Here is a 144179-nt window from a genome sequence, read left to right on the forward strand (position 1 = left end):
TGAGGTTCCCCTGGATTCCCTACATCCTTGGGTCTCACATTTTCTGATTCTGCCCAAATCCAATTTTTGAATTAAAGTGTGATTCAAGCCCAACAGCTACCAGCTCATTTACATGGTCTGATGGCAGCTGGAGCCCAATCCGACAGGTCTGTGCAATTCCAGAAAACAAACACACTAAAGTAGCTTCTATCTTGAGTCATTTCCCCCCAGCCAAGTTCAAGTTGCAAAACATGGGGGGAAACACTAAGAAAACCGTTGCAGTATATGGCTGGAAAATTCCTGCTTCCCTCTCTTGCAGTATCTACACTTGCATCCACGCCCAATTAACTACTGTACGATGTAGACACGTGAAGGAAATCAGGTTGGAGGGCAGAATCACTAAGTCCCTCCTTGATGGTGAAGGGACTTAGTTATAACAAGTCCCCCTGATTTTGCTGACTCAAACAACTGTAGTTTCAATTTACAAAGCAAAACCCGGAATAGAAAGTCTTACCACACAAATACCCCTGCCAGGAGGATTTATTTGGTTTTAATACTAGCCTGACAGCCCAGTTTATCTGGTTTAAAGTACAGCGCTTGAGTGTATCTGGAGGGGCAAAGGGCAGTTCATTTGTACAGAAACCTTCTAACTAGAGAGTACAAATATCGGTGCGCGTGTACGCTCACTCGCACACGGCGGCGGAGGGTGAGTCTGGTTTGCTCGACCTCGGGTGACACTGCGAACCAGGAGATATCCCTGTGCGTCTTGTGCAAGGCCTGCAACTGAAGCCTACTCGGTTCCTCCTTCCATATCCTCACGCCTGCCCGGTCTCTCGGTAGTGCCAAGCCCTTTAATACCAGGTGCACCCAGCTGGCTGCACAAGTCCTTCTCCAGAACCCAGCAGGAGCAGGGAAAGGAGAAGGTGAAAGGGGGTCTTTTTCCAATCCCCAGGGCGCCCTCAAGTGGCTAAGCAAACATTCCAGATTGAAGCCGGAGGCCCGCCTACCTTCACCCCCTCCCTCAAGTACGCTCTCACTAAATGCTTCTCCGACCTCCAAGGCAGGTCCCAGCCCCGAACCTTGACGGAGTGCTCCGTACACCCCCAAACTCCCAGTTTCCACCCTTTCTGCAACCAGTTCCCCGCGGTCGCATTGTTTGCTTTCTCTCACACCCAACCCTCAAGGGCTGAATTCTCCTCCGCCCGTGCAGACCTGCCACTTGTCACTGTTGGCGATGTCCTCGCCGCCCAAATCTCACCATCCCACCCTCGGGGGGAACCCTTCCGGAAGGCAAGCCTCATCCCGCTAACCCCACTTTCCTTCCCTAAGCCCAAACTCTGCAAGTGTCCCCGGCTGCCCCAGGGCCTGGCCGCTGAGTTCATCTCTGCCCAGCCAAGACCTGCGTTTCCTTGCTTTGCTCTCGCTCCAGCTCTCTTTGGAATAGTCTAACAGTGAGGGGCGGCGGCTGTCGCCCGGAGCCCGGGGGCACCTGTAGGGAGAGGGAAGGAGCGCCGGCCTGCAGCCCGAGGCGCCTCCGCTACTCACCGGCTCACACCCCGACCCGGCCCCGGCTAGCTCAGCATCCACCACAACCTTCGCACCGACGCCCGGAGGCAGGGTCAAGGATTTTTAACTTCCCGGCTTTGTCTCCTCCCAGGCCCCACCCCCTCAGCCCACCTCCCGTAGCCCCGCCCCCTCGGAGACGCCATTCGCCCCGCGCGGACTCTCTGGGGTGGGCGGGGCGGTGGAGGGAGATCGAGTCCCGGAGGCGGCGTCCCGGGTGTTCCCGGTGGGGGATGGGGCTGCCACGCCGCCGGGATTCCTCGGGAACACCCTGTGGCCGAGGAGCGAGGGTGCCACCTGCCGGCAGGCTACCGGGCGCCCTGAGGCCGGTGTTTCTGGGCTCCGTCGCCATCTAGGAATCCCGGCCTGAGTGTCCTGGTTCTCAGTAAATGCACAAGACAGGGAGCGCTCTCCAGACAGGATTTTTAGCAGGGCCCCTTCCTGGTGTTTCCCGTTGCATTTTAGGCTAGGGTGTGCCTTTTGAAGAATGTGTCTTTGGGGGTTTCAAAGGTGTGGGGGGGGGCAATTATAGATGCCGCTAAGGACGCAAAGGCTGAATAGGCCACCGTACCGCCTCAATAATTCCCTCCACTACCAAGGATCTGTCTACCCAACGGCTACTACTCAGAAATAAGCCCCACTCTCCATTTGCCATGGAGGTCAATGAAGTCTATTTTCTAGGTTCCGATGAATCTGCACTAGTGATACACGATACAAGGACAGCCAAGGCTACACAAAGAACCCCTGTCTTGAACAAAAATTAAAATAATAATAATAATAATAGTCACAATAATAATAATAATAAATACAGCACTGTATTGTAAGGATATACAGGGCAGATAGCAGGATGCATTTTGGACGCTAGAAAGCGCTAGTATTTTTCCCAGGTGGAAAAGAAACAACACCCATGGTGTCTGCTGTTCTGTGTGAGTTTATAACTTCACCTCTAATTTCATACCCTGAATCGCGAGAGATTGTGAATGTGACTTCCTACCGCATTAGGTCATATTGTTTATTACTACCAGTAAGAATTCATCTCCATGCTTCTTCTAGAAAGTATTCTAGAATGAATTAAAGAAACATAGACTGTAACACAATAACTATTGATTATGAAGGATAGAAAAGGTAAAACGAATGCATAGGATCTCTATACAGAACCAAGGTGAATTTAAACAGAAGCATCTTCCATCAAGTTCTAAATATGTACTAGGCGTGGGCTGAAGGTCTGTCTCTAAGACACCTCAGTGTCTTAGGAAATATGGCACTTGTGGGTAGGTCACCATCTGAAACCGTGTTTCTGAGGCCTACAGTGCTCGAACTGATAGATCACTGAAGAGAATATTTGTAGGTGCCTGGCGTTGAATTACATCAAGATATCACCAAATAAACCAGGTGCTGCGGTGCATATTCGTATCCCCTGCACTCAGAGGGCAGAAGCAGGAGAACGGCCACAGGATCCAGGCTAGCCTTGTCGACCTAATGAGCTCCATTTCAAGATGAAGAATAAACAACACCCTACACACAGATAAATGTGTGGGTAGAACCAGTCATACTCTCATACTGAAGCTCTTATACAATCATAATGTAATAAGCTTAGGAAAAAAATGACAAATCATCATTTTTAAATGATTTGTGTCTAAAATGTGAGTGTGGGAATGTGCTCGCCCCGGCAGGGATGTGAAGGTCCTGGAGATGGAACAGAGGAGAAGGGTCACAGGGCAAGTGCTTTGATCCTACTGCGCCACCCCTCTAGCCTCACAAAACAATACATCACCGTTATCGGTAACAGTTAGATTTAAAAACCAACGTTTGCCTGAAATGACATTGCTGGTGAAAACGTGAATGTGAAGCTCACTGCTCATCTTCACTTATGTCACTGGATTTCCAGTCTCACGACTTGCTATCATTTTGTTTTCATCTACTCAAGAAAAGAATCTAAGTGTTTGAATAAGGTCTGGTGCCAACCGCTGCTCTAACATCGATGAAACCTGGGTCAGAGAATGTCTTTTAGCATCTGTTTGGCTATAATACACTTATCCAAGATGATGGGAATTCCCATAAGATTCCGAGGCTACTTACTATATTTTCATTTTGATGATCTGAAAAATTAAAGCAAACAAAAAAACAAACGGGGGTTGGGGGAGAGAAAATGAGGAAGTGGGCTGGCAAGACGGTTCAGTAGGTCAAAGCATTTTTCTCCAGAGCAGATATTTTGACCTCAATCCCCAGGCCCCACATGGTAGAAGGAGAGAACTGACACTTGCAAGTTACCCTCTGACCTCTACACATGTGCTGTGCCATTTCTATGTATATGGGTGCGCACACACATACATACACACCCAAAATAAGTTCAAATAAATAAAATGAAGGGAAGCAAAAGGACTTGATCGTTACTCATCTGTGAAGGTTATGGGCAAGAGAATAGCCAAGATAATAGCTGTACTTGGGGTCTTGGTGACGGACACCCTTCTACAAGGAAGGGATATGGTCCTGTGTTAGATGAACAAGATATAATGTGAATGCTTGTGGGACAGGACAATGGTGATGTCCTGAGGCAGCTAGCCACCAGCGTCTGGAGCTCAGAAGTGATGACTGGGTGAGCGACACAAACATGGGTTTCTTAAGTGTGTGCTGATAGCATTGAAGATAGTATATGAGATCACCCAGAAATACAGTCAGAAGAATAGCCTACCAGCAAGAACCCTGAGGCATATTTAAAGGATCAGGTGAAAGATAAGAGCCTCCCACCCCCAAAGAGAATGAAGGACTAGGGTAGGAGCATTGCAGAGTCTGATATGATAAGCCATCAGCCCAGAAAGGTTTCAAAAAAGGAAGAAGTACTACAGAAAGGTAAGAAAAAGACAGCCTGAAAATAAGAGCAGGAAGACCTCATGAATGCACTTTTAGTAGGATAATCCAAAATTGATTCTGTTAGGAGCTGTGCTGCCGGAAACTGAAATGTGAATGAGAGGTACTGGAAGGGAGACCAGAATGTTGTGAAGATTGTCTCATGTAGTCCAGGCTAGTCTTGGACTTGTTATGTATTGGAGGCTGGCTTAGAACTTCTTGCCTTTACATCTTCAATTGTTGGGGTTACAGAGATGAACTACTATACCTAGCTAGAAAACATAATTTTGATAATTCCATATTTTAACCATTATTTGGCATACTTGGAGGCTATTTGTCTTGAGTAAAGTGAATCTGATTCTAAGTCATTTGTTTTAGTTGTTTTTTTTTTCTCTCTCTTACTGTATCAATAACAATGCAAACCACAGGCACAGGCAAGCAGATCTCTGAGTTCCAGGACAGCCAGGGCTACACAGAGAAACCTTGTCTCAAAAGACCATAAAACAAAACAAAAAAAGAAACAAACAAAAAACCTTGTCTCAAAAGACCAAAAAACAAAACAAAAAAAGAAACAAACAAAAAAGAAAAAAAGGATGTAAAGCAGTCTTTATCTTGTCGGTTAAAATGCTTTTCTTTTAACCAACTCTTTTTGCTAGGTTAGTGGAACCAGTGGAACTTCAAGTCTTGGATCAAGGAGTATAAACATTTTAAAGGTGCTTGCTAGAGATATTAAATCATTTTGCTGAAATAATATAACCATTTATGCTTTAGCATGTAGTGTAAACGAGTGATAATTTCATTATTTTCTAGCTATAAGTGAGTCTTACAATTAAAAAGACAACAAAAACAAAAAAGAAAAGAAAGAAACAAAGAAACAATCTTTATATTATCTACCACAGGAAACCAGAGCTTTTCAGACAATCAAATTGATTATATAAACTGGACAGGTCGTGTTGGAAATGAGCCCACTAGGCCAGAAAATAAATATGTACCTTCAATATGTTAAGCCAAGAAGGAGTATACCGCACAGATCAGCTGCTAACAACACAGCTAACTGTGAAAACGGAAAGTTTTTTGTTCTGTGATCAGGCAAAGGTGCTTGATCTTGCCGCTTCTCAACACATTACAACACAGCAATTAGGCAAGACAAAGGCATAAAAGGTATTCAGATTGGAGAGGAAGAAGTTAAGATACCCTTTCTGTAGGTGATACACAATCTTAGATCTGGAAAATCCTAAAGATGTGACCCAAAACCTGTTAGAAGCAGTGAAATTCAGTAGAATTTATATTCACTAACAACAAACTCCTCAAAAGAGATTAAGAAAACAATCTTACTTGTAATACTACAAAATTAAAATGCTTAGAAGCAAATTTAACTTTACAAAATTGGCAAACCAATGAATGACGGGCCCAACGAGAGACCCACCCCATGGGAGAGATACTATTAATATCCTGATACTATTAATGCTACTTCTGCTTTGCTTGCAGACAGGAGCCTGAAGTTGCCAGGTAGGATGTCCAGTAGAGGAAGGGGGACACCAACCTACCCAATAAAACCTTCCATGCAAAATGTGTCCTTCCTACAAGAAGTGTAGGGATAAAGGTGGGACAGAGATTAAGGAAATGGACAACAAATGACTGGCCCTACTTGAAACCAACCACAGGGAGAGACCCACCCTCAGACACTATTAATGATACTCTTTTATGCTTGCAGACAGGAGCTTAGCATAACTGTCTTCTGAGAGGCTTCATCCGCCAGCTGATGGGAACAGATGCAGAGACCCACAGCTAAACATTAGATGGAATCTTGTAGAAGAGTGGGAGGAAAGATTGAGGGAGCCGGAGGGGTCAAGGACACCACCAAAAGACCTACAGAGTAAACTAACCTGGGCCCATGGTTCAGAAACTGAACCACCAACCAAAGAGCATTCATGGGCTGGACCTGACCCCCTACACATATGTAGCAGATGTGCAGCCTAGTCATCGTGTGGGTACCCTAACAGTGGGAGTAGGGCCTGTCTCTGACTCTGTGCCCTACCTTTGGACCCCTTCCCCCTAGCTGGGCTGCCTTGTCTGGCCTCAGTGGAAGAATGTGTTTAGCCCTGCTGCAAATTGGTATGCCAGAGTAGGTCTTTACCCATGGGGTGGGGGCTTCTCTGAGAAGAGGAGGAGCGGGAAGGGTGGAGGGCAGGCGGGTGGGACTGGGAGGAGTAGAAGGAGGGGGCTGCCATCAGGCTGTAAAAGTGATTAAATAAATAAATGGAAGGGGGAAAAAGCCAGTTAAGGAAGACTGTGCTTAGAATTCCAGTGTTGGGAGGCAGAAACACGGAGATCTTAGAAGCTTGCAGATAAACGAAGATTTTTAGAAGCTTGTTAGCCAGTCTAGCAAGCTTTGCTAGCCTAGCCCACTCAGCAAACCGCAGGTTCAGTGAGAGACCCTGTCACAAAACATACATTTGACGAATGTTATAGTATTTGTCAATTTGACACAAACCTGGGCACACTTGGGAAGAGGGAGACTGAGTTGAGGAATTGCCCTCACCACTTTAACCTGTGGGCATGTCCGTCTGTGGGGGATTTTCTTGATTGCTGATTGACTTGGGAGCACCCAATCCACTGGGCGTGATACCACAGTCCCCAGGCAGGTGGCCCCGGGGTTGTATCATAAAGCTAGCTGAGCCAGTCATGAATGAGAGAGTCAGCAAGCAGTGCTGCTCCCTGGCCTCTGCTTCAGTGCCTGCTTGCCTAGGGTTAATGTCTTAGCTTTTCATGATGATGGACTGTTCCCTGTGTTAGGATTGGGCAGCAACGTTACATGGTGGGTTCATAAATCATGCCACATGACTGGTTCCATGTGGGAGGTTTATTAAGGGGATAGGGGAAAACATTCACAGAGACCATCTCTAGGTAGGGAGAGAAAGATAAAGAGAGAGGGAGAGAGAGAAGATGGTGCGAGTTCTCTTATAAGGTGAGCCAGTGCATGCGCAGATGGGTGGTCCACAGGTGGCCTCACAGATGCCTGATATCCAGTTGTCAGGTCCCTTGGGGCTGGCCTTAGAGATGTCTGCTTACGGATCCCAATATTCCTCCCTTTTTGTTTTATTAAAAAGTGAAGGGGATGATGGTGGGGAGGGCATAGGGGGGACCTTTGCTCTTCAAGCTACTTCCTACTGATTAGGGGCATTGTCATTCTCAGGGTTGTTATTGTCATCTGATTCTGTGGGCAGAGGTTGATAATCCTGTAAGAGTAGAGTATCTGATTAATGGTTTGGTTAGAGAGTTTTTGCATTTGTTGTTGGAGAAATGTAGAGAAGAAGTTAATAAGGCAGGGTGCAAAAAGCAAAAGCAGAAAGAAGAGCAGAAGAGGTGTGAAGAAGGGCAGAATCCATTTCCATATGGGGCTCTCGAAGGCCCAAGAGCTAGAGGCCTCAAGCTGTTCCCTTTGCTTTTAAAGATTTGTCTGGAGTTGTTGCAGTTTGTCCTTTACTATACACGACTGGTTGACATTCCTCCTGGAGGAAGATGCACAGGCCCCCTTCTTTAGCCATGAGGAGATCCAATCCACGTTGGTTTTGAAGTACTACTGCTGCCAGAGAGTTGATCTGTCCTTGGAGGTTTAGTATTGTCTGAGCCACTTGCTGAAGGTCCTGGATGAACTGGGAAGAAAGCTGCTACAGAAAGTTAGTGAGGTGGCTAATCCTGCTGTCCCGTCCGGACAGATGCCGTGATTCCTGCAACAGCCAGCAGGGGCAGGATTTGAATTGCCCTCTTATCCTGCTGGGCAGCTATTGAGTCCATGACCAGGATTGGTAGGAGCTCCTTTTCATTTATTACCCCCAGCTCGGGGAAGAGGAGCATGAGTGTGCAAACTCCTGACCAACCAGCAGGCAGATGATGGTGGGCCTGAGTGTCACAAAGAGTCGAGATATTAGCAGTAGGGCTTTGGGGTTGAGATGAGGTAGCAAGGATTATAGTTTTATTACAATTCTAAGGAACTTAGCATTCCTACAGAGTGTGTTGTGGATGCCTTGAAATAGCTTGCCACACCAAAGAGGGTGCTATGGAAAAGGTAGGGGGTTGTGGCAGAGTCAGGGCAGTTAGTGAATGGTGAAGTAAGGTTACTTGATGGACTCACTGGAGAAGCTGTCAGTGGTAGTTCTGAGTTGGTCCCAGGGGGGACACATAGCCAGCAAGTTCTAAAATGGCATGGCTGGGTCACATTAAGGAACTTGTAGGCTGAGTCAGAGTCTGAAGTAGGAGACCAAATGACAGGTTTGCATTATTTAGGAGAGGGAATGTCAGAGAGGCAATGACCTTAGAGGAGTGTTTAATTACCTTCTCTACTCCCATCCCCAGGAATTGGGTAATATACCAGGTGGGATCCTATAGCTGAATGACCAAAGGGGAATGGTGCCTAGTGACAGAGGGGTTTTGGACATCCCAGACTTGGGAGTCCACTTGAGAGGCTGGTAAAGGAAGCGACGTGTCACAACTGATAGGTAGGGTAGCTAGGAGAAGAAGGAGAGAGGATGCTGGCAGGCTTGGCGTCAGGCGAATAGGTGGAGTAAAGGAGATAAAGGTTCCCAGTAAGGGAACTGGACAGGTTGGCATCACTAAAAATGAATGAGTCAAAAGAACACCCCTGAAAATACATCAGGAGTTGCCTACCCTCTGTACTTTCAGGGTCTAGATTAGTATGTTGTAAGAGGGTCTTTGTAAGGAGCTCTAGGAATTGAGACAGGTTTTCATTCTTGTCTTGAATGACCTCCTGGAGCTTCTCATAATTCACTGGTTTAAGGGCAGCCTGTGGAGACTAGCCAGGAGGCAGGTCATGTGTATTATAATCCCATTGTGGATCCTGGTTAGGCACCACCTCAGCCCCAAACAGGTGTGTTGCATTTGTTTGGTGACCCTCATCTATATGCATTCTAGCTTGTTCCCAAACTCACCTGCGCTCCTCAGGTAATAGGTATATATATGATTATCATATATATATACATACACACATCATGGAAGGTAAGACTATAAGATTAAGTGAGATATTGAAATTCTTTAATGAAAATAGAAGGATTAGAGGTATAGGATCCTAGTCTCTTTTCTACTTGAGAAAGTTCAGTTAATGGGAAGGGAACATACACCCTAACTAAGCCATCCATGCTGGCCACCTCCCACAAAGGAAGAATTGAGGCTGGTACATTGAGAAGGAGGAGGAGGAGGAGGAAGAGGAGGGCCTTTGCTACAGAGCGAGAGCGGGGTAGCAGGGGAACTAATAGCTGTTGGTGGAGTGAAAGTGGGTGGCAAAGTAGGATGACTAGGACAGCCTGTTTCTTTGGGGGGGGGGCTGGAGAGGTGGGTGAGGATGCTGGAGAAGCCAAAGAGGAAGAGGAGGAAGCAGAGGGAAAGATGGAGGTTGAGAAGAAGCCGGAGGTTGAGAACAGCAAGGCGGAGGTTCATCTGTGGGGTCAATGTAGAGAACTCTTGAGGTTGAGACTTTATAGTTAGAAGAAATTGGGTAGAAGAACAGGAAGAACAGAGAGAAGGTTTAGAGTGGAGAAGAGAGAAAGCTTGAACATAAGATGCCTCCTTCCATTTACCAGATCACTGACAGTAATTAAAAAGATCCTGTAAAACATTGGGATTTAATGTGCCATTAACCAACCGGCCAATTTGAACCATAATCTAAGGAATACATAGGCCAAGTTTTATTACAGAGGCATATGAGCTTAGAGGCCTTTGAGTCAGATCCATGTGGCGGGTTTTTAAATTCTCCAGAAGACATTCCAGTGGGGATGCTGGAGGAATGGATGAATGGGCAGTTCCCATTAGGAGGGTAGGAGTCAGTGACCTGCCAGAGGTGTCCAAAAGGCAAGGTTTGATTCAGTAGAGTAGTATGGCCCTACCTGATCCAACAGCTCATCAGGGTTGACCACAGACAAAGGGCACAGCTGCCCATTGGAGACACGGTTTACCTAGCATTAGGATTTTTGTAGAGAAGCATGCAGGGGTGGGGTGTGGGGTGTGTGTGAACCATGCAAGCAGAAGGGGAAAAAATCTCACCCAAGGGAAAGAGGAAGCCCTAAATGGAGGTCAGAAAAAAGGGTCAACTGTGGACAGTGAAGACCGTGGTTGGGTTCCTCTGTCTCAAAAGGTATTAGGAACTTGCTGGATGCTCAACAGTCAATCTTCCCCTACCAAGAGAGGCGTTTATGCTGACCAATGAGGGGAACTCATCAATCTATCCGGTGTTGCATGTAGGAAATAGTGATCTGGTTGCTGGAAAGTGGGTCGTGGGCGGATTTGAAATGAAATGTTTCCAGCAGCTCCAGTGGGGTGCTGGCGCCAAAGCAACCACCACACAGCGTGGCTGCTGAAAGCCAATGCACCCATGTTAGGACTGTGCAGTAAAGTTACACAGCAGGTTCACAAATCATGCCACATGACCGGTTCCACATGGGAGGTTTATTAAGGGAAGGGGGAAGGGGTCCAGAGACTGTCTCTGGGTAGGGAGAGGGAGAGAGACAGAGAGAGGAGGTGGTGTGAGTTCTCTTATAAGGTGACCCAAAGCAGGTGCAGGTGGTTTCAGGTGGTCCATGGGTGGTACGTAGGTCACCTCAAGGATGCATGATATCTGGTTTGTCTGGGGCTGGCTATAGAGTTGCCTGCTTATGGATTCCAACACCCTGTACAACAAATAAATCCTCTCCAAGTTGCATTTGGTCAGTGTTTTATTTATTAGTTGTTTTTTTTTTTTGAGACAGTAACTTTTTGTGTTTGACTTCATCTAGAAGGACATTTTGTGTGTCTGTGTGCACTCATTGGAAGAGGTTATGCTGTAAATATGAATTATACAAAACAACTAGCAGATCCAATGTGATCTCTTGAAAAATTCTTGCCAGGCAGTGGTGGTGCACAGCTTTAATCCTAGCACTCAGGAGGCACAGGCAAAGGCAGGCGAGCTCTGTGAATTTGAGGCCAGCTTGGTCTACAAAGCTAGATCCTGGACAGCCAAGGCTACACAGAGAAATCCTGTCTTGAGAAACCAAAAATCAGCAGAAGAATCCCCAGTTCGAGGTCAACTTTGGCTATACATACACTGTCTCAAATTACCCAACTGAGCTGTCTAACGCTTCTCACTTTTAAAAAGCAGAAATCTAAAAACAAAAAAAGAGCATCCTAAAATTTGTAGAACCACTAAGATTGTAGTCCTAAAAACAAAAGATCCCCAAATAATACAAAGCTATGGTAATCAAAACAGCATGATCTTGGCATAAAAACAGACTTATAGACCTATAAAACAGACATATAGACTAATGGAAGAGGACAAGGAGAGCAGAAATAAATCCATTTATGATAAACTTATTATTCAGAAAAACCCTGGGAAAAAATAGTCTGTTGTTCAATGAATGTTATGGGAAACTGAATACCCATTTGTACAAGAATGAAATTAGCCCCCCATCTCACACTGTATTAAAATCAACTCAAAATGGATTAAATATCTAAATCTAATGCCTGAAAATGCAAATTATTAGAAGAAAACACAAGCAAGCAAGCAAACAAACAAACAAACAAAACATTGACCTGGGCAGTGACTTTTATTTTTATTTTGTATAACCCAAAAGCTTAAGAGAGAAAAGCAGAACAGACCAATAGGATTATATCAAAATATAGTGCTTCAGAAAGCTAGAAAAACAACACTGAAGAGACAAACACACTGGTAGAGAATATTTACCAACCAAACATCTGGTAAGGTGCCATTATCCAATGCATATAAGGAACTCAATAGTGTGAAACGATAACCAAGTTATCAACTGAAAAAAGCGTTAGAAAAAGCAAACATCCCAACGCGCGTGCACACACACACACACACACACACACACCACTAGCTCTTAGAAAAATGTAAGTTAAAGCCACACAGAGATATCATAGCCTCACATCGGTCTGAATGGCTATTATTATAAACAAGCATTGACAAAGGAATGGGAAAAAAGGGCACACATGCATCTTGTTAGTGGGAAAAGATATTGGTGAAGGCATTATGGAAAACAGTATTCAAGTTCCTCCAAAAAAAAATTCTACATGATTCAGAGATTGTACTTTAGTGTATACATAGAAATGAGTGTGTTTGTTGAAGAGATCGATGCATGCAGCCCTGTATTCACTGTGGAACGATCCAGGAAGGTCAAGTCGCATAATTAATCCAAGTACACATCGCCGAAGGAATGGGTAAGGAAAAGCGTGGTCTGTCTGCAGAGCACAATACAATTCATCTTCAAAAAGGAAGAAAACGATAGGTTAGAATGACCACCCAGGCCCTGCGTTTGATCCCCAGAACGCACGTGAAAAGCCAGGTGTGGTGGAAATGAAAACAGGTCCCTGGGGCTCTCCAGCCAGCTGGCATAGTCTACCTGGTAAGCTCCAGGCCAATGGGAGGCCGTGTCTCAAAAACGAGGCCTACGGCGAACCGAGGAACAGCATCTGAGGCTGACCTGTGGCCTTCATGAGAACTGGCCCACAGGTGTGCACCCTCCACACGTGACTTTGAACATACAGTAAGTACCAATTTAAAAAAAGAAGAAGAAAAGGTCCTTCGTGGCAGCACCGTGTTAACGCAAACAAGCCAGAAAGAGACCCTGCAATATCTCACGGGTAGATTTTTTTAAAAGGTTAAGCTTGGGGGTGGGGTGGGGGGTGTAAAAGAGTGTAGAATGGTGGTTGTTGGGGGGGGTGGGGAGCAGAGACAAGAGTTAAAAAAAAAAAATTCCGAACAGAAACTGAATGCTCAGAAAGTGATGGGAGACTGGCAAGCGCACCCCGGCGATTTGATATGGGGGTTCGCATTGGTCAGATTAGGGGCAATTTCACGAAGCTGAAGAGCGGCAGTGCTGAATCAGGACTGCGACTGAAAGGAAAAGTCGATGTTGATTCTGAGCAACATGAAGAGAGGAAGAGGCTAGGGATTTCTGGTGAAGCGTGCTCGCAGAGGTACAGAACGTGTGAGTAGAGTACCATAGGACATCCCACGCAGGTGCTCGGACGCAAGTCCTGGGAATAGTCACAGGCGTGCACAAATGTCTCTACACGTAAAGTCAACCTGGAGTTCACTTTTCAGGTCTGGTGTGAGGTCAGAATCCAAGCTGATTTCTTTCCCAAGAGGGAGATCGGTTCTCCCACAGAAATTAGGCTGTATGGTGATGTAAACCCGGGAGTGTCAACTTCCGGGGAACACGGACCGCAGTTTGGTCACGGCTTTATCCTTAGCAGAGTACCTACCCACAGCATGGATTGCGTGTCCAGGTAATGACTCAGAAAATGCTAGCTGAGCTGGAGAGATGGCTCAATGTTGAGAGCACACACTGCTTTGGCAGAGGGTCTAAATTTTATTTCTCACACCTACATTTGGGGGCTCACTACCTCCCATGACTGCAACTTCAGAGGGAACGGAATCCTCTGGCCTTCCTGGGCACCCACACAGCCCCCTAAATCTTTTAAGAAGTGTTAGTTGAGCTGGGTGCGGTGCGGTGCGCCTTTAGCAGGACAGCTCAGGGGGGCAGAGGCAGGTAGATCGCTGTGAGTTCTAGGCCAGTCTAGTCTACAAAGCGAGTCCAGGACAACCAAAGGGAACAGGCTTTTTTTTTTTTTTTTTTTTTTTTAAACCACACAGGCAGTCTCTTTTATATCTTGCTGTCCTCTCAGCTGGATTATCTCTTGTGTTCTGTTGGACTATCTTATAATTTCTTGTGCGTTTATGGGATATCAGCGTCTGTTGAACTAATTTAAGAAAGATTTTTATTTTGTTGTAGTTGTTTTTTAAAGGAAGATGCTTGTGCATGGTTATGGACCGAGGAAGAAACTATTAGCAGAGGTTTGGGTGAGGAGACATTGCAAGCCCCCAGGGATAAGACTGAGGAAGGCAGGCCCAGACATGCAGGTAGGTGTGTGGTGGATGGAGGTGCGTAGGTTAAGGATTGCACACACAGTCTCCCGGAGCGGACAGAGGCACAGCAGTCATGAAGAGCGAAGAAGGGCAGAGGGCACCGAGGACAAGATGCGCGGGTCAGTTAAGGAGGCTGACCAGGAGTGGCAGCGTCCCCTAGCCTCAGCGTCGAAAAAGAGCAAAGCTGGGTGGGAAACGCCAACCTTCTCGAGGAAAAGCATCCCCAGAATTGTCCTAAGATCCCTTCCAGTGCTTCCCCGCAAAGCCCCACGTTTCCAGCGAGCAGGTTTCAGCGCGTTTTCTACTCTCAGTTGCACAGCTCCCCCGAGCAGGGCGAAAACAACGCGTCACGTTAGCACCGCGCTGAGCAGGTCAGGGCTTGGTTAAGTTTTTATCGGCAACACAGACACCGCCACGCGGTGGGGTCCTGAAAATACCCTGAGAGCTGTCCACTTCGTCCGCTCTGGGTCACCCAGGAGGACGCCGGTCCGAGAGAGCTCGGGTAACAGTCCCACAATTTGACCGCTCACAGCGTTGGACACGTGCGGTGACCGCAGTCCGGCTGGCTGGCGTCCGGCTGCACAGCGCGCCACCCTGTGACCCGCACGCGTGACACTCACGCGCGCCGTCGTGCCGCCTCCCCCATCCCTCGCGAAGGCCGAGGCAGCCTTGAGTCCGAGGGGCGCAGGACGATACTCTCTGGGTTGGATTCTCTCTGCCTGAACATCTGATCGGAAGGTCGGGAGGGCGGGGAGCGGTGGGCGGGACCGGCCCTCGGGACCAGTTGCTGATTGGTTGAGAGGGGACGGGGCGGAGCCTTGAGGTGGTGGGCGGAAGCGAGAAGCCGCAGCTACCGCGTAAGCCTCTCGGCTGCTCGGCGCAACCGCGGGTCGCCTGAGCAAGCCGGCGCTGCGTTTGGCGTCGGCTTCCGGGCCGAGCGGGGTGAAGAGGAGGTCGGGGTGGCGGGAGGCGAAGGTAATGGGGGTCGGCGGGGCTGGCGGGGCTCGCGGCGGGAGGGGAGCACGGCGGGGGTCGCGGAGCACGGCGGGAGGGATGGCGAGGGCCTGAGCGCTGTGCGGCCGACGCTCGGCCGGAGAGCGGGGAGACGGGACGGCAGCCGGCCGGCCGACCTCCTGCAGAGGCTTCCTCGTCAGGCTGCAGGTTCGCGCGCCCCCCTGTTTTCTTAGTGCCTGACCTGGTTGCGGGGGTGGACCTGGTCATCTCTTCTCCTCCGCGGGTGAGCCCGGGCTCGGAGGTGCAGACCCAGGCTGGGGGAGGAAGTTCTGACCAGCCAGAACCCGCTCCGAGCTCGCGTGTGTCCATCAGCCGTTTGAGGCTTTTCACTTCAGCTTAGTCTTTTTTTTACTTGATTTCCTAACGAGACGTTTTCCCCCCCGCACCCAAGAAGTTCCCAAGAAAGAATGAAAATGAAACTTGACGGATTCATTTAGGAATTTAGGGTCTTCTGCTCCATTTAGGCTCTTAAGGCATTCAGGACACGTGTAAATCCCGAAGGAAGCAGGTTGTTGGCTGTGTATTTTGTGTGTGTGATGTGTTAAATGATCAAGGGTTGATTCATTCGGCGCGTCTGGTGTTGACACTAGAGCTAGGTGCCCAGCAGATCTTACCGTCTCCCTTCCCATTTATTTGAATCTCTTCCTGCCTCTCCAGGACTCCCATTCTGTCCCTTCCACCCTTCCTCAGAGAGGGGGTGGGAGGGAGAGGAGACGTTGGCTCAGTTTCTTTCTCTTAAGTTCAGGCTTGTGACGAAGGTTAACTTTTTCTGAGAAGGCAAGACTAATTGCCTGAGCCGCCCCCCAACCCTTTCTGGAAAAGTTGCAGGGATCACACAGTGGTTTTCATTTACTGTTTCTGTTGTGCATGGGTTAAAACAAAACAAAACAAAACAAAAAAACCCAACCCTTTCTTGAGGCTAACGTTACTTTTATTCAGCTGTCCTACATTAATAGATAAAAGTTTGAAAGTTGTATTTAAGAAAAACAAAACAAAACAACAAACCGACCCTAGGAAATGACTAGACTGACATTTGGGATTTTTCACCTAAAATTTTCATTTGAACTGATAAATCAAGTCATTTTCTACATTTTAGTATCAGATTTATTTTCTGATTTGCTTTGCCAAGATATGTATTGCAAGTCTCCATATATTGTGCTAGCTTTGGGATAAAAAGAGACGGTGACACTGTAGAAGTCGTTGGGTAAGTAGGTTAATATTTCTAATTATGTATGTAGAAAGAGGCAGCAATTATGCTGCTAAAAATCGGTTGTAATTATTTTGGATGCTGGTGTCATTATTAATTCTATATGGTTTTATTTGTGTTTTGGAGACTGCATTTGCTGTGTGTTTTCATGGTAATTTTTAAACTTCATATGTCCGAAGCTTAATGAAAGTTCTGGTTATAGAAGATCTTTAGAAGTGATTCTCAGACTCCCTAGGCGGATTGGTTGCTGGGCTTTTGTTGATACTTTTGTGGAAGTAGAATAGGTTTTGTTTATTGCCATTACATCTTTGTTTTCTCTGGTGGTCTTTAAGACCAAACCAAACCAAACCATGAGTTTTTACTTGATCAGTCACCATCTTAAGCTTTTATGCTGGAGCATCAATGATCATGATAGTTGTGTGTCAACTTGACACAAGCTAGAGTCTTCAGAGCAGAGGGAGCCTCAGTTGAGAAAATGCCTTCATAATATGGGCTGTAAACAAGCTTGTAGGAAAGTTTTTTTAAATTAGTGACTGATGGAGGAGGGCCCAGCCCATTGTTGGTGGTACCATCCCTGGGATGGTGATCCTGGGTTCAAGAAGAAGTCCAAGCAAGCCATGATGAACAAGCCAGTCAGCAGCACTCTTCCATGGCCTCTGCCTCAGCTCCGGCCTCCAGGTTCCTTCCTTGCTTTAGTTCCTATTCTGACCACCTTTGATGATAACCAATGATTTGGAAGTATAAACCAAAAAACCCCTTTCTTTCCAAAGTTACTTTGACCATGATGTTTCATCACAGCTTTAGTAACCCTAAGAGTAACCTTCATGTGATGACAGAGGTCCTCCTTCCCTGTCTTTCCTCTTTTCCCCTATTCCATTGCTTTTCTCTTCTCCTTTTTTCCAATACGCACTCGTTGCCAAAATCCCATCCATGCCAGTAGTTTCATTTCTGCTTTAATTTACTAACCAGTGACATTACTAATCTGGGAAAATCTCAAGCATTAAGAGAATACAGTTGACTAGAATTGGAAGTCTGTGAAGAGCTATAATTTTTTCTTTTTGAGAGAAGACTGTCAGAATTTTGTGGTAAGACTTAAGAGTATAGTTACAAAGTCTACTACTGTCACTGACCCACCCAAAGACAATTGCTTTAGGTTCAGTGGACCTCAGTTGCCTAACTGCCAAACATAGTAATAAGGTTTGCTTATGTGACTTCAGGAGTGTTGTGAAAGCAAATTGAACTGATAGGTGTGATTTTTAAGGAAAAAAAAACCTTTCATAGAAGATTGCCTCTCTTTTTAATAAAAAGTATAGATAGATTACAAACTGTAGCATCCTAATGAGTAACTCAGCAAAGGATACTTCTTTTTAAACTTTCAGTCTAAGAGGGAAAGAGCTTTTATTTGGTGACTAGACTTACTGCTTTGACCAGTTACGCTTTCTTAGTTACTTATAAACAAAAATACCTTTTAAGAAGGTCATTATCTTAATATCCTATGAGGTTAGGCTTAAAGGGCAGTTGTGGAAATCCCAAATTCATGTGCCTAAGAGGAAAGACCAGACAGCTTATTGATTTAAATACTTGTCACAGGTATTACCAAAGCTACTTGCTCAGATTACATATATGTGTCATAAAGGGTGACATGTCTCTTATGTCTTTTATTTTACTTACATATCTTTTCTTGAGATACGTAAGTAAAATAAGGCTGAGTAGTTTATGTTATGTACAGTCAGTTTCCTCTGTAACTTTAAAAAGCTATTAAATATTTTTCTTTTTGGAAAAACCTTGGCTACACATATATAAAGGGAAAATTTTTGTCTGCTCTAATTTATGCCTTACTTGAAAATTTTTAATTAACTTTAATTGTAAAGATGATAAGAACAGTAATATTTGAAATTAGTGTCAGCTGGTGGCACATGCCTTTAATTCCAGCATTTGGGAGGCAGAGGCAGGCAGATCTTTGTGAGTTTGAGGCCAGTCTGGTTTATAGGACAGCCAGGGCTCTCTTACACAGAGAAACCCTGTTTTGAACCCTCCCTCCCCGCAAAAAAGATTAAAATTAGCCCAGCCATGTAACCATGGTTTTAAATATCGAGGCTCTTTTCATTTAGACAGCAGTGGTTTTTTTTTTTTTTTTTCCTTTTTAAGCCTGAATTAGATTATTTGAATATAGGTTTCCTTTTACTCTCTGGTGTTTATTGATAAGAAATGTCACACAGTGGGCCTGTCAGGATATATCTGTTTTTCAGGTGGTTTCTAAAGACCCCCTTTGATTTCTACTCCTTTTCTTTCCAGACTCATGAAATGGCCACAGATGATAAGAGTTCCCCGACACTGGACTCTGCTAATGATTTGCCTCGCTCTCCCACCAGTCCTTCTCATCTCACTCACTTTAAACCGCTGACTCCTGACCAGGATGAACCTGCCTTCAAGTCAGCATATAGTTCTTTTGTAAATCTTTTTCGTTTTAACAAAGGTAAGATTTATTTCTAAAACTCAGAAAGTGCAGTTTTGATTCTCTGCATTCTCTCCTGTCCTGTCATGCTGCGTGGTTGTAAAGAAGTGAAATATTAACAAGATGGTAGCTTTAATCTCAGGTCCTAAGTCTTTCTGTCTAAGGAGGGAAAGGTAGTATTTCACTGTAATCTGATTAAGTATTTGTGTGAATTAAATTTAAAGTGGTTAAGGGGTCCTTTTTAAAGAGAAACATTTTATTTCCACACATTTTCTATTAATGTGCTTCAACTTGGTCAAGCTTACAAAATAAAACTTATTTTGAGGGATGTTTTAGAACAAAAAGATAGTAATTAAAGCAATAAAATTAAACAAAGCAGTACATGGTTTATATATTTAAAAACTTAGAAGGTTTCAGCAGACATGTTGAAATTTATATTCATTGGATTGAGTTGTAAATACTATCAAATGAATGAACGGATAATTTAAAAACAAGTTCTTGAATACTTTGTTTTTTTAACCGGAATTTTAAAAAGGTCGTATCTTGTCCTTAATTTGCCTTTTTGTTTGTTTGTTTGTTTTTTAGACAAGAGTCTATTCATTTTTTAGCCTAGGCTAACCTGAAAACACTGTTGTAGCCTTGGACATGAGACCATCTTCCTGGATTAGTCTCCTGAGAGCTAGGATTATAGACATGAATTACTATGCCTGATTCATTTGTCTTTTTTGTTTGAAGTATATTAGAAGATATTTCCTGGTTTTAGGACTTTGAGGGGATTTGATAGTTTCACTCAGTAGAATTTTTCTTTCTTTTTTTTTTTTTCTATTTCTTTTTCTTTTTCTTTTTTGAGATAGGTTCTTACTTTATAGCTCTGGAACTTTCCATATAAACTTGCTGTGTGAACCGGCCTCAAACTCACAGAAGTGTGCTTGCCTCTCCCTTTTTTAGTGCTGGGATTAAAGGTGTGCCACTATACCTGGCCTTAAGTAGAACATTTTAATAGTACTAGCTGAATTTTATTAACAGTTTTGTTATCCAAGATAGCATTTTAAATTTAGTTGTCATAGACGATAAATAGTCGTTATTTATTTAGGAAGGTATAATAAGCACCTGCTATGCTGGGTACTGTTTAAATAACACAAAGAGATCTCTCCCATAAACTGATTAAGAAGGTCAAGATTTTGTGTGAGGTTGGCATTGTGTTTCCTCTAATGTGTTCACAAAATTTCCAAATGTATACTGTTGGAAGGTAATTTTATTCTGGATTTTAACTTTTTCTTTAAAATATTTAAAAATTTAAAAAAGATTTATTTTTATATTCAGCTATGTGTATGCATGTGTTTTATGTGTGAGTGCCTGAGGAGGTGAGAAGAGGGTTAGAGTTACAGGTGGCTATGAGCTGCCTGACATGGATGTTGGGAACTGAACTAGGATACTTTGCAAGAGCAGTGTGCACTCAGCTATGAATATAATACATGGACATCGTGTCTGAAGTATTTTGTCTGTCGCCTTCTTTTGGAATGCTGAGTAATACCAAGTTTCCTTTGACACAGAGAGAGGAGAAGGGGCCCAAGGAGAGCACCAGTCCCCAAGTGCAAGTTGGTCCAGCCCTCAGATCTCTTCAAGGACACAGTCTGTGAGGTCACCTGTACCTTATAAAAAGCAGCTTAATGAGGAGCTTCAGCGGCGCTCTTCAGTGTTAGGTAAAACAGCTCTCCTATTCCTCTTTGCGTGTGAATTTTCATCATTGTGTGTTCTAGGTTATATATTGACTTAATGTTTCTGTTACTTGGAACAGTCAAGTATTCTTTAGAATAAATAAAACTTACTTAGGTGATAAAAGAATTTTTCAACACCTGAAACATTCTTCATCATGTCTTTAAACTTTGATGATGCAAACACTGATGTCTTGACAGAATTTTGATTAATTACTTGCTTGGGTTTCAGCAGAGACCACTTTGCCACATCCTCAGGAGAGTACAGGTTAGTTCCAACTTTACAGGTGGACTTTGCACCTATGCTTGGGAGGCTAATGAAGGGTGATGTGCATGCCACTGGCTGCAGAACACTGTCAAACTCCATGGGTGGGCTGCTGATTGCGCTTGGCCTCTGTCTTTGTTGGGCTACAAACTGTCAGTGTGGCTGGATTCACTGCTCCTCTTGCCTGCTTGTTTTCCATCTTGTTCCACTACATAGTCACCGCGTTCATTTTCATGCTTTTCTGATGGATGTGGCCTGGGAATCTGTGTCTCAGTTGAGGGACTAGTGGTGGTTTATGTTTTATTTCTATTAGATTGTCAAACTGAGTGAAGTGGTTTGCCTAACTCCAGGTGATAAAAGGGACAGTGGCAATGATTCCATAGAGAAGAGGTTGCAGCAGTGGGAATCAAGTGTTCCTAAATTCCATGTCTGTCCTTTCTAGCCACTCACTTCCATGAGATGCTTGAGTGGACAATAGTTGTATAATGGTAGTTGGAAGAAGGCTATTTTATTGCTTGCTGAGACTTTTGTTACTGGAAGAAGGATGAAGAAGCAGGTAGAAGAGGCTTTTTTTGCTGAAGGACTAGAAGAGCTGGCTGTGTCACCCCACACCTTAGCCACCTTAGCAGCCAGCTCAGCCCAGGTCAGATCATTTTGAAAGGAAGGGTTGGGAAGCAGATTTTCATTTGATCCCAGATTATCAAAGCTTAACCTTAACTTTATTAAACTTTTCTTAGTTCTTAAACCTGACCCATGGCTTAGGAGGATGATGCTGGAGGATTGGAAGTTCAAAGCCAGCCAGGAAACATTAACAGGTTCCAGGCCAGGATAGGCTACACAGTGAGACCCTATCTTGCACCTAGGGAGGCAGAGGAAGGAAGATCTCTCTGTGAGTTTGAGGCCAGCCTGATCTATAAAGTGAGTCCAGGACAGTCAAGGCTACACAGAGAAACGCTGTTGTAAAAAAAAAAAAAAAAGTCATTCACAACACATCCCCAAAACCTGCCCCTCGGCAACACTGTGCTATATTTGAGGGTGCTCTTCTGCTGACAAAATCCTGTGCTGAATTCATACGGTATTGCTTGATAGCTTTCATTTATTTTCTTTTCCTTGTTAAACTCAGCACTTAGCTTTTCACATAATGCCAACCTATCCTTTGCTGCAGAGGGAGGAAGAATGGGCCAAAGAGCAGTCTGCATTTCTTTACTTGTAAAATTGAGGACTTGGACTAGATTCTAGTCTGCTAGGGGTTGCAGAGTTGTAGCTTGCCAAAATTTGCTTTTTGTTGCTATGATAAATTTGAACTACTTATTCATAGGCAGAGCTTGGATTTTCTCCTTCTCTGTGGTTCCTGCATTCCTTCCTGTCTATCAGGTGTGCTTGGAGGATTTTACCTTGGAGGCTTTTGAACCTCAGAAGCTTGGGATTGCTTATTCAGATACATTTCCCCTCACTAAGCATCTGCAATTCCACAGTTTGGTGGTTCTCCTATCTTAGGGAAGTTACTTGATTTTCTGCATCCATTTTGCAGAAGTGATAGCTGATGTTATGTGTAGAAGGGCAGCTATCTCTTTGTTTCACTGAGGTCAGGCAGGGTCTCACTGTTCATACTTTTCCAGTAGAGGAGGATATTGATATCCTTCTCTTCCAGGTAGCTAAGTGCTGTGCCAGGGAGCACTGCCATTATGATTCTTACAGCTTTGTGTCTTCTTTTAGGATTTATAATCATGGAGTCTATATTTCAATATTGTGAGACTCAAGAAAAAATTAATTTTGTAATACATGTTAGTAAGAGCATATCTGAGATATTTGCTGCAGTTAAGATAGGTGCAGTTTAGATGAGGTGTTATTTTAGTGATTAAACTGCCTTATGAAATTTTGATGCATTTGGATTTATACATTGCTCATTCTTTGCAATTCCTGTTTTCTCCCTGCCCAACCGAACCAAAATACCTACTAGAAAACTGGCAAATAGTGAGATAGAGTTAGGAATATTTTTCATTTTATAGTAAATTTGGTTTTTTTAAAAAAGGAAAGACTAAGTGAAAACCATGGTAGTCCTATTCTGGTTACACAGCTAGAATTTTGGCTTGTTTTATTATTAATAATATTGTTATTTGAAATGTAAGTGATCTCTTCCGGGGTGGAGTTGCAGGGTTGAGGAGGTGGTGAGTGTTGGAGTGGGTACAGGGAGAGTTAGAGATTTGGCAGTTTTAATTTGTTTGGACATTATTCATGTTTTGCCATCCTAGATCTTCTGCAAAGCCTGCTGGGTTCTTTGGAGGGCTGGTCTATCAAGTGTCTTTCTGGTAATCTACTATGGAGCTGAATAGTTTGATCCTATTGCTTACCTATTTGACTTTTGAGACCAAGTTAAACTAACTCTCTGGGATTACTTTTTCTTCTGCTCAGTGTCTGCCAGGTGTCTATTATTTAGTTGGTTGGGAATAAAATGTTCAATAAGTTATTAATGAATTCTAGGCATGTAAGTGATGCTTCCATTTCAACCTTCAAAACCATCAGTCATTTGAGGTAGTTCTTTTTTTTTTTTTTTAAAGATTTCTTTATTTATTATTTATACAGTATTCTGCTTGCATGTCTGCCAGCAGGCCGGAAGAGGGCACTAGATCTTATTATAGATTGTTATGAGCCACTGGAAATTGAACTCAGGATCTTTGGAAAACCAGCCAGTCTTTTTAACCTTTCAACCATCTCTCCAGCCCCCTTCAGATAGTTCTTATATAGTACTTAAGCACATGTAAAATAGTGGTTTATATGAATAAGACATACTTTGAACAACTTATTACTCTTGATCTAGATCAGTTTTCATTCTTAATCAGTATTAATGGCTGGGAGAACACGTGTGTGCTAATAATAGGGATAATTTGTATTGTATCAGAGAGAGAGAGAGAGAATGCTTGATTTGATATGGTTACTCGAAACTTTTAAAACAATTTTTTTTTTTTTTTTTAATCTGACTCAGACTCTAGAAGGAAAGCAGAACCAGCCTTTGGAGGTCATGACCCACGAACAGCTGTTCAGCTTCGGAGCCTCAGTACAGTATTGAAACGCCTCAAGGAAATCATGGAAGGGAAAAGCCAGGTACTGTAGAGAGGCCCTGGGAGATGCTTTATTAGACACTCAAGGAAATCACGTAATATCCACTGACAATGGCATAATATCACTTAAATGAAAGTTTATTACTTTCTCTGGTTTTAGAGACCAGAGTTTCACACATAAATTCTTTATATATATATATATTTGTGTGTGTGTGTGTGTGTGTGTGCGTGTAGTCTGTTTCTTCCCATTTGACCTTTTATATTTTGTTTCAGTATTTATTACACCAAGGGTAGTACATATTCTCATCTGTGGTTTCTTCAATAGATTTTATATGTGTGTTTCTTTAATAGATATTATATGTGTTCATAAATAGGGTTGAGGTTTCCTTTTGTCCCCGTAGATGTCTGGTTGGACCTAGTACATTGATTTTAGAAAGCCCCTTGTTCAGTGTTTGTGTTATAACTCATCCTAAGTCCATATACTTTTGGAAGTATGCCACTCTTTCCTGTAGTTCCATGTTTTGTGTGTCCTGTACTCGTACTCTGTCTAAGACAAAGATTTATAGCTTTAGCATAAGTTCTGATAGTGGGTGATATAAATCCAGCTTTTCTTCTTCAGTATTATCTTGGTCATTTTAACCTTTTGCATTCCATCTGAACTTTAGAACTAGCTTGTCATCTGAGGAAGACACCTTCTAAGATTTCATTTGTCATTGCACCTTAATGCTCAGTGTTTCTAAGAAGCCATCACACATTTTTGTTGTTGTAGGACAGTGACCTGAAGCAATATTGGATGCCAGATAGTCAATGTAAAGAGTGCTATGACTGCAGTGAAAAATTTACAACCTTTAGGCGCAGACACCATTGCAGACTGTGTGGGCAGATTTTCTGCAGTCGTTGTTGTAATCAAGAAATCCCTGGAAAATTTATGGGCTATACAGGTAAATACATTTCCTTGATAGCTATGTTTAAAAGTCAAATTGTGAAATAGTTAAATAAAAGGCGGTAGTAAGCCATTTTTTATTTTGGGCTTTATATCTAAGGTAGTGGAGGATAATAGTGAGAAAGGGAGACACAGCTTTGATTTTGAGAACTTTTGTTTCAGTAGTAGAAGAGGTAAGTATGTTCATAAATAACTAGAGTAAAAATATAGATATTATAAAAAATCTATAGTACATTAGAGATTATTAGATAAGATAAAATAATTTTTTAAAAATGTTTGTCATTTATGTGTATGAATCATATCCATCTGTACATACATCTCCATGCCAGAAGAGGGCATCAGATCACATTATAGATGGTTATGAGCCACCATGTGGTTGCTGGGAAGTGAACTCAGGATCTCTGGAAAAGCAGCCAGTGCTCTTAACCTCTAAGCCATCTCTCCAGCCCGATAAAGTAATTTTTAATTTATGCTTCTATAGAGTTTTTATTTGCAAAGTAAAGGTTACCTAGACTTACATGATGGTATACTTTGGCAAATTGTATTTTATTCATATTCTTTTGTTGGGAATGTAGTGAAATTGTAGTAATGGAGAAAGTTCAAGGATGTTGAACAATGCTGAGTAGATTTATGCAGTGATTTGGGAATGGAAAGTAGGGACTTTTTGTTTTGTTTTCAAAATTTTTTTGAGATAGGGTTTCTTTGTGTAGCCTTGGCTGTCCTGGACTCAATTTGTAGACCAACCTGGCCTTCACCTCATAGCAATCCACCTGGATTATAGGCATGCGCTACTGCGCCTGGCTTTGTTTTTTAACTAGTCTTGACCTTACATTACACTCTTACTATCTTGGGCAGACAGTGTTGGTGTGCAGAGATGCATTACCACCCTGGCAGCTTAAAATTTTATTTTCATAGTTATTTGTTTGTGATACTGGGTAACCCAATGTCTTTTGCATTTAGGTATATCCTCAGCTCAAGACAACATGCTCAACATGTTTCTCATGTGATTTTAGTTATTGTAAATATCTTCCTTATTTTTTATTTTTAATCCAAGGTGCGATAGAGTTCATAATCGCATGATTTTCTACCCAGATTTTGACCATATCTTTTAAAATTATTTTTTAACCAATAGCTGTTTACTATTAATTTTTCCCTATCTTGAATTCATTTTTATGCTCTAGTTAACATTCTTTGTAAGTGCTAATTATCATACAGATGTATTACACTGATTTTTGCCTGTCCTCATGTGCAGGTCTCTTCCCTTACTCTTCTTACTCCCTTGCAGTCTGAGACATTTGAAATCTTAGCAAGCACTAAGGTTACAGAAAGTAGGTGGTTCCTCTTGGCCTTTTTTTTTTTAATTTGTTTTATTTTTGGTATTGCTGGAAAATCAGACTTAGCGCCTTGTGCACAGACATAGCTACACTCCTCTAGCCAATTTGTACAGTTCATGAACTGGGAATTTGAATCTTTAAGCTCAACCTTTTTCCTAATTTTTGTTCTACATTTATGAGCAACGAGCTCATCGCATACCTGCTGGTTTGACAGGAGGTTTATCAAGTATTAACCCGAGCACTGTGAATATTCAAATAAGAATATCTAGAATTACCGTCTTATATGTCTGTATTGCCCTATTCCTTCTCTCAGTTTTCTTTTTAGTATTAGGAATCCTAATGGTTTTATTTTTCTCTATTTTCTTCTTAAGGTTTATTTTTTATTTTATGTGTATTTTATGCTCACAAGTATGTATGTGCACCAATTGTATGCCTAATGTTCACAGAAATCAGAAGGGGGCCTTGGATCCTCTGGGAGTGGGTCACAGATGGTGCTGGGAATTGAACCTGGGTCCTTTTCAAGTGCTCTTGATGACTGAACCGTCTCTCTAGCTCTTTTATTAATGATTGTCAATCGAATCTAATTAGAGAACCCGTTTCAGAAATTTCAGAGCCAATTCAGAAACCTTATCCCTAAAATATTGTGTCTATAAAACTGAATCTTGCACTGAATCTGTGTTTGTCAGGTGTCTCTGGGGAAATGGAACCAGTGGGTGGGGTGACATTTTTTCTGTAGTCAGGGAGCTGTAGTCAATGAAGTGCTTGTGCACTGGTAAGTATGAAGTACCAGCCGTAGTGAGCAGGGCAGAAACTAGGGTTTCCATCTTGCACTGTTGAGACAGAATTCCTTTTACTTTTAGAACTTAATCTTTGTACTTGAGGCCTCAGCTGATTGGCTGAGAGTCGTTCTGGATGTTACGACTGGATGGTAATCTGATGTACTTAAAGAAAGCCATGTGTTAATAACACTGGAAAAACAACAAAGCCAAATGAGCTTCAAATACCCTAGTATTTGGCCAAAAGTTTGTTTAATCAAATTAGATTAAGTCTTAAATTAATTTAGTCAAATTAAGATTAGCCATTGCAGCTAATGGTGCACGCCAGTAATCCCAGCACTCAGGAAGCAGAGGCAGGTGGCTTTTGCTGAGTTCGAGGCCAGCCTGGTCTACAGAGTGAGCTCCAGGACAACCATGACCACACAAAGATACCCTGTCTTAAAAAAAAAAAAAAGAAAGAAAAGAAAGAAAGAAACCCCAAAGAACAAAAAAAGAATAGCCTTTGCAAACGAAAAATGTGTATGTTGGATACACTTATAAACTTAGATCCTGGATAAATATAAAATACCTAGAATGTTGATACATAGAAAAATCATTGAATTGCCCTGGTATGGTGGTACCTGCCTTTAAGCCCAGCACTCAAGATGCAGGGGTAAGTAGATCTCTGAGTTTGAGGCCAGCCTGGTTTATGTAGTGAGACATTGTCTCACAAAATAGAATTGTGGATTCTATACAGTGATTTTTATACAGAATCAATAAAAATTAAGCTGCTATCATTGGTGGTAATAGCTTTAATATCCGCTTTTATCATGTAGTTTTTAATTACATATGAGTCAGTTGCCTTCAGAGAATTATAAATTCTGTAATGGCAAGGGTATGTCTCATCAGTTTTTGTCTGCTGTTACACTATTCTAGCATGTGTTGCTGATGAACGAACATTTTGCATGGACTGAAAGCTTTTGTGGTGAGGTTTGCCCCTCCCCTCCTTTTTTTTCAAGACAGGATTCCTCTGTGTAGCCTTGGTGTCCTGCACTCGCTTTATAGAACAGGCTGGCCTTGAACTTACAGAGATCGTCTACCTCTGCCTCCCTGGGTACTGGGATTACAGGCATGTGCCACTGCGCCTTCCTGGCTGGCTCTGTTTCTTGATTTGATAATTTTAGTTTTAATAGTTGAGTGGTTTAGGGAGTTTATCCTTTATTGTCTAACCTAACCTTTGCTGTGGTAAAAATCGAAGGTCTTTCTGCAGATAATAATTTCACTTCCTTAATGTATTTGAGTTTTGGTCAGTGGTAGTGGTTATCATAGCACTTTTCTTTAACCAAGACTGAAGTTCATTTTGTTTTGTTACTGTTGACTGAGTCCTGATTGAAACGGATATATTTTTTGCTATTGAGTTTTAATATATCTCATCTGCTAAATTGTAATGTTAGAAATTAGTAAACTAGTGACATTTTGCTTTGATATATATATATATATATATACACACACACACACACACTTTGATAAAACAGAATTATATAATAATCTTAAAATGAGACAATAAAATAGTTTAGTAAACTTGGTAGCAATTTATGTAAAAACAGTATATTGAACTTTTAGAAATATTTTGTATCACTTAGATTTTTAATATTGATGATAAAGTATAATTGAGGTAGAATTATTAAATAACATTTACTGAACAGTTAAAGTTAAGTATAGTCTTGCTACATGGTGGTCTAAGTTCTGAGAAACATCTCTAGGAACTTTTGTCCTTGGTGAACATCATAGAGTATGCTCAGGATTAACTAGATAGTAAGTTGCCTCCAGTGAACTATAAGTTCTGTAATAATGGTCTTCTCATTATTAGAACTAAAATTATCAAGTTAAGAAGTAGCCAGGCCTGACCACAAAGCTTTCATTCATTGAAGACTGTCCATTAGGCATGTCTTTTCCTCCCGGTTTTTGAGCCCCAGTGTCATACCTCCTAGGCTAGTTCTGAAGGCCTCATCAGCTTGCTAGGCCTTACTTCCTGCCTCCATGTGCCAGGTGTGTGCCACCATGTGCATTTTCTCTTTTGTTTAAGGTGGTGTCACTGTATGGCCCAGGCTGTGCTGAGTGGTCTTCTGAATACCAACATGGCCCCTGAAAAATAGTAAACTCTTTTTTTATTAAGTAGAAGAAAAGATAAAAAATATAACAGTAAAGATAGAAACTAGTGACATAGTTGTTTACATCAAGTGTTATTTATGTTCATATATCAATTTTTATTATTATGTGCCTTATGGTTTCATGACTTACAGATCAATAAGTTTATTTAAGTCAGCTTCAGCAAAAATGGGAATAATATGCCACTCTATAATATTATGATGACTGTTGCACCAGGCAATAAGAAGTTTTTAGCTCCACTATAATCTTAAAAAAAAAAAACATTGTTGTATGGTGTGGCCTGTTGTTAATTGAAATGTCATATGGTACTTGATGTATTTTGCCTCTTAGCACACCAAATTGCTATGGAGATACACCTAACTATTTTGTAAAAATAGGATAGAAATGAAACTTATTTTGGGACAAAACTGTGACCTAAAAAATAGGTTTAGAAGTATTAAGAAACGCTGTTTGTCCTCCTAGAAACTATTTCTGTGATGATACGGATTGAAGTCAGGGCTTCATACATTCTAGGCAAGCACTCTGACACTGAGCCACACTCTTAGCTAGAACATTACATTTCTATTTCACTATGAAAATTTCTTTTATTTTTATTTCTATATATCATTGAATGTAAGACCATTTTTCATTAGTTTTAAAACTGTGCGCTAATGGAGGAACTTGTACAAGACCCTGTGCCTAGATGAAGAGCTGTGTGGTTGTTGAGAGACAGGGGACCAGTTTTCTTCATGGACAGGCCCCTTGATAGGCTATCTAATCCCAATCAGTTGGCCCTAAACACACATGAACAACACTGAATATATCCAACTTTATTTTTTGAGTGTGTCTGTAACAATAGTTGAAGAGCTCATGAATTTGAGAGAGTTGAGGGATGTGGGATAAGCTGAAGTGGGAAGAGGGAAGAGTGGAAATGATGTAAATACAGTACTCATCTATGAAGTTCTCGAGAGTTTTTTAAATTAGAAAATGTGTACTATTCTAGAGACCATTTGTATTCTGGAGACCATTCTTCAGGCTTCATGATGGAGATATTAATATTGTTTCTTCCCTACTTGTTGCCTAGGGAAAACAAGTCATTTCTGTTGTGTTGGTTATTTACTATATTGAAACTTTTTTCATTGAAAGAGGGAATAAGTGTTAATGAAAAATACGGTCTATTTTATTTTGCTTTCTACCTCTGATAGATCTCTCACTGCATGAATACAGTTTTGAAAAAATATCCTTACAGCCATGACTTTCTGTGACTAATATTGGGTCAAGTTTTCTTACCTGTTACAGATATTTGGATGCTTGGATGAATTTATTGTAATAATAATCTAACATGTACAGCAGAGCTAGACAAGTATCTCATTTAAAATGTCTTTCGGAGGTCTTTTCTTGAAGACACTTCCTTTTATTAAAGTACGTATTAACACAAAGATTTAAAATATTTTATTAAGTGATATGTCGCTGATACCTTTCCTTATATTTTTTTCATAGGAGACCTCCGAGCGTGCACATACTGTAGAAAAATAGCCTTAAGTTATGCTCATTCCACAGACAGTAATTCCATTGGGGAAGACTTGAATGCTCTTTCAGATTCAACTTGCTCTGTGTCTATACTTGATCCAAGTGAACCTCGGACACCTGTTGGGAGTAGAAAAGCCAGTCGTAACATATTCTTAGAGGATGATTTAGCCTGGCAGAGGTACTGTCACTTGAATATAAATTGATTTAAACCTGAGAAATGCTTAGCCCTGTGACCTTATTTTTCATTAACGTTTATGTCTTTTTGTTATCTGCAAATTTACTATCTTACCCAGTTCATGTACAGAAGGATCATTATTGTTTATGGATAGTGATTATATTAAGATTCAGATACAAGTGCACGAGAGGAGAGGGTTTTTTTTACCTTTATTACATGCTATTTTATTAAAACCAAGAATGAATGCATGGCATGTGCATGATCCTTGCAGTATTTGTTGAATGGACAACAGAAGTCATTGATATGAATAATTCCTAGTATAGTCTTCTTTGAGAAATGAGAGTGCTCCTAAGATCTGGATTTGTTTCCAAATTCAGTTACTTTTTTTTGTTGTTGTTGTATAGGAGTATTTGATGTGTTTATATCTGAAGATGCTTTACTGACAGATGTAGATATACATACTTCTTTGGAAGTTAACTAGAATTATTTACATTGGGATGCTAGGCTCATCAGGTTCTTATATTTTCTTTAGTGGGATAATCTTATTTTATATGTATGTATGCATGTATGTATGTATGTTTGTTTGTTTATCTGTTTATTTGGTTTTTTGAGACAGGGTTTCTCTGTGTAGCCTTGGCTGTCCTAGACTCACTTTGTAGATCAGGCTGGCCTGGAACTCACAGAGATCCCCTTGCCTCTGCCTCCACAAGTGCTGGGATTACAGGCCTGTGCCGTTGTGCTTGGCCTTAGTTACTTCTTAACAAAGGGAAGAATTAGTATATTACATATGTAAAAAGAAAGAATGAATTACAACTACATTGAGTGTATGTGAACCCAGGGATATAGTAGAAAAGAAAGTTACAAATCATTTATGCACTAAGAGTCTAGTTATATAATGTTCAGAAATATATGAATGAAGGTAATGCCCAGGGATACATATGGTGTAATTATTAGTTGCTTGTCTTATAGATGTAACAAAATGCCTAACAGAAGCAGCTTATAGAAGAAAGGACTTATTTTGGCATACAGTTTAGGGAATATGGTCCATTGTGGCAGAGGAGGTAAGGCAGCAAGAGGAAGAGGTGGCTTAGTCACCTGTATTCACAGGCAAAAAGAACCAGAGAGAGCTGTGACTGCCTGTGCTCAGTTTCATTTTCCCTTTTCTTCAGTATGGCACCCCAGCATATGAGGCAGCACTGTGCAGATTTACATGGTCTTTCCACCTCAATAAACCTGCTCTAGGTAATCCTGCCCAGACATGCCTGGAGGTTGTTTCAGTGGTGATTGTCAAGTAGGATTAATCGTAACGGTGATAAACATAAAATTTATAATAATGCTTTCCTTGGGATTAGGAAAAATGGTGGGACTGGGTAGGGAAACAACAGGCACTTCAAAATAGTGGTAGTTGATTTTTTAATAGTTGTTTGATAGGTCTTCTGATGTTCATAGCATCATAGTTATACCTTACATTTTATTAACTTGATTCAGTATTTACTAAAATAATATGAAGGTTAGAATTTTCATCTTTTGATTATTTTAATTAGTAATGCTTTTTTATTTGTATGTGGTCTAGTTGTCTAAATTCAGAATTGACAAGTATGACTTATTAAAACATGAGAGACAGAAGATGGGCCTCAGAGATGGAGTACTAGTTGAGTTATAGGCTCTTTGTTAACAGTTTCATAATCTATTACCTTTAAGTCATCACATTTTTGGTAGGGAATACTTTCTGTTTTTGACAGATGTGGGTGCAGAAGTTCAGAAAGATTAAGTAGTGAACCTGAGATCATGCAGCTAGTAAGAGATTGCTGCTCTTTTTGTGGGTTGTGGGGACTGAGAATTTTGGACCTAAGTTTTTTTTTTTTTTTTTTTTTACTCAAATCACTTCCATCTTGTATATCATAAAATGGAAACAAGTTTTACAAATCACCTATCCAACCAAAATTGGTGTTTTATTGACATTCAGTACACTTAAAAAATATACTGGAGATGAAACTGCTTTTATTTATTTATTTAATCTTCTTTTTCCTTTCTTTCTCTTTCTTTCTTTCTTTCTTTCTTTCTTTCTTTTCTCCTTCCTCCCTCCCTCCTTCCTTCCCTCCCTCCTTCCTTCCTTCTTTCCTTTCTTCCTTCCCTCTTCCTTCTTTTTTTTTTTTTGTTTTGAGACAGGGTTTCTCTCTGTAGTCTGGCTGCCCTGGAATTCACTCTGTAGACCAGGCTGGCCTTGAACTCACTGAGATTCACCTGTGTCTGCCTCCTTAGTGCTGGGATTAAAGGTGTGCACTACTACCATCACACAGCAAAACTGCAATTTTTTTTCCTCAAATAAAGTAAGGACAAAAATGAACTGTTGTAGGGAAAAATACTTAAATTTGCTTTTAAATGTTAAAGCACTTATTGTCGCTCCTAATGATCACAGTGTTTTAATTTTCTTTATAGTTTGATTCATCCAGACTCCTCAAATAGTGCTCTTTCAACCAGACTTGTATCTGTACAAGAGGATGCTGGGAAGTCTCCTGCTCGAAACAGGTAAACTACAAATAAAAAAAACCTACTTTGTCTGACTTTTATGTCTATAGTAACGAGAACAAATAAACAAAATGGTGAGATTGCTTCTAAGCTCTGTTAGGCTATCTTTTCTTTTTTTTGGTAGTTCTTTCATTCTTTGGTAGCTCTTTCAGATATTGAAGCCTGTATTCTGTGTTCTAGCCTGAAGGAAGTGAGAAAATGAGACATGAAGCCTCTGTGAAAATGTGTACCAAGAAAACAGAATAGCATATTCTCAAGAGGGAGTATGCCAGGCTAGGACTGTAAGAAGTCCTGTGTGCTACAGTGGAGTGTCAGAAGAATGAGTGGTCAGGATGTTTTAGTCTAGTCTAAGATGAGCAGCTATTAGAATTAGAAAAATTTAATTGTTTTGTAAAACTTATAAGATTGTAAAAACGAAAAATTCAAGAATAGAGAAGTAATACCTGTATGTTCTCCATTAAGACATACTTACTTACATTTTGCCTGTTTATTTTGACACATTTTATATGATACACACTTTAAAAACTTATTCAAGAGTGATGTCATTATTTCCTTTTTTTTTTTAAAGTTAATAGATAAAAAAATTCATTTGTTTTTAAGACAGGATCTTGCTGGCCTGAAACTCACTGTGTAGCCCAGGCTGGCTTCATAACTGCTGTCTTAGCTTCCCAACAGCTGGGCTTGTAGGCATGAACTACTACACCCAGTGGATCATTTCTTTTTATTTTACTAGCAGTTTTGGCTTTACCGTAAAAGTGAGCAGAAACTTGGAATGACAACATGTATATAGAAACAATGATGTCTTTCAGTTAGTAATGTGCACGTAACTTTTCTCAGTATCTTTTCATGGCTTACTACTTACTTCTCTGTATTGCTAGGCAATATTCCATTTTGTAATGTGGCATAGTTTTTTTTTTTTTCCCTTCCTTTTTGGTTTTTTTGAGAGAGGGCTTCTCTGTGTAGCCTTGGCTGTCCTGGACTCACTTTGTAGACCAGGCCGGCCTGGGACTCGCAGTGATCCACCTGCCCCTGCGTCCCTGAATGCTGGGATTAACGGTGTGCACCACCATGCCTGGCTGATAGGTGGGCCACATAGTTTATACGACTTCACCTTCTGACAGACTTCTTGGTTGACTTCCACATTTTGGCAGTTATAGAGAAGCCTGTGAACATCTGTGTACAATTTACTTTATTTTATTTTGTTTTGTTTTGTTTTGTTTTGTTTCTTGTTTTTTGTTTTCTCATTTTTTAGGGGGTGGGAGGTTACAGAGTCTCACTGTCTTGCTCTTTTCATCCCGGAACTCAACCACCTGTTCTGGCCTCCTCAGTTCTGTGTAATTTTATTATGTGTAGGTGCAATTTTAAGTTCATTTGTGCAAATACCAAGAAGTATGGTTGTGGGATCATACAGAAAGAGCATGTTTAATCTCGTAAAAAATTACCAAACTGTGTTCCAAAGTGGCAATGACTTTTTGCATTCCACAGGTGGTACACAGGAGTTCCTTTTCTTCCACACCATTGCCAGCATTGGTGTAGCCAGTGTTTTTTAATCGGCATATAGTGGTGTCTCATCATTGTTTAAAGTTGCCATTTCCTGATTTGAATTGAACATCTTTCATTTGCTTACTTATCATTTGCTTTCTCTTTCTTTGCAAGGGAGTCTTCTGAAGTTCACATTGCCTATTTTGTAATCACATTGTTCATTTTAAAAGATTTTATTTATTTGTTTTATGCATATGAGTGTTCTGTCTGCATGTACATCTGGATGTCAGAAGAGGGCCTTAGGGGATAATAGATGGTCGTGAGCCCCCATGTGGTTTCTGAAAATTGAACTCAGGACCTCTGAAAGAGTAGACAATGCTTTTAATTGCTGAGTACCTTTCATTTTTGAGTTGTAAAAGTTTCTTTTAAATTTATTTTTAATAAGAATTCTTTATCAAATATGTCATTTGCAAATATTCTTTCCTGGTGGCTTGTCTTTTCTTTTTCTTTCTTTTTTTTTTTTTTTGACATTGTTTACAGAGCATAAGTACTTAATTTTAGTTGGATTGTGCCTTTGGTGTTATGTCTAAAGAGCTATCACTATATCCAAGGCAATCTAGGTTTTCTCGTGTTATCTTCTAAGTGCGTTTTTAATCTTGTATTTTACATTTTGGTTTGTGATCCATTTAAAGTTACTATTATTATAGTGAAGGGCATAAGATCTCTGCTTACCCATGAATCAATCAATCAATCTATCTATCTATCTATCTATCTATCTATCTATCTATTGTATGGGTCCATCCATTTGATCTAGTATTGTGTATTGAAAAAAAAAATTATTGTTGCTTTTTTTTTCTCCCTTTGTTCCTCTGCCAGAGTTCACTTGACTCTTATTTTAAGGGTCTGTTCTTGAACTCTGAACTCTGTTGTGTTTTATTGGCACGTTTGTCTTTTACCAGTGTTTTTTGATCTTGATAAATGCAGTTTTATAAGTCTGGAACTCAGGTAGTGTCAATTCTTTAACTTTTGTTTTTCTTCTTTAATATAATGTGTTCACTGATGTTTTTAAATTTTTTTCTTATTTTTAATTGTTTTGCTGTCCTAATAGTCTTTAGAGTCAGCATCTGCAATATAACTTGCTTTGATTTTGATCAAGATTGCTCTGAAGATGTTTTAAAGAACTCTCTTTAAAAGATTTATTTATTTTACTTTATGTGTTTGGGTATTTTGTCTGCATTGCCCATGGAGACTAGAAGAAGGTGTCAGTACGGGAGCTGGGCTGGATTCTTTATATGTTTGATTTTAAGTTTTGGTTGTTGTACATTCATAAGTTTTTCAGGACTCCACATTCAGTTATGTGATCCTATGTGAGATCATGACATGGTTGAAGAAGGTGGGAGCTATTCTAGGTTCATTCATCATATTTAATTGTCATGTCTTTTGGTCTGTTCTATGTAATAGTGCCTCTATATTCCTGATAGTAGATTTGGAAAGAGATAGCCAGTTATTTAGTAGAATGCCCATTGGCCTGTGCTTGTCAGATACTTCTTGGATTGGATTTAGGGTATAATTTTTTCCTCCCTCCCTCCCTCCCTCCCTCCCTCCCTCCCTCCCTCCCTCCCTCCCTCCCTTCCTTCCTTCCTTCCTTCCTGGTAGGAATATTGTAAAGTTTTGTGTTCTCTTCCATCTGTCCTACTAGAATGGATTTGGTTCCATTTATCTCATTGGTCACATTGATTTATTTTTTTGGTAAGATTATGTCTTAAGTTTGTTTTTTTTTTTTTAAACTATAAAGTCAAGTTCCTCCTTTATCATTTTTAAGAGATATGTGGGGGTTAATTTGAGGTTGCATTGTTTCAGTCAGTTTCAGCTGTTTCTGATTGTTATTATAAAAGGGTGGTATTTTTTTCCTAATTCAGTCATTTCTATAATTATTAGGTGACATTCTAATCTGTAAAATCTTTCTCTTGTTGGAGAATTAAATAGGGGAATTTGGAGGATGAAGTGCTCTGATGTATTCTTTTCTTAAAAAGGAGTCTGTCCTCTGTAATGAATACATTGAAGGATATAAAAGTAAAAGCTGGAGCCAGGCATGGTGGTGCACGCCTTTAATCCCAGCACTTGGGAGGCAGAGACAGACGGATCTCTGAGTTTGAGGCCAGCCTGGTCTACAGAGTGAGTTCCAGGACAGCCAGAAACAGCAAACAGAAACTCTGTCTTGAAAAACTAAAACAAAACAAGACAAAACTCAAAAGTTTTACATTTATATATTTATTATTATTATTTGTAGGTGTGTGTGTATGCACATGCCACTGCACACATGGAGATGAGACGATAAGACTCATTTTACCACGTAGTTTCCAAGGTTCGAATTCCAGTCATTAGGTTTGGTGGCAAATATCCCTCCCTACCCACTGAGAAACCCTGCTGGCTCCTGGTTCTCGATTTTTTCCCCCCCTAACCTGCAAAATGGAGATGTTAATCTCTAGCCATAGAATGTGTGAGGATTAGATGAAGAAATGTATAGATTATTCTAGAAATGAGTTTTGTAGTGTCTAGTGAAGTTTCTTTTCATCCTTTCTATTCATGCTGATGTTAGATTTCATTTTTTTTTTTTTGTAAATACTAAATTTCCAATTAAATTAAAACTAAATAAAAGCTTGGTGTTATTGATAGTCTACTTATAAAGTCATTTGATAGCTTTATATAGAGACAAAGTTAAGGATACAGTTGAGTACTTACATAATGAGAGGAAACACATTTCCTATAACTCTTTTTTTTTACTGATGAAATAAGCTTATAATAATATTTGAACACAGATTTTAAATACAGGCCTGCTAATGAGAAGGGAAAGAATTCTTTCGTGAGGGGTAACATTCTGCTTAGTCGGGTTCACAGTTAGTGTTTGTATCATCAGATTAATTGCAGGATTTTCAACTATACAACTGATTCTTAGTTCCTGGGCTAAATAAAAATAGGGGCAGGCTAGATTTGGCATTCATAACATACTTTTAAACCCAGATAATAAAAGTTATTTTTCTCAGTTAGAAAAACGAATTTCCAGTTTTTATTTTTACATGCAAAGTTTGTGTTTCTTTTGAAATACTGCTAATATGCAAACTGTATAATTGTTTTTCTGTGGTATTTAAAACTGTTCAGACTTTTTTTAGTAAAACAATATTTTCTGGTGTCCTTCCCTACTTTTTTCCAGTGGTAGTTTCTTTAGCAACAACACATAAGCATGCAAGTATGACTCTTAACTTTGTTGGCAGGTGAACTTAAAATTGTGATTTTACTTTTTGTTTTTATTTCTAGATCAGCCAGCATTACCAATCTGTTACTGGATCGGCCTGGTTCTCCTATGGCTCCTTCGCATGAGACATCTGTCAGTCCCCGGGCTAACCGGACCTGTGTTAGGTCAGAGACTACTGAGGATGAACGCAAAATTCTTCTGGTACCAGTCCAGCATCTAACCTGTTGGTAGTTTTGAGCGTAAAGAATGCTGACTCTCTTCCCTCAAAGAAACACATACATAAGAGAGTCAGCTGGGCTTGGTATGCATTCCTATAAAATACATTCCAAGAACAAGTCCATGTTTTGAAGAAACTGCTGTCACAAAACTCTTGTCACGTTGGAGTTTTCTCAGAAGTACTCTGAATTCTCACATGACTCCATTTTCTAAAATAAAGATTTATTTATTTATTATTTATACAGTATTCTGCCTGCATGTGTGCCTACAGGCCAGAAGAGGACACTAGATCTCATTATAGATGGTTGTGAGCCACCATGTGGTTACTGGGAATTGAACTCAGGACCTTTGGAAGAAAAGACAGTACTCTTAATCTCTGAGCCATCTCTCCAGCCCCATGACTTTATTTTTGGACTGTGTTCCAACATGTACCCATACAAGTTTAGGTTTGAGTTTATAACTGAGGAATATTGTTGTAGGTTTTCTGGAGTAGGAAGTTATTCAATTAAGCCTTTTTTTTTTTTTCTTTTTTTCTTCTTATTTTTTCTTTTTGAGTTTTCAAGACAAGGTTTCTCTGTGTAGCCGTGGCTGTCCTGGACTCACTTTGTAAACCAGGCTGGCCTTGAACTTGCAGAGATCCTCCCAGAGTATTGGGATTACAGGCATGTGCCATCACGCCCAGGTGACAAAGACCTTTTTTTTAAGAAATATTTACGTGACAGTTATGAATAGGGAGGATGCTTAGAATCTGGAGTGTAGGTAACTGTAATTTATCTTAGGTTAGTGTAATTGTTATATTTGTCTACCTTGACTTGTCTCCAAAGAAAAATGTAGGTTGCACTTAACTAAGAGACCAATAGTATGTGCCATTGACTAAAAAGAAAAAAAAGAAAAAGAAAAAGGAGCATTTGGGATATATTGTTTTGAAGAGAAAAAAAAAATATGCTTAGAGTTAGAGAGTCAGATTCAAGCTGTTTCATGTATGTGCCATTTATATTTAACTTATCACAGTTAGCTAATATGAAGAAATCCAAACACATTCCTTTAAGATCTCAGAACCATAGGCAATTGTCTGACAAGTATGCAGCATCCCTCTCGGTGGTTAATAGTTGCTTTTGATGTGATTGCAGGACAGTGTTCAGTTAAAGGATCTGTGGAAGAAAATCTGCCATCATACCAGTGGGATGGAATTTCAGGATCACCGTTATTGGTTGAGAACACATCCCAACTGCATTGTAGGCAAGGAATTAGTCAACTGGCTCATCAGAAACGGACACATTGCTACGAGGTATTTTAATGTTTAAATGTTTTAAAATTATTCATTAGTTTATGTTTATTGATATGAGTATGTATATTTGAATATGTAAGGGTAACATATTTGTGAGTTAAAGGTGCTGTTTTAGGGATTTGATGTTTGGGGGAACTAAACTAGCTCATTATTTTCATCTGGTGAGAATATTTGTTTGCAAGGAACCTGATTAAGAAAGGTGTCCTCACCGTGTATTGTCCCTGAGGTGAGGTGAGCGGTGCAATCAGAGTGACTCCCTCCCAAGAGCTGACAGAGCCCTTCCTTTCCTACCCAGGTTGTGCTACCACCATAGGAGCAGTCAAAATGGTGGCTCCTGGTGGAGCCTCACTGCCACCTCAGCATAGTGGTGATGACACCTTTCCTGCCTCAGCCTACTGCCTTCATGGGAGCTGTTCACAGTGGCAACACTTCCTCTGCAGTTTCTGTCAGTTATTCATGCTACAGGAAAAGGCTTCCCTGCTGTAAACATTGTATACTTTGCAAACTTTGTAAATCCTCAAGACAAAAGTGTCCAGGACCCTGCCTGAGGAGCTTCAACATTCCCCTCCCTCCCGGCCCCATGCTGTTATAACATCATTTTCAGTCTCTGTAGCTGTCACAAAAGTCATCTCCAGCCCCTCAATAGGATGAATCCAAGATTATGGTAATTTTAGGTGAAACATCTGATAAGCACTCACTAATCTCTGAGCAGGAGAACCCATCAATTCCTAAACAGGAAAGCCTACCAATCCCTGAGCTCCACAAGCTCAGGGCTTGAATTCCCACCAGTCCCCACTCTGGAAAGCCTTTCCCTATTAAGCTCCACCCCCTAAGAAATCCTATATAAAGGCTGTGCCTGACCAGTTCCCTGCTGCTTTCTCTTGGAAGCAGAGGCAGCCACTTCTGGATTCATCCCTCCAATAAATCTCTTATTAATTTGAAGAGATATGCCACCTGGTGTGACTCTTATTGGAAGAAGCCAAGAAGCAATGAAGAGAAGAAGTGGAGCAAGGCTGAACCTCCTGAGCTCCTCAGCTCATCTGGGACTACCCTTCCCTGGAAGCTGCAATGCCTCTGCTGAGGAGGCTTCTCAGAGCTCTGTGGTTCCTGGGTTCCTGTGTCTCAGGATGCTCTTCCATTGGGATACCTTCTCCCCTCAGAATTATGTGCTTCCTGGGCTTCCAAGTCCTAGGATATCCTTCTGTCTGAGCAGGAAGGACAACACCAGGCTGAGGCAGGAAAGGTGTCACCATGGACAGCTCACACTGAGGGGTTATCACCATGCTGACAAAGGAGCTGCCATTTTTACTGCTCCTGTGGTGGTAATGCAGGCTGGGGGATGGGGTGTTGTTGTTATTGTTGGTACTCAAATGGAAGGGTGTCCAGGAAGCTCACAACTCTGAGGGCTGGGAAGATATCACAGCTCTGAGGTGGGACAGGTGGCATCCTGGGACAGGGGAGCCCAGGAGCCACATAGCTCTGAGAAGAGGCTTTCTTAGCAGAGATGTTGCAGCTCCCAGGGGAGGGGTAACCCAACCCCTGATTAGCTGAGGAACTTAGGAGTCTTAAACCCAGCTTCTTCTTTGCTTCTTTCTTCCTTTTCGTTGCTTCTTCCAATGAGTCACAGCAGGCAATACATCTCTTAAAAGAGACTTATTGGAAGGACAAAACTAGGAGAGGAGGGACAAATCCAGGAGTGGCTTCCTCTGCTTCCAGGGAACTGCACAGACACAGCATTTACATAGGAGTTTTTAGGTGTGTGTGTGTGTGTGTGTGTGTGTGTGTGTGTGTATAGAGCTTTCTAGGGCAGGGATTTCTAGAGTGAGTATTGGTGGGATTTCAAGTCCTGAGCTTGAGGAACTCGGATTGGTGGGTTTTCCTATTTAGGGATTGGTCGGTTCTCCTGCTCAGGGATTGGTGGGTTTTTGTCCAGACTTTTTACCAAAAATTAGAGTAATCTGGGATGAGTCCTACTGAGGAGCTAGAGATGACAGTTACGGAGGTCTGAGGGAAGAGCTGGGCTGCTGGAGCTTCCTCAGGCAGGGGTCTGTCCACTTTTCTGCCTAGAGGGGTTACAAAGTTTATAAAGTTTATAAAACATACAAAGAATGCATGGCAGGGAAGCCTTTCCCTGCACAGACACTGAAGAGGAGGTGCTATTGTGGGTAGCTCCCATGAAGGTAGTGGGCTGAAGCAGGAAAGGATGTTCTCATCATGGACAGCTCCATGGCAACGGAAGCATTCTGAGGCAGGAAAGGTGTTGGCTCCCAAAGCAGTAGTCTGAGGCAGAGAAAGTCATCATGGACAGCTTCTGATGAGGTGATGACAGGAGCCACCATTTTGTCTCCTGTTTCTATAGCCCCATGGTGGGAAGGAGGGACTGACATCCCTGAGGTGGGCTTGAAGTTTTAGTGGCCCTCTGCTCAAAAGCCAAACTGTGCTCTTGGGGTGAGGGGTATTGGCACAGCCAGTTGGGGGATGATAGTGGGCTATCACAGCTTGGGGGGAGGCAGTAGGCCACCACCACTTGGGGTGGGGTCAGCAGGATGGCTTGGGTGGCCTCTGTGGCTTGAGGTCCTCTATGTCTGCCATGGTCTGGGGTGCCTGGCCTGGTTTAGGGAGCTAGCTCAGCTTTCTTCACAGTGGCGGTGGAGGAAAGGGACAGCTCTGGGTGCGCCTCTTAAAGCTTTTGTGGTGCGCTGCTCAGGGACTTCAATCTGTCTTTCATCTACTCCTTCCTCTCTGTGAGCACTCATGTGCACACAAACACACATAATGAAACATGCTGAAATATGCAGTAATTCTTCAAATGGATCTCTAGAAAAGCTGGATGGGAGAATGTAGCTAGAGTCTAAAGTCAAAGGATATCCTTGCCACTATTCTCTGATCTAGACACTGTAATCCGTATAGAAAATTAAGTCCATAACCCATGTCTGGAGGGACCTAGTCTATCTCACAGATCACACATATATAAAACCAGTCATAGACAAAATCTGTTGTTTTTATGTTAGCTGCTTCTCAGTTGTGGTGATGTGCATGTCCAAGGAAACTTACGGAAGAATTTATTTTGGCATAAGGTTACAGAGGGTTAGAGTACATATGATGGGTGTCTTATTTAGGGTTTCTATTGCTATGATAAAACACAATGCATATATATATATAATAACAGTTAATTAAAAAAAAGGGAGGCCGTGAATTTGAAAGAGAACAAGAAGGGGTATATGGGAGGGCTTAGAGGAGGAAAGGGAAGGAATAAATGATTTAATTATATTATAATCTCAAAATATGAGATAAATGAAAACAAAACACAACACCATGACCAAAAGCAACTAGGTTAGGAAAGGGTTTCTTTTGGCTTGCAAGTCTCATGTCACTCTTCATCACTGAGGAAAGTCAGTGCAGGAACACAAGCAAGAATGTGGAGGCTGGAACAGAAGCAGAAGTCTTGGAGGACTGCTGCTTGTTGGCTTGCCCCCTAAGACTTTCTCAGCCTGCTTTGTTACACACCTACTACCATTAGTCAAGAGGTAGGACCACCTGCAGTGTGCTGGGTCTTCCCATGTCAATCATTAATCGAGAAAATGCTCCAGAGGCTTGCCCACAGGCATTTTTCCAATTAAGGTTCTCTCTTCCCAAATGACTCTAGCTGTGTCAGGTTGGCAAACCAACCAACCCTTAACGGGACAGCAGCAGTGATAGCATGCCAATAGGCAGCAGGCATGGGGACAGGAACAGGATGCTCAGGGTGCACATCTTGAACCACAGGTTTCACTCTGTAAGTTGGCATCCATTACCATTCTTCCTCCAGCAAAGCTTCATCTCTTAAACCTTCCCAAGCACCACCACTAAATGGGAACCAAGTGTTCAAATGTGCGAGTGTTTAAACCATAAGGGAGCATCCTCTTTCAAACCACTACACCTTTCAAGCTAAGCGATTTCTTAGTTTCTGATATTTGCCCAGATGAGCCTCCTCTCATGAGAAGGAATATGTATTTAAATAAGTGAAGAACTAAATAGCTGTTAACAGGGAACCTCTGAGTCCTGATTTGGCTGTATCTCTTTTTAGTTTTGTGTCTTTAGTCAAATTATTCAGTCTCTTTGATTCTTGTACCCTTTAGTTCCAGTGTACTGTAAATAAGCTGTAAATATTGAACAAAATAATGTTGGCTAAGTCCTTTATTAATTTGTGAAATATCCCATACTATAATGTATCTATTTCATTCACCTCTTTTGTATCCCTATAATGTTTGTGTTGTCTTTTTAATTGAGATTGTAGGAACCATGCCGTTCTCAGCCGTTTGTACTTTGTTAAGAAGGAGTGTGAATGCATTGTGTACTCCATGCATGCTTACTGAAATTAAAATTAGCTTGTTTTAAAAAGGGCTGCCTAAAGGGCTGCCTTCACAGTAAGTTCTTTGCTATGGTCCTAGAAGAGTTTAATGTGTTTCAAGTATTTCTTTTTTTTTTTTATTCCTTATCTAACAGAACTAACACTCGACAGTTCCTTTTTGATTAGAAATGAAAAAAAAAGTTGTTTTATCATGTGCCTACACAATTACTCTGCATAACCTTTTGAAATTTCGATTTTCCTGGTCCTGATTTAGGGCACAAGCTATAGCAATTGGACAAGCAATGGTTGATGGACGTTGGTTGGATTGTGTCAGTCATCATGACCAACTTTTCAGGGACGAGTATGCACTGTATAGACCACTGCAGGTAATTTTGTAGTGATACTGACGATGAGAATTGTAGTAGCTGATTTTGAATTTGTGTAGTAATAAAAAGTAGTTGAATCATCTAAATAATCTGTTTGTAATACTTATGAGATTCAGAGCTAGCCAAGTACTCCCCCATCGAGTACCTGCTTTTAGGGTCTAATACTGTTAGTTTGGTGTGGCTTTGCTTAAACTTGGGTTTCTGGTGCTTAGTTACTTGTTACTTAATTTTAATGCTTTTCAGTTTTATTCTCTGTATTTTTAGAACTAAGAGGGAATAAAGAGTGTATAATAAAATGATTGCAGAATATGACATTAGTTATTGAGATAAGTTTTGACTCTTGGTATACAAATGTTATACTAATGACCAAATGTTTAAATTTCTTTTTTTCTTTATTTTATGAGAATGGAAATTATTTATAGGTAAATTTCAAAAATAAGATACAATTCTTTAATTTTTGGCTTATATAAAAGAATACATATATATATAAATATATATACACACACATGTATGAACATACATATACACACACAGAAACACAAAACATGTTTACATGATGAGACTAAGATGGTTGAGGACTAAGATTTGTAAACTGAAATTGCATGCTCCTTAATTAGAAATGACAAATAACCCATAGAGTGGGTATTACCTGTTAAAATTGAATTATTTTTCTGGGGGTTCTAGAATTGCAAGGGTTAGACTACATTTTATACTATCTTCACCCAGAACTAAAAGATGAAGTCAAGTCCTGCCAAACACATATCAGAGAAATATTTATTCCTAAAATGCTACATAAGCTTCGTAGTTAGTGAGAATTATAATTTTAAGAGTATGGTTATCAGTAAGATACTGCTCTGTACCTCTTTTTATTATTTGGCTGCTTCTGTGTAAATTAATTGAGTTGTTAAAGATCAAAACATAGGACACAGCTTCTTTATCGTGTGGTAGTGTCACTGAGAGCCAATTGCTTGGTTTGCTTTGGTCCTTTCAGAGCACGGAATTTTCTGAAACACCCTCTCCAGATAGTGACTCGGTGAACTCTGTGGAAGGACACTCTGAGCCATCTTGGTTTAAAGACATAAAATTTGATGATAGTGACACAGAGCAGATTGCTGAAGAAGGTGATGATAATTTAGCTAGTAAGTTTGACTTTCTAATTTTTTCATTTTTATGGCTTATTGCTATGTTGGTATTATAAAATACTTGTATTGTTTATGAATTATGGTTCGCATTTGATGAAAACATCTCATAGTAGTGATCCTTGTCCTAGATACAGTATATTCTTAAGAAACCAGCTCGTTAGTCAGCTGACATTTCTGGATGTTGCATTAGTCTTTAGTTTCCAGCAGCTTAAAAATAACTCTTAAGCTAATATCGCAGCAGGCAGCTTTCTTATCTCTTTACTGTGGTATCAGACTTTCTCTGTGCAGAACCTCCAATATAGTTCCTCATTTAAAATTTCATTTAAAATTTAACCTGCTTAAATTTTATTGTCTACCCAGAAGTACATGAAAATATTGTATCCATTTTGGTATTGCACATTGGGCTTGTATATTAAAAATTTTTTTTCCTTTCCTCCAATGCCCTGATAAAACCCCTTTTTACTCCCCTCTCCCTATATTTCTTTCCCCTTCCCAACACTTAAAAGATTCTGCCAGTCCTAGCAAGCGCACCTCAGTCAGCAGTTTCCAGTCCACAGTGGACAGTGACTCAGCCGCTTCCATCAGCCTGAACGTGGAGCTGGACAACGTGAACTTCCATATCAAGAAGCCCTCCAAGTACCCACATGTGCCCCCTCACCCTGCTGACCAAAAAGGTAGGAGGTAGTCACCAACTGGATTCCAAACAGGCTGAATTGCTGGGCCCTAGAGTCCCATTATAGCCTGTCTTCTGGCTTCCTCTGACCCTAAGGCTGAGGGATTTGGAGTTGGTTTTGTTCCACCCTTTATCACCGCCCTCCTCCCCCAGACTCCAGACTCCTCTCCACACCTTTTTTGGTTGATTCTTTTTATTTCTTATTTTCTCCCTTCACACTACCATGCCCAGTTTAAAGTATATAGTCTTTAAAAAGAACTATATCTGACTGCTCTTCCCATAATGTGCAACTTCCAAGGTGGCAATTCTTTGCATATGTAACATGGACGTTCTGCTCTATTCTTTTGTCTTTTCTTTGTTTAACATCACAAAGATTCCTTTGCCTGTGCTATTTTGCAGCAATGGTTTATTTAACACTGCTTAGATGCTTGAACTTAGATTGGGGGAAATTTTTCCTTTTTGTACATTACATTTATTTTAAAATTTTCTTTTTTAGTAAAAAAGGAATTATTTTGTAATTTTAGTTGTCTTATTTGATGCTTTAGTTTGCGAATTCAAAAGTACTAATGGCCCTATTAAAAAAAAACTCAAAAAAGATGATGTGAAAGGAAAGATACAGCAAACCGTTTCTGACAAGTAACATGGCGGCATGGATGGGTTGCTCCTTTTTAAAAATGAGGATGAGCTATGTATTACTAGATGCAATTAGAAGCTAACTTAAAGTAATCCCAGTGTACCACTTTTTAAAAGAAAGTAAAATCAGTAATCAATTGTGGGAGTTCATTATAATAATAACCACAACATCTTTATTATAGATAAAGCACTTAATTTTATGGTTTTACCCAGAGTTTGAATTTTAAACTCTTAACTCTCTAAAACTAATTGCTTCTGAAATGCTTGCCTAATTCTTTGCTACTCTTTACTTTAAACCTAAAAATAATATAAAGGATATTTAGAGTTTAGAGGTTTATTTTATAACTTGGAACCTTTACATTGCCTCAATAAATTTCTCGTAATTTTTTAATAGAAATTATTATGAAGATGTGATAAAATGTCAATCAAGGTAATTGTGATAATAAAAAGTGCTTCTTATTTAAAAAATAAGGTATTGAGAGACAGTGAAAAAAGATTTGACTGCCAGTGAATATAAAGTCCACATGATGATGGGGATCTTCAGTGTAGAAGTTTGAAACATGATGGGAACATCTGGATGAGTGTGAAGGGCCGTGAGGCAGATCTGACCCTGTGAGGATCCACTGTATACTGCAGTTACGTGAGATTAGGCTTTTAATGAGGATGTAGGTCAGCATAGCATGTGTCGTGACAGGACAGCTGACCTCTGAACACAAGGTCACGGTAGCAGTTCCATTGTGCTGGGCGCGGAGTGTGCAGTGCACTTGCTCTTTGCTGAGGAGTTTATCTCTTGGGATGTTAAGAATTTTGTGAAAATTTTTGAAAAAGGTAACGTTTCATCATAGACTTCATACTGGCAAAGGATGGACTGCTGAGCTGGCCACATTTACTGTGGGAAATCTGACTCAGAATGTCATGTGAGGAAGAGAACTGGCAGCCTCAAATGTGACATTTTTACAGCCAACCTCAGTGTAACTTCCTGGAAAATAAAAGGAGAAGTGCCTGCATTTGAAAAGCACATTCATTTTGGAAACTCTGGCTTTAAATCTTTAAAAATAAATTGTGCAAGTTGTGAGCAGCAACTGTCATGTGATGATAAATCTAAAAGAAGGGCACATACTCATTAAGAAAAATGACAGGATCGCAAAAATCCACATTGTACTGAAGGTTGGAGGAAAGGTCAAGGACACTTGAGAACAGAGTCCAGTTGTCACTGACAGAAAAAATAAATCAGCCAAATTATCAGAGAAGTAGAGTTATTTCTCTGTCAAAATTAATTATATCAGGAAAGATACATAGATAGGGGGAAGTGAAGTCCAAGAGAATAACGAAACAGAGTGCATGGTTAGTCTAAATGACTATGGCCAGATGTAGGCAGACTGTATGCCAGCTTGTTAAAAGAAGTATCTGTGACATGAAGCTAGAATCTGCTGTCTTTAAAGGATCTGGCATATTAGGAGTCTAGATTACGTATTGCTAGATGGAATGACATTTTTTCTTTTCTCTATTTATTATATACATTGGTGTTTTGTCTGAATGTCTCTGCGTCTGAGGGTGTTAGAACTTCTGGAACTTATGTTACATAGACAGTTAATGAGCTATCATGTGGATGGTGGGAATTGAACCTGGGTCTTTTGGAAGAGCAACTGGTGCTTTTAACCCCTGAGCCATCTCTCCAGGGCCCTCAATCCCCTTTTGGTTTTTAGAGACAAGGTTTACCTGTGTAGCCTTGACTGTCCTGGAACTTACTCTGTAGACCAGGGTGGCTTCAAACTCACAGAGATCTGCCTGCCTCTGCCTCCTCAGTGCTGGGATTAAAAGCGTGTTCTACCACCACCTGGCTTTTCACTTATTTTTAAGTGTACCTGGAGCTTACTTATTTGCTTAGACAGCAGGCCACAGGGAATCCTATTTCTAGTTCCTCAATGTTTGGATAACAAGCGTGTGCTGTTGAATTCAGCCTTTTTACATAAGTTCTTGGGTCTGGACTCAGGTTCTCATGCTCCTGTGGCAAACACTCTGTTATCTCCTCATTGAACAGAGCAAGTGTCTATTCAGTATTTTATAAACATGGTTTATGTGTATTGGTGCTCTGTGTGCATGAATATATGTACATCATGTGTTGCCTGGTGGTTGTGAATCACCATTAGGTGCTGAGAATTGAACTCAGTTTCTTTGGAATAGTATTTCATGTTCTTAACTACTGAGCCAACTCTTTCCCGGTCCAGTACTTTTTATACGTATGTAGTAATGTTGAAAATACTAAGTTTCATTGTGATTGTGATATTTTCATATATGCATGTAACACACTTTGATTGTATTTCTAAAAGTAGTTCTAAGAAAATATAGGTTATGGGCCAGTGAGCTAGCTCAGTGGGTAAAGGCATTTGCTGTAAAGCCTGGAGGACTCAAGTTCAATCCCTGGGCCCCACAAAGTAGAAGGGTATAATCAGTTTCCTCAGATTGTTCTCTGATCTCTAGATATGCACTATGGCAAGTACACATACATACACAAATGTAATACAAAAACTTTATAAAGTATTGAATTATATTGGGGCAGGGTATGATGCTTTTTTGGGTCCACGTTTTTGCTTTTCAATCCACCATGTCTTTAAAATCTAGAAGGAATGGCTTGCATATTGAATAACAGAATTGGAGTTTGAAGTATTTTATTTTTTTAATTCTTTATTAATTACACTTTATTCACTTTGTATCCCCCCCCGTGGTTCCCTCCCTCCTCCCGTCCCAATCCCTCCCTCTCTCCACCCTCTGCATGCATACCCCTCCCCAAGTCCACTGATAGGGGAGGTCTTCTTTTCTTTCCCGATCCTAGTCAGTTAGGTCTCATCAGGAGTGGCTGCATTGTCTTCTTCTTCTGTGGCCTGGTAATGCTGCTTTCCCCTCAGGGGGAGGTAATTAAAGAGCAGGTCAATCAGTTCATGTCAGAGACAGTCCCTGTTCCTATTACAATGGAACCCACTTAGATACTGAACTGCCATGGGCTACATCTGTGTAGGGGTCTTAGGTTATCTCCATGCATAGTCCTTGGTTGGAGTATCAGTCTCAGGAAAGACCCCTGGGCTCAGAATTTTTGGTTCTGTTGCTCCCCTTAAGTAATCCAATTAAAAAATGGAGTACAGAGTTAAATAGAGAATTCTCAATAGAGGAATATCGAATGGTAGAGAAACACTTAAAAGAAATGTTCAACGTCCTTAGTCATAAGGGAAATGCAAATCAAAACGACCCTAAGATTTCACCTTACAGCCATCAGAATGGCTAAGATCAAAAACTCAAATGACAACACATGCTGGAGAGGTTGTGGAGAAAGGGGAACCCTCCTCCACTGCTGGTGGGAATGTAAACTTGTACAACCACTCTGGAAAGCAATCTGGCGCTTCCTCAAGATCCAGCTATACCACTCCTAGGCATATACCAAAAAGAGGCTCAAGTACACAATAAGGACATTTGCTCAACCATGTTTGTAGCAGCTTTATTTGTAATAGCCAGAAGCTGGAAACAGCCCAGATACCCTTTAGTGGAGGAATGGATACAGAAATTGAAGTATTTTATTAAGCGATAGACTAACCCTAAGATGAAATTCAGTATATTTAACATAAAACAACATACTTGGACATAATATGCTTTCTGTGATTGCTCTGGAGAAAGCCACTTCAGTGGTTTATGTGATAAAAACCAAAGTTTTATATGCTGTACATCAAATGACCAGGATTGGTTTATTTAGTAAATGGGAATGAAAAGAGATGATTATAAGTTTTGATTATTTGAAGATTCATTCATGTGACAAAAGTTCCCCTCCTTCCTGTCCTAATGAAATGTGTTTCATTGACAGCAACACAATGGCTTGTGTTGTGGTCTAACGTTAAGTTTTGGGATTCGTTCTGATGGATGAATAGAACTGCTTTGGCAGGATCCTTTGATAGCTGAAAACAATGTTATATTAAGACTAAGGGGAGTTGGAGTATTTAAAATGGAGACATGAAGGCTTAATGTCATTGCCCCTAAGGTAGCTGAAGCATGTCTGAAAGTAAAGATTGCATTTTTTTATGTGGAAAAATCAGGTTCAATAATCAGGAGTAGTGAGCTTTGCCACGTTTCTTTCGAGGTGTTCAGGCTGTGTCTGAGTGTTCACCTGTCAATGTTATGGGTACAGATCTGGTCAGAGATTAGGTAGATTTAATGTCTTAGTGGTCTACTTTTAGCTCCACATCTGTGAAATGAAAATGTAGGTATATAATTTTAACATGAGCGTGATCCTTTATCTTACTCAGTGAGACTATTAGAGAAGAGGGTCTACCACCAGAAGACGAGAAGTACTAGACAGAACTGGCTGGTTGTTTGCAACCTTGGTAGTCTTAGTTTGTAGTTTGAGGACTTGAGAGCCTCTAATACCCGAACTTGCCTTCACAATTCCCGCTTTCTAGCCTTTAACACTGATGAGAAGTAGTTTGTATTATGAAGTTGAAATATGATGAAATATTTTGCTGTAGTTAAATTGAACACAGACTGCTAATAAGTAAAGATTGCCAGAATAACTCAGACTTAATGTGAAAGAGTAGAATTCTTCTGCCTATGCAAACAGGAATGTCTGGCTTTATCCTTCCACTGTCATGAAGGCCAGTCCTTATTAGTTCATTTCTTGTGGACTGCCCTTTATTTTTATGGCTGAAGAATTTGGATTTTTAAAACTATTGAAATATCTATACTTAAGAAAAATTGTTCTTGCTTTTTATCTTATGCAACAAAGTCTCAAAAGCTTACAAAACTTAACTGTGCTTTCTGGTTTGGTAATTTTTCACTTTTTTGAAGATTTGTACTATTGAAATTTATTTTGTGTTGCAAGCACAAAATTGAACTGTTCTTAGAAATTAGTAACTAGACCTTGAGATACAGGTGAAAGCCATGGCTCTATAAGCCTTTTGAGTGGATTTTCCATGGATTGAAAACATGGGATTGAGGAACAAGTTAAATATCCCATGGAGAAACACTGGATCAGCCCTAGAATGTGTGACATTGTGTAGGACATTTGCCTCGTTCTTTCAAAATTCATTATCATGAAAAGAAAGGAGATCTGTTCTAGGTGAAAAGAGAATGAGGAGGCATGGCAAGCAAATTTCATGTATGATGGGAGGGATTCAATTTTCAGGAATATGTCCTTGAAAGATGCTGTGCAAATAGATAAATTTGAATATGGATCAGTTCTATGATTCTTACAGGACTGTCTGTTTTCATAATTATTTAAATGATAGGGTGCTTTAGAGAATAGTGCCCTTGTTTTAAAGTGATGCCTGCTGATAGGCTACTTGCAAAGTGATGTATGTAACTTGAAATAATTGGGATAACATTTAAAATTCATTTATTTACATGTATGTGTGTATATGCTTGTGAGTATAGGCGTTAGGTGCTGTGGAACTGGAATTATAGACAGTTGTGAGCCATCATGTGTGTGCCAGGCATCAAACTCACTCAGGTCCCCTGGAAGAGCAGCAGATGCTCTTAACCTCTGAACCACTTCTCTGGCTGCAGGGTAACTTTAAAAGCTTGTACAGGCATATAGATAAAACAGATACGACACGTTTCCAACAATCGTTGAATCTAGGTGGATTTTTGTGGATTTAACATTTTCCATAATATGAGGGGAAACCGGTAATTCCTGGAATTTGATATCTCAGTTTTAGTATGAGAATTAGGGCTTTTGAAGAACAGTGTATTAATTTAATTAACAGGATTTGCCATTGCTTATTTCTCCCAGAAATAAAGTACAGAAACAAGGTATTTATGTTGCCTACATACCTGGGTGTATTATATGGTGTACTTTAGTTCTCTAAGTAAAAAAATATTTTCTCTGCTTCATGGCTAGAAGGGTGACTGTACTGGCTTGAAAATGAATGTGGAAAAGTTTTGTGAGAATATTCACATTAAAGTAGTTAATGAACTGTGCTTTAATTTGCATAGTAGAAAAAAACCCTGCTGAACTCTGTTTAGAGGAAAGTTTACTTATAGAATTTCAATTTTCGAAAATATTTTAAATGCTTTGAAAGCATTCAGAGTGTATTCATCAGTTTCTTATTACAGAGATTTGGTAGTAAGCTAGAAGCTTTTAAAAAGCAGAAACTATGATTTTTAAACCTTAACAACAAAAATTCCTTGAGTTATACTTTTATTGTCTGCCATATGAATTTATTTTATTGCGTATATTCTGAAGCTTAAAAATCTTGTACTGTTTTTAAGGTGGCTTTTATAAAGTACCTTGTATATAAATAGTCATTATTTGTTAAATAATGCAGTAATACATGAGGAAAATGGTACAGTATTTTAAGGCTTATCATGCTGATCATTGAAGACCTTTGCTTTTTTTTGTTTTTAAGTAATAAGAGAGAGTTTATTCTGGAGCTATTTTGAGTGACCATGGCCCAGGAACATAGATGTAGGTTCTCACAGTTTGAATATTTCAGTGTGGAAGCAGTTTCATAAATTAGTTCTGTTTTTTGTAACTAAATGTCATTTGGGAAAATATCTGTTAAAATGTCCGACATTTGAACCAGTGGTTCTGTTGTCATTTAAGTCTCCTGAAAATAGTTTAATATGAAATTTATAGAACAATGTGTAAAGAGACATTTTGGTGAAACTGTTTAAGTTTGCTGAATGGTAATGTGTTTTATAGGATTAACACAGCTTTGTATGTGTGCGTGTTTACTGCATAATTATGCTGGCATATGGTCACATATCTTTCCTTCCTCTTTCTCTTCCTGGTTTGCAGAGTATTTGGTTTCTGACACTGGAGGACAGCAGCTCTCAATAAGTGATGCCTTCATCAAAGGTAATCTGAAAACAGCTGTACTTTTGAAGTGAGATATGCCTCTTGATGGTGTGCCTGAGGTCTTAGCACATGGATTGACAGAAAGTGCTGACTATATTTGATTATTTTGGTATCATAGGAAGATGATTTTTCAATGTGTAGAATGACTTTGGAGTATGTTGGAAGTGAAGAGTATAACATCATGTGTGTGCCAGGCATCAAACTCACTCAGGTCCCCTGGAAGAGCAGCAGATGCTCTTAACCTCTGAAACCTTGGTTTGAGAGGAGACCTTTAAAGTCAGAGTGACTGTTTAATTGTTTTTGAATAATTTGTGTTGTATTCGTTTGAAGATATTATATAATAGTAAATGTTGATATACGTATTGTCAAGGATTGCCTCTTTGTCAGAGAGCTCATCGCTTGAACTTGATGTTTGGGAAGAGAAGTAGGGAAAAGAGAATAAAGCACTTAATCCACTGATGAGTTTCATTCTTCACTACTAAAGAAGAGTAGATGAACAAAAACCTCTCCTACCTTTAACGTTACTGTGAAGAAAAGATAAAGGGAAAGAAGGATCCTTACCTGGTTCTCTTAGTTCCTGGGGTTTCAGAAAAAGAGGATGTGGGGCATGTTGGAACAATGGAGGCCAGTGGCAGCTTGGCAGGCCTAACATCTGGTTCATTTAGAAGTTTATAGACTGGCTGGTCATGTAATTAAAAAGTGTCAGTCTTGTGCCTCATGTACCCATGACACATACTTTATAGAAGTTGGTTTGCTTTAAAAGAGGAAGTACTAGAATTTCCCCTCTCTTTCTCCCCATTTGTTCAGTCATATTATTCAGTGATTATTTAATGAGCACATGTTTTGTAAAACATTTTTATCTATCTATTTTTTTTGTCATCTATTTTACCCCTTTAAAAATTACTGTTTGTATTTTTGTAAGTCATGTGTGTGTGTCTGCATGTGTTTATGTGCATGTGAGTGCAGGTGCCAGCAGAGAGACACCAAAGGTGTTGGCCTGATGTGGGAGTTGGGAACTGAACTCTATCTTCTGGAAGAACAGCAAATGCTCTTAACTTATGAATCATCTCTCCAGCTCCCAAAGCAATGTAAACCAGGCTGGCCTCAAATCCATAGAGCTATACTGCAGCCTTTGCCTCCTGAGTGCTGAGATTAAGGGTGTACACTACCACACCCAAGTCACCTGTAAGGACTTTTCAGAGTCTTATGTAAACGATTTATATAATGTTTTATTTAATATAATTTCTTTATGGTTTTGTTTTTTAGTCTATTTTGTTAAACATTTTGTTTTAAGGCCTATGTTGTAAAGTACAGTAGAGGATTGTGTGAAGAATCTTTATACTGTCATCTGGGGCTAGGGATGTCCATTTGAGTTACTCTCTTGGGAGTTCAGGGCCCACGTGACTCTGTTGTACTGTCATCATTCAGATTTCAGTTGAATGTGGTTTTCAGTTTATGATTTTATGTGGAAAATCTGCATTCTTAGTAACTCTAAAACAGTGGCTCTCAGCCTGTGTGAGTCACAACCCCTTTACGGATCAAATGACACCTTTATAGGGGTTACTTAAGAAAGCACAGATGTTTATATTGTGATTCATAACAGTAACAAAATACAGTTATGAAGTAGTGACAAAAATAATTTAATAGTTGGGGGACCACCGAAACACGAGGGACTGTATTAAAGGGTTGCAGTGTTAGGCAGGTTGAAAATCACTGCTTTAAAACAAAGAGGATAGCCAGGAGGTGGTGGCACACTCCTTTAATCCCAGTACATACGGAGGCAGAGGCAGGCGAGTCTCTGTGAGTTCGAGGCTAGCCTGGTTTAGAGTGACAGCCAGGTTTCTAGGATTGCCAGGGCTGCACAGAGAAACCCAAACAGGATGCAAAATTACCATTCTGTTTGTGTTTCAGAATTCATGTTGACACTCTTGGTGCAAGAGTCCATGTAACTTCAGTTAAGTTGCTTTTAGTAACTGTGCTCAGATTTTGCCTGATGCCAGTTGTTGCTGGGTCTTGCATGTGCTAGAGAAGTGCTGTACCTCAAGCCCTGCTTCTGCATTTTAGTGTGTTGACGTATGTATATATGTATGATTGCATATTTTCTTATGTATTTTAATTGTATATTGATTACAGGTCTTTGCCGTTTTATGGCAATAATTTATACTGGCCAACTTCAGAGATTTTTTATTTTCTAAATATATGAGCTGATGATGTAAAACATGAGAATAAATTACTAACTTCTTATTTTATGTTTAGAGTCCTTATTTAATCGACGAGTAGAGGAAAAATCCAAAGAGCTGCCTTTCACTCCTCTGGGCTGGCATCATAACAACTTGGAGCTCTTGCGGGAGGAGAATGAGGAGAAGCAAGCCATGGAAAGGCTGCTGTAAGGCACTAAACCTTAAATTTTCACCTATAGTTTTTGTAATTTTCAGTGACTTGGGCATATGCCTAATTCCTGTTCCTTATAAAGTGAAAAATACTAATTTAAAATATATTCTGATTTCTGATGAAATATCTTATAAAACAGAGTTCCCAATTTATGTGTTAAAATTTTAATTTAGCAGTTTGAAGGTTTTTTTTATTAGTTTGAAAATATTCCCAGCTTTCATTTCTGTGCATAATCTTTATGGTGAAGATACATTGAAAGAATAAAATTGAAATGGAAGATCTTATGTGTGAGCCATAATTGGAATGTTTTTTCTTGTAGAGTGCCTCTTGTGTTTTTAGTATTAACTGTGTAAACTTGCTTTCATGACATTTTGTAGTTCAGCTAATCATAACCACATGATGGCACTACTCCAGCAATTGCTTCATAATGAATCATTGTCATCATCTTGGAGGGACATCATTGTGTCACTCGTCTGCCAGGTTGTTCAGACAGTCCGACCTGATGTCAAGCACCAGGATGATGACATGGATATCCGTCAATTTGTCCACATCAAGAAGGTGAGCTCAGTGGGACAGAGAGGTGGCTCAGAGGTTAAAAGCATTGGCTGTTCTTCCAAAGGTCCTGAGTTCAATCCCCAGCAACCATATGGAGGTTCACAACCATCTATAATGAGATCTGGTGCCCCCTTCTGGCCTACAAGGCATACATGCAGGCAGAACACTGTATACATAATAAATAAATAAATCTTTAAAAAAAAGAAAAAAAGGTGAGCTCTGCTAATGTTTGCTGATGCTAGGAACTGATGAGGCAGGCCTAATAGTCATCAGGTGATCTGAAAGGAGCTGTTGCCATGTCAGTGATACAAACAGAGCTTTGGTAGCCCTCATAGGAAGTGAGAGGAACATGGAAAGAGTGAGTTGGGTGTGAGGTGAGGACCAAAATAAATAGTTTCTTCCTTTCTTAATGCTTCTTCTTGGCATGCTATTTATGAGAAGGTCTGTTCTCAAAGGTTACTGTCACTATCATGAGGGAAAGCAGTGGGTAAGTGCTTTAATTAGATAATACTAACTTTCGAATATATGTTTTATCTATAATATTTAATGTTAAAAATAGTGCCAAAGACATCAGCTCATTTAGTCAATGAGTAGAGTAGCATATGTGATCTTACAGAGTAAAGGGTAGAAAAACAGTCATGATGAGATAGATAATCATGATGAAATGAACTATATATCTTTCTACCCTTTATTTAACTGTGTTATAGTTCAAAGATGTAAAGGCATAATAAATAATAGCCATCTGATGAAGTTTGAGGGTACATCACTGATTTTTCTTGTTTTATTAGATCCCAGGTGGAAAGAAATTTGATTCCATGGTTGTCAATGGCTTTGTTTGTACCAAAAACATTGCGCATAAAAAGGTAAGAGTTTCAGTTCAGCAGTGAAATTTAGTAGACCATGACTTTTTGTTAAGCTCACAAGTTGGGACTTCTTAATTATATAAGAAAAGAAGATGTTGAAGGGTACCTAGCCATGTGTTTCATAAAGGTGAAAGTTTGGAGGTTCCAGGAGTATCTCCCAGAGCTGATGATGAATTGGAATTTGAATAATGGGAGCTCATAAGATAGAAGAAGGAAGGTGAGAAGTTGGTTTCCAGATCAGTAGAGCGCAAGGATACTGGTATCCTGTCTCCCTAGACCTTGCCTCCAGGCAGGGTTTTTCTGTTCATTCAGATGTTCAGTTTTCTACAACTGGTCCTTTTGCAGAATTGTCATTATTTTATGCTTCTCACCCATTCTGCCTTCCCCTCAGATCTAAAGCCTCTTGAGCATGAGCACAAAGACAGAAAGTTAGGTTAGATATTGAATGTTAGGGAATCTTGAGATTTGAAAGTGTAAAATGTTGGACTGTCAGTTGGCTCTGAAGGAAGCAGGCAAGGTCTATGTTCTCACCAAGGGTTCGAACTTCTGAGGGCTTTTAATTCTCAAAGTATAGCGTATGTCAGGATTTGCTGGGCACCTTCTTAAATATGTGGATCCCCAAACTTCTTAGACCAGCGCATCAGTAGGTTTAAGGGAATAGGAAAGGGTAGATGAGTGAGGGGAGGATCCTATTACATTTAAAGTGGGCACTATGGATATTTCAGTGTCATCTGTTGATCACCACAGTAGAGAAAATTTTTATTGATTAATTTTCTGTGTGTGTTTTGCTTGCACACGTCTGTGTGCCATGTGTATGTCTGATGCCATGGAGGTCAGAAGAGGGCATTGGATCTCCTGGAACTAGAGTTGCAGATGGTTGTGAGCTGCCATGGGTGCTGGGAATTGTACACCCAGAGCTCTTAACTGCTGTCTTATCAGCACCTTGCTCTTCACATTTTGAGAAACTATGATACCAATCTCACATCTTGCTCTACTTCACAATCATCAAGGAAACTAGGGATGTCTTGGCCTCATCACAGGAGACATTGGTTTTAGTGCTGGAAAAGTTGAGACAGCCATAAAGTAGATAAAGTAGATGCTGGAACTGTAGTTCTGTTTTTACTATTTTCTAAGTATAGATAGTTGCCCCTGAGTTGTTGCGGGTTATTGGTTCCAGAGTCTCAAGGGGATGCTGAGATCTGGGATGCTCAAGTTCAAGTGTTTGCCTATAATCTGTTGAGTTTTTTTTCCTACATGGCTACTACAGTGTAAATGTATAAATAGTTTTTAAGCTGTATTGTTTGGGTCATAATAAATTATAATGATAAAAGTTAATTTGTGCATGATTAGGACTCAGATTTTTTTTCCCTCCGTCTTGTGGATATTTTCTATCTGCAGTAGGTGAAACCCAGGATGTGAAAATCATGGGTATGGAGGGCTGACTATAAGACATTTAACTTTTAAAAAATTGTTAATGATCAGTTATAAATAATATGCTGGAATTCAATATTATTTCTTAGACATGGTCCAAAAATTACTGGGTATTTACATATACCATCTTGTAAATCAGGAGATTACCTTTGTAAGGTACACAATCAAACCAAAATAAGTAATGTTTATTGAATTAAGAGTAAGTGTGTTAGTCAGGTGGTGGCACATGCCTTTAATCCCAGCACACAGGAGGCAGAGGCAGGTGGATCTCTATGAGTTAGAGGCTAGCCTGGTATACAGGGTAAGTTCCAGGATAGCCAGGGCTATGTAAAGAAACTGTATCTCAAACAAACAAAAGACTAGATGTGTTGTGTCCTTTTAGGAGTTGAAGAAAATCATGTGTAGGAGAGGAAGAAATATAGCCATGAATTATTGGTTTGCCTCACTAATCATATTTAGAGGTATTCTATAATATTAGAGCCCTAAGTATATTTCCTCAGTTACTTACTGTCCTTAGAACTGTTTGCCAGTTTGGGCTGTGTGAGTTTGGTCAAACTGAAACCTTGATGGTAGGACCCAGGCTATTCTACCGTGGCTTTACTTGGATGGTAGGAGTGTTGACACAAATTTTTTCTTTTGAAAAGAATTTAATGTTTTCTCTTTTAACTTCACATTATCTAGTTGGGCTTGCCAATTTAAGATTATTGGGGAATTTACTCTGTTAGAATAATGTTCAAGTACCATTAATTTTTTCCTTCCTTTTCTACTTTTGAAATTTAGAAAGACTGAAATATATTTTCAAAGTTGCTTGTCTAGAGTGTGTGAATAGTCTGCGTATAATACTCACCGCCACCTAGAGCATGTTATTTGTTTTTACAGCATGAGAAATTAAAAACAAAAACATAATGAGTTGTATAGAGGGATAAGTAAGAAAAAATTGTTTTTGAAGAACTTGCTTTGAAAAAAAAAAAAAAAAGAGAATAACCCAAAAGTAATAGAGTTTGATAATAGTAGGAATTATGTGCAATATGAATTTAAAATTATGACATAGGTCTATAAAGTGCAAACCTTTAACAAACTTTATTATTATTATTTTTTAGATGAATTCTTGTATTAAAAACCCCAAAATCCTTCTGTTGAAGTGTTCCATTGAGTATCTATATAGAGAAGAAACTAAGTTTACTTGCATTGATCCTATTGTGCTTCAGGTAAGAATTTCTGGAAGAAATCATTTGATGGCATGGATGCTTCCCTTGTGTGCTGCTTGCTACTTCTTAATTTAAAAAACAAAAAACAAAAAAAACCAAACAAAAAAAACTTGTTACATTTAAGTTAATAAGTTTGTGTTACACTTTAGGAACTGGCTTACCTCAATCTTCTTCACTGTTTTTAAAGGTTTAGAATGTTAAAGGGAGTACATGGCTGGGAATGTATGGGGAAAAAAGTGAAAATTCAAGTTTGGATTTATTTCTCTTCTGTACTTTAGCCATTGCTTTACTGGGAGAGTTTCTTTAACTTCTTAGGTTAATGGAACCTCCTATTTTGGCACATAGACTCCCACTAATATCTTTTTCTAGAATAAAAATAGCTTATATGTAGTTGGCAAATACAGGGATAATTTAAGATGGGGATTACGTTGGTTTCTCTTTGCTTTTCCTGAGTACCGGGCACCAAAATAGCAGCTGTAAGTTATAACCTCAGCTTTTTTGCTGCACAGGCACAAGTTCTCTTAGTTTTCTGAAGAAGTGATTACAAAGCTCTCTTCCCAGAAAGATGCACTCCTAGCCAGGCTGGCTCTTGGGAGCTTTACTGCCCAGAGCCATCTCTACCTATACTGTTGTAGTTCTTTGCATGTTTTTAATTGTAATAGAATTAAATACATCACATTCCTTTTTTCTTTTCTGCCTCCAGCCCCTCTTAGCTATCCTCTCTTGAACCCCTTCCATGTCCCACCTACTCTCTAGTTGATAGCCTTTTTTTGATGATTATTGTTATGTATGTGTATGTACAATTTTACACACACGTGCGCTCACACAGTCATAGCTCTTACATCTGTGACTCAGGGAACACTTCAGAAGAGTAAAAAGAAATATTCCAAGAGCCAGAGGACCAGGAAGTCTGCTGTGAATGGTCTCTCCTAAAAATGCTTACATACACAAGACTAGAACAATGGCAGTATCAATGGACATGCTAACGGAAAGGTAGAAAATTTCTTCTCTTTTGAAGTGTTCCCTGAGTCACAGATGTAACAGCTGTGATGTAGATCTTGAGGTGGGCTCACTATGGTCTGTTGATCTTTTCATTGTGTCCAGTTGTGTTTTTTTTTTTTTTTGTGCTAGTCTACTTTCACTGGAAAGAGAGTTTTTTTTTGATGAGGGGTGGTAGCCACATCTCTATGGGTGTAAGGATAAGATTTAAAATTTTATCCAAGGCACTCTTCAGCCATGTTGTACTGTCTTGGGGGGGGTAATATACATTTTCTGTTAAGGCAACAATTATTATTATATTTCTTTTATTGAAACTAGATTCTTTTCTCATACAATATATCCTGAGTATAGTTTCCTTTTCTCTTCTCATTTTCTTCCCACCTGCCTTTCCCTCCAGATTTACTCCTTTCTGTCTCTCATTAGGAAACAAAGGAAAACAGGCTTCTAATGATAACAACCAAACATGAACATAATAAGATGAAGCAAAAACTATCATATTGAAGTTGGACGTGGCAACCTAACAGGAGGGGAAAAAAAGAGCAAGCACAAGAGTCAGAGACCTACTCATTCTTATAGTCAGGAGTCCCATAAAAATACTAAGCAAAAAGCTGTAACATCTACACAGAGGACCTGGTGCAGACCCATGTAGGCTTTGTGCTTGCGGTGTCAGTCTCTATGAGCTTGTATGTGCCTTTAGTTGATTCAGAGAGCCTTGTAATCCTGGTATCCTCCATCCTTTTTGGCTTTTACAATCTTTCCACCTCCTCTTCCATGAAATATCTGAGCTCTGAGGGGAGGTATTTGATAGATACCTTCAATTTAGACTCTCTCTCTCCCTCTCTCTATATATTCTCTGGCTATGGGTCTCTGCATTTGTTCCCATTGGCTGCTGTAGGAAGCCTCTCTGATGATGACTGGATAAGGCACCGATCTATGAGTATATCAGAATAAAAGGAGTCAATTCATTGCTTTTTTTTTTTTTTTTTTTTTTAAAAAAAAGACCAGTAGTGTTTGGATTTATCCCAGGTAGTCTGAGCTATCTAGTCTCTGGTTCTTAGTAACCTAAGCAGTATTGGGCATGGATTCCCTTTCATGGAGTGGGTCTTAAGTCAAATCAAACATTGGTTAGGTACTCCTACAAATTCTGTGCCATTGTTGGCATAGCATATTTTGCAGGCAGGACAGATTGTAGGTTGAAGGTTTTATGGCTGGGTTGGTGTCCATGTTTCTCTTTTAGTAGCCTTCGGAGTACCTTACTGCATCAAAGAAACCATAAAGTAAGCACCAGTTTGACTTCTTCATATTTGGTGAGTTGTGTGGGTGTTGTCCTCAGCAATGTAACTCCTACTGTCAGTTTAAAGAGGACAATTTTTTGTCTTAGCAACAGTCTGGTTGTTTGGAAATTTACATGGGACCCTCTTGGTCAGCAACTCAATTAAATGCAACCCAGTCCTGCCATGGAAAGCCTTGCCTGGCTACAGGCAATGGCCAGTTGAGACTGTGTATCCCCTATTACTAGGAGTCCTCATTAGGATCACCTTCATAGATCCCAGGAAGTTTCCATTGCTTTAGGGTCCCACATCAGCCCTCCAGATGCCCCCAATTCCAGTTGTCTCTCCTGCACTCTTTCCCTCTACCTCATCTCTAACCTGATACCTCTGCCACCTGTGTCTTCTGTTCCCACCTGACCCCAGTTTGCACTTCACCCTTCCAGACCCATGTGTCCCCCCAGATCTCCTCTTTACCTAACTTCTCTGGCTCTACAGATTGTAGCTCGGTTATCATTTTCTTAGTGGCTAATATCCCCTTATAAATGAATATATACAATATTTTATCTTTTTGGATCAGGATTACCTCACTCAGGATGATTTTGTTTAGTTCCATCTGTTCGCCTGCAAATTTCATGATGCTATTTTTTAAACTGCTGAATAATACACCACTGTGTAAATGTACCACATTTTCTTCATCCCTTTTACATTTGAGGGACATTTGGGTTGTTTCCACTTCCTGGTTATTGTGAATAAAGCTGCTGTGAACATAGTTGAGCAAGTGTCCTTGTGACAGGATGGAGTGTCCTTTGAGTATCTGTCCAGGAGTGGTATAGCTGGGTCTTAAGGTAGATTGATTTCTAATGTTCTGAGGAACCACTGATTTCAATATTGGTTGTATAAGTTTGCATTCCTATCAGCGATGCATGAGTGTTCCTCTTGCTTCACGTCCTTTCCAGCATGAGCTGTCACTTGTGTTATTAATCTTACCCATTCTGACAGTTACATGATGGAATCTCAAAGTCATCTTGATTTGCGTTTCCCTGATGGCTAAGGATGTTGAACATTTATTTGTTTCTTAGCCATTTTAGATTGCTCTATGGAGAAGTTCCTGTTCAGATATTTTAACCCCTTTCCCATCTTTTTGATCTTTTTGAGACAGGGTTTCTCTGTGTAGCCCTGGCTATTGGCCTGGATCTCAGAGATCTGCCTGCCTTTTCATCCTCAGTGCTGGGATTAAAAGCGTGTGCCACCAGGCTTTTGAAGTGTGACCTAATGATTTTTTTGGATTTTCTTGGTGTCGTTGTTGTAGTCCCCCTTTTTGTTTTTGATTTTGTTAATTTGAATATTTTCTCTTCATCTTTTAGTTAGTTTGGATAAAGACTTGTCTATTTTCATTAAGGAGGCACATGCCTGTAATCCAGCACTCGGGAAGGCAGAGGCAGGTGGGATCTCTGTGGGTTTGAGGCCAGCCTGGTCTATAAAGTGAGTCCAGGGCAGCCAAGACTACTCAGAGAAACCCTGTCTCAAAAGACAAAACAAACAAACAAAAACAAAAAAAGAAAAGAAAAACAAAACAGAAAAAAGTGACTTGTCTATCTTGTTGATTATTCTCTGTTTCTATTTATTGACTTTGCCCTTATTTATTTCTTGCCCTCTACTCCTTTTGGATATTATTACTTCTTTTTTTCTACAGCTTTCAGGTATGCTGTTAAGTTGCTACTATGAGATCTCTTCAGTTGTTTTGTGTTAGTACTTAGCGTTAGCATCACTTTCCTTTTGTTTCATAAGTTTGAGTATGTTGCGTATTCATTTTCACTCAGTTGTAGAAAGTCTGTAATGCCTATTTTGGTGTCTTGACTTATTTTCTCGTACAATAGAGAGTTGTTCAGTTTTCGTAAGTTTATAAGCTTCTGTTTCTGTTGTTGATCTCTAGCTTTATTCTGTGGTGGTCTTATAGGATACAGGGAATTGTTTCAATTTTTCTTGTATCTGTTGAAACTTGTTTTGTGTCTGAGTATGTCATTAGTTTTGGAGGAAGTCCCATGAGGTGCATAGAAGAAGGTATATTCTTTTGTGTTTCGGAGAGATGTTCTGTAAATATCTGTTTTGTTTTTACTCTGTTAGCTCCAATAGATCTGTTTTTGTCTGGATGTCCTATTCATTGATGAGAGTGGGGTATTGCTTGAACTATCTTTTTACAACCCTTTTCCCTAAGATAATATTTATCCTTGATGTTGTAGTGTGTTTCCTGGATGTAGCAGAAGGTTGGATCCTTTTTTTCTGCATCTTCTGTAATTTTTATTTTTGTATTCTTCTATTTTGTTAAAAATATTTTCTGGGCCTTTGAGCTAGTATTTCTTTCCTTCCTTTATTCCTGTTAGTCTTTGGTTTGGTCTTTTCATATTGTCTCAGATTTCCTGGAGTTTTTTTTTTTTTTTTTTTTTGGCAGGGTTTCTCTTTGTAACACCTTGGCTGTCCTGGAATGCTTAGTAGACCAAGTTGGCCTCGAAATCTCAGATATCTGCCTGCCTGCCTTTGCCCCCCAAGTGCTGGGGTTGAAGGTGTGGGCCACCACCACCTGGATAGACTTAACAGTTTTTTCTCTAATGTATCCATTTTATTGTGTCTCCAGTGCCTGAGATTCTCTCTTCCCATCTCTTGTGTTCTTTTGGTGAAGTTTGCCTTTATAGTTTATGTTCTTATTCCTAATTTTTATTTCCAGCGTTTCCCTAGTTTGTGTTTTCTTTATTGGTTCTACTTAATTTTCAGGCCTGGAACGATTTTATTCATTGTCTTCAATTGGACTAGTTTTGCTTTGAAGTCTATTTTGTTAGATATTAAAATGGCTATACGAATTTGCTTCTTAGGTCCATTTGGTTGGAATATCTTTTTACAGCCCTTTTCCTTGTGGAGTTGTTAAAATGTGTAAAATTGAACCTTGGATTTCATGAACCATGGTACTTGAAATCTGTAGATATTCTTAATTAAAGAGTTATGCTTAACTTACTTCATAGTTATTTCATTCTCCGAATCTTGTTAACAAATTTATTTTTTCATGTGAATTATGTTTTGAGCACATCTGTAGTTAACATAGATTTAATTCTGATATCATGAGGCATCTCGTTCAGCAGTGTTTTCAAACATTTTTAAAAACCTTTAATTCTATTTCTGTTAAACTTCTTAGTTTGAAAAGAAAAATATCAGCTAATTTGATATATTTTTTCCTCATTTTTTTTTCTTTTCTGTCTCTTATGTCCTTCCTACCACCTCCAAGTGTAAAATAATCAGGGAGGAAGCAAATGTAGTCCGAAAAGGACGAGAAGCAAGGGACAGGATGTAATTGGTTTGTGTTGTCGTTTACACTGCTGTACTAGATTTGTTGGTCTGTAGTCCTCCAAATGGTGCTTGGGACACACCTTGTGATAGTCTTTCTTGGATGAGCAAGAACCAGACCTGCTTTTTAGTATGGAACTTTATGTACAGTTTTATTAGTGAAATAGAGTAATTTGCCAACACTGTACCAGAGGCAGACCATGTTTGTGTGTGCTTATGTATGTGTGTGTCGCACAGAATCTTATATAGACTGGGCCGCCCTGGACACACATTTATTTATTCATCTATCTATCTATCTATCTATCTATCTATCTATCTATTCATTCATTTATTTATATTAATTACAGTTTATTCACTTTGTATCCCCCCATAAGCCCCTTCCTCCTCCCCTCCTGGTCCCACCCTCCCTCCCCCTTCTTCACACATGCCCCTCCCCAAGTCCACATGCCCTGGACTTTTAATTTGGCTTTACTAATGCTGAGAGTACAGGTTTGTTTTAACCATGTTTAGCTTCAGGATAATTTAATTAAATTTTATTAGAGGTGTACAAACAGAATAATTACAATGTCCTTAAATTAAAATTTTTTTAATATTTTTATTTTTTTATGTACATTGGTGTTTTGTCTGCATGTGTAAGGGGGTTGGGTCCCCTGGAACAGGAGTTACAGGCAGTTGTGAGCTGCTTGTGTGGGTGCTGGAATTGAACCTGGGTCCTTTGGAAGATCAGACAGTGCTCTTAACCACTGAGCCATCTCTGTAGTCCCTAAATTAAATTTTAATAAGCAGTTTAGGAAGCTAACCTATTTTACTAATAAAGGGAAAATGTGGGAATGCATAGTTCTATATCTTTTTGTTTGTTTATTTTGAATAGACTTGCTACATATCCTAGGGTGATCTTAAACTGAGGATCATTTGTCTTCAGAGTTGGAGTTCTAGGATTGTAGGCATATGCCAGCATGCTAGGCAAAAATGTGTAATTTCTATAAGTAAAACAGAGAAAGATAGAAGAAATATCCTTCTTAGCAGGTAGTTTAATTTGTTAAAAATCTCATATACTGCGGTGGCTGTGAATGGTTGTACAGGTTTTCATAAAGAAATGCTTTGGGCACATACATGGAGTAGAAGTGGCAGACATGTTCATTTTCAGTTGTCCCCTGTCGGGGACCAGACTCCTGTGACCATTTGCAGTATTCATTTGCTTTGCAATGAAGCCTGTATTGTGGTAATATTTCCATATATTTTTTTCTTTTTCTTTTTTTGGCTTTTCTCTGTGTAACAGCCCTGGCTGTCCTGGAATTGATTTGTAGAAAAGGCTGGCTTTGAACTCTTAGACATCTACATGTCTCTGTCTCCTGAGAGCGGGGATTAAAGGTGTGTGCCACCACACTCAGCTATTATGGTGAAATTATACTAAACATTATGTTTTAGAACTTGAGTTGTATTTGTTTTAGTTGTAATAGGAAATTAGAGTTAGGAGATAAGTGAAGTAACATTTGTCTGAGGATTATTAGTTTTGACTCCCCCAAAAGATACATTTGTATGTTACAGAATGGAGCAGAAAATTCATAACCATACAAATTTAGAAGTTGCTTTTATTGTGATAGTTGTAGGACTAGGCGTTTTTATTGTTTGAAAGTCTAGTTTAAAATCTTTGGAGATTAGCTATTGGGTTCTTGTTTTTTTGGGACAGGGTTTCTCTGTGTAGCCTTGGCTGTGCTGGACTTGCTTTGTAGACCAGGCTGGCCTCAAACTCACAGTCTCATCTGATTCTGTATCCCCAAATGCTGGGATTACAGATGTGCCAACATGCCTGGTGCTTATTGGGTTTTTAATGCTTGTTATTTACACACATGGTTCTTTTTTTCCCCATATGTTGCTAAGGTTGAACCATAGTACCCTGAGGGTGTTTGGCATGTACTCTTCCACTGGGCTACATCTTCAGCAAATTTTTAAAAATAAAGTTTATTGGAGGATAGAACTTTTCCTAAAACTTTTAATTATAATGAATAGTTTAGAATTATGACTAAAATTCTTTGTGCATTTAAATTTGTTACAGACTTACTTGTGAATGAAAAATTACAGACTGGAAATTTATTTTAATAGTCAGGCTGTTATGATATTTTAGTATGTCTGAATCTTGAATTATACCAGGTTTTGTATTTCTGATTTATCTCATCTAGGAAAGGGAATTCTTGAAGAATTATGTGCAGCGAATAGTTGATGTTCGGCCCACATTGGTTCTAGTTGAGAAAACAGTGTCTCGGATCGCTCAGGACATGTTACTGGAGCACGGCATTACTCTGGTCATTAATGTAAAGTCAGTGAGTGTTCTTATTTTTCTATATTTGTTCACTTAAAAGTCATGGCTTTTAAATTAATATGCATGTGTGGTAGGTATGCAGCGATGCTTTTATTTGATACACCACTTACATTGAAAGTGGGACCCTGGTGTGGTAGCTACTCCATTATTGTCTGTAGATTCACTCTGAAAGACAGTGTGACTGTACCTATTCTTTTGGGTGTTTGTGAGGGTAAAGGTGGAATGGACATTAGCCCATCAGCAAGTACTTAATTAGTGCCTCACTATTCCTTCTGCAAAATAGAGGCCACTTTTAAGGAAGCTGATTTTTTAGTTGTTTTCTTACAGTATCTTGTGCTGAGACATGCTATGCAAATGCTCTTAAAAAAGATAATAACAAAATAAAGGAACAATAAAAAGAGAAGACAAGCTCTTACATTGTACTTCTCACAGGTCTGGAACTCACTAATTAGGCCAGGCTGACCTCACACTTGCACTGATCCTCCTGCCTCTGCCTCCCAAGTGCTGGGGTTATACAGATATACCACCATGGCATGCCTATCTTTTGGTAATAGTACCATGAGCATATTTGTTTTTGAGACTACATACTGATTATTAAACAAGTAAATTTGTCCAAATATAGAAAAAAAAACTGTCATGTAATTATTAAAATTAAGGAAATTGTAGACACTGGTATTCCAACCAAGGACCATGCGTGGAGATAACCTAGAATCCCTGCTCAGATGTAGCCCATGGCAGCTCAGTGTCCAAGTACATTCATGTCTCTAACATGAACTCTGGCTGGCTCATTGATCAACGCTCCCTGGTGGTGGTGGTGAGGAAGCAGCCATACCAGGCCACAGAGGAAGACAATGTAGCTAGTTCTGGTAAGACCTGATAGGCTAGGGTCGGATAGGAAGGAAGGGAGGAAGACCCCTTATCAGTAGACTAGGGCATAGGGGGAGAAAAGGGAGAGAAGATGGGATTGGGAGGAGTCGAGGGAGGGAGCCTCCAGCTGGGATATAAAGTGAGTAAAGTATAATAAATAAAATAAAAAATTAAGGAAATTGATTGTGAACATTATTTTGTTTTAATATTCCATGTACTTTTCCAGATTAAATTTATTAAGGTTTTTTTACTCATAGCTAATTCTGTAATGCAATGTTTTTCTGTGTTGTAGCAAGTTTTAGAACGAATTAGTCGGATGACCCAAGGTGATTTAGTGGTATCCATGGACCAGCTGCTTACTAAACCACACCTGGGCACTTGCCACAAATTTTATATGCAGATATTTCAGTTGCCTAATGGTGAGTCATCTCAAGTATACATTCACTTAGTTGGGGATCTGAAGGAGTGAATCGACTCCTAGTTAAATATATAGGATTGTTTATCCAGGAAGTGTTAATATCTGTTAGCATGGTTAAGAGAGAGTAATCCAGTGTGGTTTTATTCCTGTGAAGGTTTTCTTTTTTGTGGGTAGTAAATTCTGTTTGGTTCTCTGGATTGTTATCTGAGTCTCTTAATTTTTTTTATTTGTAGAGCAAACCAAAACACTGATGTTTTTTGAAGGCTGCCCACAGCACCTTGGCTGCACAATCAAGCTAAGAGGAGGCTCTGAGTATGAGCTGGCTCGAGTTAAGGAGATCCTAATATTTATGACCTGTGTAGCTTATCATTCTCAGCTAGAAATCTCCTTTCTCATGGATGAGTTTGCTATGCCTCCAACATTAACGCAAAGCCCTTCATTCCACTCTCTGACTGAGGGCTTAGGGGAAGAGGGAGTTCCTCAGGAGCAGTTCAGTGGTAGCTCCCTTCCCCAGGACCCAGAGTGCCCTCCTGATTCCCTGTCTTCTGATGATAGCACTTTGGTGGAATCAAGGATTGTGCTTGAGAAGGGTGAGCAAGACAATAAAAGTGTTCCACAGGCTGTTACCTCTTTGAAGCATCAAGATTACACCACTCCCACTTGCCCAGCAGGTATCCCCTGTGCTCTCTTTGCATTGGTACCTGAGGCATTGTTACCTCTCCATATGGATCAACAGGATGCTGTAGGAAATGAACAGCCAGAGACATTGCAGCAAACAGATGAACAACAGGATCCCAAAAGCCAGATGAGAGCCTTTAGAGACCCTCTACAAGATGACACTGGAATGTATGTTACTGAGGAAGTCACCTCCTCTGAAGATAAACGAAAGACTTATTCCTTGACATTTAAACAGGAATTAAAAGATGTGATCCTCTGTATCTCTCCAGTTATTACATTCCGGGAACCTTTCCTTTTAACTGAAAAGGGGATGAGGTGCTCAACTCGAGATTATTTTCCAGAACAGATTTACTGGTCTCCTCTTCTCAACAAAGAGGTAAAGGAAATGGAGAGCAGGAGGAAGAAACAGCTGCTTAGGGATCTCTCTGGACTTCAGGGCATGAATGGCAGTGTTCAGGCCAAGTCTATTCACGTCTTACCCTCACATGAATTAGTGAGCACCAGGATTGCCGAACATCTGGGTGATAGCCAGAGGCTGGGTAGAATGCTGGCTGATTATCGAGCTAGAGGAGGAAGAATTCAGTCAAAACATTTGGACCCTTTTGTCCACTCAAAAGATACATCATGTACTTCAAGTGGCAAATCAGGAAACAAAACTGAGAGTGATGAAGAGAGGGGATTGATTCCAAGTGATGTCTTATGGTCAGCAAAGGTAAGTCATCACTCTTGAGTGTTTTTCTAAGTTTAGAATTTTGTATGTGTTGAAAAACTAGAGGCAAGATTAAAATCAATATGACAAATTGCATGCAGTTATTAAATATTTACTCTTCTGCTTTTTATTTTTCTTGAGACTAGTGGCTTATATGCATGAAATAGAAAAGTAGGTTCATAAGGTAACAAAACTGGGATTTTAGATTTTAATATGCACTTGTAAAGTGGAAAGGGCCTGAGTTAAGGGAAAGTGTGCAGCTGCTTGAAGTTTGTCTCTGTCGCTTATATGTGATATGATGTAGCTCTTGACTTTTCAGTGTTTTAAGATAGGTCTTGTTTTAGTTTCATTTCGCTGTTATTGTTGCTGTGATCAAATACCCTGATAAAAAGGCAGCTTATGGAAGAGCTTATTTAGCTTGTAATTCCAGGTTACAGCCCATCATTACAGAGAAGCAACGGCAACAGGAACTTGAAGTAATTTATGATACCACAACCACAATTAATAGCAAAGAGAAAGAAATGCATATATGCTGCTTGCTTGCTTGTGCTCAGTTTTATTTCTCCATTCTTCCACAGTTCAAGACCTTTTGCTGGGGATGGTGCCATCCATAGTAGACTGAGTCTTCTCACATTTTGACTCAGATATGCCACCTTCCAACCCAGTGTAGCTAATCGTTCATTGAAACTCTTTTTCCAGTTGATGTCTAAGTTGTGTACCAGCACAGCTTGCTTTATTGTTTTGATGATAGTCATTGTGAGAGACAGAAATTTAATTTTGAAAATGGACCTGTTATAAGAAAGTCTGTAAAGCCGGGCAGTGGTGGTGCACGCCTTTAATCCCAGCACTCAGGAGGCAGAGGTGGGCGGATCTCTGTGATTTTGCGGTCAGTCTCTTCTACAAAGCAAGTCTAGGACAGCCAGGACTACACAGAGAAACCCTGTCTCCAAACAAACAAACATATATATATATATTTAACAGTAAAAATTTTTTATTTTGTCTTTTAACTGTGTCTGTTTAGATAGAAGTTAAAGGTAATTAAAGAAGATTCACTCAAAGTTAAAGATATTTCAAGAAGATTTACTTGTTTATTGATACATTACTAATAATGAAACTAATGAACTCTTTCATTAAATGTAATACAGTCTTGTAATAAAAATACATTTTTTCTGTTAATCAAGGGAATTTTAAATGGTGGCGCTAAATAATTGTTTTTGAGACTCACAAAAAGAACCATGCTTAGTGAGAGTCAAGAAAAGTTGAATGATTTGGTATAAATTTATAGAAAGTGATGAGGGGGTCTCTTATTTTATTGCACATTTATATAGCTTTGATTCAGGATTCCAATTTCTCTTTTCTTGTAGAGTGAATTAAATATATCTGTATGTGTATGTTGCTTGTATATATGTATAATGGTGTTTGTTGAAGCACTGTATCCATTTTTTTTGTAGTTAAAAGGATTACATATTTTGCAGATGACAAGTACCTGACATAAACAATTTAAAGGAGTTTATTTTAGCTCATGATTTCATAGGTTTCAGTCCATACTCCTTGACTGCATTATTCAGGGTAGCTGGAGGCATTGGTAGAGGTATTCACTTCACAGCAGACAAGAAGCAGAGAGAAATAGAAGCACCTGGGATAAGATACAGCCTTGATGGAGACCCCTCCAGTGATCTACTTCTTCCATGTGGCCACCTTCTAGTTTCTAGAACTTCTATTGTAGTACCCTACTGAGGAACAAACCTTAAATATAGGATTTTTGGGCATGGGCATCATTTAACCCATATCACAGGATATCTTGGAACCATTTATGATCTGCATGAAACCCATGGTAACTCCTTAATTACTAAAAAGTATGTCATGAAATTAATTTTGTGAATGATGGTTTTTTTTTCTTTTTGTTTTTAAAAAACAACTTTAAAGATTTGCTATATTAGTATAAAACACTATGGCTATATTTTAGCATGCCCTCCAGAAAGAGAGTTATGTTAGTTTATTTTTGTAACATATCTCATTTTAATGAAAACAAACGCACCTTTTTGGATGTATGTGTGTATATACATGTGTGATTGTATGTATGTATGAACAATGAATAAAGAAAAAGTGGTTTTTCTTTTAGTGTGTGTTTGATTGAAATAGTGTTTTTTTGTTGTTTGTTTGTTTGTTGTAGCCTAGGCTGGCATCAAACTCAAGATCTAGTTGAGCAAGACATTTAACTCCTAATTCTCTAGACTCTGCCTCCCAAGTGCAGGGATTACATGCATGTGCCACCACACTGGCCTGAGTGGTTGTTTAGCCATATAAGCTACCTAGTTTGGTAGCCAGGGTAGCACTTGAGGAGGAACTTTAACTTAGGTTTCTCTACTACTTGAATTTTAACAGGGAACATGTAGTTATTCAAAAACAGGGAAAAGCAGAGGTGAAAAATGCTTTAAAATTTAGAATTCTAGGCATCATCTGTCAGGTTTCCCTAGAAATATATTTTAGTTCATTTGGTCTTTAGGAAACAAACTTCTCCAGCACTCAGGGAGGCAGAAGCAGGCAAGTTTGTGAGTTCAAGGCCAGCCTGGTCTACAAAGTGAGTCCAGGGCAGCCGGGGCTACAGAGAAACCCTGTCTGGAAAAACAAAAACAAAAGAACAAAACAAAGCAAAGAAAAAAAAACTTCTTAGTCCTCTTCCCCTTTTGAACCCAGTGTTGGATATGCCCAGGGCTTCGTTTACATTACAGGCCAGCCCAGTTGCTTTATACTAGGTTTCCCTTAGAGTTCTGAAAACCCAGCTGCTCTTATAGTTAGACTTTTGTAAGTCTCCATAAGCACCCATCGGTGATGACAGGCTTTATTAACAGTGTGAATGTTTTCTGCATCCGTGAATCCTTAGGTACTATGTTCTGACTCAGGTGCTTAGCTGTTCTTGTCCTGCAGGTGGACTGTCTGAATCCTGCTAACCACCAGAGGCTGTGTGTGCTCTTCAGCAGCTCATCTGCCCAGTCCAGCAACGCTCCCAGTGCCTGTGTCAGTCCTTGGTAGGATGCTTCTCCCCTGCACTACTGCACCTAGCAGCGGAATTCCAACAATAAAAACTGCCTGCTTTTAGTTATAACACATTGATGGTCACTTGATTGATAGATATTTAAACTTAAGAAGTAATTGTGAAATTTTTTTGTTCATGGGTAAATAATAGTACCTTAAGTAAGAGTGAAAAACTCTTGAGAGAAGAGAAATTTTTGCATTGTAGAAGTTACAAAGTTGGGTTGGTTTACAAAAGCCAAAAGCTACATTTTGATTATAGCATGTGCAATTTAGGCAAGTTTTCTTTTTGCATAATTTTCATAAAAACAGTCAGCCCTTTGTCTTACTGTGTGTAGTTTTGTCACTAAAATGTACTACCAGACAAGTCTTTTGTCTCATAGTACATTCTTCTTGCAAATGTCTAAGTAAATGAGACAAACACATTTTATAATGTCATACTATTTCTAGTGATAGTCACAAAAACCTTACATATCTGTCCTAGTTTTTTGTTGTTGTGTTAAAAAAATTTTCTGTCAAAAGTAACCTAAAGGCAAAAGGATTCATTTGGCTCATTGTTCAAGGATGTTGGCCATCATGGCGGGAAAGTCAGAGGTGCTGGAGCTTGATCATCTTTTAAGTCAGCATTCAGAAGAGAGCATAGAATGCATGGATGCTAGTGCTCCCTTTCTCATGTTACATCTGGTTTTTTGTCGTTGTTTTGTGCAGCATTGCTTCCATGATAAGACACTTACTTCCAGTAGAAGGATTTTTCTAGAAATTTGTGTAATTCAAGGACAGCGTTGAGCCTGACTTTCTGAAAGTCTATAGGACTTTTTTTTTCTCAGAATTTAATGGATTTCTTAAGTAATATTTGAATAGGATACAGGGTTCAACAAGCATACATGCAAAGTCTCTTTGGACAGGTATAAGTCAGGTACAGTTAGGAGTTGGCTTCTTATCAAGAGTGAGAGCTATTCTCCCTACTCAGTGAAGACAGGGATTAGAGGGCAGAAGGGAGTAGGTTTTTTTTTTTCCTCCCAGTGTCAGTGGAGATTGTAACTGAAAGATGATTTTAACTCTTTCTAATGCAAATCAGTTTTATTCAATTTATGAATTCTTATTAAATGATTTCTTAAGATACTAGTGGATTGGGAGTGGAAAATAAGCTATAGTGTCACCAGTCCACACTGGTTTCACAGGATGAAGTAAAACCTGTTCCATAGCAACAGCATAGGTTTTTATTACTTCATTTTAAGCATATTTGATTATTAGAATATGGCCTTGGTGGTAATGATGACATATTTCTAAGAAAAAAAATTTTTTTCTTTTTAGGATTGTAACAATGGAATTTTATGGAAAGAATGATCTTACACTGGGAATATTTTTAGAGAGATACTGTTTCAGGTAAAAGCTGATTTCTTTCTTATGATTTATTATGCTTTCCTTTTTTTTTTTTTTTTTTTTTTTCTCTCTCCTTTTGCGACAAAGTCTTTCTCTCTGTAACCCTGGCTGGCCTGGAACTCACAGAAGTCTGCCTCCTGAGTTCTGGGATTGGTTAATACGCAGTTTTGAAGTCCAGAATGTCAAGGTAAACATGTTTGAGTTGAATATCAAGTATTGTGGATGATTCTCTCTCTCTCTCTCTCTCTCTCTCTCTCTCTCTCTCTCCTTTTTTGTTTGTTTGTTTGTTTGTTTGTTTGTTTGAGACAGTGTTTCTCTGTGTAGCCTTGGCTGTCCTGGACTTGGTTTTGTAGATCAGACTCAAAGAGATCCACCTTCCTTTGCCTCCCTAGGATTAAAGGCCTGCGCTGCCATGTCCTGTGATGGTTCTCATTTTTACACCATGTGTCAGAGTATATATTACAATGACTATCTGTTTCGTACTTAAGTAGTAGCACTTGTCACATACATTTCTTGTGTCTTTGTCCAGTCATCCTGCCATCCCAATGGGTATGTTTATTTTTACAGTGATTCAAGTACAGGGAAACCTTGGGACCAGCTTGACATCAGTTTAAGTTTCATTGCTGTTACCAGTTAAGTTACACAGCACAGCACGAGTGATTTTGTTAAGTCCAAAATCACCACACAGAGACCACAACTCATATATGCAGTTGGCAAGAGTGTTTTATTTCACAAAAACCTGCACGCAAAGGTCAAACCATTTTGCAAAATGGCAACCCTACGCAAAGGCTCATAGGCCTTTTTATAGGAAACTAGGGGACTTCTAGCAAGGGTTAGGTAATCTAACCTCATTGGTGGGTACCGCAGAAGTTGCAAGGGTCGATTCCTAATTGGCTTGTGCCCAGGTGTTCAGTGGGCTGTATTCCTGTTCCATGAATGTTTGACCAGAGGATGAAATAAGACTGCCCAGCACAGATAACCCCATCCTGGGATAAAATATTTTCCCATTCTTGTGGTTATCTCTAGGCTGTTCCTTGGGTAGGGGAGTTTATGATCTTGTTCCTAGAATTGGTGACCTATGGCCTAGTTCCCAGGACTGATGACTTTTAAAGTCAGCCCTGGTTCTAAAAAGGAGACAAAATGGAGTTTATGTCATCCTCTCAATTTAATGTTACCAGTCTCCTTCACAGGGAGTGTAGTCTTCAGAGAAGTCTGGGTTTTACTGTTGTTTGAAATTAGACATGGGAAGGTGTTTGACAAGTGGGCACTGTCACCATGCTTCAGTGTAAAACAGCTCAGAGCAGCATGTGTCCTGCACTTCCTTGGTGGAAGCTGATTATTCAGTACTTGCCGTGTGTGGTCCTGCTTCATGCTTATTGTGAGAAGGATTCTCTCATTTATCTCAGGTCATCCTACCAATGTCCTAGCATGTTCTGTGACACTCCCATGGTGCATCACATTCGACGCTTTGTTCATGGCCAAGGCTGTGTGCAGATAATCCTGAAGGAGTTGGATTCTCCAGTGCCTGGATATCAACATACAATTCTAACATATTCCTGGTGCAGAATCTGCAAACAAGTATGTGCTACTACTGAAATATTCATGTGACATTTCTTTATATTTGTATAGTTACCTGGGGGATATATTGTCAATAGTATTTTAAACTTTGTTATTTGTTATTATGATCTTATTTATATACCTCCTTGTACTATATGTTTAACCTAATAATTTTTAAAGCTTCACTTAAGAAATATATGTATCATTAAATAAAATATGTATGCTTTGTCCAGTAAAATATACTGCAATTATATTTTGATAATTTTCAGTTATGTATGCAAATTCAGCAGACACTTAATTCTGTCTCTTCTAGATACTAATTTTCAACTTAATAATAGAAATACAATAAGAAATGGCTTGTATAGGAGGAGATAGACTTATAAAGCAGTATTAGGCTGTTTACCTAATAAATTTAAGCCTGTATCATCAACTTGTTCTGAAAAAAGTATAGATGAGGCTTTGTTGAAAATAGTTTGTATTGGTTATTATATCTTGAGAAATGACATAGACATGTATTTAATTCCTTTGAGCTATTATCTCTTCTTCCTCTGAGGGAATTATTTGTTGTTGGTATTGTGATTTTTTTTATTTGTTTGTGTTTTATTAAATGGGTTCAACCCATCTTTGGAGAAGTGGCATAGTTTAGGTTTATGATTATTTATTTAATTTTGTGTGTATATGTGTGTGGCCAACTGTATGTGCTCTGTGTGTGCAAGTATCTGAGTACGCTAAATGAGGGCTTCAGATGTCCTGGAACTGGAGTGATGGGTGATTGTTAGCCACCTGATGCTAGGATTGAACCTGGGTTCCTCTGCAACAGCTGCAGGTGTTCTTAACTGCTTAGCTATCTCTCCAGCCCCAATATTATGTTTTTTTTTCTTTGTTTGTATATGTGTTTAAATTTGTTTTATTTTTATATATATGCATGTGTGCCTTCACGTAGGTTTGCGTACCATATATGTGCTTAGTATCCAAGAAGGTCAGAAAAGGGTGTTGAATCCCCTGACACTGTAGTTACAAATGATGGTGAGATATTGTTTAGATGCTGGGATCAAACCCTGGGCCTCTGTAATAAAACCCAGTACTCCTAACTGCTGAGCCATTTCTTCAGTTTGTATAACATTTTTAATATAAACTATTTAATATAAAGTATTAATATAAAGACGGAAGCAAATTGTGTCAAATTGCTTTCATTATTATCTTAATGTATTTTGGAGTATGCTTGGAAAGCATTTATGAGAATTGTAGATAAAATAGTAGTGTATTTGTTAGTATAGCATTTGAGAATGGTGACATTAGTTTTCTTTGTAAGATGGGACTGCACTGACCTGCAGTGATTCATAGTCTTCCTTACTTTTTTGTGTGTTAGTGATTACTTTTTTGTGTGTTAGTGATTCATAGTCTTCCTTACTTTTTTGTGTGTTAGTGGGGATCAGGGTATACATGCTAGGCAAGTGCTTTACCCTCAAGCTAGTTCCCAGTCTTATTTTTATACCCATAGGCCTTTTGGTTCTGGTTCCATGTGGATAGCTGGTAGCATTTTGTTGTGGGCTCTGCAGATCAGTGGTTCTCAACCTTCCTAATGCTGTGACCACCTCATGTTGTGGTGACCCCCAATCATAAAATTATTGTCACTGCTACTTCATAGCAACATAACAGTTTGCTACTGTTATGGATTGTAATGCAAATATCTGTGTTTTTCAATGGTCTTGGGCAACCCCTGTGAAAGGGTTACGACCCACAGGTTGAGAACCACTGATATAGATTGACCGTTGAATTAGGTAACTAGCTAAATTTTGTCTGTTTTTCATTCTTTGCCTTACGCATTTAAGATTAAAAAAATTATGGGATTATGCTAAGAGTGTTGTTAATACACACAGGAAAAGCTTCTAGTGTAGAAAATGTAGTATTGAATTTTGTAAGCCACAATAGTTAAAAAAAAAAAGTGGGTAAGGGGCGCAGCAAAGCAGTTTAATATAAATTGCCAGTAAATATGCAAATAAGATTTGTTCATTAGCATAATTGAAGCATAAATGAAATCAAATATAAATGAAGTAGGTAAAATTCTTTATTTTTTTAAAAGAAATAACATTTTGAATATGAATAACTTGTAGGGTTGGTAGGAAAGTGGGAAGTATTTTCCGTTCCTGTTGTTGAAAATATATAAATGAATTTACCTGATTTGGAAGGAAGCATGGCAAAAAGACCATTGGCCTTTGATCTGTCATTGCCCACCCTTACTGATTTACTCTAAGGGGTAATTCTATCTATTTCTGAGTGTGTTTATAAGGATGTTCACCAGAGCATCATGCAACTAGAGAAAGCCTGGTTATCTAAAATGCCCAGCAGTGGGAAACAGGTCAGTAGATGGCCATTCCCAGTGGCCGTTTAAAAATTTGTAAACAAAGAAAATAAACAGTGTCCTAGCAAATTGATGGTGCTTGGGGGATTATTATAGCAATTCTTCCCTCATCCTCCCAGGTCAGATCCATTTTGAATATTTTATTCTTTTCCCAGTTTCTTTTTCCTTCAGAGAAAATAAGTTTGTCTTGGAAAATAGAAAATACATCTTTCAAAAGTGAGATTTTTCAGTATATAATTTATTTTACTGTTATTACTTCTTTTTCCTGAACTTCAGGTAACACCAGTTGTTGCGCTTTCAAATGAATCTTGGTCTATGTCATTTGCAAAGTACCTTGAACTTCGATTTTATGGGCACCAGTACACACGCAGAGCAAATGCTGAGCCATGTGGTCACTCTATCCACCATGATTATCACCAGTATTTCTCTTATAACCAGATGGTGGCATCTTTCAGGTAAGAAAACAACATTATTATATATTTCACATTCCTAAGAGTTGGGACACTTCCATTATTGAATTGAATTTGGGCATGTCTCTAACCTTGCAAATACAAAGGAATATCGTATAAGAGCTTTTACTGTTAGTTATTCTCTATCAAAAGAACTAAGTAGTAGTATTAGCTTATTACAAGCAAGGATAATAATCTGGCATATTTCACTCATAGAGCTGTCAAGTGATGGGAATCATGGTTTAAACATTGATTGTTTTTTCTGCTTTCTGACTCACTCTTGACCTTTGTTTTGGCATCTGAAATTTGAGAATTTTGCTGAGATATTAGTTACCATGAGCTTCTAAGATACTTCTGAAAAAGTTAAAATTCCAAGTTCAAGGAATAGTCACAGTGCCTTTAGGCTCTGCCCTCAGAACTTACTGATATCAATGCTTCACCACCCTAAACACTACCACTGTGGCTAAGCCTCTTTTGTTTTAGCAGGAGGTTCTTGTAGTAGCTCCAGGCAGGCTCTTAGCCTTGCTCCTGTAGCCTGCTATCAGCAGTCAAAAGTAACCTATTAAAGAAAGTCATCTGGTCCCCACTCTGCTGTAGACATTTCAAATGGTATCTGGTTTGCCAAGTAGAAGCCAGAATCCACTTGTTGGCTTACAAGCTGTTGTAGGACTTCTGGGCAGAAAATGGAAATGTGTGTTTCTCCTGGGAGGAAAAGGGTGAAGCATAAGATCAAAGGAGCTCAGGGCTCTAAAACTCAAGCCAGGTGGAGGCTTCCTGGGGGCCAGGGGGAGGGGAAGGGGGGGGGAAAGTATCCCAGAAGCTCAAGGCGGCCTTCAGGGAGAAGGGGAGCCCTTCCCTCTGCAGAATAAATGGTGAATCTCAGATGATTGTGGTGAAGTAGATGATGCTGGTCCCCCTTTATTTAATGTGAAACAGGAAATTATAAACCTTGGACAGTGGGAGGGATTTTGAGGGTAAATGTGTTTGATTTGATGGGGCTAGAAGTGCTAGGGTACTTGATGTTCATACAGTAACACAGTCTTAAGAGAGGGAACGTAGTACTTAATTATTCTACCGGTGGGGCGAGAACTCCAGGTACAGTTAAAGGTCATTAGTTGAGAGCCAAGACACCAGGACATCATATTAGCCTGGGGTGGCTATCTCTAGGAATCCTCAGATGCTTGCTGAAGGGTTTCTTATCAGGAAAGGGTTTGGTTTCTAATCTCCCTGAGGGCTGTGTGATGGGGTTGCCTAGATCAAGTGGAGAGGGGACCCAGCTGAGAAAGGGAGTCTTCCTCTCACACTGTGCGCAGAGACTATCTGGAAGTAGCAGACTTCAACCTTAATAGCAGAATCCCACAACAAACCCTAACATACTCTGGTTGCCCAGGGCCTGTGCTTTACCTCCTACTGCCCACAGTCACTCTGCTGAGGTCTCACTGGCTCTGGCCTGTCCTCTTCTATGTCAGGCCATGCCTGCCTACTAGCTTTGTTTCTCAGGAACCCTCCTGCTGTTTCCTTACTTACCATAGCTCTCTATTTAGACTTCACCTGCCACAGATTTTCTGCTTCATTCTTGTTCCTCCCCACACCTCATAGTGTTCTGATAAAAACATCTTAAATATTTATGTTTAGCTTATTACCCACATCTCATTCCTAAGTCAGGGGGCAGGAATTTTTGTGCTATATTCTTTTATACTATATCCCCATGGAATATTAATTAATTGGAACTTATTTTGTTTTTAAAGCAAAGGCTTTTAATCACAAATGTAAGGGGTAGGTTGAGTGTAGCATTTACTAGTCAGTACCTTGGCTAGAAAGGAAGTGAAGATACATGAAGAACCCTTAAGAGCTGGGATGTAATAAATACCTTCATGTGTCCTCAGATCAATAGGGAAAGTTTGCATGAAATTCATGGCTGTTTTTATAGCAGATGGCCCCTCAGAGGTATAAATAATGGCATCACAGAGAATTCTCTGTTTAGCTTCGTACCCCATTTTTTAATTGGAGTGCTTGATTTATTGCTTTTTAAGTTCTTTAGTTCTTTATATATTCCAGATATCAGCCCTGTGTCAGATGTAGGGTTGGTGAAGATCCTTTCCCAGTCTGTAGGCTGTTGTTTTGTTCTAACGACAGTGTCTTTTGCTTTACAGAAACTTTTCAGTTTCATGAGGTCCCATTTATTGATTGTTGCTCTTAGAGCCTGTGCTGTTGGTGTTCTGTTCAGGAAGTTGTCTCCTGTGCCAATGAGTTCTAGGGTCTTTCCCCACTTTTTCTTCTAACTGATTCAGTGTATCTGGTTTTATGTTGAGGTCTTTGATCCACTTGGACTTTAATTTTGTGCAGGGTGATAAATATGGATCTATTTTCATTTTTCTGCATGTAGACATCCAGTTGGACCAGCATACATTGGGTGTAGGAGAAAACAAGTAACAGGACAGGAGCCTACCACAGAAGGCCTCTGAGAGACTCTACCTAGCAGTGTATCAAAGCAGATACTGAGACTCATAACCAAACCTTCGGCAGAGTGCAGGGAATCATATGAAAGAAGGGGGCGTTAGTAAGATCCGGAGAGGACAGGAGCTCCACAAGGACCAAATATATCTGAGCACAGAGGTCTTTTATGAGACTGTATCTCCAACCAAGGACCATGTATGGACTCCTGCTCAGATGTAACCCTTGCCAAGTGGCTTTCCCTAGTAAGGGGAACAGGGACTATTTCTGACATGAACTCAATGGCGGGCTCTTTGACATCCCCCACCCCCCACCCCGAGGGAGGAGCAGCCCTGCTAGGCCATAGAGGAGGACTTTGCAGCCAGGCCTGAAGATACCTGATAAGCTAGGGTCAGATGAAAGGGGAGGAGGCCCTCCCATCAGTGAACTTGGAAAGGGACAGGGAGAAGATGAGGGAGGGAGGATAGGATTAGGAGGGAATGAGGGAGCAGGATACAGCTGGGATACAAAGTTAATAAACTATAACTAATATTAAATAAATAAATAAATTAATTAAATGGCATCACAGTGCAGGGATAAACAAAATCCTCTCAATATTAGGAAAGATATTTACCATGGTTGAAAGTTAATCTTTTTTGTCTTAATGAAACTTTATGCTTATTAGAATTTAATTCATCACTTGCATATATATATATATATATATGATCTAAATAAATTGTTAAAATAGTTTTTATTTTCTCCTGTCACTGTTTTTTTTTTTTTTCTTCCCTCAGTTATTCTCCTATTCGGCTCCTTGAAGTGTGTGTTCCACTACCAAAAATATTCATTAAACGTCAAGCCCCACTGAAGGTGTCTCTTCTTCAGGATCTTAAGGACTTTTTTCAGAAGTAGGTTTTAATTTCTTTGGTGATACATTTTTGCTTGCTCATGTTTGTAATCCGTGGTGATTTAGTATCAGACTTACTCATTTAACTCTTCTTTTGAAATGTGAGTAACTTTCCTTTTCTAATTATAATTATATGTGTATACTCAGAATGAAAAAGAGAAGCTCAAATAATGTAGGAAAATACCTTTAAAACTGACAACTTAAGTTTTTGAAGTAAATTCTTTGAGGCCTTGTTTTTCACTTTGTAAAATTTCATCTGCTTTTTGATGAGATATTTTAGCTATAGTTTTCTATAAAATACCTTTCCTCCTAATTTCTCTGATAATGGTTTGATTCAGCTTTACCTTCATGTATGGTACTCTGTCATTCCTTTTAGAGTTTCCCAGGTATACCTAGCTGTAGATGAAAGACTTGCATCCTTGAAAACGGATACATTTAGCAAAACAAGAGAGGAAAAAATGGAAGATATCTTTGCACAAAAAGAGGTAATTTGTTTCTTTCATAGAAAATCCTGAAAATACAGATTTCTAGAAACCCCTGTCTGTATGGTGTTTCAGCTTACGGAATTTCTATCTATTGCCTTCCAGATGGAAGAGGGCGAGTTCAAGAACTGGACTGAGAAGATGCAAGCCAGGCTTATGTCTTCCTCTGTGGACACCCCTCAGCAGCTACAGTCCATCTTTGAGTCACTCATTGCCAAGAAGCAAAGCCTCTGTGAAGTGCTGCAGGCATGGAACAGCAGGTATGACCTTGTTGGGTTTTTGTTGATACTGTTACCAAATTAGTTTTACCATAATATTTATTTTCTGGTTCTGGGGACTAAACCTAAGGCAGTGCTCTACTACTTGGCTAAATTCCCAGTCCCAGTATTTCAAATGTAAAGATCTTTATTAATTATGGATATTCCTTTTCTTTTTTTACTTACAGTTTTTTTTTTTAATTTTTATTTTTTGACCTTTGTTCTTTGCATCCTTTAAACATTGCAGCCTTTACATAGTTTGTTAAGATAAAATAGCCCTCTTTGCTGTTTCAAATGTGTGTACTACTGAGTGTATTGAAATGGGTCCGTGTGCCATGAATCATCGTTGGCTATCATAAGTATTCAGTAGTGGCTTCGCACAACTATAAAGTCTATTACAAGAAAAAGTTTATCAATATAATTTAAGGTACTGAAAAAAAAAAAACCCAAAAAAACCAAACCATGTTCTTTTTGCCTATGGCTATAGGTTGCAGGACCTTTTCCAGCAGGAAAAAGGTAGAAAGAGGCCTTCGGTTCCTCCCAGTCCTGGGAGACTGAGACAAGGTGAAGAAAGCAAGGTAATAAAGCATAGCGTTGTCTTTGCTCTCTCATCAGTGGATATACAGTTTGATTTCTAACACTTAGTGGTAGTTTAATGCATAAAGTTTTCAGTCAAACTGACTTTTCAGGGAGATATGATCTGGATTATTTTCTAACCCCAATTGCAATAATGTGTTCTAATTTATTTATTTGAAATATTCGTTAGAAGGCTGCTCTACCTGAGACATTATTGATGATATTACAAAGGAAAAGCTATAGGTTCTCATTGGAGAAAAAGTGTATAGTAAAAAGTGTATAGTAAAGTGTATAGTAGAGGACTCAGTTTTCATTTTCTTCTCAAATAAGTTTGTTTATTCATGTATATATTCATTTATTTTGGTTTTTTAAGACAGGGTTTCTCTTTGTCACCATGGCTGTCCTGGACTTACTTTGTAGACCAGGTTGTCCTTAAACTCACAGAGATCCACCCGCTTCTGCCTCTCTGAATGCTGGGATTACAGGCATGTGCCACCATGCCCAACTTGTTTACTTATTTTATGAGCATGAGTGTTTTGCCTGCATGTATGTATGTGCACCTTTTATGTGCCTAGAGTCCACAGAGCAAGAAGAGGGCATTGATCCCCTCGAACTGGAGTTATAGGTGGTTATGAGCTACCCTGTGGACATTGGTAATTAAACCTAGGTCTTCTTGAAGAGCAGCAGGTGTCCTTAACTGCAGACCCTTCTCTCAAGCCCTCACTTTTCTTACTGTGTAGCTTTGGGTGTTTTATCCCTGTGCTTTAATGAGAAGCTCTTCTTAAGGTGTCTGCATTACATAGCTCCTTTTCCAACTGGATTGCTTTTGTTGATACCAAAGTATCACAAGCTTAGTGTTCAAAGATGTGGATTTATTATTTTGTAGTGGCATGTATGACAGGGTTTCTCTGTGTAGCCTTGGCTGTCCGGGACTTACTTTGCAGTCTGGGCTGGCCTCGAATTCACAGAGATCTGCCTGCCTTTGTCTCTCCAGTTGCTGGGATTACAGGCATGTGCCACCCCGCCTGGCTGGTTTCTCTTATTTTTGAGGATCAACATCTTCCAAGCTCATTCAGGATGTTGACAGGACTCAGCTTTTATAGTGACAGATCTTCTGTTGGTAGCTGTTGATGCTTGCATTCCCTGCTCTGCAGTCAACTTCATCTTCAAGGCTTTCAACACTGGTCCAGTCTTTCCTGTGCTCACGTCACCTCTTTATCTCTGACGTACATAGATTTAAGATTTGTGTACTAATGTACTCATGTACTCATATCTGGATTTCTCTTCATTTTGTGGTCAGCTGACTTGGCACTATTACATTTGCAAAATCTGTTTACAGCAATACTTAGGTTTGTGCTTGTTGGAATAATTGGAATCAGGATGTATGTACTAGCAGCTGGATATTTTTGAGCTTTTAGATTTTGCTTACCAGGTTTCCCAAATTTCACACAAATTAATGCTAGTGTAATGGCCTTGTATTCTAATATCATAAGGGCTTTGAGAGAGTGTTTTCTTTTTACATCATGCAGACTATTTTAGAGGAATGTTTTGATGGAATGATAGATCTAGGTGCTTTAAGAAATTTTAGGAAATAGAATAATTCCTTTTTGTCTGTTTAATAACTACTTAGGAATTGTATTTCCCGTATTTCCTATACTAACATGCAAATCACCTAATGTTACCGAAGGTGATTTGCATGTTAGTATTTACCACCTAATCCAGGGCTGTTAATAACTAGCACAGACTCCTGATGATGTCACTGTCTGCTGAAGATGTATCAGTGTATAATAGCCTTTTGAGTAATGGCAGTAGGCATAAACTTGAAAATACACCATCACTCAGGAGGTGATGTGCTATTGGAAGGTTGAAAATGGATGTGAAATTCTGTTGTACTGCCTTCATAAATTGTTTTGCGTGCTTATCTTGGTTTAGGAATTATTCTTGGTTACATAGCATGCATTTGTGAACAAAGGCCATAGTATCTCATGAAACATCTACCTTAAACATTTGGTTAAAAAGAGACTGAAAGAAAACACATGGACTCAGAAGGATTTAGTGACCAAGATTGTAGAAAACTCTAAAGAAAATAGAATGTTCATGACAGAGTGGGTAATAGTGGTGGGTTATTTAGGGGAAGGTACACAGTAAGATTTCTCTATTTTGTAATCTTTACTGACATGAGAAATGACTCCTAACTAAACTGTCTAGGGCCTTGTAATCCTTATAATATATGTTGTCCATGAGTGATAGAATGTAAGAAGATACACTAGATGGATAAGCAATAAGTAAGCTTACTTGACAGCACAGGTGTCCTAGATGTGTGAGTTACTCCTCACAGCAACACTTTCAAAGTATGGGTCTTTGCCTGCAGGTCTCTCTTTATAAACTGCACGTCTGTGTAAAGCTAGGGCTGGTGTTGTAATGGTACATCTCAGGAGAGTAGATACAGAACCTAGCTGTCTTTTAGTTAGCCAGACAGCTAGGATATTTCTGAAAATGTAAAACAGTGATACTCTTCATTAGTGGAATTTTTTTTAATTTTTATTTTTTTACTTTGGAAAATAGCTTTACTCTTCAGGTAGTTTTTATATTTATATTTGTATAATAGGGTTATTTTTAACCGAACCAATAAATGCTGTTTAGTCAGACATGGTGGCACACATCTTTAATCCCATCACTCAGCAAAAAGAATGTACTTAGGTTTAATTAAAGTGGTAAAAGCTACTTTAAAATATGAAGAGGTAATATTTTAGTGGAAACAGGTCCTGAGATCATAATTTTCAAAATTCACTAGGTTAGAATACTTTTAAAATGTGATTTTTAAAAATGCATCCTTAAGAATAGAATATTTATTTCTCTATAGATAAGTGCAATGGACACATCTCCAAGGAATATTTCTCCAGGACTTCACAATGGAGAAAAAGGTTGGTCTTCAGTCTGGTGACCTCTTTTTCTTGCCTTTAAAGAGATTTTTTTTTTCTTTGTAAATTGCTTTTAAATGCTAATGTGAGTATCATTTTCTAATACACATAGTTATTTTTCTCTTTATACAGCATTTATAAGTCTTACTGATTTGAGACTGCCATACAGTATGTTTTGAGAATGTAGATTAGGATGTAGAAATGCATACAATGTGTTGAAGGCGGCCAGTAGGAAAAGAACAAAACCTGTCATTGAGTTTCTCTTTTGCTCATGCTGGTCAACCTCCCTATTCTATTACATGGCTAATTTATACTTTATGCCATTACATTGTTTTCTAGTTTTAAAATTTCTTTCTTCAATTACTTGGTATCATCTTAGAAACTGAGGAAATTTACGTAGGCAGGCTATTGCATAGAACTTACCATTTTTAAAATATTAATACTAACTTTTTTTGTCTCTCAGAATGAGCATGTAAGCATTCTAATTCCATTCTCTGTTAAGCCGATTAATATTTAGGTAGACATTGTAACATTGTTGGGTAGAGGTCAGAATTGTTTGATATAGTTTTGTCACAAGATTTGTTTGTAGTTCAATCATATAATCATGAGTTACATGACCTCAATAATATATGCAAAGGTGAAATTCTGTTTTAAGAAGTAGAAATGTAGGTTCAAGGCCAGTCTGCTCTACAGAGTGAGTCCAGGACAGCCAAAGCTAAACAGAAACCCTGTCTCAAAAAACAAAAACAAAACAAAAAGAAGTAGAAATATGATTTGGTCTCTGAAAAGTATTATTAGGTGAGTTTTAGGACTGGTTGTTTTAAATGACTCATTTAAGATTGATTGTATTTCTTTAGAGGATCGATTCTTGACAACCCTGTCCAGTCAGAGCTCCACGAGCTCCGCCCATCTCCAGCTGCCCACTCCTCCTGAGGCACTGGCTGAGCAGTTAGTGGGAGGGCCCTCCGACCTAGATACTGCCAGTGGCTCTGAAGGTAAGGTTTGGGCCACATTTTATTCAACTTCATTGAGTCTGAGACTGAGATGATTCCTTGCTTTATATATGTCTCTGGGGAAAAAAAACCCACAAAAACAAAAAAAAAACGTGGCTAATTCTTTGACATATTGCTTTCTTTTTTTTAAATTTTTAGTTAATTTTATTTTTAATCATACTTTATTTACTTTGTATCCCTCCTCTAGTTCCCTCCATCCTCCCCTCCCAAATCCCTCTCTTCCTCCCCCTTGTCCACCCATGCCCCTTCCCAAGTCCATTGGTAGGGGAGGGTTTCTTTTTCTTTCTTCTGATCCTAGGTCTCATCAGGAGTGGTTACATTGTCTTCCTCTGTGGCCTGGTAAGGGTGCTCCCCCCTCAGGGGGAGGTGATCAAAGAGCAGGCCAATCAGTTCATATTAGAGACAGTCCCTGTTCCCATTACTATGGAACCCACTTGGACACTGAACTGCCATGGGCTACATTTGTGCAGGGATTCTAGGTTATCTCCATGCATGGTACTTGGCATATTGCTTTCTTATCTTTTAGAATTTTTTTAATTTAATGTTTGTTTAAAGGACATTTTTAAGGGGCTGAAGAGATGGCTCAGTGTTCAGAGCACCTGCTGCTTTTCAGGACTGGGTTTGATTCCCAGCACCCACATGGCAGCTCACAACTGTAAATTTCTAGTTCCAGGGAATTTGATTCGTTCTTCTGATACCTCTCCTTGGACACCAGTCAAACTTGTGGTATACATATAGATATTCAGGCAAAACATTCATGTCTATAAAAAATAATAAATTATTTTAAAAAGTACCTTTTTAAATAAAGCCTTTCATTTTGGCCCTCCTTCCATTATTTGCACTACTTGACATGCATCACTTTGTGTATGTACATGTCCTAGTAAAACAATATTATTCAGTGTTATCCACCCTTTAGGGGCATCTTTCTAAAGGTGTTTAAAGTGTATTATTATTGCTTTGTAAAGTGAAAGAAATTTCCGCCATGTTTTTTTCAACAAACATTTACATTATAATAACCTATGCCTTGCTTTTCTTTTCCTTGTTTTTTGTTAGTCAATAACTGCCTAATTCTAAACTTCGGCGCACTTTACCGTTGCTGTTAAGCTCAGGTGTAGTAACCGGAGCGCACATCTGTGAGTTGGAGGGCAGCACTGTGGCAGCTCAGGCATGCTGGCACAGTGATTCCCTCGGGGTCCTGTGGTGGCAAGAGACCACTGAAACAGGATGATCTCGGTTTCAAATGTGAGGAATTAAACATGCCTCTTAGAATGCATGCTGAGTACATTTCATTTCCCAAGAGTTGTTATCTTAGACCAGAAAATATAAACCATAGTTTATATTTGTGATGCTCACTATGTCTGTCTGTATTCTCAAGAGAAAAATAAACAAAACAGACGCTTTACTTTTTGTTTTACTTGAATGTTCATGGATAAATAGGATATTTTTCATCCTAGATGTATTTGATGGGCATTTGCTGGGATCCACAGACAGCCAAGTGAAGGAAAAGTCAACCATGAAAGCCATCTTTGCTAATTTGCTTCCAGGAAACAGCTATAATCCCATTCCATTTCCTTTGTAAGTATTTCAAAACTTAGTGTCTCTTGCTACGTACTCTATATTTTGATCAGTTAATCTGCAAATATGTTTCTTAATTCTAGATTTACATCATTCTAGTAAAAGAGATGGCTTTTGGCATATAATAGAGCATGGACGAAGGAAACATTAATTATTGTTGCTTAGTGCATAAAGGCATTAGTTATGAAAACAGACACACAGCATATATACCTCTATATAAACATAACCACTATATCCATTGATCTTTTAAACAAATTTTTGTATTATTATTTATTACAGTTTATTCACTTTGTATTCTGGCTGTAGCCCTCTTCCTGATCTCCTCCCAGTCCTACCTCCCCTCCCCCTCATGTCCCTCTCGTAGTCCACTGATAGGGGAGGTCCTCCTCCCCTACTGTCTGACCCTAGCCTATCAGGTCTTATCAGGACTGTCTAGATTCTCTTTCTCTGTGGCCTACATAGGCCACCTTGCCAGGGAGGTGATCAAAGAGCTGGCCACTGAGTTCATGTCAGAGACAGCCCCTGTTCCCCTTAATAGGGAACCCACATGGAGACTGAGCCACCCATGGGCTACATCTGAGCAGGGATTCTAGGTCCTCTTCATGCATGGTCCTTGGGTGATTCATCAGTTTCTGCAGGACCTCCTGAGCCCAGATATTTTGGCTCTGTTGTTCTCCTTGTAGAGCTTCTGTTCCCTCCAGGTCCTTCTATCTCACTCTTCTTCCATACCATTCTCTGCACTCTGCCCATCAGTCTCAGCATCTGCTTCGATACCCTGATGGGGAAAGTCTTTCAGAGGCCCCCTGTGAAAGGCTTCTGCCCTGTTTCCTGTCTTTTACTTCTGATGTCTGTCGTGTTGTCCCTTCTGAATGAGGATTAAGCCTCTTCCCCAAGGTCCTCCTTGTTTAGCTTCTTAACGACTGTAGATATCAGTATGTTTATCCTATATTACTAATATCCACTTATAAGTGAGTATATTCCATGTGTTTCTGCTTCTGGGTTACCTCACTCAGGATGATCTTTTCTTGTTCCATCCATTTGCCTGAAAATTTCATGATTTTTTTTTTGTTTTGTTTTTAATTGCTGAGTAGTATTTTCATTGTGTAAATGTACCACAATTTCTGTATCCATTCTTCACTTGAGGGATGTCTAGGATGTTTCCAGATTCTGGCCATTATGAATAAAGCTGCCACACTGGATAGTCAGTAAATGGCATCTAATAATGTCAATGATTCTGCCTGATGATTCCCAATGGAGTTGGAGCAGAAGGAGCAAAGTTTGGGTTGAAATAGAGTCAACATTTGGTTTCCGTAGAGTGGCTTTGTTTTGTTACTTGTTGTGGAAGTAGAAACATGGTTTTTACATAACTACTGGGAAGCATTTCTGAGGATTGAATAGAGCAATGTATTTTAGATTATTTAGCCATCTCTGAGCCATCTCTCTAACCACAAACCTATTTTTGACAATTTTCCAACTGATGGATAAACTTTCTTTTTTTTAATTATTTATTTCATTTTCTTTCTTAGCATTTGCGTGCATTTTGGTTTTCTTATTGCTCAGTATTTAGTTATCTTAAATTGTTCTGAGATTTGATTGTACTGTGTTAATTAGTTTTGTATTTCATTTATTTCTAAGTCTACTCTTACTTTATTGAGCAGTGATCCAGATAAACACTATTTAATGTATGAACATGAGCGGGTGCCCATTGCCGTCTGTGAGAAAGAGCCCAGCTCCATCATTGCTTTTGCACTCAGGTATCATGAGCCTTCCCTGTCGTTCCATCTGTGTGTTGTAAGTCTGTCTGTTAGTTATGCTGTTTGGGGGCTCCTTAGATACAAGCAAAAATGTATGTTTGCTAGGTGTGACATTATATTGAAAACCTTTACTGAAATCATGGGGTATGGCATGGCTTTTAAGCAGATATTTAGTAACTAATGTGACCTGCCATGGTATCTACTAATCCTTGAATATGCTGACCTCTCTGTCTAATATATACCTGGTAACTGTTACTGTGGTTTAGTTGTTAAGGTAACAGTGAAACATACCCATTTGCACACATACTGGCTGAAATTTCCCCAGCTAAAGAATGTTGTTCCTGCATTTTATTCCAAAGACAAGTTTGGATATTTAACTTAGGTAGTTACCGTGGTCTTAAAGAAGCATTGCACCTTTAAAATATTTATATCTAGTGTCTAAATCCTCAGCATCTCATTTATAAAGCTATTTTGACAATAGGTGAATTTAGTTTAAGTAACATCTGAGGTACTTAACAAAAATTTTCCATTGTAAAATATAAAAGTAAAAAAAATCTTTTTATGTATTGATTACAAAGTGTCCCATTTATTGAATAACATTTGATTATAAACAAAATGTGGTGTGTAGATACTGCAGATAGCAGAGTAAACAGTATAGTTGTATATGCTTCTACCTTCATGGAGTTCAGAGTTTACTTTAGATAAGAATTTCTTTTTTTTTTTTGCTTTACAGGAGACTAGGAGACTATATAGTGATTTATTTCTTTGTGCCTTAGCATTATGAAGATAATACTTGCTTCTCTTAATAATCATGCTCCATCAATAGATATTAAAGGCACAAACTGTAATCATTCTTTATAGTAGGAAGCAAGTGTTCTACCCGAGCACATCTCTCAATGTTTTAGAAGAATAATGCATAGTGGCAATCTAGGCTGCTAATCCAAGAATCAGATTTTTAAGCTTTTGGGATGTTATTTATTTATGTTTAAAAAGTTTAGTCCTTTTAAATAGAAAGTTACTTTCAAATTTCTTTCTTTTGGGGGGAATTGTGTAGAGGTTGCTGACAGTCATTAAACCCAGGGCCTCTAGATGCTCAGCAAGAGCTCTCCCACTGAGCTACATCCTGCCCCTTATACAGTGTTTTTGGATCATTGTTAAGATTATTGAATATGGTTGTTGAGCTGGTAAGTTTTAATTCTTTGTGAATACGTTAATCTTCATAAAGCTTGATCAGTTTTGTTAATTCCTAGTGTATTTGTTTATTTGTGGACACATAGAATGGTTATGCTTCTATAATGCAAAACTTATTTTAAAACTTAAAATTTATTGTTAAAGAAGAGCTTAATGTTTAACATTTTTCAACCTATTTCTGCCCTAAGTTGTAAAGAATACCGAAATGCCTTAGAGGAATTGTCCAAAGCAACTCTGTGGAACACTGCTGAAGAAGGGCTTCCAACAAATAGGTGATTCGTGATTGAGTAAAATCTTTTAAATTAAGCTATATCATTGTTTTCTATATCCTTATACTTTAGTTCTCTGATAGCACATATCAGCATAAACTCTCCTAGGATTCACATAATTAGTTTCACTAGTTTGTATCACATAATTTGTTTTTACATCATTCATTAACTGTTGGAGCAACAAAATTAAAGTCTTAAAAAGCCCTTAGGATATAACTTCTGACATTGCTGTGATGAATCATGCTGCAGATTAAAACTTGCAATTTTTTTTAATGATAAAAAGAAGCGGCTGTTTTGTTTAAAAATTAGTAACCTGTAAAGTTAGTTGTGCTACTGCTTGGCTTTATAATTTTAACTGTAAATTTTCCATAGTACTAAACATCCTAATACTTAGAAAATACTCAAACTTAGCATGTTCTTTTTTTTAAATTTTGTTTTTATATTAATCACAAGTTGTTTACTTTGTATCCCAGCTGTAGGCCCCTCCCTCATTCTCTCCCAGTCCCACCCTCCCTCCCTTATCTCCTCCCTGCCCCTTTCCAAGTCCACTGCTAGGGGAGGTCCTCCTCCCCTTCCATCTGACCCTAGCTTATCAGGTTATCTCCAGGACTGGCTACCATGTCCTCCTCTGTGGCCTAGCACAGAGGGCTGATGGGGGAGGTAAAGGAGCCAGTCATTGAGTTAATGTCAGAAATAGTTCCTGTTCCCCTTACTAGGGAAACCCACTTGGTCACTGAGCTACCATGGGCTACATTTGTTTTAGACAGAAATTGGCATAGGTTTATCCTTACTGAAATAAATTCTTCTGTCTTACTGGCCTGATAAGATTTTGTCTGAATTATCTTTGTGACTAAAGTAAGAAACACAAGTATTTTTTTTTTTTTTACATTTTTATATACTTTTCTAGTTCTAGTATAAAATACTAGTTCTAGTTTTGTTTTGCTTTTTCCTTAAACTTAGTAGATATTTCAAGAGTTTTTGTAACTTGTGATTTTCAAGATCATGAATGAGATTTCTGGTATTAAGTTGGTGTTGGGTAAGAAATACATTGGTTTATGAATTAGAGTGCTTGTTTTCTTTTATGTGAATATCTTCAATCTAATTTTTTTTTCATGGTAGTGCTTTAGATAACAGACCAAAGAGCAGCAGCCCTATTAGATTACCTGAAATCAGTGGAGGGCAGACAAGCCGTACAGGAGAAGGAGAACCGCAACCAAGTAAGACTTGGGGCTTTTATTGTATTCATTCATTCATTCATTCATTCTTTGTTTGTTCATTCACTTATTTATTTGTGTGTGTGAGTTGGAATGTGTGTTAATATGATGTGGAAACCAGAGGACAACTTACGGGAATTAGTCCTCTCCTACTATGTGGGTCTCACTGATGTTACTCAGGTTCTCTGCCCTGGAAGAAAGTGCCCAGTACTGCTGAGTCATCTCATTGGCCCCACATGCAAACATGTCTGTATTTGTTGTATTTATGATTTGTTAAAGAAAACAAAATTGGTAAGAAATGCCATTTGGTAAGAATTGGTCTTTGAAAAATAAACATTTTTTATAAAGTATTTTTATTTTATGTACATTGATGTTTGCCTGCATATATATCTATGTGAAGGTGTTGGAACTTTTGGAGCTGGAGTTGAAGACTGGTGAGCTGCCATGTGGGTGCTGGGAATTGAACTCAGGTCCTCTGGAAGAGCAGCCAGTGCTCTTAACTGCTGAGCCTTCTCTTCAACCCCCAAATTAAACATTTTTTAATATCTCTTTTATAGATGGTTTGCTTCTTTTTTGAGTCTTATTTGAAATATAGATTCAATTTGCAGAATTTAAAACTTGTAGAATCCTCATGTGCAGAAAGAGGATCTGTCTTAACCTTTCACCTTAAGAAGCAACAACAGTGTACAGTTTTTAAATTTTATGTTCTTATTGCTATAATGAAAACTATTTCAGTAATGTATTCTTTAAACATCTCCACATACAAATTATCTGGTGTATCCGTATGTTTAGGAAGGAAGCGGAGGTTTTGACAAATTAACTGGCTGAAGACTAGAGCTGGAACTTGAAGGCGAATCTTGTTAACTGTCTGGGTTAGTAGTTCCAGAAGCTCAACTGACTGTAGAGGCTTAACAAACAAGTTGTTTTTCTAAGGTGACATTTGTAGAAGCAGGCAGTTGCTGGTATTGGGCTGCTCAGCATTGCTTTGACAATAGAGGGATCTTGTTTTCTTTGATTTTTTTTCATTTTCTTTAAAAAGACATGATACTCCAAGTTTGTGTTGAAGCAGAGAAGAGTGGTGTAGGGTGTATTTTCACATTATTACAAGTCCTTTTGTGCCCTCCAGTCTTAACTGGGCAGGACTGAGTCTTTGTGCCAGCCACTTCTGTGTTTATATGAATCACCATCCATTTTTGGGTCTCTATACGAGGCTATCTCCACAAAAATTGCTGTTCTGTTAGCAAAGACTTGTATACCAGTGGATACTAAGCACTTTTATGATTGATACTCTATGGATTTTGTAAGTGATAAATTATTAGAATAATATATATTAACATGATGAATGAAACTCAACACTATAAATAAAAAGGCAAGAGAAAAGGGAAGCTTTCTTTCCCACCCCACCCAGCTCATCAAGTTGCATCAGGACTGAGCATGTCCTTTTCCCCTGTGGCCTGGCAAAGCAGTCCCACCAGAGTAAAGTGATCAAAAAGCTGGAAAGTGAGCCTGTGTTCATTGCAGTCCCCATTTCCCTTACTAGAGGACCCACAGGAAGCCTAAGTTGCCCATCTGTTGCATCTTTTCAGGGAGCCTAGGTCCAGAACATGCATGGTCCGTGGTTGATGCTTCAGTCTCAGCAAGGGCACCTTTGGCCCCTGGTTAGTTGGCTATGACTCTGGGCTAGCTGGCTCTGTTGATCTTCTTGTGAAACGCACGTCACTTCCAGGTGCTGTTCTCTTTCCTCCCACTTTTCCACAAGACTCCCTTCACATTGCCTAATGTTTGGCCATGAGTCTCAGCATCTGTTTTGTGCTAGGTAGAGCCTCTCAGAGGACAAGTCAGTCAGGCTCCTGTCTACAGGCATACTCTATTACCATACTACAAGAACTCAGTAGTTTATTCTACTGCTTAAAATATGACTGCTTTTAAAAGAGTTTTGAGTGGCTTTCTGGAGAATTTCTTACATGTGACCTTCAACCAGCAGAACATTGTCGTGTTCTGATGAGGGCACTTACTGACTACAAACAGCAGTAGCATGTGGAATTGCCATCTGTAAAGAGAGTCTGCATGATGCAATGGTGACTGCCAACAAAAGGCTGAAAACGTCTATTTTCCAGCTTTAATGACCTGTGCCTAAATTAATGTTACCTTTTATTTTTAAGCCAAAAAAGCTTCGGGAATGTTGTCCTTCTTCAGAGGAACAGCAGGGAAGAGCCCTGATCTCTCTTCTCAGAAGAGGGAGACCTTACGCGGGGCAGACAGTGCTTACTACCAGGTTGGGCAGACCGGCAAGGAGGGGACAGAGAATCAAGGCCTTGAGCCGCAAGGTATGTTAAGTTGGCCATATGTGCTTGTTTTAAGCTTGAATTAATTAATTTTTTTAGCTTTGTGTATTTTCTTACAGCTTTAAGTAAATAACTTTGCTGAGGCCAGGGCATTCTCTTCATTATAATTCTCTGTGTACTAGACCAGAGGCAGCATGGGACTTGGAAACAATCTGTCTTCAAATGTCTGTACTTGTTATTTCTTATGTGTCTGTATCTGAAAAGAAGTAAAAGCTAAATGGTATTATACATGTAAACATAATTTACAATATGTACTTACTATCCTACTATAAATGTACTTAATATATGCTTAATATATATACTTAATATGTACTTAATATCCGACTACCCCCTCCAGATGTTGTTTGTATCTTTTTCTTTCCCAGTCCCTGCAATATATGCACCTTCATTTTGATACTTAAAAACTATATTTACCTAATTATGTTTGGATTTGGCAAATTTGATCAACCCTGCTACCTTTTTTTTTTTTTTTTTTAAAAAAGTTTTATCAGAATATGGGCATGTGCATTCATTTCCTGTCGTCTGATTGCTTCGCATTAAATTGGCCAGTTGAATAGTTGTAGCTTAGTGAATGAATTCCTGTTTGGCTCTATAGAGAAATTGTTTGGTGATTTGTAAGTTAGGTCATGGAATAGTAGTTTAAAAACTAGCAACTGCACTTTCTTGTTCATGCAGGGATTTTGTCTTGTTTGTAAAGCCCTACTCCTAACTAAGAAGCTGTTAGCAGTTGATTCTTGCTGGGAAAGGAGAGTCAGTTGGAGTGTCATTGCGTTTTCCCACCACACTCCAGGGTAGGCCCCATGTGCAGGAGCAATTGGCCAACACAAAACAAACTGTGTGCTTTGTGTTTGCTTTTGTTATTTTGTATGTGTGTATGTTCTGTTTTGGTATTTTTTTGTCTTACTAGGTTATTGTTTTGACTATCATCTCTTGTTTTTTGTCTTTGTTTCTTTAGAAAGAGGGAGAGAACATAAGACCATGAGATTGGGTGGGTAGGAAGGTGGGGAGGATCTTGCACAAACTGGGGGAGGGCAAAGAATATGATCAACAGATAGTATATAAAAAAAGAAAAGAAATCAAAACTGTAGATTAGCTTGGTGGTACACAACTATCATCCTAATATTCAGGAGGCTGAGCCAGGAGGATTGTGAGTTCATGGTTAGTTTAGGCCATATGGTAACATCCTCCTTCAAAACACAGCAAAACAAAACAAAAAATAACAGCAACTGAAACATTTTTTTACTAGTAATTAAGATGTCTGTTTAATATTCTGTATGTTACCATTGGACTATAGATATCTATAATGTGTCCTTTAGAGGGAGATGAAGGGATACGATGCCTTGAAATGTGAAACTTAGGGGATGGTTTGTCTTTGAAATATTAGGATGTTTACTAAGGTTTTATTATATCAAAGAAGCATTTTTTACATATGTACCTAGAAAATAGTATCAATAAGTATGGGTAGAGAAACCATGAGAATTCTTTGTATAAAAGCTGAGTTTATGGTATTGCTGTCACAGAAGTCTCTTACATGTAAGAAAAGTGATCCAGCTTGAAATATTGAAATCCCAGGAAAGAGCATACATTTTTATTGTAGTCATTTGCACAATTTATCTGTCTAATGGGTATTCTGTAGTGATTTGACTGGGATAGTTTTATTACTGTTTTGCTAACGTTTGTTGCTCTATTGGGTAAAAAAGGAAAAATGAACTTATTACTAATGTTTTGCTTTTACTAACGATATTAAACCTTTTAGATGAGGTAGACGGAGGAGATACACAGAAGAAACAACTCACAAATCCTCATGTGGAACTTCGTAAGTATGCAATAACATTTTGTCTAAGGACAGGGACTATAAGATATGTAACTTCATTCTAGGTAAATGTACTGATTTTTAAAAAATTGTTAGCTGTTGTACGAGTTTTATTTAATCTATAATTTATAAAAATCTGTATTATTTAATTTAAATTATAATTTATTTACAAATTATACTTTAATTTAACTATTTTCTTACTATGTGACTGAGAGACATGGAGTTTGGCAAGCAGCATTAAGGTATTTATTTAGGGCTGGGATGAAGTGTTTGCCTAGCATGTTTTTGGCACTGGGCTCAATCTTCGGTATTATATGCTCATAAAAGACATTGTTGAAGAATTATAGGAGCCCCACAAGGAGACCAACAAAGCCAAAAGAGCTGGGCCCAGGGGGTACTGCAGTAACTGATGCATTAACTGATACATAGAGAGGACCCAGACCCCCTGCTCAGATGTAGCCTATGGGCAGCTCAGTCTCCATGGGGGTTCCTAGTAATTGGAGAAGAGACAGTCTCTGACATGAATTCAGTTGCCTGCTCCTTGATCACTTCTTCTTGCTCGGGTGACCTAGCTATCCCTCAGAGGAAGAAGAGCTAGGCAGTCCTGATGAGACCTGATAGACTAGGGTTAGACAGTAGGGGAGGAGGACCTCCCCTAACAGTGGACTAGGAGGAGAGGGATTAGGGAGGGAGTGGGGGAGGGCGGGACTGGAAGGAGATGAGGGAGGCAGCTACAACCAGGATACAAAGTTGTAAAAAAAATATATATATATATATATATATAAAATAAAAGTTAAAAAAGAAAAATAAAATGTGATGCTATTTACATAACTATGAATAGGCAAAAGGCCCTGGATTGTATACTTCACATGAATTGTATATGTGAATCTCAGTAAAATAATTTTTTAAAGGGGTAAAAAAAAAAAAAAAGAATTGCTTTAAAAGTACGGTGAAGAAAAACAGCAGCCAGTGTAGAGGTAGAGAAGAGTCTTCTATTGAGTTCTTTGAAGATGAGTAAGAGTGTGGTCAGATGATATTTCCTGATACTGTGAAGCTGACATAGCACAGTTGCATTACGAAAGATGCTCTTTTCACCCCCACTCCCCATATTAGCCTTTCCTGGTACGTCAGGGCTGAGTATATCTTGATCCCCTAAGGCCAGGCAAGGTATTGCTGCCTGGGGGAAGTGATCCAAAAGCAGGCAATAGAGTCCATGTTAAAAACAGCCCCACTCCTTCCCAGGCACCCCATATGAAGACCAAGCTGCCTGTCAGCTGCATGTGTTTAGAGAGCCTAGGTCCAGATCATGCTCCTTAGTTGTCTCAGTCTCTGAAAGCCCCAAGGGAGGGGAAGTGTGTGTGCATGGGGGGCATCTTCAAGATGTAAAGTAAATAAACTAATATAAAAATTGGATAGGGAAAAGCAAGAGTTGGCATCCATCAGTATTGTGTACAGACAGAAGCCTGGAAGAGTAATATCTTTTTGCTGTGGTGAGGACTAATAAACTTATTGAATTCATACACACACATGCACGAAGAGAAAGAGAGAGAAAGAAAGAAAGATGTTCTCATAGAGAATCCTAATGGTTGTGCTTAGTGCTTAGAGAGGGAAGAAGAAATTTTCTGCTTTATATACCTTTTGTTTTTTTGTTTGTTTTTGTTATCTCTTTGTAGAATTTTCGGATGCTAATGCCAAGTTTTACTGTCGGCTGTACTATGCGGGAGAGTTCCATAAGATGCGTGAAGTGATTTTGGGCAGCAGTGAGGAAGATTTCATTCGCTCCCTTTCTCACTCGTCACCCTGGCAGGCCCGGGGAGGCAAGTCAGGAGCCGCTTTCTATGCCACGGAAGGTAATCCATTTCACTCACTGGTGGGGAACACTTGTTACCCTTTGCCTTGAGACTATCGGAGAAGCCCTTGAAGTGGGCATTGTGTATTAGCCGAACAAAGTTCTCTAGTTTCTTTCTGTTTCTGAGAAGAGTAAAAAAAAAAAAATCTTAAAACACTGTATAGGCTCAGACATTGGTCAGATACTTACTGAACTTTCTGGTTCTGAGTTTTCCAAATACATGTAGAAACTGTTAGTTACTTTCATACCTCTGTGATCAAAATCCCTGACAGAAACAGCTTAAGTGGAGATAGATTTATTTTGGCTCATGATTCAGCCCCTGGGTGGTTGGCAGTGGGAGCATGTGATGACAGGTAGCATTCACATCATGACAGACAGGAAAGCAGCAAGTGAGGGATGGGGATAGTCTTTCTCTGCTCAACAACTGGCACCTACTTCCTAAATGTTTCATACCTTCCCACAATATAGCATCACCAGACTGAACACGCTTGAAAACATGGGGCTGTGGGGGACATTTCCAATTCAAACCAAAGCATATGGCTTGTAGGAAACTGAATTGGGTGCTACAGAACGGATAAAAGGTAACAGTAGAAATGTTTGGCCAGAATGTAGAGAGAACAAGATTTTTCTTATACAGGCTTACCAATAACATTTGCACACTGACTGAATCCAAAATTATTGAAGAAAGTGTACATTTGTCACTTAATAAAAACTTTAATAACTTCAAGAGTTATTGAAGTAGCAGTGGAGTTATAACACTTAAGAGTTTAAAAAAATTAATGAATGAATTCATGCTATGAATTTAGATTTGAGGGTACACTTGAGAAGTAGTTGTTCTTGTCCATGTAATCCTCGGGGTGCCTAGCATTTTAATCACTTGAGAATTACTTTCTGATCAAAATTTTCACTGTGTGGGTGAAAAGAATGCCTTGAAACGAAAAGAAACAGATATCTTGGGTTCTCTGGAATGATTTCACTTTCATTCTCACAAGAGACAGTATGTATTGTGATGAATAAATGTGGAATTTCCTCCTTGTAGATGATAGATTCATTCTGAAGCAAATGCCTCGTCTGGAAGTCCAGTCTTTCCTTGACTTTGCGCCACACTACTTCAATTATATCACAAATGCTGTTCAACAAAAGGTAGAAATCCTAAATCCTGGCTTGTGGTCACAGTGCACTGGGCTTTTTTTGTTTGTTTTGTATTTTTTTATTAATATTATCATTTAAAAAATTTCATTTCATTTGTATTAATTAGTTTATTTACTTTGTATCCCAGCTGTAGCCCCCTCCCCTATCCCTTCCCAATCCCAACCTCCCTCCCTCTTCTTCTCCTATGCCCCTCTCCCAGTCTAGTGATAGGGGAGGTCCTCCTCCCCTTCCATCTGACCCTAGCCTATCAGGTCCCATCGGGACTGGCTTCTTTGTCTTCCTCTGTGGCCTGGTAAGGCTGCTCTCTCCTCAGGGGGAGGTGATCAAAGAGCCAGTTACTGAGTTTATGTCAGAGACAGTCCCTGTTCTTATTATTCGGGAACCCCCTTGGACACTGAGCTGCCACGGGCTACCTCTGTGCAGGGGTTCTAGGTTATCTCCATGCATTGTCCTTGTTTGGAGTATCAGTCTCACAAAAGATCCCTGTGCCCAAATTTTTTGGTTCTTTTGCTCTCCTTGTAGAGCTCCTTTCCCTTCCAGATCTTTCTATCTCTTCCTTCTTTCATAAGATTCCCTGCACTCTGCCCAAAGGAGTGAGGTATCTCAGAAGCAGAAAGACACACTTGGTATATACTCACTTACAAGTAGATATTAGACATATAATATAGGATAATCATATTAAAATCTGTACACCTTAGGAAGCTAATCAAGAGGGAGGACCCTGGGTAAGATGGTCAATTTTCATTCAGAAAGGCCAACGGGATAGACATCGGAAGAGGGAGAAAACAGAACAGGAGCTTATCACAAAGGGCTTCTGAAAGACTCTACCCAACAGGGTGTCAAAACATATGCCGAGACTCATTATTATCATTTATTATAATTTATTCAATTTGTATCCAGGCTGTGGCCCCCTCTCTCATCTCCTCCCAATCCCACTCTCCCCCTTCTCCTCTTATCCCCCTCCCTAGTCCACTGATAGGGGAGGTCCTCCTCCCCTTCCATTTGACTCTTGCCTATCAGGTCTCATCAGGACTGGCTGCATTATCTTCCTCTGTGGCCTGGCAAGGCTGTACCCCCAGGGGGAGGTGATTAGGGAGCAACACTGGGCTTTTTTTATATTCTTAGTTTGTCTGATAGAAGTTGTCTGTGTGGCAAGAGCAGAAAGTACTTGGATCTCTCTTACTCTGTTGCCATGTGGTGGAAAGCAGTTTGTAGATAGTTTTCCTGCCATTGAGGGACCATGTAACCTCAAGCAATTAGCTTTTGATTGCTGTATACATACCTACATGCATATAAAAGTTAATGTAAGATATTGAGACCAGGTGAAATTAGGTGCCTATTTAATAACATATTTTTATTGAGAAAAAAATGTGAAGCATACGTTGAGAAATGAGGAAATGCTTCCTGAGCTAGAAAGGAGACCACTGAGTGGCTCATGTTTTTGTCATCGAGCAGTGATCTTGTCCTGTAAATACAGTTTTTTTTAATTGTTGTCAAGTATTAATTTATTGTAGGTTGTTTGGGGAAATGATGTCCATCTGATGGTAAGGTTTTTAAGTTTGAATACTGTGAAGGGCTATCATGCTGTACAATATAAATATCCACACTGCTGTTACTGGCATGTGTTATATTCAGTTGCAGTTTCTGACACTAAAGGGTTCAAAGATCTATTCCTGGTATATCAATAGAAAATCGTTGTAAGCTGTTAAATGGAAAAACCAGATATCATATGACTTACAGATATTCTTATTTTGGTAATAGTTTATTTTGATCTTTTCTTGATTAGAGGCCCACGGCTTTGGCTAAAATTCTTGGCGTTTACAGAATTGGTTATAAGAACTCTCAGAACAACACAGAGAAGAAGTTAGATCTCCTTGTCATGGAAAATCTTTTCTATGGGAGAAAGATGGCACAGGTGAGGACACTGGACCGTGAGGCGTTCAGCTGTGAGGAGCTTTTGAACTTTGGTTTTTTAATGTTGCAAATCTGAGTAACGTGTTAGTCAGTGGTACCCATTTAACTTATTTTTTGGAAGAAAGAAAAATTGGTATGTAATTCATCCTAAAATTTAATATATGCAGTATTCTAGAGTCAGGTATTTGGTGGACTAAGAAGGCAGGTGTTCTACCATCTTAACTTCAAAATTGACTTGGCCGAGACCTGGAGATTTTAAGCTCCTGTCAGCCACTTCACTGTTTTCAGACTGCAGCTTCGTCTAGAGCTTGTGAGAATGGCATTACTACCTGCTGTGGCTAACAAGGCACCTAGTCTAGACTTTAACAGTGCTTTTCCAAGTGCTGCTCCTTCAGCTGTTTCTAGTGTGAAGACAAATGCTTTGTGCTTACATCTAATTCAGTGTAGTAGTTTGTCACTGATAACATCTTTGTATGACAACACAGGCTGAGCTACACTGTGTTCTTAATTCTGCCAGTAGCTATAACATGTTCATGAGCAGATTAGTTGCCTAGCACTGGTCGAACATACTCTAGGATGAACTGGTCCTAGTCATTAAGTTTTTTGACATTTCCTACCCTCTAGATTGTCTGAAATTTATGTTCTCATTTGTATATCGCCTTAAGTGATTGTATAGAGTTTTTAGTATTTTAAACTTCCTAAGACTATTTCCTAAGACTATTCTTCTTTCATACTGTTGGACAATCCAATGATAAACTTGTTAATGTATTTTAAAATTGGTTAAATTGACAGATTATTTCCGAATTATTTTAGTAACTGAGTATCTGTATTATTTCATATACTATTGTATCACCATGAATTTAATGTATCATATACTGATTACTTCATGTATTATATAGTTATATTGCTGCATATTTATGACTTAAATTAGAAAAGTTAAATTTTGAAATAAAATTTAAAAATATTTATTATGGTAGTAACTACAAGAACTCTTTTTTTAATTGCACCAATTAAACATTGTGGCAACTTTGCACAAATAATAAAGAATTTTTGTTTTGTTAGGTTTTTGATTTGAAGGGTTCGCTTAGGAATCGAAATGTAAAAACTGACACTGGGAAAGAGAGTTGTGATGTGGTTCTGCTGGATGAAAACCTCCTAAAGATGGTTCGAGACAACCCTCTGTATATTCGTTCCCATTCAAAATCTGTGCTGAGAACCTCCATCCATAGTGATGCCCATTTCCTTTCAAGCCACCTCATTATAGACTATTCTTTGCTGGTTGGTCGAGATGACACTAGCAATGAGCTGGTAGTTGGAATTATAGGTAAGCCATAGGTAACTGTACTTTGTTTATAGTGCATGATTATAGCTAGAATAGAATTTCAAAGATTCCATTGAAGTAGTTTAATATGATATTACACTGAATGTTTTTGGAAGCTTTCATTTATAATTTCAGGCTAACAAGTTTTTATTCTAGTCTGTTCTATTCAGTTTCTTCATTTCAAAATATATATAAATTAAAAGGTAATGATAATCTCTTCAAAAGGGGGTACTGAGTCAGGTGTAGTGGTGCATAGCTTTAATGCCAGTGCTTGGAAGGCAGAGGCAGGTGGATCTCCGCGAATTCAAGGCCAGCCTGGTCTACAGAGCGAGTTTTGGTAGAGCCAAGGACACAGAAAAACCCTGTCTCTACCCCCTTCCCCCCAAAATGGAAGTACTGTGCCACAGTTGTGAGAATTAACCAGAGCAAATGGGGACAGTCCTTGGAGCAACACTGGTAAAGGTGCCATAGAAGTGGTAATAGGCATGCTACTGTTCTGGCTTATTCTTGGAACAGCTTTTCTGTTCATGCTGCCCTCTTTCCATCCTTAGATTATATTCGAACATTTACGTGGGACAAAAAGCTTGAGATGGTTGTGAAGTCAACAGGTATTTTAGGAGGACAAGGTGAGAAAATGTTGTTGTATTTCCTTTTAAAACTCTTCTTATATAGTCGTTAAATATTTAAGACTAAAGTGTGGTAGCCAGGCATGGTGGTGTGTTTCCCAGTGCTTATGAGTCAGAGGTAGGAGTACTATGAATTCAAGGCTAGCTTTGGGTACATAAGACCCCCTTTTACAGACAAAACAAAACCCAATATGGTTGTCTTTGTTTTTGTCATTTATAAAATAACTTTAATGTGAAAAGTATATAAGTGGTGAAATACTAGGTTTAAATGCCAGAGTTTTTCAAAATAAATTTTTAAAAAGCCAGAGATTCTGAATAAGATTGTCTTTAATTAATACTTGATATCTTCTAGATTCCACATTTCATTTCTGAATTTAGATATCCTTTACTTCACTCATCTTCAAAAAGACTCTGCCCATGGTAGATATAGCAGATACCCCTTCTCCTCTCTCAGAGTGCTTTGGCATGTGGAAGTTTATAATTGGTTAAGTCAGTTGCCTAATTGAATTTTTATGTGCACTCACATGTACAACAGCTTTATTCTTCCCTTTTGTCTTTCATTGTCTTAGGTAAAATGCCAACTGTGGTCTCTCCAGAGTTGTATAGGACTAGATTTTGTGAAGCAATGGACAAGTATTTCCTGATGGTGCCAGACCACTGGACAGGATTGGATCTGAATTGCTGAACTCATGCAGATGATTTGAAATAGACTGAAGGAAAGTGGATCTAAGGAAGAAACCCAAACTATAAGACGTTTTATTTCTTTGTCACATATATACCACTTGAACACAAAAACCTTTCAGTTCTGGGGCTGTCTATAGACTTCCCTTTAACTGCAGGGTAAAATCTCTGTGAATTGTACTTTGCTTCTGATACTTGCAGTTATCTGCCTGTAAAATGGGAAATTGTACAAAGTTAAATACAGGTTCTTTTCAAAGGGTTGCGATTAGAGATGAGCATATAGGTAGAGTAAGTAATTGACTTGTCATATGTACTAACTCAGTTGCTTGAAGAAGAAAGCACTGTCTGATAGACACTGACCGTCTGATAGACACTGACCGTCCGTCCGGTAGACTGTGACTGTCTGGCAGGCTGTGATTGGGTAGACGCTGACTGTCTGGCAGGCTGTGATTGGGTAGACGCTGACTGTCCGGTAGACTGTGACTGTCTGGCACCACGTTTGACATTTTTTCCCGAGAAGGTACTTGAAGAACTTCTTGATTTGTTTTATGTTTCTTGTGTAGTAACTTTGTTTGTTCTTATCATTTCTGAAACATTTAGGAAAATTCTGATTTATTCCATTAATGGCCAGTTAAACAGGTTGGTGCTTGCTTTATGAGGAATTTGACTTATTGGGAGTCTTGTCACACTCTGTATTCTCCAGCTCGTCTTGTTTTTAATTATGTTTGATGCTTTCACATTCTATCTTTTCTGCAGGTGACAAGAGCCTACAACCCTTAACTTTAAAGCCTGTCTAGAGCATTTTAAGGAGCTTGTTTAAAATGTGCTGTGTGCCAAACAGCATTTAACCCGCATGTGTGTTCATAGTCTAGATTTTCCTCTTATTGTGAGGAAACAAAATGAACAGTAAATGAATCTGAAGTCACTGATTCCACAAGTACAGAATTAGTAATGAAGACTTTTTATCAGTAAAAGACTAGACCCAATCCAAGAAACTGAGAAGGAAACAGTTGTGGTTTTGTTTATTTCATTTTTGCACATATAGTATCTTTCAACACTACTAGCAGTTTAGTGGGATTTGTAAAATTAGAGTGTTTTTCAGTGTGGATCTTCTCATGTTAAAATTTCCACCACCCTGACCAGTGCTGCTGAGAAATGCTGAGAGGTAAAGTTACTCATTCTTAAGGACCTTGTTTCCTAGTCAGCAATCCCATCTAAACTAAGTCCCGAAGTGTGAGGAAATACTTTCACCTCGCAATATGCTAGAATTCTCTTGGCTTTTCTGTAACAAGGGCATTTGGACATTTAAAAGTTGTAAGAGTCCACTCCCTTAGACTTCCTCTAATCGCACATTAATACTCACAAAGGGCTGGATGCACTCTGCCACACAGGATAGTCTGCACCTGAATTAGGCACAGTCTGGTGGGTTTGCTGTAGAGAAGGAAGCAGTAGCTAGCTATTCATTGCCTGTTGAGAGCGTGGCTAATTTTGAACTCAAAGGGTTTATGTCTGTTTGATGTTAAGCCTCAGCCGCCTCAGTCTTGTATCTGTGCCTTGGGAAGGCGGACCAAACACTGAAGAGTCCAGTTGTGGTAAAGGAGTTGTACAGACTTGAAGATTGCAAGGAACACTTATTTTCCATGCGTCTAGGAACAAAGACTTTTGTGTCTGGTTTGAAAAGCCAGCTCTAATTTGTCTCTGTTCATTTTTTTCTGTCTGATTGTTTAGGCTATAGAACCAGGAAGATGTCTTGTTTCTGTTTTTCTTTTTGTTTTCAGTACAGTGTGCATAGCTGAGCTGAGCTTCAGAGGAATAACTCTGGACATTGACATGGCATAGCTATCTTCTCTTGCCCCTGACTTGAAAAGCAGTTTTTAAAGTATTGTTGTATTTGATATTTTGGTGACTAAACTTTGTTAAGCAAGAGTTACTGCTTTGAAAGCTTTATTTGTTTTTTTAAAACTTAATGTCTGGCTGGTATTAATGAAGGGGAAATGCACAATTGAACTGTTGTGCGTGGTACAAATGTGTGACTCCTGGCTGCTTGCAGCTAATTACTACCATGGATATGGATGTATATTCAATGTTTTCAATTGAATGGCTGTTGTCCTCTTGAGCTCCCTTTCATGGCCTAATTAATGCTGAAAAGTTGTGAATCAGGAAGAAATCTCATGCTCAAAATATAATATGAATTCCAAAGTAACTGATAGTAACATGAGAAAACTATGTCAACATGTTGCTTTGTAAAATTGTATTTATAAATATGAAGCTTTTTGATGACATAAAAATTTGTTGAAAAAAATAGCAAGGATTTAATTTTATTCCTATGTGCCTGAGGGAAGAAAGCAGAAATAAGCTGTTGTGAACCCTCTTATTGTCTACTGAGTTTACTGTATAGATTCTCAAGATTTCCTACGGAATGTCTGAGCAGTGTTTTTAGCTGTGGTATCTGTGTAAATAATGGGGTCATTCATACCAGCGTTGGCTTACGCAGTTAATGCGGTTGTGGCCGATGGCTTCTTGGCACTGTGGCCATTAGCAGTGGGCTTCTGTGGAAGTTCCAAGCTGAGTAACCTGCCTGTGGGAAGTTAGCTGACTTTCAAGTGTGAAAACTGTTTTGAGTGAGCCTGGTGGTGAGTCTGACCAGGACATTCGTTCTTCCAAAGTGACTTATGCAGTATTCAAACCATCTAGTGCAATGCCTTTTTTTTTCCCCCTCCGGTTGGTTTGTAACAGGTGCAGTGTATTACAGAAAAAACAAAAACAAAAACAAAAAAATCACAATCATGAGCAGTTTTGTTAATGCTGCTTTGTCAGTTTTGTAAAAGAAAATGTATATAATGTCTTTCAACAGGTTTTAAATTAGAGGAAATAACATTGTAAATCACAGTAGCCTCCTAATTTAATATGAAAAACTCAATATTAAGAGTACTTAATGTATTATAATGTATATATTGCTCTAACTTTGTTTCCAGCTGTTTTATATGATTGACTTGTTATTTAAAGATAACTACCCTAGCCTTTTAGAGACTTGTACTATAAGTAAAGAGGACCTTCAATAAACTGGAATTTACTTAAGCTTCTGAGTTTTGGATCTGTTTGAGGAAACTTAAAAAGTAAGAGGAAGTTCTCCCTAGACTGGGCCCTCACTTGCCTCTATTTCAGTGGGAGAGTTTCGGTCTTGCTTTTGGGTGTGGGTGTGGGTGTGGGTGTGTGTGTGTGTGTGTGTGTGTGTGTGTGTGTGTGTGTGTGTGTTTTCAGACAGGGTTTCTTTGTGTAACAGCCTTGGTTGTCCTGGAACTCTCTTTGTAGACCAGTCTGGCCTCTGCCTCCTGAGCACTGGGATTAAAGGTGTGCTCACCAACAATTGGCCCCAGTCTTGCTTTTTGACCAGCAATAGCTTTGGCTGACTGGGCCTTCCCATTCTTCCTGTTGTTAGTTTTCTTGATAGTGTTCAAGGAAGAGAAGCCCTTTTTGTAAAGGATCTGCAAATTCTGTGGATGGGTGAGCCACCATCATTCCTTATTTTCACCCATGAACTGGAAGGCAAATAACTGTCCTCGCTGAAGCTGAACCAATCTTGGTGCTACTTACAGCTGTGCTTTTAAGCCCATGGGGCCCACTTTTATACCTGGATTCACAAGGGCAAAGCTGTGAGTAGCTGGGTAGAAAGGTTCAGATTGAGTATGCCCCAGCCATGGCCATGGCTAGGTCGTGTGGGGACGTAGGAGGTCACAAACCTAAAGTATGGGCACCTCAGGCCATGACTGCTTTGCTCTTGTGAGAGGGGAGAAATGAATGGTAGAGAAGAGACACAGTAGGTTTCCAGTAAAATTCCTGGGTTATACGTGTAAGAAATTAAGGAGTTTTAAATTTTGTCTTAGCAATTGTATGTTATAGTAAAATATATAGGACAAAATTTATCATCTAAAAAATTTCAAGTTAAAATTTAGTGGTGTGAAGCACTTTAACTAATGCATTGCTTGAAAAACAAAGTTACCCACGAATAGGAAGGGATGGGCATGTTAACTATCAACACCCCCTTCCCCCAAAAAACATACTGTGGAATTCAGGGAGAACTGACGCTTTAGTCAACAATTGCTGGTTTTGGTGAGTGTGACCATTATACGTTCATAAAAGAAAGGCTCAGACATAATGCAAAAGAAAAGGTTCTTTGCCATTTATCCCGGTGCCTTGGGCTAAAATGGAAGCTGTGGGATGAGATGGAGACCCAAGTGAAGGGAACTGACAAGCCACAGACAGAACCATGTTAACGTGTTCACGTCATCTTAACAGTTACTTCACTGTTCCCTAAGCCTCTGCCTGTTGGAAGACTCCCCACCTTTCCCCACGTAAATCAGTATTCTTGATTTGTTAATCTGTAAATAAGAACATGACAGTAATTTTACTCTGGTATCTTGTTTTCCTGATCACCATTTGCTGCTTCTTATGATGGAAAATTCTAGTTTTGCTAGGAAAAGTCAACTTGATTGCTTTCACCTTTCGGGTGTTGTCTGCTCTTCTGTGACACGGTGAGTAGCTATAAGAGCTGTCCCTAGTTGTCCTTCGCCCCAGCTCTTCCAGGAGACTCCCTGCGCTCCACCCATTGTTGGGCTGTGAGTCTCAGCATCTGTTTTGATCCACCGCTGGGTGGAGCCTCTCGGAGGACAGTTATGCCATGCTCCTGTCTGCGAGCATAGCAGAGTATTGTTAATAGTGTCAGGCTGGCTCTCTCCCATGGGGTGGCTATCAGGTTGGGCCAGTCATTGGTTGGACATTCATTTCCTCTGTCTCTGCTCTATTTTTATCCCTGCACATCTTGTAGGCAGATTAAATTTTGGGTTGAATTGTTTGTGGGTGGGTTGGTGTTTTCTTCCCTACCCTAGGAGCCCTGTCTAGTTAGAGGGTGTTCTATTCAGTCTCCATGACCCCTGCTGCTAGGAACTTCAGCTAGAGTCACCCCCATATCCTCCCAGGAGCCTACCCTATCCTAGGTCTCTAGCTTGTCACATAGGTGCCTCTACCGACGGTTTCTCTTCTCTCTGCAGGCCCTCTGTCTTCCTCTCCCGCTCTTCCCAAACAGGGCGCAGGGAGTCTTGCAGAGACTGAATCACCAACTACAGACCATGAATGTAATGGATCTCGGCTCCTAGATAGATGTAGCTGATAGGCAGCTCCATCTTAATGTGGGTCCCCTAGTAAGGGGAGTGGGGGCTGTCACTGGCATGGATTCTGTTGCCTGCTTTTTGATCATGTCCTCTTGGCAGGGCTGCCTCACCAGGCCACAGGGGACTAGGATATGCTCAATCATGATGTGACTTGATGTCCTAGGGCGGGTTTCTTGAGGGCTCTCCTTTTTCTAAGGAGTAGGGGAGAAGGGATGGGGGGAAAGGTGGGAAGGTGGGACCTGGAGGAGAGAAGGGAGGGGGCTATGATCAGGATTGTAAGGTGAATTAATTAATTTGAGAAAAAGCTGTCCCTGCTCGGAGTATTTAGAGGGACAGGAATAAAATGAGGTTGCAGGGCTGGACAGTGGCCACTAGAGGGCACTAAAGCACTTGATTCCAGGACAAGCGCTTTGGAGCCACAGAGCAAAGAAAACTGATAGACCTTGGGACAAGAGGAACCTATCTGCAAATCTACTTGAGTCCAGTCCTTATTCTTTAAGGTTTTGTTCTCACAGACTTCCATTTTCATGCTGATATGTAAACTCTAGATGCTAGTTTAACTATAATGCTTACCATACAAGATAGAAAGATGGAACGTTCAAGGCTGGTCTGGGCTATGTATTGAAATCCTAGCACAAAAAGTCAAAATTTAAAAAAATGAGCAGATAAAATAAAACTGTAAGACTAAGTGTATTTCCTAAAATAGTTTTTTCTCTGCCTGCCCACTGTAAATGCAGTTATTTCTTTGTTAATTTTTTATTTTTTAAATTTATTTTTTTATTACTTACAGTTTACTCACTTTGTATCCCAGCTGTGGCCCCCTCCCTCATCCCTTCCCAATCCCAGTCCCACTCTTCCTCCCATTTTCTTCTCCCAGTCCTCCTCCCCTTCCATCTGACCCTTGTCTGTCAGGTCTCATCAAGACTGGCTGCATTGTTTTCTTCTGTGGCCTGGTAAGGCTGCTCCCCCCTCAGGAGAAGGTGACCAAAGAGCCAGCCACTGAGTTCATGTCAGAGACAGTCCTTGTTCCCATTACTAGGGAACCCACTTGGATACTGAGCTGCCATGGGCTACATCTGTTCAGGGTTTCTAGGTTATCTCCATGCATGGTCCATGGTTGGGGTATCAGTCTCAGAAAAGACCCCTGGGCCCAGATTTTTTGGTTCTGTTGTTTTCCTTGTGGAGCTCCTGTCCCCTCCAGGTCTTTCTATCTCCTCCTTCTTTCATAAGATTCCCTGCACTCTACCCAAAGTTTGGCTATGAGTCTCAGCCTCTGCTTTGATACCCTGTTCTACCCTAGTTTTTCAGAGGCCCTCTGTAGTAGGCTCCTGTCCTGTTCCCTGTTTTCTCCTTCCGATGTCCATGACGTTTGCCTTTCTGAATGAGGATTGATCCTCTTACCCAGGGTCCTCCTTGATTAGCTTCTTTAGGTGTATAGATTTTAGTATGATTATCCTATATATTATGTCTGATGTCCACTTATAAGTGAGTATATTCCAGGTGTGTCTTTCTGCTTCTGGCATACCTCACTCATGTTGATCTTTTCTAGATCTCACCATTTGCCTGCAAATTTCATGATTAAGGTCCTTGTTTTTAATTACTGAGTAGTATTCCATCGTGTAAATGTACCCCAATTTCTATATCCTCAACTGAGGGGCATCTGGGTTGTTTCCAGCTTCTGGCTATTACAAATAAAGCTTCTATGTAGATGGCTGAGCAAATGTCCTTGTGTACTTGAGCATCTTTTGGATATATACGTAGGAGTGGTATAGCTGGATCTTGAGGTAGCACTATTCCTAATTGTCTGAGAAAGCGCCATATTGATTTTCAAAGTGGTTGTACAAGTTTACATTCCCACCAACAATGGAGGAGAGTTCCCCTTTTTCCACATCCTCTCCAGCATGTGCTGTCACTTGAGTTTTTGATCTTAGCAATTCTGATGGGTGTAAGGTGAAATCTCAGGGTTGTTTTGATTTGCATTCCCCTGATAGCTAAGGATGTTGAGCATTTCTTTAAGTGTTTCTCTGTCATTCAGTATTCCTCTCTTGAGAATTCTGTTTAACTCTGTACCCCATTTTTTTAATTGGATTACTTGCTTTTTTTGCTGTTTAACTTCTTGAGTTCTTTATATATTCTGGATATTAGCCCTCTGTCGGACATAGGGTTGGTGAAGATATTTTCCCAGTCTGTAGGCTGTTGTTTCGTTCTGATAACAGTGTCCTTAAATGCAGCTATATCTAAGAAAGTTACTCTGAAGTTTTGTTTTTTTTTTTTCTTTAACTCTAAAGTACCACATAATAGTTGTTGTCTATATACCATTGAAATAGTAGATCCAAGGCTGTGTATGAAAACGAATGAACTGTATTGGGAGAATGTATTGTAATGGGAATAGCTCCCCTTTCAAAGTGTTGATTTTAACTAGACTTAGTGGGCAACAGGCTCATCTTTTACCCTTCATTGTTATCACACTAAAATTCAAAGAGTTTTAAATTCAAAGAACTGACTGTTATGAGGCTAGAGAAAGACTAGATTTATGTGAATTTAAGCAGCATCTACAGTTGTCTCAGTTGTTTCCAAGAGTCCCTCCCCCAACAGGGAGCAGCTTCGGCAGGGCCCTAGCTCTTCTTTTTTAAATGCAAGCTTTATTTTCTGTGTAGGCAGCCTGTTTGGGATCTGAACTGTGTCCCCTAAGGGAATTGTATGGCATTTTTAAAGGATGGGAACAGGATGGGGTGGGCTGCCGTATTGACCAATCATATTGAGTGATCACTGTTTGAAGACTCATGATACCTGAGCCAAAGTGACTGCTGTGCAAATAGGCTGTTTCCTTGTAGCAAGCAGTGTCCAGAAAAAAAAAAAAAAGTCCCGTATGTATTTAGCGCAATCATTTTTAGTATGTGTGACCTGTCGTGGGCTGAATCTTTGGATATGGAATCTGCAGACATGAAGCACTTGCTGCCATTTCAGATTTAAAAAAATAAAACCTGTTTTTGACTAGTTTCTTCACTCCTGTGACTTGAATATGGATTGACCCCATAGGTTCATGTGTTAAAGGGTTGGTCCCTTCCTCTTGGCACTATTTTGGGAGACAGTGGAAACTTTGGAGGTGGGGGTGCCAGCTGGAGGATCTCTTGTCCCTGGGCCCATCCTCTGTTGCACTCTGCTTCCTGGCCACCATGAGGTGGGAAGCATGTGCCTCACTCTCTTGCAGCCATGATGTTTCTGCCTCCTGTCAGGCCTGAAGCAAGGGAGCCAGCTGATGTCGTGAAACCATGAGCCCAAATAATCTTTCCTCCTCTGGACAGGCTGGGGCTGGGACTCGGTGGTGGGAGTGCTTGCCTACCCTCTGCAAAACCTGGGTTTGTGGTTTGGTCCCCAGAGCTAAAAAGAGGGGGATGCAGGCAACTGTACAGAGGCAGTTAGAGAAGGAGGAAATACTTGCAAATCTCAAATATATAAGGTATTTATGAAAACCTTTCCCCTGCTGAAATTGTTTTCTCAGATAATTGTCATGGCAATAGAAAGCTAGACACTTCTTGTGTGGTCAGTCCCCAGCAGACCTCTGGCTGTCACTGTACCTCCAGTCTCTGCAGCCCTCTCTCCTGTGAGCTTGAGCTGTGTGATCTCTCAGCCCAGTCCCTGTGCCCAGAACATACAAAGAATTCCTCTCCTCTGTAAAGTGTTGCTCTGACGAACAGCTACACTTCATACCCTCCGAGGATCCTGTCCTTTACTGGGTGATAGCCGCTGTCACAGAGCCCCTTCATATGGTTTGCCTGGGTCTCCTGTGGCTTTGAGATGAAAGGATCAGTCTGGTTCCTATTACTCTGCCTTGACTAGATGCAAATGCCCATTTGGGAATGGGATCTTGTAAAGCTTATATCTAAATGTGGTGCTGAATATTTGATTTTTTTTTCTGGCAAAGTGATAGTTCTTTATTTGTGACTTTTAAAATCAATTTCTAAAGAATCCAGTTTCTTCTAATTGGAGTTCCATTTTCAGCAACAAATCATAACCGGCAATAACATAATTAGAGAAAATGTGCTATTGAATTTGCGTTTCCAAGAATGTCCACCTGTAATCAGGTGGCCTTTAGCTGGTGGGCAGCAAGGCTTGGTAGGTATATTTAGATTCTTTTTTTCCACCTAGAACTTGATCAGTTTCTCTGCTGTGAACATGCCCCTTATCTCAGAGGAAACCACTGGCAGTTCCGGCCCCACAGAATCTGACAGTCGTCAGCCTCCTCAGGAATACCATGTAGACATGATACTCCCTGGGAAGGCATTACCAGATGCAGAAGGGAAAGCCTGCCCCATGCCCCATGCCCTATGCCCCATGCCCCATGCCCCATGCCCCATACCTGGGTGGTTCTTCTGCTAGCATCTCTTCTGGTGGGTCACGTTAATGTTTAGGAGCCCAGATGTGTCTTTCCTCCTCTCCAAGTGCCATATGTGAGAACTTCAAGCGTTGGCCACTCTCTGCTGGTCTCTTGGAAGCGAGGGCAGTTACAGGGTACAGTGGAGAAGCTGGACAAGACATTGCTGAGAAACCTGAATTCTCTGGCTAGGGTAGGAAGCGGACACTTAGCCTTAACTGTAACCCAGGCATGGCCGCAGCTGGTGACACCTTCTGTCTGTGCCACAGGACAGGGAATTTTGTCTGCTGCTTCCCATTAACATGGCTTGCGTTCTGTGTCAGTGTTGCTTTTCTGTCAGCAAAACTACGTTAGTAAACAGAATTTTCCCTTAGGACAAATTAACCGGTGAATGTTTTACCTCCTTAGCTCTAAGTTCTTTTTCCTTTCATTTTTGTGTATAATTTCACAACATCTCCTGTGCTTATTCTGTGCATTTGTGGGGTTAGGCAAATTCACTGGGAAAATCATCCATCTAGCTGCGCTTCTAAGATACATTATTTGGGGCTATGTTTTGCTTATAACCAAGTGTCGTGAACCACAGAAAACCTAAATTATGTATCATAAAAGCTGTTCTTGGGTCAAGACCATCTTAACTTACGTAGTGATACAAATAAGTTGGAGATTTTGAAATTTTTATGCCTATCTTCATGAGATATATTTGTTTTAATTCTGATAATTATCTTTGCTGCATTTACTGGCTTTAAACATTACAGGTTGAGAATTGACAGTTTCTACTTTTGCTTCAGAATATATATACAAAGCTTCCTTATTTTTCAGGGCAGAGACGAAATAGCATTTTTTAGGTGGAATTTTGTGTCTCTGAGTAGCGATACAGTACGCTTTGTTTACATCGGTATATTTAAGTACACCAGTATTGAATTTGTTGCATGGATTTCATGAGCTGTCAGTCCCTCTCTGCAAACTTTAAAGAGGGGAAGGTTTAACTTGGATGCTTCATTTCAAGTGCCTCCCGTGGAAAATGTGAGACTCCAAGAAGGAAGGTTGCCAACTGAGGTAGAAGGATAGCTAGTCCTCGTCCCCGGGGAAGACACCTCACTGTAATCCCAGCCAACTCTCCTTATCAATAGCTTGACCCCGTCCTTTCTATGTTAGGTGTAAAACAAATGGCCAACTGAGGCACTTACTTAACATATTAAAGCAGAACTGGCTGCCAGCTTCTTACAGGGTGTGTCTGGCATTCCCTACCAGCTACCGTCAACTTGTTAGCCCCGCGGCTGGGTTGCCTTTCCCCAGCTACCCTTCCCTATAGAGTCCAGTCATTTTGGCCACCTCACCTTTTTTTTCCTACCCTTTACTCTGCTGGCTTTCCTCTCTCCTTTCCCCTCCCCATCTCCCTACATGGCCCGGCTCACGGTCCTGTCTACTCTGGACTCTCGTGGATTTCCCTGCCTCTAGCTATGCTCTCCCTTTTCTCTACAATAAACCTTCTCCCTCACCATACCTAGAAACAGTCATGTCCTTCCTTTTTATTTCTTTTTTTAATTAACTCTATTAATCAGAGGCTTTCCTAACTTGGTTTTGAATGTGCTAACATTTCTTTTTAACCTCTTGTTGAACAGAAGATAGTTATGAACTCCTAGGCTCTCTGTGCACCTGTTTTCCTTTTCAAATAAAATGCCAATGAACATTTTTTTTTTTCTATAAAACCTCCATGTTGTTTGGTCAAGTTGCACTGACCATTACTGATGGGCGTGTTCCTGCTTTATTACCATGAGGTTTGAGGACTGTCCAGTACAAAGACTTCATACTAGATGGTGTCTATGGCTCTAGTAAACCTCTTCTTGGTTGTGATTTCCATAGGCAGCAACAGAAGGAGGTAGTTTGTAAATGAGCTGAGACCTTAGACCAGAGAGAAGCTGAAAGGGAGTCTTGAGCAATGCTGTAAAGTATTGCTTGGTAAAGTAGGGAGCCAGAACCCCCTTCTGAGCAGCGGCTAGGTGCTCATGTGCCTGGTACTTCTGTGGGATACCTGACTTGACATTTCCTCAAGAAGTGAGTTGAATTTTTTAACAGTCCAGTCCAGAGAGTCTCCAGCCCCTCCCCCCAATAATAGATGCCCATTATGTACTCAAATCATGGTCTGGTTTACAGTGTATTAAATGTTAATACACTATTTAGTCATTAATAACCCTGAAAGGAATAAATGGGTCACCCCCCCCACCCCTGTCACAGCATGGCACTTCAGCAATGCCGTTACCATTTATCCATTGTTTTGGTGTTTTTCAGGCACTAATGATTGAGTTTGTCAAGATAAGATAGTGTTAAACAATACTGGCTGAAATCCTAGGAATTTATATTATTTTATTTTTTTAATATTAGTTAGTTTATTAACTTTGTATCCCAGCTGTATCCTGCTCCCTCATTCCCTCCCAATCCCACCCTCCCTCCCTCATCTTCCCCCTGCAGCTTTCCAAGTCCACTGATAGGGGAGAACCTCCTCCCCCTTAGGAATGGAATTTATTTTATTTTATTTCATTTTATTTTTTATATAAAGGTGTTTGCCTGCTTCGGAGGCCAAAGAAGTTAGTCAGATCCCCTAAACTGAAGTTACAGACAGTTATGAGCCACCATGTGAGTACTGGAAATTGAACCCGGCTCCTCTACAAAAGCAGCCAGTGCTCTTAACTACTGAGCCATTTCTCCAGTTATCCTAAGAATATTTTAAAAAGATGTAAATACTCACTTATTAGTAGATATTAGATATATAATATAGCATAAACATACTAAAATCTGTAGACCTAAAGAAGATTAGCAAGAAGGAGGACCCTGGGTAAGATAATCAATCCTCACTCAGAAAGGCAATTGAGATAGACATTGGAAGAGGGAGAAAAGAGGAACAGGACAGGAGCCTACCACAGAGGGACTCTGAAAGACTCTACCCAGCAGGGTATCAAAGCAGAAGCTGAGGCTCATAGCCAAACTTTGGGCAGAGTGTAGGGAATCTTATGAAAGAAGGAGATAGAAAGACCTGGAAGGGACAGGAGCTCCACAAGGAGACCAACAGAGCCAAAATATCTGGGCCCAGGGGTCTTTTCTGGGACTGATACTTCGGCCATGGACCATGCATGGAGATAACCTAGAACCCCTGCACAGATGTAGCTCAAGGCAGCTCTGTCCAAGTGGGTTCCCTAGTAATGGGAACAGGGACTGTCTCTGACATGAACTCAGTGGCTGGCTCTTTGGTCACTTTCTTCTGAGGGGGGAGCAGCCTTACCAGGCCACAGAGGAAGACAATGCAGCCAGTCCTGATGAGACCTGATAGGCTAGGATCAGAGGGAAGGGGTGGAGGACCTCTCCTATTAGTAGACTGAGGGAGGGACATGGGAGGAGATGAGGGAGGGAGGGAGGGCAGGATTGGGAGGGTATAAGGGAGGGGGCTACAGCTGAGATACAAAGTGAATAAACTAATTAATAAATAAAATTAAAAAATATATAAACCATTACTTTTGAAACTATAACAAAGGAAACCAGATGAGCAACACTGAGAGGAAATTTTATTATTATATTAATTTGCAATAGTACTTAATTTAAATTGAAGTGATGCATTATATTTTAATGTGTTCTGTACATGTAAATAAAATCTGGTCTAGTAAAAATGTGTGCCATGTGTCCCAACATGAAGATAATGTACTAAACTTTTGAACTGTAAGCCAGCCCCAATTAAATGATTTCCTTTATCATAGCATCTCTTCACAGGAATAAAACCCAAGGCAATTTGTCACATCAATTTTCTCCCTCTTCCAGCTTCCCTTACCATGTGCTCTCACTCTTATCCTATTAATGAGATGCTCTTCCAAGAATCTACAGAAAGACTTGACAGTTACTGCCTTCAGCAGAAGCCTCTACCCTGTGCCAAATCCTTTATGTTGAAGTCTTCACCTTTGGCATGATGGTGGCCCTAGGGAGAGAGTCCTTCAGAAGATAATTAAGTCATTTTAAGAGAGCACTCATGGACGCAGGACTAGCCACAGAATTATCATCATGGATTGCAGCAGCCATTAATCATCTAAAGGAATGGGCGGGCATGGGAGCGTTAGCAGGCCTTCTGGTGTTGGTCTCCTTGGTTTGCCTGTGGTGTATATGCAAGATTAGAGTCTCACAACAGCGTAATGCAGCCATGATCATTCAGGCCTTTACAGCCACTGAAGCAGGACAGTCTCCCCAAGCATGGGAGCTAAAATGTTATGCTCAGGATGCGAGGCTAAGCACTGCACTCAGGGTCAGCTGCTTTGGACCCAGAGAAGAGCATGTCTGATTGCATGCGGGTTGATGCTCCAGGTCCCGCCTCTGAGAAAAAGGTAACGGACGGGTCGGATGCTCTTTGGGTGGATGACACCTAAATGAACATCGGTACAAAGTCCCAATTTATTTCTAATATCAGAGATCAGACCTCTACTCTTGCCTGATGCGTCTAAAACAAAAAGGGGGAACTGTAGAGAGCTGCGGAATGCTATGCCTTAAAGATGGAGCTGGTTTCCGCCTTCCACCTTCCCGATGGTGAGTGCTCTCTGTCACGAACAATTCCACATTTGGCTAAGGCTGAGGATCTGGCTTGCTTCCATGTATGTGGACCTATCTGCATTGCCCACGTGGCACGCCTGGGTTGGCTACCCAGAGGCTATTTAAACTGTGGGCTGGCTTTCCTCAGGGTCAGAAGATTGTTCAAGGTTCCTGAATAAACTGCATTGAAAAAAATAAAAAAATAAAAACCACTTGTATAGGAAAAAAAAAAAAAAAAGAGAGAGCACTTATAAGCCAGGCGTGGTAGCTCACGCCTGTATTCCCATCAGTAGGGGAGGCAGAGGTAGGCAGATCTCTGTGAGTTTGAGGCCAGCCTTGTCTACAAAGTAAGTCCAGGATATCCAAGGCTGCACATAGAAACCCTGTCTCAAAAAACAAATTAGAGAGAGAGAGAGAGAAAACTCATGAATGGCATTGGTGTCCTTATGAAAGGAATCTCAGAGAGTGCTCTACCGGTTCTGCTATGTGAGGACACTGAGAAGACAGTTGTAGACCTCACCAGATGCTGGATCTGCCTACAACTTGAGTTCGTACTTCCCAGCCCTCCAGAACTGGGAGAAATAACATTATTCAAGTCACCCAGTCTTCTTTCTCTCTCTCTCTTTTTCTTTCTTTCTGTAGTAGCTTACATGGACTAAGATAGTAAGGAGCAGGAGACAGTTTACTTGGCTTGCATCTTAGGTAAGTCACTGTCTTCATAGAGCCTCAGTGTACGTGTGTCAGCTGTGGGCCTAGGAAAAGATGCCTTTTGAGGTGGCTGTGAGAATTAGGGGCAGTGTACGTTCATTGACCGGCCTATTGCCTGGTGTATCAGAATGCAGTGTAACTGACAAGCGTTGCATGTGTTCTTTGCACATCAGTTTCTCAGGCAGCTTCCCGAGCATGACTCCACAGTTCATGCCGCCATCACTAAGTCCCTACCGGATTGTCATGCTTGATAATGTCAGTAAATGTTAAACCTATGGTAATAATGTTCTATGCTGAAATGTATATTGGGGCAAAAGAATGTATCACAGTTATGCAGATTTACACTACTGGGGGCAATAGGTCTCCATTTCTACCTTTAAGCCTTCCTGTGTATGTGAATGCATGTGTATTTACATGTGTATAGAAGCATGATGACAACCTTGGGTGTCCCTGGCCTGGAACTTTCCAAGTAAGCTAGGTCGGCTGGCCAGTGAGCCACGGGGATCTGCATGTCTTTTCTTCTCCAGCAATGGGATTAGAAGCATACAATAACATGCCTGATTTTGTGTGTGTGTGTGTATGTGTGTCTGTGTGTGTGTGTGTGTGTGTTTGGTATATGCACAAGTACGTATACATTAGTATATGTGAGCACAGATGCCTATGTGCCGAAGGAGGTCAGAGACCAACTTGTAGTGCTGGTGTTTTTCTTCCACAGTGTTCAAGACAAGGTCCTTTTGCTATTTCTGTGTGTGCTACACTAGATGGCCTCTGAGCTGCTGGGCATTCTTCTGTCTCCGTTTTCCCATCTTGCTGTAGGAACACTGAGGTTTGAGCTGCATGCTCCCATGCTAGGCTTCATGCATGTTCCGAGGATCTGAACTTAGGGCCTTACCTGTCTTTACCCACTGTTCTAAGCCCTGTACTAAACCCATGCTTGGCTTTCTTCTACATGGAGATTGCTCTCTGGTCCTCTTACTTGTTCAGCAAGTGCGTTCCCAGATGAGCTATCTCCTCAGTCCAGGGGCCGGTGCTTTACAGCTTATTAAAGACCGTGGACTAAGTGGAGTATTTAATGGATAGTTCATCCTTTGTACATTTTATAAAAACATGATTTCTCTCTGCTTATTAGAAAGATATTTACTACATTGAATATTGTCAAAGGGGTAAATCAATCAAGTTGAATGCATTTGTATTTTAGTAATTAAAATAGCCCTTAAATTTCACACACAGAGACCCATTGTAAGGGGCATTCCTACAAAGCCTACTAGGTTGGCAGTTTTCAACATGGGAGCAATTCAACCCAATCAATTTCCTGGCACCACAGGCATTTTTTGCCTCTGTCTGTCTGTTCGGCTGTGTGAGCATGTACAAGTTATGTGACCAGAGAATCTCTCATGCTTAATTTACAAGACAGCCATGTGGGCTCAAGAGCTCATGCGTAGAGCTCTCTGGCCTAGAATAACTTCCTGGTAAAAGTCATTTCCCTTAACAAGTTCTCACTCAGCATGCGAATGTATGGTTTGAAGGAGGCCTGAGGGAGGTTCGTAGCAGAGGATGTGTCCATGACGATGTAAGCCTTCCACCATTCATAAGATGCTTGCATGCCATCCATGGCAGTGCTCTTTACTGGTTAGAAATGCTGTTTTCTTGGACTTCATAACATCTCTATCAGTAAGTCAGGTAATGAGCTTTCGTCTCATGATTGAGAGGGTAATACTTCATATGTTATTGGACACAAGCTCAATAGATTCTCCAAGCATCATACACATCACATTCACATAATTATCTGAATTATCTTTGCTTTTTCTACTTGAACAAATATACATTTACCTTATACATCTCTAGCCTCTTGCTCCTATGTTCTTGACTCTTTTGTTGTCTGTAGCGCTGATGTGCATTACTGGATTGGTTGGTACAGTTATAAATCAAATTTCGTAAATGGTGGGACTTTGTGAGGAAAGCATACAAATTTGTTGTCTTCTGTGTTGTTGTTTTTTTTTTTTTGCATCATAAATTTCAGCACTTTTTTTTATGGATGCAATAGCAAGAGGTTTAATTGAGCCATCATCAGATGGGGCTGCTCCCCCACAAAACCAGCGAGGAACAGCAAGGAGAAACAGAAGTCTGAGGTTTTTAAAGGAAGGAACACAGAAATCATGGAAGTTTCAAGCTTGGAGACACTGAATTGGGTAGTTGACTTTTAAAATGATTGATTCATTTTAGGCGCCAAGTCCATCTGGTCCTGCCCCAATCTGGGATGGGGAACTGTGACATCTGGACCAGTTACTAAGCCATATTATCTCGTAATGCATATCTGGACACTCCTCCACAGTGGGGAGGAGACCTTTCACATTCCTTTGCACTTGGGTGTGGTCTTGTCTCAATTCACCTGCTTTCTGGAAAAGTACTGGGAAATCTTAGTTTAACATGGGGTATAGAATTTATAAAGAAACCTGTAAAGCTAGCCTGTTTCTTTCATTCCCCCCTTCTTCTAGTAATTGCTTCAATCATGAAGCATCTGTGGGGTGAAGGTTTTTCTTAGGGTGCCCCCCACCCTTGATTTAGCATTTCAGCATGTAAGGTGGGATTTGGGCTGAAGATCCATCTTCTGGAGCTTCTTCAGGTCTGACAATTGGACTGTTGCCATTAGGGGCTAGGGAGGCTGAAATGCCAGTCAAAGGCTGGGCAATGGGGCAGTCCCAAGCATCTGGTTAGTTGATCCATCCAAAGAGGCAGGGAGAAATCATTCAACTTTCAGGAAGTCCAGATTTCAGCTTGCAGTCCATAGCTGATCCCAGAACAGTCAAACAGGTGAAAATCTGCTGGTAAACATTTGTCTATTGAATGGGAAAAGTGAGGAATCCCAAGACTAAGGAAAAACTCATCTGGGATCCATTTGAGCTATGCCAGATCCAGGTCTCATGACCTTTTGATTTCCTGAAACTCATATGAATTTTTTGGAACACAAAAGGAAATATGTATTTAAAAAACTTAGAAAAGTAACATATCAACAAATCTAATATAACAACATTCTGAGAGTAACAGGTAAAACTGTATCCAATGGAATGGGCACCAGCCAGCTGTTTGTTTTGTATCTTTTATAAACAACTTAAGTGTGTCCACGGTCTGGAACTCTAACACTTCTTCTGTGGGTACAGCTGTTGGTAATCAACTACCAATGAAGCTTGGCTATTTTTCATACGCTCAGCATCTACTTTTATCTTGTATCTCCATGTCACACTGGAAATTTAGGCAGAAATACATTAATGACTTTACTGCTAAACCCTGGATGCTTGGACTTTCCTTGACAAAGCAACTAGAAGGAATAGGTTTAAGATATTCCTGTGTCAAAGTCTACCCCAGAAATGGCAGATATTAAGAATATTACAGTAAAAGCTATGACTTTTGGTCATACATACGTTGATATACACATTAAACTGATGTTTTTAGCATGATGAGAAGCACCTTTAAGTCTATCTCCAGAGCAGTCAGTGCTCCATCAATTTATCAGAACTCTATTGATCAATGCCAAAACTCTGAACTTCTGAAATCTTATAAGCACAACGGTAGCAAAGGGGGGGGGGAGAAATCTAAAGTATCTACCATTTTTATATGCTTTAAAAATTTTTATATCATTATAACTCATACTTATATACCTTAAAACATTTACTTAAGACTCTCTAATCTTTTTTTGCATTTACTAACCCTGAAACATTTTTTTCAAACCAAATAACACTCTCTAGATTTTTACAACCTAAACTCCTATATCCAGACCCTCAGTTACTCTTCGTGTACCTTTATCATCTGCTCTAAACTGTGTCCTATAAAACAGAAAGCTATACTCTCTAATTCTGACATATTCCTAAGATGCATGTTTTAGAACTATATTTTAAGTAGATTTACATAGGCAAACTTTATAGTTACCCATCCTAGGCTCAACCTTAAAAAAAACCTAAACAAAGACACTAGGCAAAGCTCAACATCTTAACCAACTGCAGTTGTTAGCATAACTTTAAATCTGCTCTTTCTGAACTAAAATTAAAGCAAACCTTTTAATCAGATACAATTTATAGAGAGGCTAGCAAATCTTGCTGATCCTACCACTTGCATTAAAATTGAACAGCAAAAAGCTTTTCACTTAGCACTAATCAGAGGACTGAATATAACTGATAGACCTAAACAAAGATGGCAACAAAACTACAGCTCCATCCTTTCTATCCCTGAATCATCATGGCAGCTAGCCATGTGTTAGCACAGGCTGTGACTGACAATACCAAACATAGCCTTTAGGTGTTATTTCAGCACAGTTTTATAAATTAATACATATTAAAATTATTATACAAAATTATATTTGAATTCTTTTTTCAAAAACTGTTTTATTTAATGAGCTCATTACATACAGAGGAAGACAATGTAGCCAGTCCTGATGAGACCTGATAGGCTAGGGTCAGATAGAAGGGGAGGTAGATTAAGGAAGGTGCATTGGGGGAGAAGAGGAAGGGAGGAAAAGAGGGTGGGATTGGGAAGAGATGAGGGAGGGGGCTAACGTCGGGATACAAAGTGAATAAATTGTAATAATAAACAAAAAATTTAAAATTAGTTTAATGGCTACTACAGAAAAAAAGTCTTCTGTTCTTTTTACCTAGTGGTGGGATCCTCTATAGAAGGAGCATTCCCATGTGTAGTTTGATTCAGTGCCTTAAACCCATCCAGTAGGGACTGTTGGCTGGTGGAGCTAAGTTCCCCTCTCCAGTACTGGCTTCATCACTAGTACAGGTTCTGACCTTGTCTGCTACACACATCTTAATTGGTTCTGCCTTTTGGACAGAAAAACAAAGATGTTCCTGTGTTCTTGAGGTGCAGCACGATTTAGGAAAACCAAGGTGACAAACGACTGAGGTTACTTGTATTTAGGAAACCCAAAACTTCAGACACAGCCTTCTGCTCTCTGTGGTATATCAAATAATCTATATGCCTTTCACATACGCTATTTTAAAACGTTTATAACTACATACCAGCTCAGGTCTCCCCATCTCATCTGTACTACACAGTTAACATCATCTAACACCGGGGATTCCCGAGAACGTTAATAAAGTCTATTTGAGCCTTGAAGTTATTCCTACATGTTCATTATCTTCCACTTTTTGCATTTACTAGAAACTGACATCTCTTCTTGTAATTGTTAGCAATGAAATACATACTTTTATTGATTAAAAACTAATAAAAATATTCTGCCCTTAAGCTTTAAATAAGTCACACTCATGAATCAATGTACTATACTACTCTATCTGCAAGCACACCTTTTTAAGCATGGTTTGTGAGCAAGGACTTCTAAGATGACTCCCAAAAGCTCATATCCCTTTTCAGTCAGCCCTCCCCTTGGGTGATTTCTCTCAATCAGTTGACATTGAGGTAATCAAAGGAGAATCATCCTGGTTAGAACTAATTTCATTTTGGCTAGGTGTGATGGTACACGCCTTTAATCTCGGCACTTAGGAGGCAGAGACAGGCAGTTCTCTGAGTCTGAGGTTAGCTTGATCTACAGAGAGAGTTCCAGGACAGCCAGGGGTGCACAGAGAAACCCTTTCTTGGAAACAAACCAAACTAAAATACAGCCCCCAAAACAAGCAACCCCCTCCCACAAACCCAACTGAATCTTAATAAGAAAACGAGGGCTCACGTTGTACAACCAGAATGTGGTTATGGAGTCTTATCGGTACAGCATGTGTAAGCTAACCCTTGGATGGGTAGGAATTCGCTAAAGAGCATACATGTGAAACAAAGCTGTATCCGGTGTCTCTGTCCCATTACTGAAACAGATTCAAGGGAGAGGTACTCATATCCAAGGAGACAGGATCTTACTATGTAGCCCAGGCTGGCCTTGAACTTGCAGTCCTCCCGCCTCAGTCTCCCCAAATGCCGTGATTACAGGAGTCAAACACCGATCCCAGCAGGTTTGAGAGTTTGTCTAATTAGCATAATATGCTCTTGCGTTTCATCTGAGTTGCTGCATGCATCTGTTTTGCTTTTTGTTGCATTATACCCCCAGCGCGCTTATTCATCTGTACTCACAGATATGTAGTTACTCCTGTGTTCTTAGCCGTTCTGAATACATGTAAAGCAGTCACGTGCATATCACTGTGAAGACGGATTTTCATTTCTCCTGGGGAGGAAATGGATAGGCGTGGAACTGCTAGAGCATACGGGTGAGTCTAGCTGCAACATAACAGAAACTGTCTATTTGTTTTCCAAAATGGTTCTTTCAGGTTTTTTTTTTTTTAAGAAGAAGGAAATGTGTTAACTCTTTCAATGCTATGCAGGCACCCTCTAAGAGAATCTAATAATAGCCCCTCAGGATGTCAGTGTGGGATTGGTAGACAAGACACAGGAGGTGTGGGCGAGGCAGCTACACTAGAAACGTCTGCTTTGCTTTCTCCGTCCCACCTGCTTCAGAGTTTGGTCTTCTGCTGTACTCAGAACTAGATTGATAGCCCATGCCTCCCCTGGTCCCTCTTCTTACTTAGTGAGGGATCTATAGAGACAGGAAGGAGTTCAGTGATTCCAGGATCTTTTGGTATCACTCTATGCCCAAGGACAGCAGCATGTGCCGCCCCAGCTGCCAACTCAATTTGGGGTTTATCAGCCTAGCACTGACCAGCACACTGCACTGTTTCCCAAGGCTCACTTCATGCTGTTACTGTGCCTTGCTTCATAAAACCAGGCCTTCCACACTGATTTGACTCTGAATCCCATGCTTGGCCTCCCCTGCTCATCGCTCAGGACTAAGTGTTTTCATAATTAATCTCTTCTAATAATGGCACCTGTACATTAGCAAGTTCACCCTCTATTACCCCAATGGGCAGTTCCTCGGGCAGTTCCTCAACCCTCCCAGTCCCTCAATTTCCTTGACTTTTTAAAATAAAAAACATGAAACAATGTTTTTTTTTTTTTTATGATGTGAATGCCATGAACTCTGTTCCAATTCACCCTCCTTCTCTTCTTCCTTTCTTCCTCTTCTTGTTTGTCCATGAGTGTGTGTGCCATGGCCCAAGTCTAGAGGTCAGAAGACAACTTTGTGGAGTCAGTTCTCTTCTTCCATCGTTCCAGGTTCTGAGGATGAAACTCAGGTCATCAGGCTTATGCAGTTAAAGTACCTTCTTCCACTGAGCCATCTCATCAATGTGGACATAGTTTTTAAAGAAAATTATGCATATGAGAGAATATGCAATATTTATTTTTTGTTTGACTTAATTTGCTTAACACAATCATGTCCAGTTCCAGTCATATTTCTAAAGATTTTTTTTCTTCTCTACGGTGAGATAAAACTCTGTTGTGTATGCTATACTACATTTTCACTCTTAGTCAATATTTAGGTCCGTTCCATATCTTAGTTTGGCTGTATGTCCAGAAGTGCTGACATCTCAACTTTTACACCAAGCTGTGTATACATAAGATAGTTACATCTTCAGGCACTGAATGTTTCATTAGAATCTTAAGCCTCTACCCAGTGGTGTGTATTTGAGCATAATGACGAGTCCTGGGTCACCTTTGTCAGACTCTGCAGTGTCTTTGCACCTGTGCCCTGCCAGAGGGCTGGGGGAGGGTTCTTTCTCTTTGCCAACTGTTTTCTTTCATATGCTAATTTTCAGCCTTTTTACAAAGCCTCTGGACTGCAGGTTCTGTGCTCCTGCCTCAGAATGAGTCCCTCAATATCAATTTAGTACAAAAATATTAATTCATTGCCCTTATTGTATACTGGCTTCTTTCAATGCATATATTTCATTTGGGGGATTTTTCTTTTTGAAATAATTTTATCTGTGTCTGTGTGTGTTGTATGAATGGGCATGTGGAGTCCACAAAAGACACAAAAAGTGTTTTCCTTTTGCCCTCCAACTTATTTGTTGAGAGAGGGCACATTGAACCTGAAGCTCCCTGTTTCAGCTGGCCTGGACAGCTGAGGACTCTACTGGTCTCTGTCCCACAGCATTGGGATTATAGGCACACACACGATGCCTGGCTCTTACATGGGTAATGGGAATTCCTCCCCTGGTCTTCTTGCTTACTTACATAGCAAGTGTTTTAACCTACTGAGCCAATTCCCCAGTCCTGGGAAAATTTTCTTAGGTGAACTGTTAAATATTTTGGAAATGGTGTGGTATCATTAATATGAAAGATAATGTTGGAACTCCTCAAAGAGAGATGATTGTCATGTATGTATAGCACACTGGACCTGTCTCCAATGCTTAGAAGTGGAATACACATTCATAGGCAAAAATAGTACAAATATTTAAGAAGCATCTTTCTTTTACTATTCCCTGCTTGGAACAGACAAAAGTCTGTGCTTTAAACAATGACAGAATTTTGTTTACACTTGTTGGTTTCCAAATCACATTCATTACTGGATAGTTTTAATGCTTTCACTTAGTACTTCTCTTCAGATATACTTGGAAAGATCCATTTTAAGAAACTGTGTCCTTAAATTCAACTAAGTACCTGTGTTGGAATTAAAATGGACATTTGATTAACAGATATAAGCAGGTCACTTAAAAAGCAGCCAGTGAAAGTAGTTAATAAGCACATTTAAAAGTTTGCTCCACTTCAAAGAAATGCAAGTTCAAATAAGGAGATTGCCCTCTGCCTCTCAAAGGAACACTTCAAAATCTCACGGAAGAGCTGTGGATAAACCTGCAAACCAGCACCCCTTTCCTGGCTTCTGATGTTCATTACCAAAGCTCTGAAGTGTCCTGATGTGTCCATGCTGCACAAGGGGCCTTTCAGGGCTCTTGCTGCATGAAGACCCATTGTCATTCTGAAGAAAGTTGATCTATGCTGAGGTATCAGAGCAAGGAGGTGCTGTAAGCCTGTTTTTAGCTGTAGCTGTTCTTGTTGTTGTTGTGGTTTGGTTTCTGTCTTTTGAAACTGGGTCTCATGTATCCCAGAGACTAGCTCCTGATCTTCCCATCTCCACTGAGGGCAAGGGTTCCAGGTGAGCGCCACTACCCTGACTCTATTTTCTAGTCCCACTGTTTTTTTTTTTGATACTGAAACCATGGAGGGGTGCTGTTTATTGACTTGCTCATTATGGCTTGCTCAGCCTGGTTTCTTTCTTTTTTATTATTAGTTACATTTTATTAACTCTGTATCCCAGCTATATCCCCCTCCCTCATTTCCTCCCAATGCCACCCTCCCTCCCTCATCTCCTCCCTCCCCTTTTCCAAGTCCACCGATTGGGGAGGACCTCCTCCCCTTTCATCTGACCCTCTTTTATCAGGTATCTTCAGGACTGGCTGCAAAGTCCTCCTCTGTGGTCTAGCAGGACTGCTCCTCCCTTGGGGGGTGGGGAGGTCAAAGAGCCTGCCATTGAGTTCCTGTCAGAAATAGTCCCTGTTGTAGGAAGTTATTAATATTTACTATTGGTTTATCTTCTGGTAAAGCTTGCTGTTAATCTTAAACAGCTGTATAACCAAATCACCACACAGAGACTGGGTTTTTAGTTAACCTAGAACACAATGCTGGGCAATATTTACTCCCTCCTAAACCTCCAAGCCCTCAGTTTCCTAACATTTAGATTTCCCACATTATACTTGCTTTTTGTGAAATCTTAGGTCTGGTTCATGCTCCACGTCCTCCAAGATCTCTCCTCCAGCTCTGCTCTTCTAGCTCTCCTCTCACCCCTTCTCCTCCTTCTCCTCCCATGCCTCTCCACCTTCTCCCACCCCACCCCTAACTCTCTGGTTTCAATCCGGATATTGCATTGTGATACTCATTCTAAGCATCCTGTCTCAACTCTTGTGTAAACAGGAACAAAATAAAGCAACTAGACACAATCTTGAGCAAGGAGGAGCCAGATGACAGGAAAGAGGGGAGGAGCCAAAAGGCGGGAGATGAGTGGGAGATTAAACTTTTCGTGAATATGTTGACTTGGTACTCGTATGTGACTTTGGTACTCACAGGTCTGTTCTGCTCTCGCAACTGAGAGATTCTGATGCATAGTGATTGTGTATTCCTGCTGTGAGGATACCTTTCTTAGAGTATTCTTTGAGGAGGAGGAGGAAAAGACTAAATTTCTCACAGCTTGTTTTCCGTGGCTCAGAGCATTGGAACTATGCCATACCTTACAGAACGAGACATTAAAAGCAGTGCCACATGCACACACATACACACATGGATGGACACACACACACACACACACACACACACAGATAACTCATACATCTTGAAACAGCTCTCTCGTGTTACGCACCATTTCATTAAAATTTTCCCTTCTCATTATTTTTAGCTCTTGACAATTGTTATGCCTAATTAACTCGATCAATTGTGGATTACTGCCAGTTATATCTGCAGGAACGTAGCACTTTATTAATCTTCAGAAATGCCAAAAGGTAATAGAAGTGCTAGGGGGCTGATAATTAAATGCATCTTTTAATTTCTAGCCTGTAAATTGAATTTGGCGTGTGTCACTTGGAAGGCTTTCATCAATGTACACACTCAGGGATAGCGCCTCTCTGCTGAGTCAGTATGTGGCATTCCAGGGAAAGTAGGGAGTCACAGGTAAGCCTCTGCATGGTGTACCAAGTAGGAGACACTTTATTATGAGTAATTAATAAGCTAAATTTTAAGGTCCTTGAAGGTTTTTTAACTGCCTAAAAAAAAGTGTGTGTGTGCATGTGTTTGTTTGTGTGTGTGTGTGTATGTGTGTGTTTAGGCCACAGGGGGGCACTGGGCATCTTCCTTGATCAGTCTTCACCTGAATTTTTGAAACAAAGTCCCTCACTGTACCTGGAGTGGAGCTCCTGGACTTGTCTTCCTTGGCTGTCCATCACTAGCTTCAGGGACCTGATGGTCACTGGCCTCCTTTGTAAGACCTGGGGTCTCATAGCTCAGGAGTTCAAGATCTCACCCTTCCCAGAAACTCCCACAGACCATGACTCGATGTAAAAGCAAGAGGTTTAATTTAACCATTGCGCAATGGGGTCACCCCTGCCGGTCAGCAAAGAGTGGCACCAGGAGACAAAGGCCTTAGGTTTTTTAAAGAAAAAGTGCGGGAAATTTGAAGTTGCAGTTTTGGCAATTTAGGATTGGATGAGGAAGCTATAAAGTAAGATAATTAGTTAGTCTTAGGTGCTCAAGCTTGGCCAGTCCTGCCAAGTGTGGATACAGCTGCAATTGAAGGTGGGGGTGGTTAGCTCATCCTTGAAGATTAGGGCTGCTGGCTCTTGGCTGGAGGTCAGGAGCTACTCAGAAGAAGGATTGAGGTTGGTTGCTAAGAAACACTATCTCGAAGACAAGGGTCTGGTCATTCTTTTTGCTGAGTGAAGGTCATTGCTTGCTCATTTTTATATATCTGTCCTCCCAGATAGGGTCACATTTCTCCGTTCTCTGGAAAGGTACTAAGAGGATTTAGCTTAACCTGGACCTAAAACTCAAAACTATAGGCTTTAAAAGACATATAGGTTACAAAGTTAGTTTGACCCTTTCACCTTCACCCTCTAGTGCTAGAAATGAAAGATACATACTGTCACCAGTTTTAAAATGGCTGATAGGGCTCTTCTCAGGCTTGCTCTCTGTTTCCTCTCACCCAGCCTGCCACCATGGGGAAGTGAGATAATCACATGGCCTACATGAATCCAATAGTGATGGCTTGATCAAGGCGTCCAACACAGCCTTCAGGGCCAACAATCCAGGAGTATCTGAATCCACCAAGACCTACCTGGGAGGAGGTAAAGGAACAGCTAGAAGAAAAATATGAAAGGTTCCAAGGTTTTGGCTGAATTTGAAGGAAAAGTGAATGAGAATTGGAAGAAAGAACTAAAAAAAAAAAGAGAGAGAGAGAGAAATTAAGTGGAAATGAAAAAAAAAAGAGAAAGAAAAAAGAAAAAAATCTGATAGATATTCACCACCTTCTTCAACAAGCTCTGATTCTCCCAGTAGTTCTTGGGATTCTGAAGATGAGACTAAAATAAAATAAACAGGAGGAATAAAATAAAATAAAATAAAATAAAAAGGAGGAAGAAAAAGAAGAGCCATTGCCATAAGTCTCCTGAGGGTTCGTTATTCGACTCAGACAGCAAGGATGGTTCGAAAAAAAAGAAAAAGAAGTCAGAGAATGTGAGTGGAAGAGAAAAGGACACTAAAGGACTCAGCAAGAAGAGAAAGGTGCATGAAGAGAAAAGTGTCAACTGAGTCCTTGTCAGAGTCGGACGGTGAAGAGGTGTGAGCAAAAAGTGGTGAAGGGTGAAAGAGAACAACAGACAGCCAAGAAGAAAAGGAAGCATAAGGAGCACAGAAAAGAGAAGGTTGCCAGTTCAAGTTTGGACTCACTGTTGATGCCTGGGAAGACCAGGGTCCTTACAGAGCACCATGTTACAGAAGCTCTCAGCTGTGAAGACTGTGACACACTTAGTATTGTGCATGAATCCCCTTGTTTTTAGACTAGTCAGTAGCCACTTGGATTCTGCTGGGTGAAGAGACATGATTGTTGTTGCCTGCTGCTTGAACATCTTTTCCTCTTCCATTGCTTGTGGACTCTGGGAGACAGTACTTTGCAGTTATACTAGTGGTTAAAGATTCTAGCCATACTTAAGGATAAATCGGCAGAAACTGAATCTGGCTCCATCTTTAAGATGTAACCAGAAATGATGGGATTAAAAATTTCGAGGAGGGGATTACATTACTATTTCAAAATCCTTACTCTGTAGGTAAGTATATTTTAATTTCCCCCCACATATACTTTGATTTACTTGGGGAAGGATCTTTTAAAGAGTGGGGTGGTTAGCTATTTCTTTAGCTACCGGAACAGCCTGCCTTTTATCTCACACGTATTTTTGTGGACACAGTAGCCATGCTTCCTGGGAGGTCAGAGCCGGGCACCATCAGTCCTGTCCTTGACTGAGGTTAATGGCAGCCTTAGACTTCACTGTCTGCTTCTTTGAATGAACAGAGATACCTGGTTCTTTGTGGCACGTGAAAGTCCCCAAAGCTCAAGAATTTACCTCTATATCAGGAATAACAGAATGTCAGTAGAGCTAGATTGTGTTACGTTATTTGAGTTAATTTTGACTGCTCTTTGGCTTTGGAGATTGTTTTGTTGACACTGGTGCTTTCTGAGCTTGATAGATGACGATTCTAAAGTGCATGTGTTATATAAGTTTTAACCAGTTAGGAGATTTTTAAAACAGCCAGTGATAGCTATTTTATGTTTTGTATAAATTTTGTTTAGGCTGCAGTGTTTAGGTTTTAACTCCTTACTCTGGCTGCCTTAAGTTCATAACTATGTTTAATGATACTTAACAAGATATTTAGCATGTAAAAAGCAGGACTTTTGATTTTTGTTTTTGAAAGCTTCATATTGTAGCTGAGACCATAAACAAATTGAGTGGCAGGCTTGGTATGCTGTATCTTGTTACATAAAGCTATTGCCAGAATCTTAGTGTTAAAAACAAATGGTTGATAAGGAGATCCTTAAGCTTGTGTGGTAGGCTAAAAGGTACTAATTGAGCAGCTTCTAAATATTTTGTTAATTATTGTTTTGTTACATCCTTGCAAATTATCTGTCCCAATAGGTATTTGTTGGAAAAATTAGCCATTTGCTAGTAGTATTACCTATGGCAGAGAATCCACTTTTTTTTTCTCTAAATATCATGTATTAGAGGATCCTAATGGAAAGTGAAGAGTAATGATGCATTTCATATATTACTAGAAAGGAGTATGTTCATCCAGCCTAAAAAACATAAGCTCATAGAAATTAATTGGATGTTTGATTCCTAATGATCTTTAAGCCACATAAATCATACAGAGACTAAGCTCACCATCGTAAGCGTCCCATTAAAAATGTGAGTTTTGTCTGGGTATGGTGGCATATGACCTTACTCCCAGCACTCAGGAGGCAGAGGCAAGTGGATCTTTGCAAACTCAAGACCAGTCTGGTCTACGTACTGAGTTCCAGAAAGCCAGAGCTACATAGTGAGACACTGTCTCAAAAAAAAAAAAAAGTTAGTTTCTTTTTCTCTCTATTATCCTTAGTAAATATTATTTTGTTGTTTTAGAAGAAAATCCCAATTGTTCAATTTTACAAAAGGCAGATGATTTTTGTGAAAAACTTCCGGCTTGGAGAGGCAGAGAAAGCATCACAGCTGACCTTCCTACTCCCTCCCAGAAGACAAAGCCCCTTCTCCATACTGTCTTTACACTGAATGTCCTCCTTTATACTTTCTGAGTGTCTCTATCCATCCTCCAGATCCTGCTCACTTCTTGACAATTGTTTGGTTGCTTGTCTCACCTCTTAGCCTAGGGTTAACTTTATTTGATCCTGTTTACAGAAAGCTCTTGGATTAAAGGTGTGTGCTAGGCTGAGCCACAACTGCATGTTTTTCCAGTTCACAGTCTCGGGGTTCACAACGGGATCAAGTATCCTGCAAAAATATTTATTTAAATTTTAAGAGTATCAGCTAAGTCCCTGTCACATTTAACGTCCCTTACAACTCTCTCCAAAGATGTGATATAGGTGCGAGTGTAAAGTTAAATACACCTCACATCAGGAAAGCAGGTACAGACTCTTACGGGCTCAGAGACATTGGTCACAAGTGGTTCTGATTTTGAGTTTTGATTTTTATAGTAGCCGTTGTCAGTGGTCCAATCATTTCTACTGGACATGATGAGTTAGTGAATGAATTAGTGGAGTTTTCAGGCTTAAAGAATCAAGACATGGGGAGGGAAACGAGCAATCACATGCTTATCATCAAGGCTTTACATTGCTTCTTAGACACATTTATGCCATTGTTTATGGAGACAAATTACAACCTATACAGAGGATGCTGCTCTCTGGAAATACGATTAGGTCGTTCTCCCCCTTGGTATTTTGACAGAGTCTAACTGACCGGTAGCTCAGTGATTAAGTTACCCTGGGAGGTCAATAAACTTCCTGGTTCCCCTCAGTGCTGGGTTTACACATGAATGCTTCGTGCTGCCTTGCCTGGCTCTTATATGAGTGCTTATATGAGGGTTCTGAACTAAGGTCTTCATGCTTACACAGCAAATAGTTACTGACTAAGCCACAACCAACATTCTCTTATGATCTTGATTTTATGCCATTTGATACACATCTAAAATAAATCAAGTCTTCAGGCTGAGATCTGTCTCATCTATCTGCTATTCTTGTAATAACATAATGGGTTGGATTATCAAATCAGAATCTCTCGATTTCTAAGTCCTTACCCCAGCAAGTTTGACCAAGGAGTCAGGGATCAGGCAAATACCAAGTACAAATAAACATTTTCCTGGAGAAGCCTGAGACCATTTAGCACTGATTCCCTGCTCTCATGAAGTGATCCTGCTCTCATGAAGTAAAATTTTGGTTTTAGGTGAACCAACTATATAAGTTTTCAAGGAACCTATGTTTGAGCAATTTAATTTTGGAGGATCTCTTATTTTTACCTCATAGATTATCTGTTTGTATAATCACTCTCCCCCACCATTTTCTGGCAAACCATTTCATCTATAAATCTGTAACGGTGAGTTTATTTAAGATAACACACACAGTTGTTTGTCTTCCTAAAATTAATTAATAATTGCTATCCATTTCCTCTCTTGCTGCCTGGCTTCCTTCCTTCCTTCCTTCCTTCCTTCCTTCCTTCCTTCCTTCCTTCCTTCCTTCCTTCCTTCCCTCCTTCCTTCCTCTTTTCCTTCCTTCTTTGTTTCTTCCTTTCTTCCCTCCCTCCTTTCCTTCTTCCTTCCCTTTCTTCCTTCCTTCCTTCCTTGCTGCCTTCCTTCCCTTTCTTTCTTCCTTCTTTCTTTCTTTGAGACAGGATCTCTCCATATAGCCCTTCCTACTCTCTATGTAGACCAGGTTGGCCTCAAACTCACAGAGACCCACCTGCCTCTGGATCTCTGTGGGTCCTTTAATGCTGGGATTAAAGGCATGTGCGAACACACCCTGGTTTATGCACTATTTTTTCTATTTCTAGTAAACACTGTCAGGGGTTGATATTTTTTATTGAAGAATTTGGCCAGTAGTGTAAGCAAGGTCCTTGGCTGATTTTGGAGTTGAGTGCTGAGCCATGTTCTACCAGATGGTTTAGCTGACAATGTGATCTGTGGTGAGTGTCTGTTAGTGTTTGGGCTGAGTTGGAAATGGGGTTGGAATTTGGTTGGTGAAAAAAAAAAATCTCTAGACACCAAGGCTCCCAGGAGCTTTCTTGGTTGACAAGAGTTTGTCTAAGTTGTCTGGTGTCATTGTCAGGGGAATGACAGACCAATGGCATTTGCAACCGAATGTGGTGTGGAGTAGCGTGCTGAGTTTGGCATGTAGGGATCTGCCTTGGGACTCTGGGCAACGCCACTGGGGGAAGATGCCCTTAAGCCTGGTTGTCCTGCACATCGTCCCTCATGCTTTTCCCAATGTTACCTTTAGTCTGTGGCGTTCACTGTAATGAGCCATAGTAGTGAGCATGGCAGCCCCCGACTCCTGAGTTCTCAGCCATCATCCACTCCGAAAGTGGCGATCCTGGCCCTTCCCAGTGCCTTAATGTTTACGGAGAGATTTCCTTGAGGTCACTCCACCCTGTCCCACTACAACAGAGCCCTCCTGCCCCCCATAGAGAGCAGAACTACAAATGTCTACAGCAATACCCTCTAGCTCCTCATATTTGTTTTAGCCTCTGTTCAGGGCCTTAAACCTACCTTGTCCTGAAGAAAATAAAATTATTCAGTAGGTTTTCAGTTTTATCACTTGAAAAAAACCTAAACGCTTCTTAAAACCCAGCATGTTGATTGATCTGTGTTTTTGCAGATCATGCTGGAATATAGATTAATAAATTATGCACTATTTCATGGTTAATACATCCAGAGACTAGCAACATTTGAAAACAGAATGAAATATGAGTTCTAAACAGCGATGCCTCCATTCCTCAAATGTCACCTGTAGGTTGATTCTCTTTTTGCAATATGTTGCCACAATGTCCCGAGAAACACTGAAGTATTGCACAGTTATTACATTAATCATCTGTCCCTCTCTCTGGGACCATGCACAGTGACAGCGTGTGTCTGCCTACTCTTCAGTGCAGAGTGCTTATATTTTGGGGCATAGCAAGAACTATTTGCATTGCTCTTTAGGAGGCTTACTTAGAGGTCCACTTTGACTAGGTAATCTAGTAAAAATTGTGCTAATCAGACCACTGTGGGACGGATTAAAATAAATTATATTTGTGGTTATTTTGGTATGTTTTCTTTATATTGCCAATGATTCTTAAAGCGGCTTTCATTGCTTTATTTTAACCCAGAGAAACGTATTTAGAAATGAAAAAAGGAATCAATCAAAAGTTTATTTATTTTGCTTTCTTTTTGAAACAGGGCCTTGCTATATAGGTTAAACTGGCCTGGAGGTCCGTATGTAGTTCAGGTTAGTTTGGAGCTCATTTTGTTTATTCTTCAGCCTCCCAGGGAGACTGCATCTCTCCATGGCTGAAAATCACTAATTTTAATTTAAATATTTTGCTGTTAGGTCAGTAAGAACTTGTCGTATAATTTCTAGGCATCGTTTCTTTTCTTTCTAAAGAATATTTATATTTTGCTGAAGAGTTGACTTATGTACATTATTGTCAACTAATCAAGATATCATTTTGTCAAGAGATTTGGTGTGTAGGCAACTACGTACGTATTCAGAAGAATTTATGCATTTTAAACTTTTCTCTACAAACAGAAAATTTTGTTTGTAAAGAAAATAAAAGAATCTTTTTATAGCAGATATCAAGAGATATTTGACAATTGTTAACCTCATAGTTTCAGGCTAGATACCAACTGGACTCAGCACAGTCAGGAGACCTGGTACTCTATAGTTCACTGAACTCCAAGCAAGCACTTAGGGGCTGTACTCTAGCACATGTTATGGTATGATATGTTAGATGTATGTATACATATTCTATGGGAAAAATCACCCATATTTTTTTTCCTTCAATGAGTTTCTTCAGGGTCTTATTATCAATTCCAAAATCTGTGGTGAGCATCCATTTCAGCCTCAGTCTTCAATTTTGCAATCTCTTTAGTCTTCAAGCCCTCTTCAGCTTGGCACCAGTGCATTTGATTGAGGGGAGCTAAGCAGAGCTTGTGTCTTATAAAAACCACCCCTTTTCTCGCAGTGGTACATAGCTGACATCACTATAATTCTTTTGGCGACTGTGCTGGCTAGCTTTATATCAGTTTGAGGCAAGCTACAGTCATTTGGGAAGAGAGAACCTTAATTGAGAAAATGCCCTTACAAGACTGGCCTTTGGGTAAGCCTGTGGGACATCTTCTTGACTGATAATTAAAGTAGAAGGGCCCAGCTCACTGGGGATGCTTTACTTCCTGCTTGGCTTCCTTTAATGATAGACTGGGATAAGTGAAATCAATCTTTTTTTTTTTTTCCTCCAAGTTTCTTTTGGTCATGGTGTTTTATCAGAGCAACAGAAAGCTAACTAAGACAGCATCCAAGACTATCAAGGAGCTTTAAAATTGTTACTGATTTTTTTTTCTTTTAATTCTCTCGTCCTTTGACCTCCTACTGCCAGTTAGGATTCTCTTCCACATCCCTCAACTCAATCTTTTCCTGTCTTTTCTCAGTTATCATTTTCATCCTCAGACACCTGCCTTTCCTGCGCTGTACCAACTGATGTCCCAGGATCCGCCATGCCCGCCTAAGTTCTCCATTTGCAAATATTCTCTTCACCTTGAAGGCCTTTTCACTGTCCATTGTTCCACACAGCCACTTTCTACATTCAGTTCTGATATTTCCGCTGGAATTCCTCTCACCCACACAGGAGTAAGAGGATGCCCACTGTTTCCAGGGACCCCTCTTGCAAGCACGTTGGGGACAGAGCAGACACATTCCCTTTGTGTTCAGCATAGAGCCTAGGGTATTGTGCTATAACTGCAATTCCTTCTTTCGGATCCCTGCTTCCTCTCCTTCCTCTCCACTGGGATCTGTTCTCTAAGAGCAAAGACAGCAGGCTTTCTTCCAAAAGGGAATTCTCTCTTAGCCAGGCAACGAGGGATTTCCAGCTCTTTCTGCTTCTCACCTTTTTGTTCTTGCCAATGTGGGACTTGTCTTCCTGTTTTTACACTATGTACAGTCACAGTAAGCTCAACGTTAAACTCATGCTCTTCGGAAAATGCTCTCCCTTAGCACACCATCTGAGAAGCTTTTCAGATCTTCCCCATTTCCTCTTGGACACTGTCTTAGTCACTGTTTTATTGCTGTGAAGAGATACCAGGACCAAGGCAACTCTTACTTGGGTCTGGCTTACAGTTACAGAGGCTTAGTCCTTTAGTGCTCTCATGGCATCAGATTCACAGCTGAGAGCCATCCTGAGCCCCAGGCTGAAACACACCTGACTTGACATGTGCTTTTGAAACCTCAAAGCTCACACTCAGTGACACACTTCCTCCAACAAGGCCACACCCTCATTCCCTTCTTTCTTTCCTTCTCCTTCCTTCCTTCCTTCCTTCCTTCCTTCCTTCCTTCCTTCCTTCCTTCCTTCCTTCCTTCCTTCCTTCCTTCCTTCCTTTCTCTTCTTTTCCCCCAAGCAGTTCCTTCTCTCTTTTCTCCTGCCAGTCCCTTCCTACTACCTCATTTCTCCCTCCCCTTCCCCCACGGACACCTTCTTCATTTCTCTTCAGAAAAGGGCAGGCCATGCCATATCAAGTTGCAGTCTTCTCCTATTAAGGCTGGACCTGGACAAGGGAACCCAGTAGGAGGAAAGTGTCCCCAAAGCAGGCAACAGACTCAGAGACAGCCCCTGCTCTTACTGTTAGGAGTCCCACAAGAAGAACAAGCTTCACAACTGTTACATATGTGAAGAGGGCCTAGGTCAGATCCATGAAGGCTCCCTGGTTGGTAGTTCAGGCTCTGTGAGCCCCTGTGAGCCCAAGTTAGTTGATTCTGTGGGTTTTCTTGTGGGGTCCTTTAACCCTCTGGCTCCTACAATTTTTTTCTTCCCCTCCTTCCCTCACCTTTCTGCAGGATGCCACAAGCTCCACCTAATATCCCTCTGTGGCTCTCTGCATCTGTTTCCATCACTTGCTGGATGAAGCCTCTCTGGTGACAACTGGGCGAGGCTGTCTGTGAGTATAGCAGAAATCTGATTCCTAATGATAATTACAAATGATTCCTAGTGATAGGAATATTTTCATTGGATTTATATTATTATTATTATTTGCCAGTCAGTCATGTTTGGTTCTATCAGAGGATGCTGGCCTACCCATCCCCTGGTTCCTGGCCCTCCAGGCAGTGTCATGGTTGGGCAACCTCTCATGGCATGGATGGTATGGGTCTCAGCTGGACCAGTCATTGGTTGAAGGCCACAGCTATTAATTCTTTCAAACAGTGCCAGTCCCTGGTAACAATCAACTCCATGAGCTTGTGGGGCCACCGCAGAAGCTCCACAATCACCCACCTTCTGTGCCACGCAGCTGTGTTTTTAAGGTATGTTATATTGTTCATGTTGACAATTCATTCTTTGTAGAAAACCACATTTCATTGTTTATTCCTATTTACTTCTTGCAGTGATCTTTTGTGTCTACAAAGTACCCAGTATAAATTGCTTGGCTCCTTAAGTCTTAAAAATCGTAATCAAATTATCTTTTTTAAAGATTTCTGAGCATTCTCTTAGAGCATAATAAACAAGTAGATTGTTTAGGGTCCTTTCTTAATGTGTCTTCACATTAAAGGGCTGCTACTTTTGTAATCTAGGTTAAATTCTTGTCTCAGTGTTATTGGCTACACTATTGGCAGCATATGCCTACCTGTGCTGAAAGACTCAAAATAAATTACCCAAGGTATGTCATACTGCCTGAAATGTGACTAATTCTTCAGTTTGAACAAGAATCTCTTTCTAAGGGGTGATTTGTTTCTCTATGGGGGGAAATGAGAAATTGAATGAGGAGGCACTTACCACCCCTGTGAAATTCCTGACAAATGTCAAGGGCAGCAGACAGAAGCCAAAATTGTTGTCAGAGCTGAGAGGTCTCCCCTTCTTGCTGTGTTCTATCTACAAGTCACTCAGCTTTCTGAGTTGAAGTTTTCCAGTAAAGTGGAACCTTAGTTTACACTTATATTTTAGGGTTGTTTGGGGATCAGTTTATTCTGTTGACATAATATTTTTCAAAATTTATGCTTACAAAAGGAATGTGTAAAACAAGAAAACTAGGAAGTGTGAGATATTATTTTGGTCAACCATTTACTCTCTGGCAATGGTTCATTCAAACATATTTTCTACGTAAACTTCATTTCTTGAGAGACAATTCTTATCATTAAAAGTATTTTAAGGCAAAAAAAAAAGTATTTTAAGGCAAAAACACGGTGGGAGATGTGCAGGAATGATTGGAGTCTTGAAAGCCGAGGCATTTTTCAAGCACTGGTAGTCTAAGATCCACAGTGTGTGTGTGTGTATGTGTGTGTATGAATCTATGTCACTCAGAAATTGTTGACAAAGAATGAGTCACCTCTGGGAAAGCCATAAGATGTTGGAAAGAAAAAGTGGAATTGATAGGATGAAACAAGTGAACCACATCATTCTCACGGTCTATGATAGCAGGCAGACGATCTCTTCATCCCAGGGGGCCAGAGTTTGGTGGCTGGTAGCATTTCATCATCTGTACTGTCTAACACAGAGCCTCCAAACTTCATGGCAGAAAGCACAGCCACAGGGCTCAAAAGTCTGTCATTAGGGCAGAACCAACGCTTCACTTGGCATTTGCTGAGGCAGTTCAGTTTGACCTAGAGGATCAATTTATTTCATTTTGAGAAAATTTACATAAAGAGGTGTTTTTGCTTGCATGTATGGATGCATGTCACATTTGTGCCTGTTGCCCTCAGAGGCCAGAGAGGAGTTTGACAACTCCTGGAATGGAGTTATGGGTGGTTGTGAACCACCACTGAGCCATCTCTCTAACCCGTAGAGCAGCCATTTATGAGAGAGTCAGTTGTCTCTATTCAGCTTCTCTGTGGACTTGTTCCATTTCCTTTTCCCACAGCTGTCAAAGTCCCCTTGTGACAGTGAAACGTGGAGGTTAAGGTTGGAAGCTGATGGTTTTGAAAGGCCAGGCTAACTTTTACTGTATTTTACAGTGTGAGTAATCAAAGAACTCTAATAGGGAGGAGGCTCAGACCCCAGCTCTCAGTGAGAGGCGTATGTCAAAGGATTTGTAGGACATTTCAAAACTACAGTTGGAGAATGAGCGGGACACAACAGGTAGAAGGAGGCTGTCTGAGGAGAGCAAGCTTGAATTGTTGGGTGGTTTGTTAGCCAGTAACAAGAGATTTCTTACCCAATTATTCAAGAAGCAAATACAAAGCTTTTGTTATTTAACAAGTTAGGGCAAATGTGTACTGAAGAGAGTGGTGCCAAATGCACTATTGTCTAACTTTTTAATTTTCTTCAAGCTTTATCTTGACTGAGGCGGCGTCTATGTTTATTAGTTAGGTCCTCTAATCCTCAGTAGAGAAAATTTAAGATTTGCCGCGGCTTCCTTTTCATCATCATGTTTTCTAAAGCTACAAATTAATTAACGAGTATTTTATAATAGGCTTTCCAAATTTCTGACTATAAATTAAATTTGATAGTTGAGATGAAGGAGCTCACAGACACCAGCGTGCTGTCATTTGTGTGATTCCGCAGAGTCGATGACAGAAGCTTTGTTGTCATGGTCCTTATCTCAGTTTTCACATGACCATTGGGAAGCGGGCAGTCATTTTTGATGGCAACCTTTTCCAGAGGAAGCAGTAAGAAAGTTACTTGCTTGTGAGCTGTGCTCAGCAGTGTGGACTCTAGGCAGGGCACTTCCCTTGTGGAGCCCCCTTTCCCTGCAGATAGACATACCCTGGCCGATTCCAGGATGTGCCCAGGATTCTGTCTGCTCTTTGTTGCTGTCTTCTTCCAGAGCTCCAGGCAGAGAATTGCCAGGATGGAGTCTCAGATGTTGAAGCAGAGGGAACCGGCAAGTCACTTGCTAGCAGTCCTTGACATCTGGCATTGGTGAACGGGGTTCCTCTCTGGGTAAATGGCAAGAGGCTCTGTGCACTTGGCTGCAAATCCCACTTTATTTCTTTTCTTTTTTTTTTCCAAATTTTTATTTATTTATTTTTTTCAATGCAGTTTATTCAGGAACCTTGAACAATCCTCGGACCCTGGGGAAAGCCAGCCCTCAGCTTAAATAGCCTCTGGGTAGCCAACCCAGGCGTGCCACGTGGGCAATGCAGATAGGTCCACATACATGGAAGCAAGCCAGATCCTCAGCCTTAGCCAAATGTGGAATTGTTTGTGACAGAGAGCACTCACCATCGGGAAGGTGGAAGGCGGAAACCAGCTCCATCTTTAAGGCATAGCATTCCGCAGCTCTCTACAGTTCCCCCTTTTTGTTTTAGACGCATCAGGCAAGAGTAGAGGTCTGATCTCTGATATTAGAAATAAATTGGGACTTTGTACCGATGTTCATTTAGGTGTCATCCACCCAAAGAGCATCAGACCCGTCCGATACCTTTTTCTTAGAGGCGGGACCTGGGTCATCAACCTGCTTGCAAT

General features: G+C 40.0%; 2 protein-coding genes and 1 pseudogene across 9 annotated transcripts in view; 2 read left to right on the forward strand and 1 right to left on the reverse strand.

Moving 5' to 3' along the window:
• Idh1 (isocitrate dehydrogenase (NADP(+)) 1) overlaps nt 1–1665 on the reverse strand; it is a 19058-nt gene extending 17393 nt beyond the window's left edge. Inside the window, exon 1 of the mRNA XM_060368495.1 lies at nt 1525–1665. The gene's annotated coding sequence lies outside the window, so the exon portion shown is untranslated. The remainder of the gene's footprint in view (nt 1–1524) is intronic.
• A 13486-nt stretch (nt 1666–15151) lies between these two features.
• Nucleotides 15152–108891, forward strand: Pikfyve (phosphoinositide kinase, FYVE-type zinc finger containing). 8 transcript variants are annotated; one of them, XM_021660089.2, is made up of 43 exons: nt 15152–15298; nt 18840–19020; nt 20553–20702; nt 20947–20982; nt 23963–24081; nt 24808–24979; nt 30719–30926; nt 33363–33452; nt 38250–38388; nt 39534–39691; nt 44296–44407; nt 45399–45546; nt 46056–46223; nt 53634–53693; nt 55950–56079; nt 56462–56642; nt 57428–57502; nt 60034–60141; nt 67925–68065; nt 69224–69350; nt 69583–70739; nt 73665–73765; nt 75084–75155; nt 76559–76730; nt 79348–79526; nt 82748–82861; nt 83237–83345; nt 83448–83602; nt 84087–84177; nt 87039–87099; nt 87954–88091; nt 89564–89684; nt 91343–91438; nt 92818–92901; nt 94018–94115; nt 96275–96439; nt 98214–98273; nt 99944–100120; nt 101159–101262; nt 103058–103186; nt 104248–104509; nt 105058–105132; nt 105702–108891. In XM_021660089.2, the coding sequence occupies exons 2-43, from the start codon at nt 18849–18851 to the stop codon at nt 105815–105817; spliced, it is 6330 nt and encodes a 2109-aa protein (XP_021515764.2). In that variant the 5' UTR covers nt 15152–15298; nt 18840–18848; the 3' UTR covers nt 105818–108891. The 8 variants fall into 8 exon arrangements, with proteins under 8 accessions (XP_021515764.2, XP_021515760.2, XP_060224481.1 ...); XM_021660085.2 differs by having other exon boundaries at nt 20950–20982; XM_060368497.1 differs by lacking the exon at nt 15152–15298 and adding an exon at nt 15355–15484.
• A 23327-nt stretch (nt 108892–132218) lies between these two features.
• Nucleotides 132219–132936, forward strand: LOC132647982 (protein FAM133B-like; annotated as a pseudogene).
• The last annotated feature ends 11243 nt before the right edge of the window (nt 132937–144179 follow it).

The sequence above is a fragment of the Meriones unguiculatus genome, chromosome 15 (genome assembly GCF_030254825.1).
Source record: "Meriones unguiculatus strain TT.TT164.6M chromosome 15, Bangor_MerUng_6.1, whole genome shotgun sequence".
Classification (NCBI taxonomy): domain Eukaryota; kingdom Metazoa; phylum Chordata; class Mammalia; order Rodentia; family Muridae; genus Meriones; species Meriones unguiculatus.

Bases quoted from the DNA above. Each gene is read 5' to 3' on its own strand.
- Pikfyve (XM_021660089.2), top strand. From the start codon at position 18,849: ATGGCCACAGATGATAAGAGTTCCCCGACACTGGACTCTGCTAATGAT. The intron at 39,692-44,295 runs GTATTTTAATGT...GTCCTGATTTAG, and splicing joins AACGGACACATTGCTACGAG to GGCACAAGCTATAGCAATTG. The intron at 46,224-53,633 runs GTAGGAGGTAGT...CCTGGTTTGCAG, and splicing joins TCACCCTGCTGACCAAAAAG to AGTATTTGGTTTCTGACACT.